Source organism: Phytophthora cinnamomi (genome assembly GCF_018691715.1).
Source record: "Phytophthora cinnamomi strain GKB4 chromosome Unknown Contig33, whole genome shotgun sequence".
NCBI lineage: Eukaryota > Oomycota > Peronosporomycetes > Peronosporales > Peronosporaceae > Phytophthora > Phytophthora cinnamomi.
The window spans coordinates 1-135007 of NW_027150966.1; the positions used below are offsets into that span (position 1 = coordinate 1).

Sequence of the window (135007 nt, forward strand, 5' to 3'; positions counted from 1 at the left end):
CGTGAGGACGACGACGACATTGTGGATTCCTCGATGACAACGCTGCTGTAAGAACATTTTTTCGGCACAGAAGGGTGGCCATGACGGCAATGACAGCGATGACGAGTTCCAGATGACCAGGATGGCCGTATGATTATTCACGGCGGTGGAGGACGACTGATATGGAGGGCAGAGCGGCAGTGATGATGAGGACAAAGATCAAGCAGGATGTCGCTTCTCAACTGCAGCGCATGGGGGTTGAGTAACAACAACAAAACGACAAGAACGGCCGGGCAGGGGAAGCGCAAACGCGGTGACGATGGCAGCAGCAGGTGATGCCGTGCTTCTAAGAAGGCAAGCGGCGACATCAAAGAAGAAGACAGAGAGCTCGAGCCATTACGCATACATTCCTTTGGACCCGAGCTTGCTGAGCTGAAAGCGCAGCAGCGTGAAAGCCGTGACTCGCTATGGTGGCAACGTTGGTAAGAGAGCGGGGCAAAAGTAAGCCTCGTCACAAACAAGACGTAGTGAACATCATACCGCTGGAAGCCGAGCAGGGTGCGTGACTGAATATCAATTTCTCGTAAGACATGCCTTTTTTTAACTATGCCTATGGATACACTCTCCACCTGCGTTCGCTTCCAGTTGTACAAGGTGATCATAATGCATATCATGTGTTGATAACGTTAGTTTCGACTTCGTCAAATGACAACTTGGAATCATTCACATGTGGAATATGTTGGAAACGGAATCATTCCACTAACAATGGTTATGCGGAATGCAACGCTTGAACGAAGTCGAAATTTAAGAAAACGCGACAATATTTATCCTCAACTTGCTAACCAACAATGGAATCGTGCAAAGGACTGTGCCCAATTTTATGTCCCCATTAGGGCATCAGATCCTCCGGGCGCTTGATGATCACCGTCTTGTGCTCCAGGTAGTTAAGACCCAGCTCGCCATTCTCTCGCGACCGATGCCAGAGTCAGCAAACCACCCGAACGGCGCGTTCGAGTCGGTTACATCGTGACAGTTCACGTACACCGTACCCGTGCGAGGATACCGTTGGAGATCTTGATGGCGTTGTCGATGTTGGTGGTCACCACGCCGGCGTAAGTCCGTAAACAGAGTCGTTGGCTGAGCGATGGCCTCGTCAATGGTTTAGACGAGGATGGACATGGCGGGTCCGAAGATCTCCTCGCGAGCGATAGTCATGTCGTCCTCGACATCGGCGAAACAGTGGGCTCAATGAACCAGCCCTTGTTGCCGTGGCGCTTGCCACCAGCAAACGGTTACAGCACCCTCCTTCTGACCCTCCTCAATGTACCCCAGGATCTTCTCGAACTGCTGCTCGTCGAATGCTGCAGGCCCTGGTCGGTCTTACAGGGTCGAACGGGTCATAACAATGCGAGCGTTCGCGGCCTCCACCGTGCGCTTCACGAACTCGTCGTAGATGCCCGCCTGGTTGTGCACGCGCGTGCCGGCAATGCAGCACTGGCCCTGGTTCATGAACAGATAACTGCGACTGCTGGATGGCGAGTCGATGTCTGCGTCGTCGAGGATGATGTTGGCGGGCACGCCATCAACGTCACTTACGTTAAGGTTAACTCACGTGCGAAGTTCGCATGATCTGATAAGCAAACCTCAGTGGAACCGGTGAAGGCAACCTTGTCGACGATCCGGGTGCTGAGCAAGGTGAACGACCGGCCTTGGCTTAACACCAGGGCTTTTAATGTTCACCACGCATATGGGAAGCCAGCACCACAATGGAATAACCGACACTGGAGCGGACAGCGGGGTCTGCTCGGCGGGCTTCAACACGATCGTGTTACCAGCAGCAGAGCGGGCCTTCCACGCCATCATGAGCAGCGGGAAGTTCCACGGGATGATCTGAGCGCGCACGCGCAACGGAGTTCACGGCCTTGGTGTAGCAGAGGCGAAACGGGATGACGGATCCGTGGATCTTGTCGGGCCAGCCCGCGTAGTAGCGGAAGGTCTTGATCACGAGGCCGGGTCTGCGGCTTTGGCCACCAGGCACGGCTTGCCGTTGTCCAGAGCCTCCAGCGCTGCCAGCTCGTCGATGTTCTCCTCGATGAGCTCGGCAAGACGGTAGATGAACTTGCCGCGGTCCTCAGCAGCGGACATGGTGCGCCACGGGCCCCTCGAAGGCGGCGCGAGCAGCAGCCACGGCGGCGTCAATGTCAGCAGTACCGCCTTCAGCGACGTCACGATCTTCTCCTCCGTGGCGGGGTTGAAGGTCTCGGTTAAACGCTTGATGGACGGCACGAACTCGCCGTCGATCAACAGGTTGGTCTGCTTGACCGGCACCTTCGCCGAAGTGGCAGGTCGAAGCAACAGCGAGCTTTGGCGGCGGTCACCCAGCGGACTTGACGGCGAAGGCGGTGGCGCGAACGCGGGGCACCTGGCGGAGGATGTGGCGCTGCATGGCTCGAAAGAGGTCGAGAGTCGTTGGGTTTGCTGGAAATAGCTGGCACGAAGCAGAATTGCGAATGAAGCGCGGGGCGGTGCCGAGTCGGTGCTTTCGCTTCGTACACCGCATCCGGCGTGGCGAGCGCTTGTCCACAGGTTCCAGCTGGCCACGTCATCCCATACGTCTTTTCAGGCGGAATTCGCTCACAAAGGGAATATTAAAATTGCACGATGAGTTTATTACAGAGTTTGTATAGATATAAAGAGACGCCTGGGATGGAGGGCATCGGTTGGCTGTCAGTTGAAGCGGGCTCGTAAACGGACAGCCATTCTCATCAGCAAAAACGCAAGAAACGCCGCTTGAACTTCAACGCAAAAAAAAGAGACTTCGCTTGCGGCGTCTTCCGGGCGACCAGCAAGCCCGGAGCCTCCACGTGCCACTTCGCCCAGCGCATGACGCTGCAGGAGGCGGCGTCGTCTGCAGTGGCGGCGGCCTGTAGCCGCAGGCAAGCTGACAACAAACTGCAGACCTGCAGTTCCATTTATGGTGTGCTGTACACCGAAGATACTTTGCGGTGCATGTACAGTATTTCTGCTTGGTGGTTTCAGTGCCGGCGGTCGGTCGCCTTTAACATGGCTTCAACGGCTCGCACACCTCACTGCCTTGCGTTTCCTTAACGCAATAACCTTACCTTACTCCCACCCGTAAGGCGCCGCGTGGTGTGTGTATTAATCCCATCTGGCTGGCATGCCATCGGCGTATCCTGGGGCAAGTTCTGGTCGAGCCTTGGCGGAGTTTATTGGAGTTGATGTGGCAAATCCCAGGTGACGGTTCTTTCTTGCGTGTCCTCCGATGAAAGCCGCCTGCAAGAAGTAGACGGCAAACAGCTGTGCGACGATCCGAAGTTGAAGACGTTGTAACCAGGTCGAGGTCGTCGCCAGCGTTGACGCTGACGCTTGTGTAGTTGGAATGCTCAAACCGTGTCAGAACAGAGAGGAGGTCCTGCAAGTTGGACGTGAAACCGGAAAAGAGATCGTCAGTCACTGGACTCCAGTGTACAACTACACATCTGCTTCATACACAATTGCGTCAAACAAAGGGAAACTTATTGTGGCTAGCCCAGGATTTTTTTTGTGATCAAGCTACTAGTGTATAACAATGAAAAATATTACGGCATCGAGTCCTCCGGGCAGCAGTGATCACCGTCTTGTGCTCCAGGTAGTTGCGCAGATTGGCTCGCCGTTCTCGCAGCCGATGCCAAGTCATGAAACTGCTCCGAACGGTGTGTTCGGAGTCGAACGCGTCGTGGCAGTTTTTACGTGCGCCATTTTGCGTGCGGATTGCCGTTGGAGATCTTGATGGCGTTGTCGATGTTGCTGGTCACCACACATACCAGGCCGTACTCGGTCGTTGGCGCGAGCAATGACCTCGTCAATGGTCTTAGACTTGAGGATGGACATGACGGGTCGAAGATCTCCTCGCGAGCGATGGTTAAATACCATCAGTGACATCAGCGAACATTGGGCTCAATGAACCAACCCTTGTCGCCCTTGCGGTGGCCGCCAATACAGACAGGCGCCTTCCGCCTCACCCTTCTCGATGTGGCTCGGTCTTCTTGGTGCGCCTCGTCGATCTGCGAGCCCTGGTCCGTCTTGTCGTCGAACGGGTCGCCAACAATGCAACGTTGGCGGCCTCTGCGGAACTTAACCTTCACGAACTCGTCGTAGATGCCCTCTTGCACGAAAACACGCGTACCCGAAATGCAGCATTGACCCTGGTTCATGAACAGACCCAACTGCGACTTCTTGATAGCAAGATCGATGTCCGCGTCGTCGAGGATGATATTGGCGGACTTGCCGCTTGTTCAGGTGATACGTTTGAGGTTGCTCACGTGCGACGTACGCATGATCTATTAGCCGACTTCCGATCGATCCGGTAAATGCAACCTTATCACGTTAGGTGCTGAGCAAGGTGGCGGCCAGCGTTAACGCCTACGCCCGGCACGATGTTCACCACACCCTTAGGAAGCCAGCCTCACAATGAGTTCACCAACGCGGAGAGCCGAGAGGGCGGTCTGTTCGGCGGGCTTCAGCACGACGGTGTTGCCAGCAGCGACGGGGCCAACTTCCACGCCATCATGAGCAGCAGGAAGTTCCACGGGATTCGATCTGAGCGCACACACCAACGGGTTCAGCAACGGTGTAGCAGAATAGGAGCCCGAAACAGGGATGACAGATCGTGGATCTTGTCAGACCAACCCGCGTAGTAGCGGAGGTCTTCAGCACAAGCTGAGTCATTGTCCTTAACTTGGCGATGGAATGGCTTGCCATTGTCGAGCGCCTCAAGGCGGCGATCTCGTCGATGTTCGCTTCGATGAGGTCCGCCAGCTATGTGAAACAACTTACCGCGGTCATCAGCGGACATGGTGCGCCACGGACCCTCGAACACGCTGCCGGGCGGCGGCGGCGGCGTCAATGTCCGCGTTGACAGCCTCCGATACGTCAGCGATTTTCTCCTCCGTGGCCGGTTGAACGTCTCGGGTGCGACCACTGGACGAAGGCACGAACTCGCCGTTGATCAGCAGGTTGGTCTGTGACGAGCGCAACGGACGAAAAACTGTCGGGTCAATGCGACTGGCGAGACCTTGGCAGCCGTCATGACAGAGGCGCGGACGAAAGCATTGGCCTGGACGCGCGGCGGAGTTACGCAGAATGTGGCGCTGCATGGTATTTGTGTTTCGGGGTCGCTTGGAATGGAAGTGTCGACGAAAAGCAAAGCGGAGTGAGCATCGGCGTCACGCCTCGCCTCGCCGCTTGTCGGCGCCGGTCTCCCGCAGTCCACTAAGACTTCAAACGACTTGCAGCGCGGATTGGGGCAGTACTCCCCATCTCCGATCTGCTGGGCTGAAGCACAGTCATCCGACAGCAAATTGAAGGTCGACACGTGCTGTACGCAATCCCGTGATACAAGTACGTAGCGATGCCTTGCAAGAGCGAGAACCCGTCTGAAATGGCCACACATTGCACTGTAGTCCGGCAGAATCGTAGGCGTCATAAGCAGGCATGGCGTGCTGCTTGCCCGAAAGCGGCAGGTGTCCTTGGGAAGGAAGAAGACCGATACAACTCCATACGTTTTCACCGGGGGCTTTGATTTGCATGTTGAAGCGCTTTTGGGTAGACGCGACCATCAATTTAAACGCAAGCGAGTGCTAAGGAGGTTCGAGCTGTCGACGAAAACCACGTGCGGAAAGGGGGGAGGAGCAGTGTTTCACATCTGGAGAACCTTCGAAACGGAAACAAGGCAGCAATGTAAATTTGGACCCAGCGTGCAAGTGTTGCAGTCTTACTTCTTCATTATTATGGCCTGGCATACGTATGCGCTGATGGTGCAATATCGACGTGAAAACGTTTTTTGGAACTCGTTCATTGCGTAGCCACAAAGGCGTTCGAGGCAACACTGGATGGGACGGACCGCCGATCCCGAAGCGACGTCATTTCTACGGTTCTTCGTGCGGTTGAGCAGAGTTGAACGAAAGCGTCGATTGTTGGCTTGTACACTTCTCAAGCACCAACAAATTGCTGCCAGGAATCTCAATGTTAAAATCGCATGGCCAACGTGCCAACGGAATTCCCTCGAAGCGTTCGTGTCAGCCGACGGGACGTTGTTCGGCGCCCTCAGTCATCAAGCACATCCGGGTTGTTGCTGCTTGGATCCCAGGCCTGCTGCTGCTTGGTGTCATTCCGTCCTCCTGATCGTTTCAAACGCCCCAGGTGTTAGTGGCTGCACTTTGTTGTGATCTCGTCAGTCCCGTTTCCGGTACGGTAGAAGAGCTCGGCACCCAGAATGTGTTGCCTCTCTTGCCCGCAAGATCTTCGCGCTGCATTATTGTGGTGGAATGGTGCGGACTGCCTGCCGGATTAACTGGTCTGTCGTGGAATCAATCAAAGGCTGATCGGAACGAACTGGATATCAATCGGTCAATTCGGTGGTGTTCGTTCATCTGATAATCAAATTCGATCGATATCGATGGGACGGTGATGACGTCTGAAGTTCAATTTCTGAAGCACCACGCCAGCTGTTGGATCGGATTTTCAAATATGGCCGCCAGATGGGCGGACTGCGATCGGCATTCTGGACTGTGATATTTATGAGAATCGTGTTTTGGAATGTGGCTGAGTTTACGGTTTTAACGTCGTCGGTCGAGACCGCCGAAACCGCGATCTTTCGTCGAAACCAAATCGCCTGGCAGATTCGCATCGGAAACGGAATTTGGTTGCCGAGTTTACACTTTGGTGGGCCCAGTGCTCGCGTTCAACTTCAGCCCCGGTGGCCACGCTTCAAGTTGGACCTGCTTGCAGCACGAAGTGTGAAGCGACGGTGAGCTGGTACACCCTTCCTGCACGCTGCAACTTTGCAGCGCGTGCCGGCTGGTGTGATGCGTGCAAGCTTGTGGCGGCATCATCGGTCGTCGCGAGTTTTCCTCGAACTGCGGGCCCTGAAGCGGCGCCTGGCAAGCGATCATTGCGCGTGTGGCTCAAACGCGGAGCCCCGATTTAGCAATCCGAAACTATATTTCAGTTATGTTGAGTGCGTAATGGAGCGATCCCCTCAAAGTGTAGGAGTCAGCTAAAATGAGCCAACGATACCTAATATGTGCCTGCAAAGCGAAGTAGATCAATTCGGTATTTTACGACGACGACAAATTCTTTACGATGGTCAATGTGAGGGCGTCGTAACTCCAGGTTCCACGTTGCAACCACAGCCTTGAACAAAAGTAAATATTAGCTAAGCATCGCCCGTGTTACTCGGTTCCACAGTTCAAAAGTCCAGCGGGTCTATTAAACATTTTGAAACTGGCAGAGATATTCACCAGGTTCATCTACCCGAACCGGATGAGTAATGCATTCGCTATTACCCGCAATCACCAGAATCGCACTCTCGAATAAAAGTGAAGCATGGATGCTACAGAATACGCACCAATTAGCTCGTTGTTCGCAAGCCTTGAAAGTTTAGTAAGCCGGTGTCAATCGATATCCATGTAGAACCGCGGTAGCAACTAAGAGAAGAATGGCAGCAAAGGAATTTCGCTCGACCGGACTGCTAATTGCAAACGTTTTGAGTACCACACGCGCAATGATCGTTTTGCTGTGGTGCTAAGCCAGGGTCCTGCAGTCGAGGGAAATACTGCATGACCGATGATGCTCGCGCAAGCAAGCTTTGACGCATCACACCGTTCGCATCGTTGCTGCGGAGTGCGGCGTGGGGAATATTCCGGCTCACTCAGTTACACCACTTCGTGCTGCGTAGCGGGTCAACTTTGAAGCGTCCAACCGGGGTTGAAGTTGAACGCAGCACTGGCCCAAAGGTAAACTCTCGCAAGCCAAATTCCGTTTCGATGCGAATCTGCCAGAGGATTTGGTTCCCGACGAAGATCGGGTTCCGGCGGTCTCACGACCGACGTTAAACCCACGAAACTCACGCCACATTTCCAAAAAACACGATTCCCCATATAATATCACGGTCCAGAATGCCGACGCAGTCGCCGCATCTGGCGGCCATATTTTAAATCCGATCCAACAGCTGGGTGGTGCTCGAAATTGAACTTCAGACGTCATCACCGTCCCACGTTCCGCCTTTTAATCATCAGAGACGCAAGTGGACGAGCACTAACAGCGCTTGTACGACCGAATTAATAATGCCATGTAGAGATCTGGTACATGTGCGCACGGCGCCCACCTCGTCGTCGAGTACTGTAGTCAGCGTGCGCTACCGAGCAGTCTTGGTCAAAAACGCACCAAGCTGCTTTAGCGCGCGCTTGGCATCTCCATCACGAAGACAGGTTTCGGCGTGACCGACCTAAACTTGCGATCCTTTGATGAAGCACTTGCAGACAAGATGCAGTGGAATCATCCTGCGCTCGCGTCTGACTGTTTGGTCAGAGTGTCGCGAGCATATGGTGAGCTGCGTCATGTCAACGTCGCCGCAGCTGGGATCTTGATATGTTAATCCGGCAGGCAGTCCGCACCATTCCACCACACACGTAGCGCGAAGATCTTGCGGCTAAGAGAGGCAACACTTCTGGGTGCCGAGCTCTTCTACTGTACTGAACGGACTGACTGATAACGGCAAGCCAATTAACACCTTTGGGGGCGTTTGGAACCGCGGAGTACGGCACGACACCGTAAGCAGCACGGGCGTTGGGATCAAGCAGCAACAACCCGGATGGCGTCGTTTATGACTGAGGGCGCCGAACAACGTCTGTCGGCTGCACGAACGCTTCGAGGGAATTCGTTGGCACGTTGGCCATGCGATTTTAAATACTGGAGATTCCTGGCACATTTCATTTGGTGCTTGGAGAGATGACAGCAACAATCGACGCTTGTTCAAGCTTGCTCAACTGCACGAAAGAACTGTAGAAATGATCGCTGCTGACGGCGGTCGTTCCATCAGTGTTGCCTGGTCTTCTTGTATGGTACGCAATGAACGAGTTCAAAACGTTTTCACGTCGATATTGCACCATCAGCGCATACGATGCCTCAGGCCATAATGAAGAAGTAAACTGCAAAGCACTTGCACATGCTGGGTCCAAATTCTACATTGCGCTTGTTTCCGTTCGAAGGTTCTCTAGATGTGAACGCTGCTCCTCCCCCTTTCCGCACGTGGTTTTCGTCGCTGACTCGAACCTCCGCAGCACTCGCTTGCGTTTAAATTGATGGTCGGTCTCGCAAAAAGCGCTTCAACGATTGCAAATCGTGCCCCGCGAAAGGCGTATGAATGTATCGGTCTTCTTCCTTCCCAGAACCTGCCGGCTTTCCTCGGGCAGCACATGCCAATCCTGTTATGGACGCTAATTCTGCCGACTACAGTACAATTTTTGGCCATTTCAGACGGGTTCTCGCCTTCTTGTATATCGCGTATGTACTTTATCACGGATTGCGTGCACAGCACGATGTCGACCTTCAATTTGCTGTCGGATGACTGTGCTTCAGCCCAGCAGATCGGCTGGAAGTATACCCCCAATCGCTGCCAAGTCAGTTTGAAGTCTTGCAGTGGATTAGCGGAATGGCGCCGGAAAGCAGCGAGGCGAGGCGTGACGCCGATGCTCACTCCGGCTTTTGCGCTTTCGTCGACACTTCCATTCCAAGCGACCCCGAAAACACAAATAGCTCATGCAGGCGCCAGTTTCTGCGAACCTGCCCGCGCGTCGGGCCAATGCTTTCGCGCCCTTCATACGTCTGACGAAGCGCCAGCGCCTCGCCAGTCGCATTGACCCGACAGTTTTCGTCCAGGTCCTGTCAAGCAGACACAACCTGCTGATCAACGGCGAGTTCGTGCCTTCGTCAGTGGTCGCACCTTCGGGAGCTTAACCGGCCACGGAGGAAAAATCGCGACGTATCGGAGGTGCGTCAACGCGACATTGACGCCGCCGTGGCTGCTGCCCGCGATGCGTTCGAGGGTCCGTGGCGCACCATGTCCGCTGAGACCGCGGCAAGTTTTCTACAAGCTGGCGGACCTCATCGAAGCGAACATCGACGAATCGCCGCTCTTGAGGCGCTCGACAATGGCAAGCCATTCCACGTTGTTGTTATAAATAATACCTTCAGCTTGTGCTGCATGACCTTCCGCTACTGGCTGGCCCGAGCAAGATCCACGGATTTCATCCCTGTTTCAGGCCTTCTATCTGCTACACCAAGGCTGAACCCGTTGGTGTGCATTGCGCTCAGATCATCCGTGGAACTTCCCGCTGCTCATGATGGCGTGGAAGCTCCGCTCTTTAGCTGCGGCAACACCGTCGTGCTGAAGCCCGCCGGAACAGACCGCCCCGGCTCCCGCGTTTGTGAACTTCACTGAGGAGGCTGGCTCTAAGGGTGTGGTGAACATCGTGCCGGGCGAGCGCTACGCTGGCCGCCCTTGCTCACACCCCAACGTGGACAAGGTTGCATTTACCGATCGACGGAAGTCGGTCTAGCCGATCATGCGCACGTCGCACGTGCACAACCTCAAACGATATCACCTCGGAATTGGCGGCAAGTCCGCCAATATCATCCTCGACGACGCGGACATCGATCTTGGCATCCGAAGCGAGTCACGGTTCGTCGATGAACCAGGTCACGCTGTCATTTCGCACGCGTTTTTCGGCAAGAGGGCATCACGACGAGTTCGTGAAGCGTTCGCAGAGGCCGCCAACGCTTCGCATTGTTGGCGACCCGTTCGTACGAACAAGACGGACCAGGGCTCGCAGATCGACGAGGCGCAGTTCAAGAAGATCCTGTTATACACGAAAGGGTGAGGAGGAAGGCGCTCGTCTTGTGGCTGGCGGCCACCGCAAGACGACAGGGTTGGTTCATTGACCCACGTAAACCGATATCACCGATGGCATGACCATCTCGCTCGCGAGGAGATCTTCGGACCGGCATGTCCACCTCACAGTTCAGACCGTTCAGGTCATTGCTCGCGCACAGCACCGGGAGATACGGCCTTAATGGAGTGTGGCACATTTATCGACAACAGCCAAGATTCCAACGTATCCGCACGGTACGGTGTACGTAAACGCTACGCCGATAGCCTTGACTGAGACGACACCAGTCAGGCGCTTGCAGACTTTGGCATCGGTCGCGAGAACGGCAGGCTGGTCTGCGCAACTACCTGGAGCGCAAGACGCTATCCAAGCGCCCGGAGGACTCGATGCCGTAATTTTTTATCCACCAGTAGTAATTGAGCTAAAGCCACTCGTACCGCATTTTTATAATGAACAAGTTGAAGTGCGATTCATAGTTCGGTGCCTGGGACTAATTTAGGCAAACGTGCTTGCTAAATTGTTGATATTATCAGATGGCACATCCAGTACCCTATGTTCTCGTTTCGCTGAATTAGCAACCGCAGTGATCAGCAGAGGCAATCGTGGCATAATCTCCCACCGCAGAGATGGAAGATTCGTGTAGCATACTCATCCGTCGACACGCGTCGGTGGACTGTGCAGGTTGCGATTTCGGTCAACCCAGCTCATCCGGATAGGCAGCTGGGTAGCTACCTGTATTGCAGGCTGCACGGCAGGTGATCACCAAGCGGGGTCACATACGTATCCGCCGGTATAGTCATCACTTTCGTTCGCACTCTAGCGCCCAGAGGTGTACACTGTGTTCTTACAATGGCCACGAACGAGCTGTGCGCGGATGGTTGTTGGCCAGTGATCCCTAGACTGAAGGCCCCGCCTGCCCGGCCAGAAATTGGCCGTCGGCCATGACGCTTTCGGTCGCGACTTTGGCCTTCTGGCGGACTCTTTTATTTTCAGTGTTGAAGGCCGGTTCTTTGGTGTTTGAGTGATGAGACCTAACTCTTCAACTATAAATGCACAGAGTTACCTTTGGAATCATATTCTAAAACTGAAATAATTTATAACAGGACTGAGATAAGACCCAAAACCACTTCCAATAAGAACTTTACAAATATTAATGAACAAAATGTACATTTGCATGCAAGTTGCTTGGGATTACGGACGGCTGGCAGCGCAACAGATACGTATCCACGCACGAGGCTCCAGGCCGCTGCCATCATACCCCACGCCAGGAAGGAGGACTATCTGCAATGCAACTGGCCCAACGGACCTGAGCACGGTCAACGTCCGGACTGCTATTCTGCATCATTTCTTCGCCCGAGCAACCACCCAGACCCAAGAACTCCGAGCCATGCAGCGCCACATCCTCCGCCAGTAGCTGTTCACTGCCTCGCCAGTCAGACTGTTGCCACGGGCCGCCAGGGCCTCGCTCGCTCGTGCTGTCGCGCCACTTCTCGGTGCAGGTGCCGGTCAAACAGACCAACCTGCTGATCGACGGCAGTTCGTTCTCGTCCATCAGGCGCACTTCGAGACCTTCAACCGCCATCTGGAGGAGAGAGATCGCGGACGTTGTTACTGGAGGCGGTACCGCGACTGACGGCCACCTGTGGTTAGCTTCGCGCTCGCCTTCGAGGGCCCGTGAATGCGCACGTACCGCTATGGATTCCGCGGTAAATCGCTACGTCTTGCCGACTCTGAGGAGAATCGAGAGTTTGGCGCTGGAGGCTCTGGACAACGGCAAGCCGTCTCAGGGCCAGCCGCAGACCTCGGCCTCGTGATTGCGACTTCCGCTACTACGCGGACTCGGCCGAGCAAGATCCAGGATCCGTCATCCGTTGGCTCCTTGCCTCTGCTAGCATGGGCTGAAACCGTTGTGTGTGCGCAACATCATCCCGTGGACTCCCGCTGCTCATGATGGCGTGGAAGCTGGGCCCCGCTCTTGCGCGGTTAAGATGATCGTGCGAAGTCGCCGCCAGGCAGCCCGTCATCGCGCTCTGCGTGCTGTCATTGTGGGAGGCTGGCTTCCCCTAATGCGTGGTGAACATCGTGCCGGGTGTTGGTGCCGGGCCGGTCGATCACCTTATGGCACCGACGTCGACAAGGTTGCCTTTCACCGGTTCCACCGAGGTCGGCTACCAGATCATGCGAACTGCACGTGAGCAACCTTAAACGATGTGACGCTGGAGCTTGGCGCGCAGTCTCAACATCATTTGCTCGACGATCATTGCACTCGACCGCCATCCAGCAGTCGCAGCTGGGTCTGTCTTGCGAACCAGGGCCAGTGCTGCATTGCCGGCACGCGCGTGTACGTCAAGGAGGGCATTCAGACGGTTCTCCGTGGAAGCGCACGGTGAGGCCGCGAACGCTCGCATTGTTGGCGACCACGTTGCCGCCAAGACTGACCAGGCTCGCAGATCGACGAGCAGCAGTTCGAGAGATCCTGCAAGTGCGACATTAAGGAGGGCAGAAGGAGTGGTGCCAAACTTCTTGCTGGTGGCAGGCGCCACGGCAACAAGGGCTGGTTCATTGAGCCCAACGTTTTTGTGATGTCGAGGACGACATGACTATCGCTCGCGAGGAGATCTTTGGACCGTCATGTCCTCACTCGAAGTTCACGCATTCGATCAGAGGTGCATCGAGCGTGCCAACGATTCTGTTCACGGACTGGGCGCCGCGTGGTGACCAGCAACATCGACAACGCCATCAAGATCTCAACGGTATCCGCATCGGGTACGGTGTACGTGAACTGCTACGATGTTCGACTAACACGCCGCTGTCTGGCGCTTCAAGGACTCTGGTATCGGTCGCGAGACCGGCGAGCTGGGTCTTGCGCAACTACCTGGAGCACAAGATCCGTGATATCAAGCGCCCGGAGAGTTCGTATGCCGGCAGCTTACCCGATACTGATGTCTAGTACCAGTTACCGTTAGCAGCTTTAAAGGGAGCCACACTGCCCTCGGAATAGACGTAACCAGTGATCTCTGTATTGATATACGTAACGCGGTGATAGCTCTGCTCTGGCTGCCCAATTATCTGTGCGATGGAGAACTAGCTCTTTTGTTTGATCTCGTACAACTAATCACGAATATGTCTCGCGTCGCATCTGCAAAAAATCGATGGCGGCTAACCGTATTATAGTAGTCTCGCAGCTCTAACATAACTAATCGATGGTATGGCGGCGAGCCTCCAGTTGTTGCACGCTTACATACATCCTTGCTTGTTGTCGATGGCCTAATTGATTGTGGTGACAACGCATACAGACTACAATGTACACCTTCACCGTGTCTTCTAAACAAATTCGAAGTGCACCGGGAACTTTTTTTTTCTTGTGTCCGTTCACGAGGGATTTTCCCATAGCTAAATCCGATTACGCTTCCGTCCGAACTAAACAAAACCCGCGGGCCTTACTATCTGAACGCTCATATACCTGTTTCGCTCTTCCTTCTCTCCGAAGCTTCGACTCAGAAATCTGCCCAAAGAGCGCGAGAGCTCAGCGCCTCCAGATCCCGGCTTCCTGCCGCCCTCCTGCGCCCCATGTCGGCCGGAACTCAGCGCAGTGAGCAGCAGAACGAGCCTCCTCTTCGTGGGGTTCAACCAGGACAGCGTGCGTCCTGCGCCCCTCCTGCGCCGACATTCTCAGCACAAACGCCTGTCTTCCTCGAGCTCTGACGCGTCATTCCAGATGCCTTTGTATCGCTCCTTTTCGCTAGCTTAGCTCTCGAACGTCACTCCCGGCTTCAAAATATTCAACTGCGACCCGTTACAGGAGACGTTCCACCGAGGTTGGAGCGCTGTAGACATAGAGAAGGAGTTGCGCTACTGTGCTCCGGCCTCACCCATCCCAGATATGTTCAATTGTACAGACTTCTCACGGCGCATCGGCATCGTGGAATGCGTTCAGTAACAAATCCGGCCATCGTCGCGGCGGACGCAATCACGAGAATTCAACAAAGGTGACGACGCTGCTACAGAGAGCAAGGCAATGGAGCTGCCGAGTTAGCAGATGCTGTGGGCGCATTTCGCGCGACTAGGCGGATCTGGGACGACCACCAGAGCCGCAACGTTGAGAGCCTCAGCTTCCGCAGCGAGGTGAAGGCGTGAGCCTCGTCGCGACCGGTACGGCTCGGCCGATCGACTGGGAGTTTTCTTTGGTATTTAACGGATGTTTTGTGATTTATGCAGTGTGGTGGTGGTGTTCAGAACAAGATCTTACGCCTACAGTTTGGTGTTAAAGCGGACTAGATGCTGCAGTCGGTGTGCTGAAATGGTGCTGGACTTTTGCTGATTTTTCACGCTACGTGTTTCTTACGTGGATGTTGCGTACGCTATATGACCTGAAGCTGGTGGAAACGATTGAGACGATTGCAAACCCAGTCTTGTGCGCACTGTGCCGAATCCGTCTAACACGGTGCTGGCCTCGTCGGTGGACGCGCGGCACTGTGCGCATTGAGCTGTACGACCTGAGGAAGACCACGCTCATTACGGCTCACAAGCGGAACTCTCGCAGGTGCATTCATTTTGTGCACTCATGTGGTATTGTAGCATGAAGTACCGGAGGAGATGATGCTGTTGCCGCAGATCGCCAGCGACCTGACGGTAGCGTCTGGCAACGGCGTCGGACAAAGGGTGCGCTCATTCGTATCTTTGACACGCAGAGCAGTCAGGATCACGCAGGAGTTATGCGGTACGTTATATTATTATGGTTTTCTGAGTGACTTTAGAATAATCCCCTGACGGAGACATTTGTGGGAATTTTGTAGTCGTGGTGCGGATCGCGCGGAAATCTACAGCATTTGCTTCGCCCGACTTCCTGCAGCGTGCTCAAAGCGACAAAGGGGCACGGTGCGCATCAATTTTCGCTGACGACCGAGGTTCACAGCCACAGTTTTTCTTGTCAGACCCGACTACGATGGGAAATGCTCCGTCTCAAAGTGCCCCATCGCACTATTCGGCGGGAAGCGCCCTCGTAGCGGTGACGATGACGACGGCCGCACTGCTGAAAACTCCAAGTCCAGGTGGGCCAATTCAATTTCAAATCTGACCCTGCATTAATTAAAGATCTAACATGTTATGCTGACTGTGCGTGTAGCTTGTCGTTTATGCGGGGGGGGATTGCTCCCGAAGTACTTCAGCTCTGAGTGGAGTTTCGCACAGTTCCAGTACCGGAAACCCGAACGATTTGCGCTTTCGGGACGGGAGAAGAATACCATCGTTGGTAAGTTCCCGGCGTCTTGTTTGGTTTGAGGATTTTGTAAACTGACAGGATTACACGTATCTGCAATTAGTTGTGGGAGCGGACGGATCATTCTACAAGGCTGTCTTTGACGCCAACGGCGAATGTCAGAACACGTCTTACTCCAAGTTCATTCAGTCCGATGAGGATGAATAGACACGCCACTCCTGATATCGCTCTGCCTCCTCAGCCCAAGATGTCTCGGGTGTCTTGTTTGAAGGAGACGTATCGGGCGATGAGTCATGCTCCGTGCGCTGTTGACCATGCTTGTATCATCTTTATTGCGATTGCTTTCCGTTGCCAGTTTGATCAGCTATTCAGTTATCAAATGAGTTCGGGTTAAAGAAAATCACCAGGAAAAACGATCTCATTGTTGCCATTCATCCTAGTTTCAATTGAGGAATACAGTGAACTCTGTCGCAATGCTAACTCGGATGCGATTGCCTCGAAATTAGTCGCCGTGGATAGTGTACTTCTCGCGGACAACGTTTGGATCATACTACAAGCAGCTTTGACGTTAGTATAAAGGTGTACGACACGTAGTATGAATCTCCAACTTACCACTTCCCATCGACTAGCGGGAAAATGTGTTTGTTCTTCTCGTACCAATGGCGGTCGACAACTTTGCCGGGTGGGACTACAGACCAGAGCACAAGTCAGAAAGGAGCTGTGCTCTGACACAGAAAATAAACCATAATTCTCGTCCTTTTCAACACGTCGATCCTGTACAAGACGGACATCGTCATGCACATCGAAGTGGAACAGAGGACCACTTTTCCACGCGCTTTGGTCACGATCAAATCGTAGAAGGAGTAGTGCTGGTCATTTACGGCGAGATATACAAGTTAATGTCTAAGCTGGATTTCATAGAACAACCAGAAAACTTACATGAGGGATGATCAAGTCTTCCTGATGTAGATCAGATTCTCGGCGCCGACACCGCGCAACTCGGCAAACTCTGTCACTAACTGCTGTTTAACAAGCTCCAGGTACTTCTGCCAATTGTCGTCTTTGGGAACCTGCCGAAAGAGAGCAATTCAGTCTCCTGTAAGCGACAGCTGGCTCTATAATACGCACCGTGATCTCCGGCGGTGACCAGATCCATCCCAGTAACTGTAGGTTACAGCGACGTTTTCATCTGTACATACAAGACCAAAGACACCACGACACATTCAGCCTGAGTAGCCACCACCAAATCTTAACATAGCAGAGATATGCACTTTGATTCGTTCTTGCTCTGCTTCCCATTCCTCCTTGGCCGCTGGCGTTCGCGTGCCTCCGCCTTCTCACGTTCTTTGTCCGGCAAGAAATCTGTCTCCACGTTAGGTTCTTGATACTCTTTCTTCACACGCTTGGTTTCACATGCAGCTCTTCATCGGCTTCATCCTCCGCCGTCCATATCGAACGACAGCGGCCCCATCTTCTTTGCTTTCGTTTCTTCTTCTTCGGCTCCTTCTGCTTCTCCTCCGATCTATCACCAACCAGCCCACCAGACAATCAACACAAATCCAATTCATCACCAACTCAACGCACTCATATACAGCGGATGCAGCACTCACTGCACGTCCACGGGGGCACTCTTGCGATTCTGCAGGTCCTCGCGCTTCTTCCTGAATTCCTCAGCCGTCACGAGCCCCACCGTTTGACGCTGCACACACCCGAAGCGTCAAAATTAGCATAAAACAAGGATGAATCCATGCGAATTGCTAGCTGGCGGCTGGCCAACTCGCCTTGAACTCGCTCTCGTCGTCGTCCTGGTGCGACTGGAAGTTGGCGTCGATGCGCGTCCCTCGGCGGTTGGTTCTCTCGATGTCCTGGCGCTTTGGCCTCGCACTTCTCCTGCTTCTCCCTCTGCTTGGTCAGCTTCGCCGCGCGCGACCCAGCCACGTTGCCCTCCACCGTGAGCGCCCGAGGAGCCATAGCGCTCGATGCCCGTCATGATCACCAGCTAACGGAGCTGTGGAAGAGCTGGTACACTTTGCCTTCTGCTAAGTACGAGTACGGGGCACTCTCGACTAAGTACGAATCGGAGTTTTGAATTGGCAGGAAAGAATTCACGATGCTGCGGAGACTCAAGGCCTCGTCGGACGCGTACGTGGCCTCGCCCCCGGAGCTCCCAGTGACTCCTGCGACGATATTCGTCTTGCACTGTGCACCAGCATGACGTTTGTTCTGCGTTTCCCATTGCAATCGCAGCTCGCAGCCGTCGCCGAACGCGGCGCTGGACGACGCTCAGACTGCCAGCGAGCAGGGCGTCAGCGATGGCCCCATGTCAGTCCCTGCAGAAGTACCGGTCGCAGACTATGAAGGACTACGGACTCATGATCGAGTAATAAGCACCTGCGGCAGCACGCGCCCAGCGGCATCTACGTGCTGCCGAGCTTCGACCACTCGCGCATCTGGTACGGCGCCATCTTCGTCCACGCCGGACTCTATCGCAACGGAATCTTCAAGTTTACCATCTTTTGCCCGAGAGGTAAAGCGGCAATTGCTGGGGTGATGCAATTGTGGTTTTGAAAAGATTTAGAGAGGCTTATCGATGTCCTTTGTGATGCATGTAGCTACAACGGGCCGGGCACGTATCCTCGCATCGTGTTCAACACCAAGATCTTCCATCCGTATGTGTACGAGGACACGAAGGAGCTGATGAAGCCGAAGTTCCGGACTGGGACCCCGAGCTGCACTATATGGTGGCTGTGCTCACCTACCTCAAGCGGGTATCTTCTACATGAAGGACTTCCAGACATGGCCACTGTTGCGAACGGCGTTGCGTTGGATATGTACGTGAACAGCATTGTTGCCGTGAACAACTTAGATGGCGTGTGTGGGTGCTGGTGAAATAGGTTCCGCCACGACCCGGAGAACTACGTGCAAATGGAGGAATGTGGACGAATCGCTCACGAATGCCATAATAACGAGCAGGGATCCACGATCCGCTTCACGAAGCAATAATCCAGCCCACGATAATCTAAGGTGAACTTTGCGCAGCTAGATGCAGCCTCGGTACGTCACACTTTTATAATCAACTGTATGTTAAAGGCCGCCTAATAGGCTTCCGACGTGCTGTGTCGATGTAGCCCGCCGCGCCGCAAACACTAGAGGAAAAGATGGCTGCTCCTCCTTCGACGCGATCGCTGTCCATCGTAACGGCCGCCGCAGCGGAAGGGAGCTTCCGGGCAAGCCGCTGCTGCAGCGTCCGCAGATGAACCGATGCCAGACACGTTTGAAGAGTAATACATGATGTAGGGCGCGTTGCTTGTAGCTTAAAGGGTGTGAACAATGTGAAGACAATTCATTCAACTACCACCCGAAGCCTTCTGCTGTCATTGTGTCGGCATCACTTCCACCATGCTGAAGTGCTATCACGAGCCAGGTGGAGTTGTCCTCCACGGTTTCATAAGAAAATGACAACTTCCTGAACGGCAACATTTCGCCCTTAATCCAGCAACCCTCTCTTCTTCTACCCGTTGCTCGCACAGGGTAAAATTCAAAAGGAAACTTCCCATTACGTGATTTGGCACCGCAGCAACTCCCATGCCTGCCGCGCCCATGTCGAGCGACGCCGGCCTGGGCTCCAAGGAGGACGACGCGTCTGAACGAGCGCATCTCCAAGGCGCGCTCGGAGCTGTCGGAGCTGCAAAGATCATGGCCCAGGACGACCGCGACCGCTGTTCCCGCGAGAGCGACGGCCCCGCCCACGCACCCGCAGCCGCACGACCGTCAAGGAGCGACCGGCGCCGGTCGCGGACACGGACCACACGCCGCAGCCGCTGCGCAGCGCGTCGGGCGAGCGGCTCATGCATCTGTCGCGCTCGGAGGACGCGGCTCGCGGCTCGGAGCACATGCGGCTGGCGGAGCCTCGGACGAGCAGCTCGCGGCCGACAACGGAGGCGGAGGTCGCCGCTCCACGCTCGGGTAGAGCGGATGAGCCCTAAGGGCAGAGTACGAGCCGCCACCACGCCGCGCCGCACGACGGCCAAGGACCTGAGAGACTACTCCACGGACTGTGCAGCAGGCGCTGAATTTTGACAACGTCGCGGACGACGATGACGCTGGAGCGGCGTCGCCGTCGCCGCCCACTGCCGGCGGTATGAGGCCACGGAGGAGATGCAGCACCCGACTTTGAACAGGAACGCGCAGGCAACTTCTCCGCAGGCAGGACGCAGCAGGAACTGCACACGTACGTGCGGCAGATGGAGGAGACCATCGCGCAACTCGTGCAGCAAAAGGATGAGCTACTCAGGAACCAGGCCGAGTTTGACAAGCAGGCAAGTGGCATCTTCCCGTCGTTGGAGAACCTGAACCACCAGCTGTCACAGATCGTGCAGGGCAAGCTGCTGAACTCGGGACAGTCGCAGAACAATGACGACGTCGTGAATCTGCATGAAGACATGCTGGATGAGCGTGTGAGAGCAGTTCGCTTGAGCTGGAGGCGGATGGCAAGCGTCGTAAATATGACGCGGAGCTGCAGGAGCAGAATCGCGCCATTGAGATCTCGCAGATTAAGGCTGATATTATCGGCGTTGTCGCTAGCGGAAAATGCGAGACGAGCGTTCTGAGCTGTTAGCTGATTCCATCAAGAAGCTACAACAAGAGCTGCAAGAGGCTGTTAAGAATATGGTACAGCGGTATCAATTGCTGGATAAACGGATCAACCAGCTTCAGACACCGATGACCCAACCTCGACTTGTGGTACGTTGCTGTCTGCAATGGCATCTATGCTTAGTATTTCATGCACTAACGCCTGCAATCTTCGTGCTTCTCATTTCAAATAGGGCCGCAAGTCGCAACGGAACACGCTTCTCTTCATCATCGCAATGCTGGGTATCATTTCCGTAACACTTGGCTTCCTCATCAAGAGTAGTGGAGACTGCGGGATCATGGAGCGATGCCACCCGCTCATATAGTACTCCATCCAATCGTAGGTTTCCATTTTTAACATGCTGGCGAAGTAGACGGCTGCAACCATGACCCTCTGATAGCATTCGGTATGCATTGATGTGATTTTGCTAACGAGTTTGTGCTTACAGTAGCACTGATGTATGCCTACAGCGAGTACTAAGCCTCTATCCCTGCTTCACCTTGAAGATGCGAATGCCAAGAATTGTGGCAAGCTCCTGTCGAGCAGATCATGTGCACGTACGCCAACAGCGAAATCACGAAGAATAGCTGAACCACAGAGCTTTCAACTTTTGCACAACAAGGAGACAACCGAGTTAGAGCGACCCCGTCAGCATACTACGCAACTCAACAGCAATGAGCTTACCCAGGGCACAATGCCAGCCACCAACAGGAAGGACACTCGCGAGCTGAATCAGGAACGTCTTTAAGCAGCCAGTACGGCTCTTCACACATGTGCGAAAGCATCATGTGCATCACCATCTACGATAATAAAATAACACGTCGATGTTAGTATCAGAACTCGCCGAGGAAATACAGATACGATAATATCGTATTATGATACCTTCGCGAAAACAAACCCCACAGTCCAGATTAGGAGACGCGGGTGGTCCGTGAACACATCAGACGGTGACCAAAGTACCCAAAGTGCAGACAGGATGACGAGCGCAATGAAGGTGTGATGCCGAACAGAGCCGCAGCGCCATCCTTCGCCTTCCTCTCCATCGAACGGATAGCAACCACCGCTGAGCACAATAACAACACAGCAAACAGGTTAGCCTTTTCGAAACGTCCAGCCAAAACTGCAGGTATACCAGGTACACACCGCTGAAAAGCACTGGCCAAGCCCGCTAATGATCGTGACCAGGACGAACACGTGGTTGTTGTTCAGCTGCGGAAGATGATGTTCGGCTGCGTCCACATCGCAGGCCCCACAATGGCTGTGCCGAAGTAGATCGAGTACATAATCAGCAAGCCTTCGTTGGGTCCGTTAATGATGGAAGCGCCAGAGTGCCCGTGTAGTATTCCTCCCACGTAGCCATGAAGAACACCATCGCGGGCGCCAAGAAAATCAACAGCGACGAGCAACAGAAAATCACAAGCACAATTTCGTCAGTATAACCTCTCACAAACCATTCCACCGGTATCCGCCACCACTCACCCAATATGTCGGTCCGAGCATGACAGTCGACGCGAAAGTGCACGCACTGACAACCACGTTGAGTGCGTCGCAGCCGTGGTCGAACAGGAGTCCGAGCGGCGACGAGTTGCCCGTTTTATGAGCCCGCTTGCCGTCCGCCACGTCCAAGATCTGGTAGAACAGCAGCGAGAAGCCCGCGTTCGCGTAGACCCATCTCGGGGCTCTCCACCATATTCGGCGAGTACCTGCAGTCAAACAGCACGTCAGTCTCTCGTATCTCTCTCTCCATCGTCCTAGCGCCCGTACCAGAGCATGATGGCGTGCGACAGGATCACGAGCGACAGCGCCCCGATGGTGATGGCGTTGCCAGTCGCGGCGCGACATCACATTGTCCACGAGCCACTGGGCGAGCGGAGAGATCACGGTTGTACAGCAGTGACGCGTCACTGCCGCCAGCGGTAGGCCAGGATGTGCTTCACGCCTTCCTCGGTCACGTAGCGGTACGACTGCGAGCTGGTCTCGGCTCCCGGCTGGCCCTCAGGACATTTCAGTCTTGGGCTTTAAGGTCTCGCTTCCGGTCGCGGCCGGGGCGGGCGATGCGGCGGCGGCAGCGGCAGACCTGGTGAGCACCATGGTTGGATGGATATCCGCTGTTTACTGTGTCGCTCTGCTGTGCGGTGCGGATTACGGCTACACTGGGTTGGTGACAAGAAATGTGATGGCTGATACCTGTTGGTAATGCCACCAAGAAAGGTGACTAACACATTTACTATATGTGCGGCACACCATTCTGCTGATCTTGAAGACGCAGCAGCATGTGCGGCGTGAATGACGCAGTGTGTCTGCACGGAGACTGCGTCGTGGAAGCGGAGGATGGGGCCGCGTACGAGTGTTGCCGCTGTTATGCGATGTACGATGGAGCGCAGTGCAGCTTTAGAAAGGAAATGCGCCTGGGAGCTGCCGGTGGCGTGCGCGTTGATGCTCATCTTGCTGGGCGTCGGAGCGTTCGTGACCGGGAGGGTCATCGCGGCTGCTACGATTTCACAGGCCAAACAGGATACTTTTGCATTTTCCGCGGCAGTGGAAACACTGGCGGATCAATCGTTTGGGTCTCGATTGCTGCCGGGCAAGTGGAGTGGACCGACTCGCAAGGGACTGCCAACCAAACCGGCCAAGCACCACATCGTTGAAAACATTTTCGTCGTCATTGCAGTATTCATGGAGCTCGTTCCATGGGTGCAGTTGACGGGGCTGTCATTGCCTGTGGTGCCATGGCCAAAATCAAGTCGAGGTGTCGCTGAAATTCTGCGGCTTTCGCTGTTGTACCCGCTGTGGAGTCATCTTGAGGCAAGTCAGTTCCCAAGATTTATGTTATACCTGTCGTTAGGGATTCGTACCTGGGGTTTTGTTGGTTTCGATCATTCTCGGTGTGAAAGGTTTCCATTATTCAAGCCTCAGCCCAAAAATGCACCTGCTGAAGACGTTTGTACTCTTGTCTTACGACTGTATAGCGAATGGCCTGCATTACCCGTAATGATCGGTCTGCTCTCCCTCCCACTTGAGTGTGCTGTCATTGGATACCGCAAGACGGATGGGTCAAAACCGACGTTACCGACTTTGGAGACCTCGTGTTTCACATTTCTACAGGGTGGCTTTGTCGTCGCGGGCAGCTTCGTGCTCGGTTACTGCATCACGAGTTCTATAATCACGATACAGCTGAATTGTGAGGGGCATCTCCACCGCAGCCAACGCTATGGACGCACGTACGCTACACACGAGCTGCTCAAATGTTTAAAGCACCCGTTGCGATGGTACCGAAATATCCAGTGAGATTCCTGCACATTGCTCATTATCGGTTAATGTGTTGCTCTTTTGTAGAGCGTCGTGGGATCGATTAATGCCAACGCGCTGCTGCTCTGTGTAAGCTGTATTGTGACCTCGTAAGTTCTTGCTTGTTCTGACTGATAAAGCGTGAACAAGTATTTCGCTGATCTGATGTGCGTGCAGACTAACGCTTGGCATCATGAACGCGAAGATAAGACCGTGCATGCTTTCGTTGGTGGGAACTCACATCCTGGCAAGGTATATCGCAGATAAAGGCAATCTCATCTCGTGTGCGTTGTACTGATACGCAGGTCAATGGACTTCGCCTAGCTGGCGCCATAATGGCGCTTTGGACGAGCTCGCTAGCACTTGTTGTATCTATTATCGATGATCCGGGTGCAGCCATCTTGTATGAGGTAAGGTAATGGTCTAGCGCAGGGCGACTTGCAACGATATCTCACCGCACATTGCGTAGGCTTGGTCACTGGGTGCAATCGCGATTTCGGCAATTTCGCTACCCGGTTTGTTTATCTACCATACCGAGGACTTCTGGCATCGCCTCGCCTCGGCTGCGAAGAAGGCGGGGTCTTCGTCTCTTGCAGCGACCGCGAAAGACGCTAAAGGAGCCAAAAGCGGAAAGTGGCCGACAGCACTCCTGCCGTTGCCATTCCTCCCAAAACACAAGCAGGAAGGTCACCGCGATCGGCTACCGCGTGGACTCCCGAAAATCGCGCCTAGACGGCGATCTAGCGCGGCGGAGAAGCTACGCAGTCGGTCGAAGCGGGTAAAACTATAAGCAACTACAGCACAGAAACAATAGGGCCAAATGGCATGCGCATGATCAGATCACGAGAACGACGTTATCGGTCTGGTATCTACCTGGGTAATTCGGGCGGATAACGAAATCGGTAAACTGTTTCCGGAGCAAAGCATTAGAAAGCGGCTTACACCCGTGTGGAGCCTGGACGATGCTAGACCTCGGACTGTCGGCAGCGCTATAATAATGATGCCCGCGGTGTCGCGAAGCGGACCATACGATTGCCGTACATACGCACGCAGGTCGCTGTACAATCGCTCGCTTCAAGCAGGTGGCTATAGCGTAGTTTGGAGCGCGCCATTTGGCCGAGAATGCGGCACCATGGCCGCGCTCAGCGAGACACCGACCGCGACCCAACCTTCAAGCAGTAGCGTGGCACCTACCGGGCCGTGTTCAAGCAGAAAGGGGCGTTGCGCTCGCTGATTACGAGCCTCAGGCCGCTTGGGAAAATGTCTCGAAGACTGCGAGTCGACGTCGAAATTCGACGGTCGAATCCTACCATCGCGGCAGCGGCGCAAGTACATGCAGTGTAGCGGCTCGTGAAGTTGCCAAGAGAGCACAGCTCGCTCGTCGAGTTGCTCACGGTGTGTATCCCTGCTGTCTGGCGGCGGTACGTGGCAGCTCGCCACCCCATCTCATGCTAGCCAGCCGTGTCTTTAGCGTCGGGCTCGATTTCGGAATGGGTAAAATGCAGCGCGCAGCCGCCGCGCTGTCCCAAGGCCACAGTGCCACAGTGCGAGGCTAATAGAGGAAAATGGGCTCGCAAATTATGACAATGCAAGGCGAAGCCTCAACTTTGTGGCGATGGTGCTGGCGATGGCAGCGCGACCGATGGCAATGCAGGCGATACACTTGAAACCGCAACTGGACGCTCGGGCACTTCAATCCACCTGTCGGCGCGCCATTGGGCGGGGCCTGGAAGGGGCAAGGACACGGCTCGGAGCGCTCATCGACGGTGCGTCGGTGGTCGTCGGCGCCACGTATAATGGACCGGCAAGCCCGAAGCAGGGCGACCAGAACCTCAGGCCCAACATGCCCGGCGCCGCTGCTAAATGCAGCGCGTGAGACGGCGATTGTGGGACGCAGAAGTCAGCAGACCGCCAGGCCATCATCAAATCGGGCTCCGCAAACGCGTATTACGCAGAACCAGGTTGCCTTTTGCTGGGCAACATCAAAAACCCGGCAGATTTTGAGCCCACGCGGGCAGCGAGCACTAACAGGTGTGAGCTCTAGCGAGGGTACATGCGCTGCTCAATCCTGTGGCGGCAGTAATGCAGCCGAGCCACACATTTTGCTGTTGCTGGCGGCGGTGAAGCCAGCGGATGCTGACTTCAAGAAACGCGATGTATACAACAAGTGTACCGTATTACACCGGCGGTTGGTAGTTGGTGCTGACGCCACTTGCAAAACCGAGCACATACCTAGCCTGCTGCGGAGCCCCATCAAGTCACCGAGGGCGTCGCCGCCCTAATATGCAGTGCTCCGCAGCTCCATTTGCGGTTGTCCAAGAGGCAGGCACTCGGATAACTGTCAGGTGAATCCCCTTTTCCGCTCCGATTAACATTTCCGACTCCGATTTAAACTTCGAGTCAGCAAACTAAGGTCGAGATCGCGATTAATTCCGGGGGCGAAACCCCCGTTTTGCATGTCAAATTATGCGACACGTATTCGAGGGAAGAAGGTGAAGCCCCAGTGACGCCTGCCCACACGCCGCCAGCCGCCAGACCTCATTTCACGATTACCCGGGACCGAGCAGCTACTCAGTGCGGGGAGCGCGATGCCGAAGCCGACGGTGGACACGAAGCGCTGCGAGGAGGACATGTACGGCACGACCATCGACGTGGCCAAGGGCGTGAAGCACCGCGCGGGCTCGCGCTCCAACTCGCCCACGAGCAGCGGCGACGAGCAGTCGGACACGATGAAGCTCGCGCCCGTCGTCGTCGCCCTGGGCGCGTCGCTGTCGTCCACGGGTTCTCCAAGCAGCCCAAGCAGCAGGAGAGCGTGCTGGAGCGCTACCAGAAGGCCACGTGCACCAAGATGTACGACGTGGAGGAGCTCATCGACTTCTACTGGCACCGGCGGCTGGCCGCCCGTGATCGTGAGCTACCTGCCGTTCATCATCACGCCCAACCAGATCACGATCTTCGGGCTGTTCCTCGGCTGGGCCTCGGCTCTCTGTCTCTACGACTCGGAGTTCCACTACCCGCTGGCCTGGGAGCGTCGCACTCGCTGCTGGCGGCCGCGCTCTTCATGTTCACGTGGATCGTCTCGGACTGCACGGACGGACAGGTGCCTCGCAAGCGCGGCACGCGCACGGGCCGCATCCTGGACGGCGTCGTGGACGGCCTGGTCATCGCGCCCAACTTCTGGATCATGGGCACCGTCATGCAGAACCACTACGGCGGCAGCGTCATGTACTTCCACCTGGGCTTCTGGACGGGCATGTCGCTCTGGCTGCACGCCATCATCTACGACAAGATCAAGAACGTGTACATGGAGAACGCCCTCCCGCAGTCCGAGTGTGACGGCGAGACTGTCGCCAGCGTGCGCGCCGAGTACCACGCTGCACGCAAGCAGTCGGCCTGCGCGCTGGACACGATCCTGCTGGGCATCTACTCGGTGTACCTGACGGTGCAGGCGTCCTTCACGTCGGACGCTGCGTCGCAGCTGGACCGCCAGGCGCTGCTGGCATCGTGCACCAGCGAGTATCACGAGGCCTACCGCAGGAAATTCAGCGGCCTCGTGCGCGTGGCGTCGTTCCTCGGCATCAGCGCCCACATCACGGCCGTGTACTGGCGTACTTCCTGGCCATCTTCGATTGGGACGTCATCTTCTACATGCAGTTCTACCCGCTCGTGCTGCTGAACATCGTGCTCGTCGGCGTTCTCATCCAGTACCAGCGCTCCCGGGATGGCCACGTTCACGCCCAAGGACATTGCTTTCTAATCGTAGAGCGCGCCTGGCGAGACGCGTTTTAGCGATGGAACGCTCGGGCTGGCCATTTATGGTCACAGCCGTCGCAACGACCCTGTGAGCGCTTGCGTTGGCGAACCGAGCGGCACCGGAGGATCCACTATAGCGAGTCTTGTCAGCGAGTAGCAATGTAGATATCGATCCTAGCAAACTGCAAGCCCCCACGAATGTATGCTTACACTATCACTGAGACTAAGTTCACTCCTGGCTCGTTCCTTTATCGAAAGTACATTAGGGTTTAATGGCGCTCTACGAATTAGTTCTTGCTTCGACCGCAAGGATAGATTACCGCTTACCCATACTGAAAAGCACCGGGAAGTTCATCCTACTCGGGATGGCAATCGAGAAGAACAGCAGGAACACGAGCCCCAGGGCTTGCACGAAGTAGAGCAGACTCTGGTCGAACGGGAACGCTTGCTCGAAGTAACCCAGCAGCGCAAAAGCGCCGGAGAAGCAGCGCTCGCAATGAAGTGGGCCACGTACCGGACGCGTTGTGCCGCGCGATGCACAGCTAGCCGTCGATCAACGGCAATCGAGTTGTCCAGCAGCGCCATGATACCGTGCGAGGCCACACCAGCAACAAGCTGCTTCACCACGAGCACACCCACCACCATGAACCACGAGAACGGCAGCTCGTCCACCTTGAACAAGTCGATGAGCGGGAAGCAACCCAGGATGGGAACTTGGAGCAGCAAACCAATACGCAGCGTGGCAAGAGGCGTCATCGCATTCCGACTTGAAGAGCAGAGAGCAGCCGACGCGATCTGACCCAGGAGAACAGCGAGGGACAGCGAAGCGAGCGTTCCTGCAACTGAGGTGATAGATGACACCGTAGATCTCGCTGACGGCGGCTCTGCATGGACACTGCCGCCTAGAGTGATCGGATTCTGCTTAAAAAACCACAGTGGCAGCATCTCGTCGAAACTGAGCTGCACCATTGACCAAAAGAAGAACACGAGCAGCACCAGGCATGCCAGTGGCTCGCTCGTGATCGCCAGCGCTCAGGCATGGGGTGACCACCGCTTTAGGGGAAGGCCGAGTCGGCTTCACCAGCTTCTTCTCGAGCGGTTGGTACGTCCCAGAGTTGGCAGCACCGCTGCGGGCAACAGCTTCCGTCTTGGGCGACAGAGTAGATTGCGAGTGAACCACCACGGATATCACAGGCTCTTGGTCCTCCAAGTCTTCGACGCCTTGGAGTCCATACTCAGAACAATCGAAGAAGGCCTCTTCATCACTGCACCCTCGTCGCTCATGGTAGAACGGATGCTGTTTGCGCGAGCACGACTAACACTCGCCGCGCTCGTGGAGTGGCTACAATTTCGAGCGTACGCTCCAACGATGCAGTCGCGCTTGAGCAGGTCGTCCAGAGCGCTCCTGAGCACTCTTGCCAATCTCAACGCCGTTGCGTCCACCATATCGTTGGCAGACTGTCAACACCGACGAGTGATATTAAATCTTGCGTGGCCGTCTCCTTCGCCAAGAACGACACCTTGTCCGCTGTGCGCTTCGCCAGATGAGGGCGAATACTCGTCATGACCTGGGAGAACCACACAGGGGAGTTGAGGACTGCAAGCGCCTGCAGACGGTCAGGGAGCTCGCGCTGTAGCGTTTTCACCACAGCACAGACACTATCCACCGCACGAGCGTCGGCATCACGAAGCGAGAGGCCATCCAAGTCAACCACATAGACGATTTTCTGCGTCGGTGTGCGCAGCAGCGTCTCCTGAGCGAAAGCCAGGAAAAAGCGGTAGTGGTCGCGCAAGTCGGCAGTCGTGAAGCCGGCAGCATTAAGTTTGTCCATCTTGACACGACCCACGAAATCCCATACAATCAGGTGTCCATCCGAAGTGTAGCCGTGGAAGTAGTGAGGCAGGATTCCACGAATCAGTCGGAAATGCGGCTGCGGAGTCGCCAACAACTTGATCGCCGCCAACTTCGCTGGCGAGGCCATCGCCTTCTTGATACCCAAGCTCACGGCAGTGCGACTAAAGGTCTCTTCGAACGCCGATTTGACATGGGCCACAGTGGTGGACATGGGGCTGCCGCTCTCACTGCTGCTGGTGCTGCTCGTGTTCAGACTGGTAGATGAACGTGGCGAGGCCGCGTCAACCTGAATCTGCGGCATGAAGTTCAGAAAGTCGTCGTTCTTCAGCGAGTTGCGTGTACGACGTCCTGCTCCGCCGACGCAGAGCCACCAGCATCACCATGACTGCAATCCAGGCGAGGATCGATACGAAGCAGAACGGGTAGAAGTAGAGCGACGAGTCTCTCACAACAGGGTCCTCGTTCGCGTTGCGCGGCAGTTTGACGCCGAGCGTGATGAACGCGAACGTGCAAATAGCTCCGATGCCTACTCCGAGCGTCTTGGTCACGAGCGCCAGCTTGGTTTGCCTGTTGCCGCAGATGTTGTCGATCTCGATCGCCACCGGCACCACGCCGCTGCTAAGGCCCGTCGCGAAGCGCACGAGGCACATGGCCACGAGACTCTTGCACAGCAGCAGACTGAAGAAGCCCGCGCCAGTGACGGCCAGTCCCCACAGAATCACGCCCTTGCTGCTCTTGGAGCGACCGCGCCAAGTTGATCCAGAAGCCGCAGCTCAGCGCGGCCCAGGAAGCCCCGAGCCCGACAGGATGGCCGTGTAGAAGCCCAGGCGGTGGAACGACGTCTCCGGGTAGAAATGCAGCGTGAGCATGGGCCCCAGCACCAGCACAACAACCGTCTGCGCTGATACGTATCGATCATGGCGCAGGCCATGAGGAACAGCATGCGGGCGTTGACGCCTCCGCAGCAGCCGAAACACGCCATCGCCGCTGGCCTGTGTCTTTGTCGCGCGAGTTCTCCGTCGATTCGGGGGCTAGAGCGCTGGGGGCGGCGGCTGTCGCAAGCGCAGATGAAGCTCCGTCGCGCTGTGGTGGTGCGCACGGGGTTTTGTGAGCGGGAGGGCACACAGACGTCGCGGAGGGGGTGCGGGATGACGTCGCTTGCTGTCCGAGTGGCACGCTAGGTGGTCAGTACGTCTTACGCTTGGGAGAGGTCGTCACTACTTGGAAGGATTTGATTGGCTGAAAGGTTTTAGTGTTCGCTCGATGTTGAAGGCAAATGATACAAACGCACTACATGTACAGCTTCCCTACAGGTATACCGGTATGCATTAGTCGTAGACCTTGAGGACGGAGCGCACGGGCATGCGGCATATCGGACACGCCTTGGACGTGCGCATGATGGTCTTGAGGCAGCCCGTGCAGCCGGCTCTGGTACGCAAATGGCGTTCCTGCGCGCCACGTCGCAGATGCCACACAGGTCAGGTGCCGAGTCACTGGCACTGCTGGACTGGGGCCCTTGAGCTTCGGAAGGCTGCGGTCGCTCTTCTTCGCTCGCTGAGTCATTGTTGCTGTCGTTTTCGTGCTGTGGCTCCTGGTTCGAGCTCTGTTGGGGCTGCGATGCCTGCGATCCGTCGTCGGTCACGAGGAGAACCCCCGTCGCAAACTCGGGCCCTGCAGTGTCCAGCTCGCTGCCGCTGACGATGCTGACACTTGAGTTCGTCTGATGGCCGTCGATATACGGCCGCTGTGCTGCCAACGGCACCTCGACGTACTTCACTGGCTGCTGAGGCGTGAAATGGACTCGGCTGGGCTCGCGGCTGTCGGCCACCCTGGACATATCAGGGCGTCGCACGGGCGTGGGGCGCCTTTGGAAGTTCGGCGGTAGCTCATCAATGGACTCTTCGTCGTCTGGCTGCGATGGCCGTGACTGAGCTTGGGCTTGGGCTGGACCCGGTGCAGGTTCGTGTGGGGCATCCTGGATGCCGTCCGGCTGGCGCTGCTCGAATGTGGTGCGAAGACGTTGGTAGAGAAGATCGTTAGCTTCTTCTTGCTGCTGCTCCTGCTCCCTCAGAATCGAAGAGCGGAGGTTTTCCACCAGCTCGTGCGGCCAGTAGTACAACTCCCCATTTTGCGTCTCGAAGAGCGATGTTCTGTATAGCGACGATCGGCTTTCGCGCGAGTAGAAGTTGGAGTTCTGCAGCACGCGGCGCCACTGGGCGAGGTTGTTCAAGCTGTCAGCTGCGAAGACGTAGTGGAGGGTCTGGACATCGTCGAGGCTCATCGTTTTCCGGCATATCGGCGAGCGGGTGAACTTTTGTCTTTTCACGCGGTGGCACATGACGGGTTTGTCGAAGACGAATGCGTTGTCGCGCTGGAGCCACGAGTAGCTGTCCGTCGAGGGAAATGAGCCATCCGAGCTGCCTCATCCACGAGTATAACCATATCTGGGCGAAGATCTCCTGGGCGACGGAAAATGCAGAGCTCCGTCGAGGTGTGCTGTTTGTTACAGGCAAGCACTACAGCCCAGCGCTTTTCCAGCGGAATTTCCCGCGAATGTACAGCCAGCCAGCATGCACCTTCATGTGCTCCAGCAGAACTGCTCCAACCACCTTTCGACCGTTTTGACGGGCGATGTCAAGCGGTGTGAAGCCCTTGCGATTAACAGCAAAGGCATCGGCACCTACCTCCAGCAGCGTCTCCGTTGTCAGCGCGTTCCGGTTTGTCATCGCGGCGTAGTGCAGCGCCGTGTTCCGCAGCCTGGTATCGTCCACGTCGTTTATATCTGCCCCTGCAGCGATGAGCTTGGCCACAATCGGCTCGCCGCATCTGCAAGCAGCAGCCTCCATGAGCGGTGTGGTGCCTTTGCGGTGGTGCTTGTGATTAACTAAGTTGCGTGCCACAGCATCGGACTCCTCGATCTGCTCTTGGACTTTGACTTCGTCGCCAGCCCGGGAGAGCTTCCAGAGCAGAAGGAAGTCGTTGCGGGGAATGGGCATTGATGGCAATGCGAGAACTGTTTGCTGTCGAGCGGAATTGGAAGTGAGGCTCGTAGTGGTTGGTGCTGCATGCGCACACATAGCGTTGGAGACGCTGTGAGACGGTGTCTCCATGCAATGTTGGACGCCGGAGACAGCCATTTCGAACGGATACATTTGTGACAAGCTACTTCAACTTGGACACTAAGCACCCAGCACTGCTGGCCGAGCTCATTTGCATCGGAGCGCATCGCGCCGCAGGAACATGCTGCGCGATCTCGCTCAGAACTATAACGCCAGAAAACCACACGTGGCGGCAGTCGAGATCAGCAGCGTTCCCGCAGACTGCTGTTCGGGCAGCCAGCAACGGCCAAGGAGCGCTGCTCGACGATCTCAACTTGCACACAGTGCCAAAGCGACTGAAGGCCTGGCGACGACGAAAAGATAACCTTCAATAGGTTTCCAATCCGATGTAGCGAGTCGGTTGCTTCCACACGGAGAAGCGTCAAGATCAGGATATGCGGTTAATCGGATTCTGTTACAGCTTGATGTTGCACATTTTTGTTTTTATTCTCCTGCGCGACAAAAGATGCCAAATTTCCCTACGTTAGTTGCCTCGAGTCGAGACTCCCTACGTGTCCAACTCCAGCGATGTACAATTCAAGATTCTCGATGAGGAAAATTTCAATGCAAACCAAACTTGTCGTACTACCTCCGTTCGGAAATAGATGACCATTTCTAATCATATTTCAGCCTCTCCAACATAATTCCCCTTCTAAACCAATCGAGTTGAATTCTGAATCTCCCGCGCTTTCCCAGCTCACTGGCCACCACACACTGCTGGCCCCCGCACACTGGCTTCTGGATTCATTTCGAAAGTTGGCGGATGGGGGAGATTACGGATAGTGAACGCCCGGCCGTCTGGGAAACCCTACTGCTTCGCAGCGTAGGAGGCGTGCTTACACGTGGGGAGATCGTCCGGGTTGCAATGTACTTCCACGTGAGCCGCCAAGTTGTCGAGCGCATTGGAAGCGTGGGATCAACTCGATGGGAGATCGAGTAGCAGCTGTGGTCAAGTCAAGAAAGAGTGCAAGATGGACCGCCGCCCCGCTGCCCCTGCCAACCGCCCGGACGACTCTCCCCCCCCCCCCCCCCCCCCCCCCGCGCAACCTCGCCGACGCCACGCGCTGACGCTGCTGCGCCGAGGCCTGGAACGCTGGATTCGACCTTTCGTGCCCGGACCGATTCCCCCCGTGTCTCTCATGTACATGCGCTACGTGCCCCGCGCTCGACTTGGCGCGCGTCGTGTGCTGGAAGCGATGCGGGATCTGACGACGATGGAGGGCTCGGTTGCTGACGATGAGCGTGAGGCGAAAACTGAGAGCGACACTTGGACGGAGGGCTCGCGCCTCCCGCTGCCAGCGCCCATGGAGCATATCATGAAGTCTAATGGTGGAAATGATTACCGGCTCGAACATTTGCTAAGTACAAACTGATGCGAACGGACAGACTTCCAACGTCATTGCCATGCGATGCAACATCTCTCAGCAAGTGGGATCCTCGTAGCACCCGAAGCCAAATCGTGTGCCCCTCAAGTATGTAGTGAGATCTTAGATCCATTTTTGTGTATGTAGTGCGGCGGAACAAGAACGCCTGCGCCTCTCTGGACTGTGTCTTGCTTAGTGCCAACTCTAGATCTCCAGCCCTCCCACATTTTAAACGCCTGCGCCTCTCTGGACTGTGCCTCGCTTGGAGTCAACTCTAGATCTCCAGCACTCCCACAATTTTATAATCAGGAAAATGAACGAGGCGGAGCGCTGCGCAAAAAAAAAACAAATGGTCATCTATTTCCGAACGGAGGTAGTAGTACACATGAATGCAAGCAAGAAGAACCATGACTAGAGTGACGAAATCACATTCATTTATAACATGCTCTCGACTTCAAAAGCTACACTACAACTGTAGCTAGTTTAGTTTCCGCCACGAAGACGAAGCACCAGGTGAAGAGTCGACTCCTTCTGGATGTTGTAGTCGCTCAGTGTGCGGCCGTCCTCAAGCTGCTTGCCAGCGAAGATCAGACGCTGCTGGTCAGGCGGGATGCCTTCCTTGTCTTGAATTTTCTGCTTCACGTTGTCGATCGAGTCCGACGGCTCCACGTCCAGCGTGATCGTCTTGCCGGTCAGCGTCTTCACGAAGATCTGCATGCCACCGCGCAGGCGAAGCACCAGGTGCAGGGTCGACTCCTTCTGGATGTTGTAGTCGCTCAATGTGCGGCCGTCCTCAAGCTGCTTGCCAGCGAAGATCAGACGCTGCTGGTCAGGCGGGATGCCTTCCTTGTCTTGAATTTTCTGCTTCACGTTGTCGATCGAGTCCGACGGCTCCACGTCCAGCGTGATCGTCTTGCCGGTCAGCGTCTTCACGAAGATCTGCATGCCACCGCGCAGGCGAAGCACCAGGTGCAGGGTCGACTCCTTCTGGATGTTGTAGTCGCTCAATGTGCGGCCGTCCTCAAGCTGCTTGCCAGCGAAGATCAGACGCTGCTGGTCAGGCGGGATGCCTTCCTTGTCTTGAATTTTCTGCTTCACGTTGTCGATCGAGTCCGACGGCTCCACGTCCAGCGTGATCGTCTTGCCGGTCAGCGTCTTCACGAAGATCTGCATGCCACCGCGCAGGCGAAGCACCAGGTGCAGGGTCGACTCCTTCTGGATGTTGTAGTCGCTCAATGTGCGGCCGTCCTCAAGCTGCTTGCCAGCGAAGATCAGACGCTGCTGGTCAGGCGGGATGCCTTCCTTGTCTTGAATTTTCTGCTTCACGTTGTCGATCGAGTCCGACGGCTCCACGTCCAGCGTGATCGTCTTGCCGGTCAGCGTCTTCACGAAGATCTGCATGCCACCGCGCAGGCGAAGCACCAGGTGCAGGGTCGACTCCTTCTGGATGTTGTAGTCGCTCAATGTGCGGCCGTCCTCAAGCTGCTTGCCAGCGAAGATCAGACGCTGCTGGTCAGGCGGGATGCCTTCCTTGTCTTGAATTTTCTGCTTCACGTTGTCGATCGAGTCCGACGGCTCCACGTCCAGCGTGATCGTCTTGCCGGTCAGCGTCTTCACGAAGATCTGCATGCCACCGCGCAGGCGAAGCACCAGGTGCAGGGTCGACTCCTTCTGGATGTTGTAGTCGCTCAATGTGCGGCCGTCCTCAAGCTGCTTGCCAGCGAAGATCAGACGCTGCTGGTCAGGCGGGATGCCTTCCTTGTCTTGAATTTTCTGCTTCACGTTGTCGATCGAGTCCGACGGCTCCACGTCCAGCGTGATCGTCTTGCCGGTCAGCGTCTTCACGAAGATCTGCATGCCACCGCGCAGGCGAAGCACCAGGTGCAGGGTCGACTCCTTCTGGATGTTGTAGTCGCTCAATGTGCGGCCGTCCTCAAGCTGCTTGCCAGCGAAGATCAGACGCTGCTGGTCAGGCGGGATGCCTTCCTTGTCTTGAATTTTCTGCTTCACGTTGTCGATCGAGTCCGACGGCTCCACGTCCAGCGTGATCGTCTTGCCGGTCAGCGTCTTCACGAAGATCTGCATGCCACCGCGCAGGCGAAGCACCAGGTGAAGAGTCGACTCCTTCTGGATGTTGTAGTCGCTCAGTGTGCGGCCGTCCTCAAGCTGCTTGCCAGCGAAGATCAGACGCTGCTGGTCAGGCGGGATGCCTTCCTTGTCTTGAATTTTCTGCTTCACGTTGTCGATCGAGTCCGACGGCTCCACGTCCAGCGTGATCGTCTTGCCGGTCAGCGTCTTCACGAAGATCTGCATCTTCCGGGGTGGTGTGTTGTGTGGGTGTTCTTGAATGCGCTTGCTGCTCAGAAAGCAAATTGCGGAATGAGGAAAGTCTCCGGCCTCGAGGTAAAGTCAACCCAACGCCGCCATCTGCGACGTGTGCGCGCGTCGTTTCCCGTCCGGAAATAGCTGCGAAACTCCCTTCGCCTTCCAGACCCCCAACGGCATACAAAACGACTGTTGCGGATTTCGCAGAAAGATTTCTGATCCTGGCGACCTACACTCTCGATGCGACAAAGGGCGCAATCAATCCCGGACAACACCATCCGAGGCTGACGTCGACAGGTTGCAGGGAATTGCCTGCTTGCTCGAGCCAAATGAATGTCAGCGTCGCCCGGCACCGCGGCGGGAAGCGCATGTCTCCCGAGTAGAGACTCCATCCATTAACGTAGCGCGGACCTGGCCAGCATCGGAGCCGCTGCTCATGCTGCGTTTCGTCCAGGCTCTGTATGGCGTGTCGCTCGCCCCCTGTCCTACTTTTCGGCGATCTCACCAGCAGGCGTGCGCGTGCGATGGATTCGCCAGGCCTGCTTGCTTGCTACGTGGCCTTGGCTGAGTACGTGTCACCGGGCGCTGAGCTCAGCACTCGCATCGCCCAGCTGCTCCAAAACTCAGCTGGAGGAAGCAACTTGAGCACCTGCACGCATACATACACACGGTGCTGCTTCACCTTAGCCCTGTTGAAGCTCCATCGCGAAAGAAGCAACAGCAGAGCAAAACCCTGGACATGTGGCGCCCTTGAGCGCTGCAAGACCTACCGCTACTGGCAAACATGCAAAACACGGCGGCATTTCTGCTCATGTATTCACTTCGTCACACCACATACAGTGGCAGCCTTACAAGTCGGGTAGATCGTCCATCTGAGGCTGGCTTGGCGTCACGGTCTTGGTGGTAAAGTACACGAATCCTTGCAGAGTGGCGACGAGTAGGTTGTATAGCACGATAAACTTGGTCCACCCGGCGTATTCGTACGTCTGCGCACACAACACAGCAAAGAACAGGATTGTTGCCGCGCGGCCAATGTAATTGCCCAGGAACGGCAGGTACATCTCCACGCTTACGCCGTTCACGACGGACTTGAGGTCGTACAGAATGATCGCTGTGCCTAGAAGCCCCCAACACACAATCAGTCAGTGCCGCAGATTGAAACGATCTCCATTGTGTCCTTGAGTGCAGCACGCACCGAATGCCATCGTGTACAGGCCCAATGAGACTACAATGCCGTATCGCACGAACACAAAGTCCACACACAAGATCAGAGGCTCCATAGCAACACAAACGCGCAGCGGGAGCCTTACCGGATGCGTAATTGAAGTGGATGAGCATGCCGAAGCCCTGGATGATGGTGAAGGCAGCGGCGAGCGTGTACATGCCGCTGAAGACTATGTCCACCGTGATGCCTTGGTCGCCTTCGTTCTCCTCGCCTTGACCTCCGCCCCATCCAGTGGGAGCGCCGCCACCGCCGTAGCCCTGAGGTTGGTACTGGGGCACCGCGTACGGATGCACGTTCGGCGCTGCGTACGGCAGCTTCTGCGGCAGCGGCGGGCGGAATCCCTGGCCCCGCGGGACCTCCTCCTTCTCCTCTTCAGCGCCCGCGTCCACCGGCGGGTTGCGCATCATGCGGTTGCCACCGGCGCTGCCTGGCCGCGGCGGCGTGGCGTCCTCCTGCGGATCCACGAGCGGTTGCTTCAGCTCTTCGTCCGGGAGGTCCATGGCGTCTGGTTCGCCTACACTGTATGGGGATCCTTCTTTGACTATGAATGCGACTTTTCTTCTTGGGGTTTTAGGTGTGAATTAGCCTAATACGTGGTATTTAGTGCTAAACCCTAGTACGACGACTTCAACTTGGCTTTTTGGGGACCCAGCCACAATGTGCGAGCCTTACTTGGATGCAGCCGACGAATCGATGCCTGCGGAGGTTTATCCGTTAGTTTAGTCCATTCCGAGCAAGATCAGATCCCATGCAGCTTACCGTTGAGCTGCTCCAGCGCGAGCATCAGGGACTGCGTTCCGAGGCGGCCGTGGCCTTGAGCCTTCACGGCAACGTACAGTTGGTTGGCGAGCGCGAGGCCAGGGAGCGACAGGTTCATGCTGTTCAAGCAAAATGGCAAAGGTCAATATGAGGGCCCCACGCGAGGAAACACCAACCGCCGCTTGATTGAGCAACAAGTCTGTGTCCTTACCGCTCGGCCTCCTTCAGAGCGATGCCCATATCCTTGACAAAGTGCTCGACGAAGAAGCCAGGGTCGAAGTTGCGCTTTGCGATTCGAGGGCCGAGGTTGCTGATGGACCAGGAGCCGGCGGCACCTGCACTCACAGCACGGATAGCCTCCTCCACGTCGAGACCGCTCTTCTGCGCGTACAGAAGGCCCTCCACAACGCCGATCATGTTGGTGGCGATGAGGATCTGGTTCACCATCTTGGTGTGCTGGCCGGCGCCAGCGCCGCCCATGTGGCGGATGTTCTTGCCCATGATTTCGAACAACGGCATCGTCGACTCCACGGTGCTGGCATCTCCACCGACCATGATCGAGAGCGTGCCCTCACGAGCGCCAACATCGCCGCCCGACACGGGGGCGTCCAGACTCGAGACGCCCTTCTGCTTAGCAGCCTCGTAGATCTCCTTGGCCAGCGAAGGCTCGCTGGTGGTCATGTCGACGATGACGCCACCCGACTTGATGGAGGACAGCACTCCCCACTCAGGGTCCAGGAACACCTTGCGCACATCGCTCGGGTAACCCACGATGCCGAACACGATATCTACCAAAGATCCGCATCGAAAACCACCCGAGTCAGCACCAAGCAATGCAATACTTAAAGCACTGCATTGCAATACCACAACTCACCAGAAACCTTGGCCACCTCGGCGGGGGAACTGGCCACCTGCGCACCCTGCTCCTTGAGGCCCTCGCACTTGGACAGCGTGCGGTTGTACACCGTCACCTCATAGCCGTGCTTCTACGCTCCCCACAGGCAGCAACAAATATCAGCGGCTTACCCTCTTCCTCTCCGCGTTTGCAGACTCAACGTACCAGGATGTGGCCGACCATGCTGGCGCCCATGACGCCCGTTCCAACCCATCCAACTCTGCGTTAAGCACGGTAAAACCCTGAGTCCCCGCAGCACATGGAGCATATCGCGTGTGCAGAGCCGTACTTGGGCTTCACTGCAACAACCATTGTCTTCTTCTCCTCACGTCTCTGGAGATCTTGGGCTAAACGAAAGTGAGTCCGTGGTGATGCATTTCATTCCAGCTGGCGCTCGTCATTGGCTGAAATACGTGCCGAGCCTGTTGAACAACCACGCGGTCTCCACGTCACTTCAACGAGGGCGGTCTCCTCTACGGAGGCGATAGCAAAGCTCGGCGAGCTGCTTGCTGATGTGTGGATCGAGGACGTGGTGCTTTGAAGCATTTTCGGTTGGCTTAGCGTCCCCAACACATGACGGAATTGGGAGCGGAAAAGGTGCTGGCAACTTCCAGTCGCGCGTGATGACTGGAAAGTGCTGCTTGGTGGTCGTCTTCATCGAGAAGCAACGATTCATCCGTGGCAAGAATTGCAGCTTACTAAGCTAAGTACTCGATACAGTACGGTAGCAACCAGTCAATTTGAAACAAGACTTTAACGGGACAAAAAGTGAAAGGAATTTTTGCTGGTAAAACTGAGCCGTGGCGGTGGGGTCTCCTTCCGGACAGCATAGGGGTACAGCTGCGGCTGACTGTAACTGCTGTTGGTTGTTTGGTTTGATGATGAGAGAAGATTGCTACACCACTTCAACATCGTTGGCTTTCTCCGGATAAATACCTGTAGCAGCCCAGATCACGTTAGTTCATCCAATTCACAACGCCAGCATCGTTCTACAGTTGTTCCGCACCATTTAACTGCTCCAATGCAAGCATCAACGCTTGCGTCCCCGAACGACCGTGTCCTTGCGCCTGTTCAAATGCGTAATTCATTATTAGTTCGCCTAAAGAATGGCAATCCAAGGCAACTCGGGTGTACCTTTACAGCAATGTACAATTGATGCGCCAGCGAAAGCCCAGGAAGTGACAAGTTCATCCTGTCATAGCACATTTCATCAAAACGTTACATTTCAGCCAGGAGTAGTATTTGCAGTGAAAAGCGCGACGTACCTCTCCGCTTCCTTCAGAGCGATACCCATGTCCTTTATGAAATGATCCACGAAGAAACCAGGATCAAAATCTCGCTTAACGATGCGAGGACCCATGTTACTGATCGACCACGAACCAGCCGCACCCGCGCTCACGGCGCGAATAGCTTCATCCATCTCCAGGCCACTCTTCTTCGCGTAAAGAAGTCCTTCTACGACCCCAATCATGTTCGTAGCTATCAAGATCTGATTCATCATTTTTGTGTGCTGGCCTGCGCCAGCGGGTCCCATGTGGCGAACGGTCTTGCCCATAACGCTAAGGAAAGGCATCGTTACGTAGACTGAATCCATATCGCCGCCAACCATAATGGATAGAGTTGCGTCACGGGCGCCAACATCACCTCCCGATACAGGAGCATCAAGCGTTGACACTCCCTTCACTTTGGCAATTTCGTAAATCTTCTTTGCCAACGCAGGCTCACTAGTCGTCATGTCCACAATGATGCCGCCAGCCTTCATTCGAGAAAGCAAGCCCGAGTCGGGATCAAGCACCACCGATTTGACGTCACTTGGGTACCCCACCATGATAAACACGATGTCTGTAAACCGAAATAAACGTTAGGAACACCTATGATCAGTTGATAACAGAGGTAACAGCGGTGACAAGATCACCTACCAGAATTTTGAGCGACTTCAGCAGGGGAACCAGCGACTCTTGCTCCCTTCTCCCGTAAACCCTCGCACTTTGAAAGCGTTCGGTTGTATACAGTGACTTCGTATCCGTGATTCTTTAGAATGCAACAAGTGAGCGCTGGGCGTTAGCGCACTAGAGGCATTATGCTACCAATTACTCGGTACGTACCATCAAATGCCCGCACATATTAGCACCCATGATGCCTGTTCCAATCCAGCCAACACTAAGCAAGCAAATCATCGAGTGAGGACATCACCAGAATTCAGTTCTTTATCTCGTGCAACCGTACCGAATTTTGACGCGAGAGGGCGTAATGAGGTCGAGCGTCTGGGCTGGAAACAGCGCTACAACAAACAATCGAACCACACTAATCAAAAACCCCGCACCAAATACTGCACGGAGCGTAGAATATGAATGGGCAGCACCGTACGGTTTGTCTTCAAGGTCGGGTCCTCCAAGTCCGGATGCACGGGCGTAGCGATCTGCTGCTCAACTGGCGCAACCGTCGAGGCAGGAGGAGAGGCAACGACGTGCTCTTCCTTCGCCCGGCTCTGGGGGTTGTGAACCACCAGTTCGTCGTCAATCACAACGCGGCTCTCCGAATACGACTTGAACAGGTGCTCACTCAGGCGATGGTTGTGTTTGTTGATCTGGGCCACGACACGGACGACATACTTGCTCTTGCCTTGTCCCTCAGGGTCGTTGGGCTTGCGCTCCGAGATGCAAGCCCGAATCATCGCGGGGCACCCCATGTAGCGATAGTGCTGCCTCGGTCGCTTTCCCTTTCCACGAGGCTTCGTCTTGACGCCGTGCGTGCACAGGTAGAGTTTCTTCACGAACCCGACACTCTCGTCAATAGGCTCCTTCAGGCTGTTCCTCTTGGCAGCTCGGGAGTTCACAGCCTTAGCGGAGTCGGACGTCCGCAGTCGCATGGGCTGGTGCGTGGCCTCGCAGTATTCCTCCATGGCCTGGTGGAATTCCTCCCACGAGTCGAAGCACTGCTCCATGCCCACGCACTGCACGAGCGCCTGCTCCTCCTCGGCCATAGGTAGCAGGCGGTTCGGGTCCTCTTCGGCCTCCTCGTCTTCGTGCTCCTCGTGCAGCTCCGCGTTAGCCTCACGCTTGCCCAGGAGCGTCGTGAAGGCCGCCGACGTCTGCTGTTGCTGCAGCGCCATGGCCTCGCTCACGCTCGAGTGAGCCTCTGCAATCTCGCTCGCGTCAGCTTCGGGTGCCATGGCGTCTAAGCTACCGGCATCGTCCTTCGGAGGCGTCGAGAAGTCCGCGCTGCCGTCGGGAGACTCACCGCGGCGCCGCTCCTTGGCCTCCGAGTCCATTAGCTTTTTGTGCTCAACTAAACTTTGGGCGGGAGTCACAAATCTCGACCTAGAAGACCAAATTTTGTAGGTTGGATCTACAATACCGGTATTTTGTAGGTTTCAACCTGCAAGTGGCTTTCAAAGGCGACAAAACGGACCAAAGATGGCCGAAGGCAACGCGTACAGCCTGCGCAGCCGGCGAGGGCGGCGCTCGGCGTCCACGTCCTCTGAGGACTCGGAGGACTTGGAGCCCGTCACGAGACGCAGTACTCGTCGCTACGGCGACTACACGCCGGAGCCCGTGCAGCGGACGCTGGAGCTGCGCTCTGGAGACCTGGACGACGACGATGACGACGACGAGGACAGCGACTTCGAGGAGCTGGACGACTACCGCGGCACAGTGTACCGCAGCACGACGTACCGTCCTCCTCAGGTGGACGGAGAGGACGTGAACGAGCCTGAGAGCGTCCACGAAGAGGAGGAGGAGGACGTAGACGAGCTCGAATCACCGAGGCCTGAAGTGCGACGATCCGAGCTCAAGCGACGAGCGGCGGGGGCCGCCGCATACTTCACGCAGCCGCAGAGCGCTGGCGGACTGTGGCAGAACGTCACGAGTTCCAAGATCGTGAAGACGACGCTCAAGCTGCTGCGCAGACTGTGGCGCTTCGTGCTGCGGAACTCGTTCATGGCGGTGAACGTGCTGTGGCTGCTCGCGCCGCTCTGCTGCTTCGTGATTGCAATTACAGTTCCGCAGTACCTGACCTCAGCGATTCAGTATGTGGACGTGCTGTCGTCTAAGGTGATCGGGTCTCGAGGAAGTGCTGACGCTGGCTTGGAGAAGGGAGCGATGCGGTCATTGGTACAGGAAATTGTTGACATGAAGATGGTGGGAATGAACGAAGAGATTGGCTTGCTACGGCAGACTGTGCAGACCCAGGAACGTGAGCTTGAAGCAATGAAACTCCTTCATGACACCTTGCGCCACGCCCACGACGAAGCTCAGCAAAAATTCAGCCTTGCGGAACCTGGCAGTGCTATCACCGTCCACATCGAGAAAATCGTTGCCAAGCACACGGATGAGCTGGTGAGTGATAGCTCTGTTGTTAAGGGTTATGAGATGATAGACATTAATACCTTATCGTTTTGCGTGCTTTGCATCGGTTCCTAGTGGGAGAAATTCATGGACACCACTGCGCGCCTACAACAAGACGTCCGCACTGCAACCAAGCAACAATCAGTCCTCTCGTCTGCAGTCAAGGAACAGGAAGAGAAGATGGACGTAAGTTTGGGTTGGATGCTTTCGTGTCCTGGTGCCAGGTCATTACTGATGTACCTTTATATGCCTACACTACCGATAGTCTGTGCAGAGCATTGTGAAGAAGACAGTTGAAGCGACCAACGATTCTGCCGATGATCAAGCGCGTGAGCGCGACATGCGAAAGGAATTCATCGCCTGGCGTGACACTTTTGAGCGCGATCTGCAGTTTGAGATGAAAAGTAAAGTGCAGGACATCGAGGATCGGATGTCAAAGGTGCTCCAGGAAGAGAAGCAGGCACTTTCTTCGAGTGCGGATGCTCTCCGCGGGTTGGATGCCACTGACCCCGGGATCCTCCGTGTGATTGAGGTCGCGGTTCAAGCTGTTGAGATTAAGAAGACAGGGCGAGTGGACCACGCCGCTCTTGCGAACGGCGCCTCGGTTATTCATTCAGAACGGTACGTCATCATTTGTGAACACACTCGTGCCGGAGGAATTACTGGTTACCTTTTGTTATCCATACTTCATTTTATAGCGATCTACTCTATCAGGATAACTCATCGCCAGTGCAACTCCTAACGCAGCTTCTTGGACTGAACGATCCTGCGGACGACGGTAAATTTACGTCCCCTTCGTTTCGCCGCGCACCAGCCCCATTCCTCGGACAACTCCTATCATCTGGAGAAATTCCTTGGTGGCTCTCACGCCACAATGGTCGTCCAGAAACTGCCCTATCGGTATGGTGTTGCGATATTTTCTCGATTTTGCTGCGGCTCTCATAATGTTTTATTTTCCGCAGGAAACAATGGAAATGGGCAGCTGTTGGGGCATTGCTGGCTCGTCAGGCCGCCTTTCGGTTAAGTTTGCTCAACAAATTGTTGCAGACGCTATAACCATCGACCATATCCCGGCCCAAATCGCTTCTGACTTCTCTTCAGCTCCAAACGAATTCCGCATTCTGGTACGTGGGTGAAATCCTAGACACATGGCCATCGGCTATACTTATAAGCGTCAATTGGTTGTGAAGGGCATATCGGGACATCCTCTGCGCGAGACCGTTGAATTAATTCCCTTCGGAAACTTTTCATACGCCAGTACTGGATCTGCTAGCCAGACATTCAAGCTGACGTCACCGCTGGTGCGTTCTGAATGCCTTTTGTGTATGCGCACTACGGGCGTGGCTAACGGCGATACATTGTGTTCATGTAGAGCCAGCGTTCTGCAATTGATGGTATCACCCTAGAGGTGCTGTCGAACCATGGGAACCCTGAGTACACGTGTCTGTATCGCTTCCGGGTACACGGCCAACCTGCTTGACTTGGGCGACGAAATAGGGGTAACATTTTCAGGATCAACAGCAGCTGAATCAACACAATTTATTCTATGCGACCAGACGTCTAGGCGTATTTGGTCGCTGCACGCAGCAGTGCTTGCTTTTCACCCATTCGAATGTGCAGGCACGATCGAAGCCACGGTGCCATTTGCTGCTCGTTTGCACGCAAGAACACGTCATCCTCCTGCCAACAAAAGACCAAGCAGGAGCACACATTAGTATTGAACCGAAAATCTCAGCAGCATGACGCCTGCTTACCTCAAATGAGGAAGCGTGTTGCTTCAGTCGAGATGCCACCACTTTGCCCACTTCAGAACGAACTTTCTGCGTCAACGATGAAGGCGGTCGCAGCGAAGTGGCCGTCGGTCCAGCATTCAGCGACCCCTGCGACGCTGCTTCCTTGAAAATCTCGTTAAGCTCGTCTGGCGTAGCCAGCATAATTTCCAACCATTGCTCTTCGTTTTGAGCAAGACTTCCATCGTACGCAAACCTTAAGCTGTTGAGAACTGGCATGGCTGCTTGGCTTCCAGTTGCCGACAAAAGTAGGTCGCGTTTTTGGGAGAAAGCAGGGTCTGCTTCGTTTGGCTGTCGAAGCGATGCAGGCATGGGTAGATTGACTGTGTCGTACGGATTGCTCGGAATAGTAAACCCGTAGTTGCGTAACAATCGGAGATTCCCGTGGTTGCCGTAGTTGATGAAGAGTTGCTCGCCAGGCTCGTAAGACTTTACTGTGTGAATCATGAAGCCTTTTTGCGAGTCAAATTCCTGGACACATTCATCACTAAGCGAGAAATTATAAGAATTAGGACTAATGTTCATGCCCGGTGGCGCACAATGTTCCACAACGTACCCGTTGTCAGCGTGGTTAAACCAGTCGAAGAAAGGAATGAGCGCGAACGGTTGATTCTGGCCGGAAGTAGCTCGTGACATCAAGATTGAGATCGCCCAGAAGAACGCCTCCGGGTTCACAAACTGGTTGTTAGCGCCAAACAAATGCCGATAGACCTGAGAATAAAACCGTGCTCTGCAGCAACATGTCAGCACTCTGGTCTCCACTCAAAGCGACTTCATCACCTCCTACCCGTGCTGCATCGCTCGCCGCGCCTCCTCGCAGCCTTGCAGCTCTTCAAACTGCTTCTCATTCCAGTTCAGCGGCAGGTCCACATATCGTGGCAAGGCGTTCACGTACAACTCGTCCAACAGCGGAGTGTCCATGCTCGCCATAGCCATCAACGTCGTCTCCGGGTCCTCCGCGTGCGGGAAGTTCACCAGCATATGTACCCCAAGCACCAGTGCACTCGGCACAAAGGATGAGCCCTCTCTCAGCGCTCTGTTAGACGCCAGTAGCTGGTTCAATTGGTTCAGGAAGCCCGGGGCTTTCTGCTGCGCAGTCTCCAGTGCGTGTTCGGCCGAGAACGGATACCAAACTTCCTGGCCGGCCTGGAACACCAGCGTGTCCTTCGGAACGTACTCTCGCGCCACGATCCCCACTCCCATGCCGGGGATAGAACGAGCCTCAATGGCGCTGGACACCACACCGCCGCGGGTGCGGCGCACAGCATCCGCGATGCGCTTGAGAGCCACCTCCATCGTCGATATGTATGGGGCTCGTAGCACGTCACAGATAGTGATGTGGTCCACCGATATTATTCAGCTGTGGACGGGATGAAGTGTCCTATACGTAATCATAACGCCCCGAAGTTCGACTAGAATAGAGACATTTTACCGGACAGTTGCTTTGTGCGTTTTGATGCGCTTTCGTTGGTGGCCATTATTCAATCGACGCCTCGGGTATCAGACCGGTAGATTGATTCATCTCGTGACCATGGCGGAGCAGGCGACGGCGGAGCAGGTCAAGTCCATGGAGGAGCTGGTGTCGTTCCTGTCGCACCCGCGGCCGGAGCTGCGCAAGTCGGCGTCCAGTCTGCTCATCAATATGACGGCGTCGGACCAGGGCATGTTCCAGCTGCTGCAGCTCAAGAAGTTCGACGTGGTGCAGGCGCTCTGCCGCGTCGTGAGCGACATGCGCCCCATTGCCGAGGACGCCATCAAGGCGCTCATCAACCTCACGGCCGCCAACCCGGCGGCCTGCGAGCGCGCGCTCAAGTTCGACCTGCTGAACCGTGTCATGACCCAGGTGGAGGACGAGGAGTGGCGCTTGACCGACTACTCCATGATGCTGCTGGCCAATGTGACCACGACGCCCGAGGGCGCCAAGGATCTTCTCGGCTACGACGACAAGTCCACGCACGAAACCATCGCAGTGCGCGAGCGGAAGATCCGCAAACTCACCAACTCGTTCCTGGAGGGCGAGCCGGAGCCTGATGGAGTGGACAGCTCCACGGGTGAGCCCAAGTGGGACGACGAGTACCAGTACGTGGCGAACATCCTGGCCAACATCAGTCAGCTCGAGCAAGGCCGCGACTTCCTGCTCAAGATGCGCCAGAGCACGTCGCTGGCCGGTGCGCTGCTGCCGCAGCTCAAGTCGCCCAATGTCGTGCGTCGGCGAGGTGTCACTGCTGCTATGAAGAACTTGTGCTTCGACACAGACAACCACTTCTACCTGTATGACCAGCTGGACATTCCCACGCACATGATGGTCTTGCTCGCCGGCCCGGAGGAGCTGGATGAAGATGACAAGATGGGCATGAACCCGGTCGTGTACAGCCAGGGTGACAAGAAGAAGCGCGAACACGACCGACTGGTGCGTCTTTCGGCTGTAGATTGCTTGCTGCTGCTGTGCACGACCCGCAACGGCCGTAAGGAGCTGCGTCGCAAGAAGGTGTACCCAATCATCCGCGATGCGCACTTGGTGGAGCCCGATGAGGAGATCGGCGACCAGATCTACAAGCTTGTCGACTTCCTGATCCGTGATGAAGAGGGCGAGGAGCCTGACTGGAACGACATCCGTGCCAAGTCATTTGCTGGCGATCAGGAGACCAAAACTGCCGAAAACGGTGAGGTGGTGCACCCGCCGACTCCTGTGGCTCCGGTGAAGGCGATCGAGGCTAAGAAGGAGCCTGAACCTGAGACCAAGGCTGAGAAGAAGCAGAAGGAGGTCGAGAGAAAGCCTGTCACGGCGTCTTCGTTCCTTCCCACTAGTGGCGAAGACGAGGAAGTGTCAGCTGATATTGCTGATGAACTTGCGAACGAGATTTCGGCTCTGGACGTTAGCAGCGATGAAGAGGAGGAGGAGGAAGATGATCTTGGCGTGGACTAAAACAAGAGGCAGATTCGTAGTTTCTGATTGCAATAGATCCTCTTACACATGTACCATGCCACTTTTCTGGAAGATCTTGCCGTCTGCTTTTAGGTTGTGTGCTCTTTCATTGTTTGTTAACATGCTATGCCTACATACACCTGCGCGATTGGAGTGTCTGAACAATAAAGTATATGGATTCGACAGGCTATTGCCTTGGATGCGCTGCTGGACGATTGCTTTGGGGTTGGTGAAGCCGTTCTTGTACAATCAGGTTCATACTTTGTCAACGCATGGGCGGTCACTGCAGCTTCACTGGCAAGAATACATAAAATACATGCTCAGAAGCATGTTAAGTGCTCTTGCCGAACACGAGTGGCTCAACAGCCACTGCCATGAAGCGTTCCTTGCCAAACTTTCGACGGGCAGCAGTGAGCTTCGACATTTTGCCCACGTTGTTTTGAGTGTTCCACAGTATCTCCTTTAGATCCGCGATGCAGGGATCCAAGCTGTGCTCAGTGTATGATGAGTGGTGTTCCAGTGTCGACGACTACAATTCACATTGACAGGCTGAGCGTTAGTCGAGGCAACAATATCAATATGGCAAGCCATTCATAACGTACCCAGGCAGGAAAATCACCCGTTTGTGTGCGAGCGATGTGGACTGCCGATGCGGCGATCGTGGACGGCAGGTACTTGATCAATTTGTACTCTTGCAGGCTGCGATCAATGACGTAATGAGCGAAGTGTTCCACGCGGTCATCACACGTACGAGACGCCTTGAGGAATCGTTTCATGAACTGGAAGGCAGTCGGGAACGTTACCCGGTAGCCAAGTGTAGCCAGCATTTTTGCCTCCATCTGGAAAACTTCTTCGCGCGAGTATGCATTGTCTGTGATCTTCACAAAATCCTCTGCTTCCGGCGGATAAATCTCTTCGTACTTCGAGGCAATAAACATCGCCGCCACGCCCACAAGTTGCAGACGCTGACGCTTAACCGAGAGGTCCTTCTCCAAGTACCGGTCAATCAGGAGAACAGCAATGTGCAACGTTTGCGGCAGAAGGCCATACTTGTAGTGAACATCGACCAACCAATCCACAAGAATGGCACGCATCTTCGAGGTAATGTCCGACTGGCGAGCCATGTAGGAGCTGCTGATTTTGCGCTTTTTCTGCAGTAAAGAAAAAGTATGTCAGATACTTGCTACTCATAGATAATTTAAACGGAAAAAGTTGCCTCACCTCTATCTCCAACTGGTACTTCGTGATGTCCTCTGCGTATTGCCAGCACATAGTTGGGTCGTTCTTGTCCTCCGAGTCAATATCGTGCTCTTCCTGTCCGGCCTTCGGCGGAAGGACATCAACCATCGGAGAAGCCTTGTCCATGAGCCCCATCGAATCAAGCTTGCTCGCAACGGGGGTCGTGGCGGAAAGCGGACGGCTCATCCGACTAAGGATCGACGAGCTGCGTGTGCTAAGCGACGTTGTGCTGCTGGTCGCCCGGCTGCTGAGATTAACGTTGCTGAAGTCCCTCTTGCTAGCATTGGCATTGGTAGTGGTACGACCGCCGACATTAACGGTGCTGAGGCTGCGCTTGCTGGCAATGATCTTCTTCTTGGCCAGAGCTCCAGCGTTGGCGACCGAGGAGCTCATGAAGCTCATGCTCTCCTTCTTAATCTGAGCCACACAAACAGTATTGTCATTTAACTGCATCTTGCCACTGCATGGCATCTCCCTCGCAGCTTTACGTACGTTGATCCTGTTGGTCACATCACCCAGAGCAGTGCGGCGGGTGGTCACGTTCCCCAGCGCTGTGCGGCGATTGGTCACATCCCCCAGCGCAGTGCGGCGGGCGCCTGCCGCCGTCGTGCTGCTCTCCGTCTTTGTGAGCCTCGGGCGCTTCTCGACGTTGCCGGCATCCTGCAGGATCTGGCGCTGCGGGGCACAAACCACCACACAAAACTGAGTCTACTCCGTCTGGACCACAGCGTCCATTGGCTGCAGCGCTGGCCGCACCTTCCCCGGGCGAGAGGCAGGCAGATCCGCGGGCACCTCGTTCTCGTTGTTGATGCGGACGCTCCTGCGGACGAACGACATGGCTGTGCGGCTGCGATGGAGCGGAAACTAACGCGTGCTATAGACAGGATACGCGCGGCGGCGGCGGTGGGGCGCGGCGAGCGGAGTAGGCTCGAGATACAGCGGCAGCTCCCGTGGGTCTGGCGCTCGCGTCCGTTTCCGGTTTGATTGGGGGAAAATGCAATGCGGCTCTGAAAGGAGTGGAGACACGCTTGACTTGGATCCAGTATGGCGACTTGCGACCAATGAGAGACCGCCGATTTCAAATTTCAAACTGGTACCGGTATGTACCGGTTGGCTCTCGGTAACCACATGCTGAATGTGCTCGCTTCAACGTGGCACAGCCAACCTGCTAAACGCGACGAGATCGGAGGCACGCATTCAGTCACCCTGGGGTGCAGTGTGACATTAGCGCGGCGTGCCTCCATCATATATTTTGGTGGTCCCAGCCGCGATACAACGTGAAAACCCGTTTCCTGTGAGCTGACCGCACCGTCCTTGGTATTCGCGCAGGGGGCAAACCGTTTACCGCAAACGAGCTTTCGGTTGCCTTCCCAACGAGGACAGATCGGCTCTCTGATGGCTGTTGCGGTGATGTTATGCTAGTGTGCTCTCAACATGTTACATCTGCGATGGTTTGCCTAAGAACGTTAGTTTTCCGGTTGGGATCCCTGCCATATCGAGAACCTTGTCAAAAGTGGGCATCGATACCTGTGTAGTCGATAAGCAAATTTCTGGTCTGCAGCCCTCGCTCTTGCGGCCCCTGCGCAATTGCATCGACTACACCAGTGACGGGTAACGATGCAACCTGCGCAGCGTGACAGCAATCATGCCTGCACGCGCTGTTGTACCACATTGCTGCTAGTAGTCGTTTTGCCTGCGTATAAGAATCGGTACGGACACTGAAACTTCGTTTCAACATTTCCAGACTGGACAGCAATGAATGTCACGCTAGGATACTTCCTGTTGTCTTTTAAAACTATCAAAATAGTGGTCACAAACGAGTGCGGCGTTTTTCCGTTGACTCTCGTGCAGACGCAGAAGATCGTTCGCTGTTTCTGAATTGAAGCTCATGTTGAGAGACTTTCGCCGCTCTCCATGACCAACGGCACCAAACGTCGATAGGCAATGCAGCAGAGCAGTTTTGTTGGCGGCAGGGATAAGCAGAACCGCGTTCGGGCGGATCTGTTGAAGTGATAGTCGTGCTTCGAAAGGCTGCTTTGCAACCCTACAAATTCAAAGAAGGAAGAGACGCCAGGCCAAGCAAGGCAGTATTATTATTCAGCACTGCTGAATGCGAGCTGCCGTCCTAACCCAGTGATGCGCCCGCGCGGACCAATCGGCACCGGCCAATCTGAGAACCAGGGCAGATAAAGGGCAACTTCAAGGCCATGAACCATCTGAGTCGCTGACGCCGCCAGAGGTCGTCGGTTTCCCCAACCGAGCGAGGCGTTTCGACCGAGCCGCCAGCTCGCTCACAACGTAATTTGCGTCCGAGCGCTCAAGTGGATCCCGTCGCCTCCCCTTCCGTGTCTTACCGCCCCCCTCCAGCCCCTCCCACAGAAAGAAAGAAACACCCCGCAGCCAAACATGAGCACGACGGGCATCAAGATCGCACCCATGAAGAAGGTGTCGACGCTCGGCAAGCGCAAGAAATCCATCGACGGTGCGCGACCTCCCGCTCTGCCTCCTGTCGCTCTCTTGCTGCCCGACTGACGCTTGCCCGTGTGTTTCCACCGACAGCTGACGATGTGAAGAAGATCGACAAGAAGGACGAGTTCGACCCCAACCAGTTCTACGTCTCCCTCACCTCGCACGCCGAGCAGTTCGGCGTCGAGCCCGTGCGCATCCGAGTACGTCAACGCCCACCCACCACCTCTGCAATAGCGCAGACACAATGCTAACCTTTACGACGTTGTTCTGCGTGCTGCCGAGCAGTGGGGACAGAAGGAACCTGATGTCCGCGGCCCGATCATCGGAACCAACCGCCACCACAAGTACCGCAACGCCATCGGCGCCCACGGCGGCTCGTACTGCATCTACCGCGGTCTGGCCGTGGCTTCGGGCGCCATTGCCAAGAACTCGGTGCCCGACCTGAGCCAGACCACGCCGGCCGCCAAGATCGGCCCGCACCCGTCGTGGTCTGACCCCGAGAAGATCGTCACCATTGACCCCTTTGGGGCCTGTGTGGTGGAGGCCTTCCCCGAGCACTTCCAGAAGGGGTACGACATCCGCCCGACCATTGCCGTCACCAAGGCCCACATGGACTTCCCAGAGATCCACGAGGCGGTGCGTCTTGGCCGACTCAAGCCCGACGGCAAGATCCTCAAGAACTCGTCGCAGCTTGTCATCACCAAGGCTGCCATCGACCCGGTGTGGTACCTCCCTGGAGTGGCCAAGCGCTTCAACACGACCGAGGCCAACCTGCGCCAGCAGATTTTCCAGGAGACCAACGGCATGTACCCGGAATTGGTGACGAGAAACGACCTGAAGGTGTTCCTGCCGCCGATCGGAGGGTACGCGTCCTATATTTGCTGTAGATCCGTTGGGTTTCCACTGCGCGGGCTAACGGATTGTGTTGCTTTTACAGCTTAACGATCTACATCTTTGGATCCGTTGAAGCCATCTCCGACCCAACGAAGAAGTTGGCGGTGCGTGTTCACGACGAATGCAACGGCTCGGATGTGTTTGGGTCGGATATTTGCACGTGCCGCCCGTACCTTGCCCACGGTATTGAGGTTTGCGTACAAACGGCTCAGGAGGGAGGGTAAGCATTCGAGTGGGGTGTTGCATTCGTTAGGGGGACGTGAATTTTGACAGTGTCCGTGGTTCCTATGTGCTGTCAGAGCTGGTATCATTGTGTACTTCCGCAAGGAAGGCCGCGCGCTTGGCGAAGTGACCAAGTACTTGGTTTACAACCTGCGGAAGCGCCAAGAAGGAGGTGACAGCGCAGAAGAGTACTTTAACTGCACTCAGACTGTGGCTGGCATCCAGGATGTGCGCTTCCAAGCACTGATGCCTGATGCACTACACTGGCTTGGCATCACCAAGATCGACAAGTTCGTGTCCATGAGCGACATGAAGTACGACGCCATCGTGAATTCGGTACGTTTGATATTTCGCTCAGAGCGCATAATGTGAGCGAATGCGAGCTAACATGGCTCTCGTACCGCAGGGCATTGAAATCGTGGAGCGCATTCCTATTCCGGAGGAGCTGGTGCCGAAGGACGCCCAGGTGGAGATCACCGCCAAGGTGTTCGCCGGCTACAACGGCGGTGACGTGTACAAGGTAGACAAGGAGAAGCTGAAGCAGGTCAAGGGCCGCGACGACAACGCATATGAGGACGAAGAATGAGCGAAGCCCTATCGGAGCCCAGTACCAAGGAAGCACGCAGTGCCAGACTACCAAGGAAGCACTCACTCAGTACCAAGGAAGCACGCAGTGCCAGACTACTAAGCTTACTAAGGGAAAGCATTGCAGCGTACTAGTAGATGGCAGGCATTGCAGGTTTGTGTAAAACTCGCTTCAACTTCGTTTTTTTAGTCAACACAAAAAATAGTTTGCCTTAAATTGTGTGCATCTGGTGTGGTCTGACCAAATTTTTTGATTTCCAAGATCCGCATCACATTCGCAGAGGGGAGTCGGCGGCCGCAGCCCGCTACGTCGAGAGCGCCATGATCCAGTCCATGTTCATCATGACCACCACCGGGTATGTCCGCGTATCTCTCTGCATCGTGCTCTCTCTGGTGTCTTAACGCCGCATTGCAGCGAGGTGATCATCGAGAAGCACTGGCGCGGCCTCACGAGCCGCAACGTGTGCGACTTCTTCATGGAGGAGGTCAACAAGTACCGCGAGCGCGAGGACGTGCCGCCCATCATCACCACCAGCAAGTACTACCTGGTCAGCGTCTTCCGCGACGACCTGTTCGTGCTGGCAGTCGTCACCAACGAGGTCCGCAGAGCTGAGGAGCTTTTTTTTTCTGGGTATCAATCCTCCTCCCTCTCCTGCATCTCTAGTCACTAAATGATTGTGCGTTGCGTGTGGCACCAGATCTCCCCGCTGTTCGTGATCGAGTTCTTGCACCGAGTGCTCGCGGTCTTCCGCGACTACTTCGGCAACTTCGACGAGAACTCGATGAAGGACAACTTCTCCACAGTCTACCAGCTGCTGGAGGAGATGCTGGACAACGGCTACCCGCTCACGACGGAACCCAACGCACTCAAGGCGATGGTGGCCCCGCCCTCGACGGCGAACCGCATCGCCGCGATGGTGTCGGGCAAGTCCCGCGTGAGCAACACGCTGCCCGACGGCGCCATCTCCAACATCCCGTGGCGCAAGAGCGGCGTGCGCTACACGCAGAACGAGATCTACTTCGACATTGTGGAGGAAATCGACGCCATCATTGATGTGTCTGGCCGCATGATCTCGTGCGAGGTGAACGGCGTCATCCACAGCAACAGCCGACTCTCGGGCGTGCCGGATCTCACCATGGTGTTCACGGACCCTTCAGTGATCGACGACTGCTCGTTCCATCCGTGCGTGCGGTACTCTCGCTACGAGCGCGAACGGGTCATCTCGTTCGTGCCGCCTGATGGGCAGTTCGAGCTCATGCAGTACCGCGTGCAGGTGCAGGAACTCGTGCCGCCCGTGTACTGCCAGCCTCAGATCACGTACAACGAGAAGGGAGGAGGCACTCTGGACCTGGTGATCGGCACGCGCGGCATGCCTACGTTGAACTCGAACTCGAAGAAGAACCTGCAGGTGGAAGATGTGACCGTGGAGGTGACTTTTCCCAAGAGTGTCCGCACAGTGGACGTGAACACAGAGTACGGCACCTGCCTGTTCGACGAGGCGTCCAAGACGGTCAAGTGGAACGTGGGCAAGCTCGGCAAGAAGGTGCTGAACCCGTCGCTGCGTGGCAACATTATCCTTCACCAGAGCGCCGCCGTGCCCGACGAGAAGCCCGTTGTGCTGCTCGGTTTCAAGGTGCCCATGTCTACCGTCTCCGGGCTGAACGTCGAAACGCTGCTGATCACCAACGAAAAGTACAAGCCCTACAAGGGCGTGCGAACGATGACCAAGGCCGGCCGCTTCCAGATCCGGACGTAGGCGGTAGGCGGCACCGTGCGAAGGTTGCGTAACGCATAGCATTGTTCTTAGCTGCTGATGAATAGATACCGTTGTCATGCCCAAGTATCAAGTGCAACGCACTAGTAATACATGTAGATGCGTGCTGAGCATCTGGTGGTGCTGAGCATCTGGTGGTGCTGAGCATCTGGTGGTCCATATTGTAGTGTACCCAACTGCAATTGATCGTGAGACGGGCTGCTGCGTGTTCAGCGTGACGTTGCAGGCTCAAAATGAGCTGGTGGTTTTGTGGCAGTTGTTCTGCACGTTCACGGGAGAGCTCACACTCAAAAAAGCGCCACGATGCGCCGCAAGACCTCAACCTCGGGCGCCCTGGAGCTAGACGACTGCGGCGGCGTGTCGGCCATATCGCTCGACGCGGCCATGGACACGACGACTTCCGAGCACGACTTGAGTCCGCAGACCAAGTACTGCATCGATCTTGACGTCGCCCTCACGCCCATGGAGCCCAGCGAAGTCAGCGCTTCCCACTCCCCGACCCGATTCTTCTGTCGATTCGACCCCGTGGCCAGGAAGGGCAGACTCCTGATGCTGCTGTTTGACCACCAAGGCAACTCGACGCTCCAAGAGATGAGTCGGATGGACGTGCTGCGCATGACACAGCAAGCTGCAAAACTTCAAGACGAATCGCCTCCTAAGGCTCAGAAGCCAGGGAAAACGAGTCCGAGACGCCGTCGATCAGGTCTGCAGGCCCAAGCGGCCATAGATGGCGGGAACCTCCCAGTTTGTGACGTCCAGGTGCGTTCTGCCTGGGCTTGCTGCTCGTTAGTCATTGTTTTCTGACTTGACCTCTCTTCTTCAGAGGGTGCACACGAGAGACATTCGGAGGATGGAGAACGCGTTCTCGGCATCCAACGAGCCCTCGATCATTCTTCGCAAGCAAGCGATATTTTTCAGTGCTGGTACGTCTGCGCAGCACGGAAGTGTTGGTCCTAGTGTCAGGCAATAACGTTTATGCATCATGTTGTGAACATGACCACAGATCCCTTGCGAGCAATTGTGCTACGAGACGCTTGCCTGGTGTACGTGCCGGATGGAGCTGATAGCTTGATTTCAATGCTCAAGCAAGACTTCCTCACCAACACGCGGGACAATGCCGATTCACCATTCGAGTTCAGGTATGCAGATACATCACAGAAAAAGTCGACGGCGAGTTGGACTAATATGGCTGATATACATGCATTATGATCAGAGCATTAGAGGCACTGCTAGCAACACTCGCTCGTTACTTCCGAGCTCAGTACGACCAGTTTGCTCCGGTTATCGTTGCGGACCTGGAGCACCTTGTTCAAGGAAATTTAGACTCTCGAGAGCTTGAGAGGCTGCGCGAATTCAAGAATACCATGAACGAATTCGAGTCGCAAGTGGACGGTGTACGCCGTGTACTGATGGAGTTGCTGGACAATGAGGAAGACCTGCGCTTGCTGTACCTCACCAAGCTCTATGAGGAACCAGAACTCCTCGGTGATTTGTGGAGTTTCGACTCGGAAGAAGCGGAGGTATTGATCGAGAACTATTTGCAGGATATTTTCTCAACGCGCACAACGGCCGAACTCTTACAGCACCGCATTGCCAACACGGAAAGTCTCGTGACGCTGAAGCTCGACTCGAATCGAAACTATTTGCTGAAGGTGCAGCTGATCTTCTCGCTCGTGACCATCAACATTTCTGTAGGAACGCTGGTCTCTGGTGTGTTCGGCATGAACCTGGTATCGGGCCTAGCTCAGAGAGCGGGTTGGTTTTTAGGCGTCGTCATCTTCACCATTGTTTTCTTCTTCGGTGCGACTTGGGCTGGTATAATATACTTCAAGAGGAAGGGGGTGATGCTAAAGTAACACAAAAATCCAAAAACGCCATGAAAATCCTTAGCGTTCCTGGACCGTGTTTCGTTTCCACCTAAGTCAGTCAGCGTAAATATTGATCGAGAAAACACAAGTATCATTTGTGACTTAACCCACGCATTGACACAACATGGTGGGTTAAATTGCGACAGTCCATTGAAACTTGACCGTCTCATGACACCTTTCTCTCGCTGCAAGCTTTCCATTCCTCAAAACCATCCAATGGTCCAGAAGCGACGTACTTGTAGCCTACAAAACCAAGAAAGTGGTGGTCATTCGTCGACCATATCTCTAGAGGAGGCTATCGAGACATCGACTTCTGACTACGGTGCCAGCTCGACGATGAAATACCGCATCGATCTGGATGAAGGCTCAGCGGAACCGAGCGAAGTTAGCGGTGCCAACACTCCACGCCATTTCTTCTGTCGCTTTGATCCTGTCACGAAGCAAGACAAGCTACTTATGCTGCTCTTCGACAGTCAAGGTAACTCGACGCTTAATGAAATGAGTCGTCTGGACGTGTTGCGTGTGGCTCAGGACGCTGCGAGATCTCAGCACGAGACGGAGCGATTCTCTCCATTTGGTAAACCTCGACAAGTTAGCCCAAGACAGCCAAGTAAACCAAGAGTTGCTGATGGCGGCACTTCAGTGTGTGATGTTCAGGTGAGAGTGAAATATGCGTCGAAGAGGTTAGATACGCTCGGTATGCAACACTAACTCTTTCCCAGCCTGTTCATGCTCGAGACATTCGGAGAATGGAAAGTGCGTTTTCGACCACCAACGAGCCGTCAGTTGTCATTCGAAAGCAGGCGATTTTCATCAGCGCTGGTACGGGAGCTTTTGTGCATGCAAGCAAGACCCTGAGAGTATTGATAACCTTCACTGTCTTTGTGAGACTTAGATCCACTGCGCGCGATTATACTGCGGGACTTGTGTCTTGTGTATGTTCCAGACGGAGCCGACAGTTTGCTATCGATGCTCAAGCATGATTTTGCCACAAACGCTCGCGACGGTGCTGGATATCCCTACGAGTTCAGGTAAGTGCACTGGCCGACACTAAAAACCTACCCAGAACTTAGTCACTGATTCCGTTATCTTCAGAGCGCTCGAAGCGCTTTTGGCCACACTAGCACGATACTTTCGAGCGGAATACGACCAAATCTCCCCCATTATCGTTGCTAAACTCGAACACCTCGTTCGAGGCAACCTGGACGTTCACCAACTCGAAGGATTGCGTGAATTCAAGAATACGATGAACGAGTTTGAATCTCAAGTAGAGGGAGTGCGTCGAGTACTGATGGAATTGCTGGAAAACGAAGAGGATCTCCGTTTGCTGTATCTCACCAAGCTCTGCGAAGACCCTTCACTTCTTGGGAACCTATTCAGCTTCGACTCAGAGGAAGCCGAAGTGCTGATCGAGAACTACTTGCAGGACATTTTCTCAACTCGGACGACGGCTGAATTATTGCAGCATCGGATCACCAACACGGAAAGTCTTGTGACGCTGAAACTCGATTCCAAGCGAAACTACTTGCTGAAAGTGCAACTCATCTTCTCCCTCGTGTCGATCAACATTGCCGTGGGCACTCTGGTTTCGGGGATTTTCGGCATGAACCTTTACTCGGGCTTGGAAAGCGCAGCCCACTGGTTTTGGGGAGTTGTCATCGCCACTGTCATCTTCTTTATTGCTACGACGGAGACTGGCATCATGTACTTCAGAAACAAGGGAGTCATGCTCAAGTGAGTGAGGTTAGCATCGCTAATGTTTTTTTAACAGCAAAAATATTTGACAATGAATGGGCCAAAAGGATTCACAAACAAATGCCAACCGTCTCAGCTCGTTCGTCTCAAAGCGGGTTTTCAGTTTTCATTCCTCAAGTGCCGCCAAGCCACGATGCCATTACCGCCCTCGTCGACGTGCCAGGTGTGCGGACCTCGTGCTGGTGTATCGCCCAACTCGCTGTTCAAGTGCTCTCGCTGTCAGGCGGTGCTGTACTGTGGTCGCGAACGCCAGAGCGAGCACTTCGCCTCGCACAAGTCTGTCTGCAAGCGCGTCATGAAGATGCAAGACCGGATGGCGGAGGCAGCCGTCAAGGTCCGCAGCGCCACCGAGGACGAGTGGACGCCTGCAAATGCCTTCAAGACGCACGTCGGCCTCTTCTGGGAGATCCAGAGCTCGTGCCCCTATATGCCTCCAAGCTGGAGGTGATCCGGCACTGACCTCCATCAGTTCACGTCCAGCGATTGAGGCGGCGTTAACCGAATCCATGGACTGCATAAGACTGTGCTGTCGGGACAACCTCGGATTCCGCGATATCATCCCGACACTCATGTTGCTGCTGGGCCGGTACCAGGAAGCCTACGACTTTATCAAGGGGTTCGTGACGGTCGGCAAGGACCCGAAGTACGACTGGGGCAAAGAGGAGCTACCGTTCCTAAGCGTATGCGCCACCGACATGACGGAGGAGATACCAGAGCCCATGCAGAACGACCGCAATGTGTTCTTCTCCAGTTCCCTCGTGTACATCAAGTTCATGCTGGCCAAGGCCGTCAAGGGTGCCATCAACGCGCACGAGCTGGCGGATCGCGCGTCGCTTTCTGCGTTTGTGACGGAATCGCTGGGAGCTTTTCTAGAGCCAAACGGCCGGAGCTCAAGAAGCTCCACAAGAAGCTCGAGAGGCAGATGGACGAGGCGTTGATGCTGTCGCACTTCCAGAACCAGCATTTCTGGCACGCGCTGTTGGATCCGACGCCTATTGTTCAAGCGCCTAAACCTCACACTACGAGCCTAAACCTCACACTACGAGCCTGGCGATGTGAACCAAGTCAAGTTGTGGGTCCTGCAGAACGCCATGTTGTGGCGCGACCACCACGAGTTTACCCGCAAAACCCGGGACGAGTATCCTGACATCCTCCCCAAAATGCCACACCGCGGCCCCAAGCCTTCCGTTCCCATAGCTGACAAGAAATCGTGAACCTTGCTCTCAGCGTGAGAACAGCTTGGTCATCAACCTTGACCGATACGAAGCAAGCCCACCCTGCGCCAAGATCGCGCTGATGTAATAGCACAACTATATTGATGCTCACGTGAAGCTTTTACTTTCTCCACTTTACCATACGCCGGGACTGGCAAATGGACCTGATCGAGTCGCCTCCATCGTAACGACTTCAACGTGCTAACTTCAACATGCCGAATCTTTGGTGAAACCACCAGGACCACCCGCAAAGCGCCTCCTTTGGATCCCAATCGCCTCCTTGGATCCCAATCGCCTCCCCAGAGCTGTCGTTGAGCACAATGTCAGAGCCGCTGGACGTCGACAGTATGCATGGAGAGAGCGAGATCGATACGTCGCCGTCGCCCTTACTTGCCGGAGCAGTGGCGCAACAGTCTAGTGACAATCCCGCTACCGCGTACGGAACGTATCAACGCATGATCGAGGTGCGATCGCCAGAGACGGTCGAGTTGGGTAGCTCGAGTCACAGCTCGTTCAAGAAATATGCGTGCCAATTCGACCCTGGATCGAAGAGCGGGCGAGTTCTCGTCATGCTTTTCGACCGCAAGGGGAGACCGACACTGAAGGAAATGAGTCGCCACGAAGTGCTCCGCATGACTCAAGAAGCTGCAGAGCCCAAAGAGGACGTCTCGCCGGAAGAAAGCGCACCCTTGGAATCAGGGAAGATGTCGCCGCCGATGCGCAGACGCAGTAGTTCTACTGCTGGCAAAATTTGGCGCCTTGGACTCCAGACCCGATCAGGAAGTCAACAAGATCTTCACGCTCCGGTTGGTGTTCAGGTAAGACGGTCCTTCTGTAAGTTCTTAAAAGGATTGCTTTCATCAAATGTATTAACTCTCTTCGTGTACAGCGTGTCCATGCTCGTGACATTCGCAAGATGGAGAATGCTTTCTCGGTGACGAACGAACCCCGGATTGTCATCCGAAAGCAAGCCATTCTCATTAGTGCTGGTAGGAGGAACCAGTGTCATTCGAACAAGCAAGATGGCAAACTTCAGCTGACACGATGCTTGTCTTGATCCTAGATCCGCTGCGTGCTATCGTGCTGCGAGACGTGTGCCTTGTGTACGTACCTGATGGCGCGGATGCTCTCCTCTCGGTTTTGAAGGCGAAGTTTGTTGAGACTGCGCGTGATGACGATGCTCCGTTCGAATTCAGGTACGGAAATGATACATTTCCCGCAGTACACTCGACCTTACACTAATCTTTTGCTGTTGTGCAGAGCGTTGGAAGCATTGCTATCGACACTGTCGCGCTACTTCCAGTCTCATTATGAACAATTATCCCCCGGCGTTGTCAGAGCCCTGGACAGCCTCATGCAAGGTGGATTGAACTCTCGAGAGCTTGAGAAGCTGCGTGAATTCAAGAACGCCATCAACGAGTTTGAGGCCCAAGTGGACGGTGTACGTCGAGTACTGATGGTGCTGCTGGACAACGAAGAAGATCTGCGTCTGCTGTACCTCACCAGACTGTACGACGAGCCCAGCTTGCTCTCGGACCTCTGGAGCATCGACTCAGAAGAGATCGAAGTTCTGATCGAGAACTACCTCCAGGACATCTTCTCGACGCGCACCAAGGCCGAGCTTATGCAGCACCGCATCTCCAACACCGAGAGTCTGGTCATGATGCAGCTGGACTCGGTGCGAAACTACCTGCTCGGGGTGGATGTCATCTTCTCTATCGTGGTTATCAGTCTCTCGGTTGGCACCTTTATTGCCGGGGTGTTCGGCATGAACCTGCACTCTGGCCTGGAGGAAGCCGACGGGTGGTTCCTCGGCGTGGTCATCCTCACAGTCTCCATTTTCGTCGTCATGACCATGACCGGCGTCCTGTACTTCAAAAGCAAAGGCGTGCTCCTGCAGTGATAACGTCACTCCTGCGTCTTGACGTAAGTAAATCCATGCAATTGTTATAAAAAAGAAACGCATTTACCGTTTTCCACAAATGTTTCGCAAAACACGGTATGTTTTCATTTTTACGCCGAAGATTACGCTTGTTGATTTTTATTTCATTACCGGGTTTTCTTCAAAACAATTTGTATTTTTTACACTTTTATTCATTAAAGCGCGCACGTCCAAGTAATGCGGATGCAGGTCGGCGTCTCCGCCTCTCGCGGCAGCAGCCCCGGCCCCGCCGGCGCCTCCAGCACCGCGCCAGCCACGTCCTCCGCGCTCACTTTCAGCGAGTCCGACGCGGACTTCGAGCGCGCGCTCAGCTCGTACGACGTCCTCGCCGTGGCCGAGGCCCTGCGCCGGTACTTGGCGGCCGAGGCGCAGGCGAGTCTGTCGGCAGGCTCAGCGGCCAAGCGGCAGTCGGCGCAGCTGCGTAGCGTCTTCTACGAGCGCTTCAACCAGCTCCTGGACCGCGTGTTCGGCAGCGACACGGTCTCCAAGCAGAAGTTCGGCGGCTGGCTCGACTACAGCGCCGGCCTGGGCGTGACGCCCGTGCCAGGCTCGGCCGCCGCTCTGGCAGCCAAGAAACGAGCCGAGCAGAGACGCGAGCGAGCGCTGGCGGGCGTCGCCACGGACGAGGACGACGTGGAGGAATTCCTGAGCTCCCTGACCACCAACGGCCGCGCCATCGTCAAGCTGCTGGGCGGAGGCGTGCGCGCCGAGGACGGCTCCGTGTTCCAGTTCCTCTTCCGGGTGCAGCACCCCGTGGAGTTCAAGCTGGCGCTGGACATGCTGCCCGAGCAGAGCAAGATGGCCATCGTCAGCGGACGAGGGGCGAGCCTGCTCTTCACGCAGCTGCTGCACAAGCCGCTGGCCAAGCAGCGACTGGATCTGCGCAGCCCCGAGCTGCTCGTGTCCATCACGGAGCTGTATCTGTTCTACTTCCTGAGGCACCCGGCTTCGTCGTCGCACCCGAGTGGATCCACAGCCTCGTCGTCCTCGACGTCGCCGACCCCCGGAGCATTGGGATCGAGCTCGGTAGCGTCCTCGGCGTCGGCATCGCTGTCTGCTGCTGCCAAGACACGACAGACCAGCTGGCGTATGTTTGTGAAGGAAGGTGTAGCCGCGCTGACCAAGGGGAATCCGTACAATGTGCTCCTGGTGCAGTACCTGCGAGCGTTCTTGCCGGACAGCAACCGCGGCGTCAAGAGCCGATTCCATGGCAAGCTGCTCAAGGACTCGAACCTGTTCCTGCACATTCTGATCGAGTTCTGGCTACGACAGAACCTTATTTCGTTCTCGGATGAGCCGGTGGGAGCGTCGACTGCAGCGCCTGGAGTCATTCGTCCGCCGCCCCCAGGCAACATGCTGGTTAGCCCGTTTGCCTCGGTGTACACGTCAACGAGTTACATGGCGCCGTCAGATGATCTGTTGAGCTCGCTACTGCTCACTATCATCCATCTACTTTCAGACTCGTTCTTCCCGGCGCCTTTAGCTGACGACACGTCGAGTGGAGCACAAGGAGGTGCAGGTGGCATGGTCGTTGGTAGTGGTGGTGTATATTTGAGCCGCAGTGTCACGATGCTGCGCCCTCCCCTCTACGCGTTCTTCCGGCTCGTATTCTCCCGCGCTCCCATTGGGCTCTCGCCGACAGCGTTTTTGGCCATTACTGATGTTTGGCTTGCGTACATCCAACCGTGGCATGGCCGGTCTTGGATCGAGTCCAAGGATCCAGCTGCAGCTGCAACGGCAGTGTCAGGAACGGCATCCGACCAAGACGGGCTGCTTGGATATACATCAGCGTGGGAAAGCTACGTGCTTGCGAACTACCACTTCTACACAACGTTGCTGGGCGCGTTTGTGGAGCGCGCAAAGGAGCTCGACTTTTCTGCAGGCGACGAACGTAACCTGCAGATCGTTGACCGCGTTCTGAGCGTGTACAACTCAGATTTATTGGCACTACTTCGCCGCGCATCGCTTCATCTCGAGAAGACCCAGCCGTTCGCGATGCCGTTTAGTTTCAACCGCAGCTCGAACTTTACACGCACTCGCAGCGGAAGCTTTGGCTCTTCATCGAAGTCCAAGCCTACTGCTGGTGATGCATTGACGGCTACACAAGCGCACGTGTTGACTTTCTACTGCAAGTCGCTAGGCATCGAGTGCACGCCTGTGCCGCTGCACGATAGCTTCCATCGCGACGCGGAACGTCTATTTGATAAGCTGTGGGCCGCGGCAGTGACGTCTGCTTCGGCATCATCAACGACATCTGTACACTCCCCTGCGGACTTGTACCAGAACGTGAGCGCTGTCTTCCGGCCTTCGAGCACGAAAACTGTCGACAAGGTGTCCGAGCAAGTTCAGCGCATGAGCCGCATGCTCCGGCGTGTGTTCGAGATTTCGGATGCCTACGTGGCATCGACAGCGCACTCGCGATCATCATCTGCGGCAATGGGTGAAGGAATCGAGTCATTCGCGCCGAGCCGTAACAAGCAGCTCCCACACCTGCTGACTCGCGAGGGCGTATTCCAGCTGCAGCATGGAATGCGTTTGTGTTCACCCGATTCAGCGGAGTATATTGGTGATCCCATGCTCAGTCCTATTTGCTCGTACGAGGTGGTGTGGCTTGTACGACTGTCGTACAGAGTCTCGACGTGGCTGAACACGCGCTTTGGATTTGTGAACCCATACCATGGCAAGCGGATGGAAGACAACTTGGAGGTGGACCCGGCAAGCCCATTTGTGCGATTCCGATTCAACTTCCGCTTCCTCGCAAGCAAGGTGAACCTCAGTTACCTCGCAGCTTTCGTGCTCTTGCTTTACGTGCTCTACTTCTGGTGAGGCATTTGATTTGTAGAATGTAATGTCACCTCTTATGAATCGAAGGAACACTCAGCTCTGCATGGTGAGAAGCTGCCGCTGCATACAAACCAACATGGCAAACCTCTTTAATGTTGCGACGCTAGTCAAAATTACACACGTTGCGCAGTTTGCCATTCCGGGCCCCCTCCTGTATGTTACCTATTGTCATCTAGCTCCGTGTGCACGCTTAATCACTATCGCTGTCACCATCACTGGAATCGCTGTCTTCTGAAGAAAAGTCGGACGACGAAGACGAAGACGGCGAGAGGTACGAGTTCAACAAAGGCGGCGAGTGCGTGTATCCAGAAGCGGTCTTTCCTGCAGACGCCAATTTTGTCTTCTTTTCGGCAGAAGCCTTCGACTTGGCCTTGTTGCTCGGCGAAGGTCGCACTGGCGGCTTGCTGTCATCGGGCGACGCAGCAGGTGGAGGTGGAGATGGCGGGGGTGGAGCAGGCACAGCAGACGATGGCGGCGGTGGCTGGGGCTTCTTGCTTGCCGGACGCGAGTCGCTATCCGACCTATCCGAGTTGGAAGACGACGACGAAGAGGAGTTCCCATCGCTGTCAGAGCTGTCATCCGAACTAGAGCTATCGCTAATGATGAGTCGAGGCTTGGGTCGTTTCTGCACCGATTGGGACGGCGGAGGAGGTGGCGGCGGCGAAGGCGACGGGGCGCCATTTTGCGGTGGCGGAGGGCGATTATTCGCGTTGTCATCGTCGCTGGAGTATTCCTCCTCTGTCGGAGGATCCACTTTACGCTCGGGTTTGGATCCGCGCAGCGGTCGTCGACTCTTCCGGGCAGGAGAAATCACTTCGTCATCTTCAGAAGCTGAAGACTCTTCTTCACTACTTGACGTCGGCGCAGGACGCTTCTTGGTCGAGCGGCTGCGAGTGCTTCGACTAACCCGCGTATTAGCCGGGCTACTACTGGTTCGCCTCGACCTTGTAGGTCGTGTTCGAGTTTGTGGTTTCTTGGAAGATGCACGGGCCGACCTCCGCTTGCGGCTACGACTATCACTGTCACTGTCGCCACCAGAAGAAGAGTCACCATCGCTCGAATCGCTACTTTCGGACGCACTGCTTTCAGTCCATGCTTTGTTGACGCTGCTACGCGATTCAGCCTTGCTTGCGTCGCTAGAGCTGTCCTCACTGTCGTGCCCACTCTCACCATCACCTCGTCCTTTGTCTTTCATACGATCCACACCATTCCTTTCCGCCGCGCTGCACATGGAGCGAGATAACTTTGAGAGCAAGTCGGCAAACTGCACAACCATCGTGTCGGGAGCGTTGAATGTACGGCAATTTTGCCAGACAAGTTCAACGTCCTTCTTAAATAATCCCCATTTCTATGACCGTCACACAACGTGTTAGCAAGTGTAACCCAAGACGGACAGTCGAGCTGTTTAATGAATCGAAATCGTACCCGATAAAAAGTGGCTTCCACACGTGACCGAATCGTTCCAAGATCCATGGGGTGGTCAATCACAGACAAATAGTTCGGGCAACCATCGAGTTCAGGATCCACAGGACGCGAGAACAGATCCTGTAGCAACGCAAAGCGAGCCGGTTAGAAGATAAATGACAATCTCGCACGAACGTGGCTGTGAACACTGACCGCTGCTTCTTCCTTCAATAATCGATTCACGAGAGCTAAGCACACCGTTGAAAGGCAACGAGCGCTGCCCTTGATCAGTGACCAGTCAATCCAATTCCCAGGGCTAGGCAAACCATTGCCATCCAACTCGTCGTCATCATCGTCAAGGCCCATATCGTCGTCTGAAACCTGGTGACGACGCCGTGCCCGCCATGCTCTATAGAAAAACAACGAGAGACAGGTGGTGAGCATCACAGCACTACGGGCAAATAAGAAGAGGTCAAAGAAGCAACCAAAGACGTACCGGTCATGCTTTTGCTGGTCATCGCCACCGTCTGGATGCGATCTTCTTGACCGCAAGCCAGGACGGCAGCCCTCAACATCATCGTCAGAGTATCCGTCTTCCGCCTATACGAATCAATCGTTAGGACTCGTTCATCAATACCACCAACATGATAGCACTTACATCAGAGTCTTGAACGGTTTGATTCTTCATTCGCCCGATTGCAATGCGGGATGACTGCCGCCGTGGAAGAATATTCCAAGCAAGCTCTTGTTGCTTGCGCCGCTGCTCTTCAAGTTTTTCTTGATCCTTCATAATCAAGATGAGCCTGCCCCTCAGGCGGTCTTGTTCAAGCGACCCACCCGAAAGAGACTGAATCAGCCCTCGCAAATCGTCAAGCGTTGAGCTCACCACGCGCCACCCTTGAGGAGCTTCATCAGAAGCCATTTGCAGATCTCCCTTTATTCGTGCTTCCTCGATGCCAAGCCGTTGTCCTTGTCGCTCCCGGAGCAAGGTAACAAGCTTAGCAAACTCCTCGTGGTGGTAATGACTATGATGCCGCCTTCGATGGTGGCCGTGGCTACTGCTGTGATGATGGTGTGAGGATGACGACGACGACTTGCGCTTCTTGTGCTTTTTCGATGATGACGATGAAGACTTTTTGCTGGAACTGCTCTTGTTGCTAGACGATTTTCGTTTGGAAGAGTTGCTGCTGCTACGACTGCTTTTCTTCTTGGAGGATGAGCTAGAGCGGCTTTTACTCGAGCTTTTCTTTGACTTCTTCGACGATGAAGAATTGCTCCGAGCCTTCGACGACGAACTTCGTTTCTTGGAAGACGATTCCGCACCGTGGCCATCTGCTCGTGGGGAAAAAGGTTCCTTGAGTGTAGATTTCCGCCGTCGAGGCCACCCACGTGCGTCGTTGACGAGACATTCAAAACATCGCCACTCGTCAGAAGGGCGCTCCACTAGCGGGGGGTCTACATACCTCATGTCATAGCATTTCTTGCAACTCTCACAAGTGATGTCAAACGTTTCAGGTGCTGCAGCTGGGTCAGTCGGTGACGTCAAAGCAGGGCCCAATGGCTTTGCTGCGTCTGTAACACCATCAGTTTTAGTGTCGCCCCCGACACCATCGTTGTTACCCTTTGGAGCTGCTCCACTCTGTGATGAACTTGCATCCTTACCATCAGCGAAGGGTGTCGCTTCTGACGGGTTCACTTCTGTAGCCTCGATTCTGACCGATTGAGCTTTCGGCGGTGCCAAGTTCGATTCCCTACTATCCGTAGCTACCGGTTCAGCTTTAGACTCTCCGGGAACAGTTGATCCATTGACTCGTGGGTTATCGATCTTCGTCGAACCGCTCATGCCTTTCTCAGCGTCAACCGCTGTTTTGCTGTTGGAATACTCGATGCTTGCTTTGCGCTTTTTTCTTGGAGGTGGAGACGACTGATGAACCCCTTGTCTAGCATTCATTTTTTCTGCAGTGTCAGCGTCGCTGCTGTCACTACTGTCGTCGTCAATAATCGTACGCTTTTTAGATCCCACAACAGCCACGACAGAAGGATGAGAATGATCCTCTGGGTTCCTTTCATTGACCCCTGTCCGGGGCTCTTTTCCTGAATCGTTGTCAGTGTCGTCCTGTCCTTTCGAAATTAAGCTATTTTCCTGAGTTGTCACTGAGGACTGTGGTACTTTAATCTGTGGGGCTGAGTCCTCAGCACAACTTTCACCATCCTGCTTCTCAATAGATCCATTCGACGCAGCAGGTGTTTGCTCTTCTTTCACATCGTCTAGTTTTTTTCCCATCGATATCAAGGTTTCATCAGCCGTGGTAGTCGACGATGATTCCGTTTTAATCTCTCTCACAATGTCCTTTGCCGCGGTTTCCACTTTCAATGATTCGGGAGTAGCACCCTCATCTTTCACCTTCACTTTGTTCTTTACCTTTTTGTCTTTAATTTCGTCAGCGAAAGCCACTGATTTCAAAGGCATTCGGAGGGGCGGAGCCGACGCATTATGGTCCGGGTCAAAATTAATCGATAGCCGAATTCGTTTGGCGCTAGCGAACTCCACGAGATAAGACGGTTTTCTAACAGAGGATAGAAAGCGGTTAGTTCACGCCTACTTCAACTAACGTGAACAATAGAATCGCACCGTTCTTCGCGCTGCCATCGCGGTTTGTCTTCCGCGTAAATCCAGCATCCGTCATCAAAGTACCAATACGAAACACCATTGTCGTCCGTTCCGATTTCTCCCCCTCGCTGTGTTTCCAGACACACAAGTTGTCAGACCCGACGCCCTGACGCTCACAACTGCAACTCCCTTCCTTACCAGCCGCTTAATCGCCTCGTTGTCGTTTTCTTTCTGCAACGTTGCAATGTGCTTATGGATCTCAGCGCACGTGTCAAGCTTCCAGTGACACAACGCGTCCAAGATTTTGACCTGCCCCACCAATTCAAGACACCGTGAATTCGCATATCCCCCCCCAGGTTGAAAAATCTACCACACTTACCCGCTCGAACACAGTCAAGTCGCGATACGTCACGCCGCCGCCCATGGGGTTGGCCGTGAACTCCTTCCTCCAGTTCTCCTGCAGCTTCCTGGCCAGCGTCTTCTCCCAGTCTTGCACCCTGCGCATGGCCCCCCCAAAAACACGTCAGCGCCTCCGTAGCCGCAACCAGTGGCCGCAGGGCCTCGCCGCATTGCAGGCACCATCGCACACGCACATTTTCTCCATCTTGGCCGTTGGATGCTCGCGCGCCAACTTGAAGTGCAGTTCGGCCAGCAATTCCAGCTACAGAGCCACAGAAACGTCGACACGCTCGTCAGAACCTTCACCGCCCGCCCGCCACGTGTGCGGTCGCGTGCGTGCACTCACATGGGTGGTTTCTCCGTTGGAAGCGCCCAGAATGGCTTCCTGTAGCTCCTGATATCGACACAAACAGATTGGGCACGTGCAGGTGAGCTCTGGCGTCCGGGGGCCGAAACGTGGGGCCCTGCATACAAATCCCAAGTGTGGAGGGCGTGGGCGTGTAGCGGACGTCTCGGAGCGTCTGTGCGCATCTCCGTGACTCCCCCCGCGCCCTCCGGGGCCCAGGATCCGCGGTAGGAGGCCCCACTGGGAGGGCGAGCCCCGAGAGGCCCAAGCGACGCCTTACCGTTCGCGAGAAGCTCGGCAGACGCAGCGGCTGGCGGAACGTGGCGCAGAAGGAGCAGATCTGGGCCAGCTCCACCGCCTGGCCCAGCTGCGAGGCCGACGGGGGCGCCGCCGCGCTCGGGGCCGGCGCCTCCGCGTCCTCGTCCGAGTAGCCACTGGACGAGCTGCTTGACATGGCGTGAGTATGGGCAGAGCGGTTCTGCCGAAAGCGAGGGAGCCACCACCCGCACGGCGGCGGAAAGAGCATACGGTATGCCACAAGACAGGTTGTTGCCTTTTTCAGAATGGAAAAAAAGGCAACTTGTGGTTTAGGTAATGACATAGGTAAAGGTTCGTGTTTGGACGCCGTTGTGGTGAGGCTAGGAATCGGACCGGCCTACTTCGACGGGGCTTAGACGTTGATGTCGTCGACGTTCTCCACCTCGAGCAGCTTTGCGTGCTCCTGCAGGAGAGGGGTGATCTCCTCGCCGATGAACTCCTCCACCTGCTGCGGGCAGCGGCCGATGAAGAGCGACGGGTCCAGCAGCGCGTCCATGTGGTCGTGCACAGCCTTGAACAGCGGGTCGGCGGCGATGCGCTCCAGCAGGTCGTTGGCGGCGCCCTCCACCTTGACGCGCTTGCCGGCCTCCATCGAGTGCGTGCGGATAGCCTCGTGCAGCTCCTGACGGTCGCCGCCGGCCTTCACGCAGGCCATCAGGATGTTCTCCGTGGCCATGAACGGCAGCTCGGCCTTGATGTGGGTCTTGATCACGTTCGGCCACACCTGCAGGCCGTCCGACACGTTGGTGATCAGGTTCAGGATGACGTCCGTGGCGAGGAAGGCCTCCGGCAGCACCATACGACTGTGAAAACAAAACAAGAGAATGAGTCAGCAATTGGACCCACCTACCGCCTCGTCAAAAACATGGGCAAGTTCGCAAAACGTACCGGTTAGCGGAGTCGTCAAGGGTGCGCTCGAACCACTGGGCGGCGTGCGTCTGCGCACCGTTGTCCGTCAGCGAAATCACGTAACGCGCCAGACTGCAGATACGCTCCGAACGCATCGGGTTGCGCTTGTAGGCCATGGCCGAGGAACCGATCTGGTTCTTCTCGAACGGCTCCTCGATCTCCTTCATGTTGGCGAGGAGACGGATGTCGCCGGCCATCTTGTAGGCCGACTGGGCGATGCCCGACAGGATTGACAGCACGAAGTAGTCGATCTTGCGCGTGTACGTCTGGCCCGACACGGGGATGACCTTCTTGAAGCCCATCTTCTGGGCCACCAGCTCGTTCAGCTTCTTGACCTGTTCGCGCACGCGTTGAACAAAACCATCTATGAGTCAGACCTAACTCTACCACCGGTAAACACGGGCAACCTCCTTGAACACGCCGAATCTACGAGTAGGTCGTCCTCACCTTCTCGTGGTCGCCCTCGAACAGGTCGAGGAAGCTGGCCTGCGTGCCGGTCGTGCCCTTGACGCCGCGCATGGGCAGGCTGTCGATCTGCTCGCTGAGGTGCTGGAAGTCGAGCCAGAAGTCCTGCAGCCAGAGCGACGCGCGCTTGCCGACGGTCACGAGCTGCGCCGGCTGGAAGTGCGTGAAGCCCATGGAGGGCATGTCCTTGTACTCGATGGCGAAGTCGGCCAGCACCTTCATGGCCTTGACCATCTTGCGCTGGATGAGCTGCAGGCCCTGCTTGATCTGGATGATGTCGGCGTTGTCGCCCACGTAGCAGCTCGTGGCGCCCAGGTGGATGATGGGCATGGCGACGGGCGCCTCCTTGCCGAACGCGTGCACGTGGGCCATGACGTCGTGGCGGAACTTCTTCTCCATCTCGGCCGCGTACTCGTAGTCGATGTCCGTCAGGTGCGCCTTCATGGCGTCCAGCTGCTCCTGCGTGATGGCCAGGCCCAGCTCCTTCTCGGCCGTGGCCAGCGCCAGCCACAGCTGGCGCCACGTCGAGAACTTGCGGTCGGGCGACCAGATCTCGCTCATCTCCTTGGTGGCGTAGCGGCTCACCAGCGGGTGCTCATAGCGGTTGTGCTCGGCCATCCTGTCGTGCGTAGCGCGGGGTGGATCTACGTGTGAGGGGCAGCAGCTCCAGCCGAGCGTCTCTACGAGTGGTGCCTGGCCACACGAACACGGCGCGTCGCTGATTGGTCCGATTTAGTCCCGACTAGTCCGCCCAAAACGCGAAATAGTCCAGCTCAATTCCGCAATTTCGGCTCCAAATCCAAAGAGCTTCAAGATGTGGCGGGCGCTGGGCGTGTGCGCCTGCGTGTGCGTCGCCTTGGCGGCCGCGCTGTCGCCGGGCTTCAACGCGCCCATGCCGTACTACACGTACCCGCTGCTGGAGATCCTGCACCCGCTGAACGACATGCTGCTGGCGCAGACGGAGCTGCAGGTGGAGATCGAGGTGCGCGCCGAGCTGCTGAGCGGCGGCCTGCAGCGCTCGCGCGTGTGCGTGCTCATGCAGCCGGCCTACGTGCCGCCGGACGTGGCGCTGGACCCGGGCGCCGGCGAGCTGGACGAGTCGTGCTTCGACCAGAGCCTCAACTACACCACGTTCCACGTGGCGGGGCTCGTGCCGGGACTCTCGTACGCGCTCACTGTGGGGCTCGAGACCAACGGCAACATGGTGGCGCTGTCGTCACGCACGTTCTCGGTCGGGTCCATCCTGCTGCCGGGCGTGGACGGTCGTCTGAGCGTCGATGACGCGCTGGAGGCAGGTGCACAGCTGCACAACGCCAGGGACCGAGCCACGGCCTCGCGGATCTACCGCTACGTGCTGGAGATCTTCCCGGACCACCCGCAGGCGCAGCATCTGCTGGGGCTGGCACTGTATCAAGATGGCGAGACAGACCGGGCGCTGCCCTACTTGCAGCGTGCAGTGCAGGCGAACGAGAGCGACGAGAACTTCCACAATTCATTGGGGATCTGTCTCAAGTCCTTGGGGCGGGTGGACGAAGCGGTCCGACACTACCGTCGAGCGCTGGAGCTCAACCCGATGCAAGTCCAAGCGTCGATCAATCTGGGGGACGCTATGCAGTCGCAGGGCAAGTGGGAGGAGGCGCTGAAGGAGTACACCAAAGTGGCCAAGATACCGATGCACGTGCTGGAAAGCCACACGGAGCCGGGCAAGGCAGAGCATCTGGCGAAAGATGCCACCGGTAGAAGGTGTGAGCTCATTCGCGTTACTGACGGTTGGTACCACGCCGACCGCTGTTTGAATGATGCGCTTGAGCGGTGGCCGGACGAACCAGTGTTCCACAATGACCGCGGGAACTTGCTTGCGAATGCCGGTCAGTTTGAAACTGCGTTGGACGAATACCAGCGATCTTCGGATCTTGGATTGCTGGCCGGCAAGGTAACCCAAAAGCAGCAGTAGGAACTACTTGATCACGCGCTTACCTCGTTATGTGTGCTTTATGCTGTTACAGCTAAATCTCGCGGATACATTGGAGGCACTGGGAGAAACGCAGAAATGCATCGATATGTACGATCAGGTAAGGCGGCAAGGTTTGTGGGTCTACTATCGAGAAAGACAGTCTAACGCACCCAACTTGCTGTGGCTACAGATACTGGGCAAAGAAATCTTGGACAGATTCCACCCCCGTACACGAATCATGGTCATGAAAGCGACGGTGTTACCTCGTGTACTTCCATCAACGCAAAAGGAGATAGATGACAGTCGAGACCGCTTTGAACGGGAGGTGGAGGCTCTGTTGCTCAACCGTAAGCTACGTTATCTACAATCACTAGCAGAGAATGATATTTTGCTGCTAGCTACGCTAACAATGTCCCCAATGTCTCTGTGCCGATACATGCTAGTTGATTCACTCGAGAAGACGGAAGTAGATCCGAATCGAGTCTCCTTGTCCACTGGAATAACATTGACAGCGCACAACCGAAACAACCGTGAGCTCAAGGCAGCAATGGGTTATTTGTACTGGCAACTACTGTATCAACGGCGAATGGTGCGCGAGGATTACGTGGCAAGCTACGGCATCGTGCCACTTCCCTACACTCAACGGAGCGAGGATATCAACAGACCTGCGGTACGTGTGAACATGATTGCTGGTTACTCCTTTTACTGAAACTACTCGTCTCCCATACTTCTTCCCATAGATTGGCCCGCGACGCTTACGGGTTGGTTTTGTGTCCCGGTACATATTTAATTCGGCTGTGGGGCTTTACATGTCGGAGTTAATACCCATGTTCGACCGGGAAAAATATGAGATAATTGTTTTCGCGATCGCCCAAAGCAAGTCTATGAAGGTTGTGAAAGAAATCGAGGCAATCACCGAGACAGTAAGTTGAATGCTAAATCATTTCCAGGTAATAACGGGCTAACCTGTTGGATAACCTGATCTTTGTTGACAGATTATTGCTCTTCCAAAAGATGTGAGAATTGCACGGGAAGAGATTCGCGCCTGGCACATGGATGTGCTAATCTACCCCGAGGTTAGTGCAGCGGGGTTGCAGCAGGGTAGATAAAGTTGTGTTTTCTTACCTGTCGATTTCTGATTGATATACAGCTTGGAATGGACAAGACGACCTACTTCGTGTCGCTTGATCGGCTTGCCAAAGTTCAAGCTGTTTGGTGGGGCAATGCCGACACGTCGGGCGTACCTACAATGGATTACTACCTCACCAGCGAGCACGAGCATCCGAACTTCAACTCTCACTATTCGGAGGCTGTCTATCAATTCAGGTAAGGTTACCACACCACATTGGTGGTCTGGAAAACCCCATGGGATCTGATTTTTTTTTGTTTTGGGTTGTTTTGAACTCTACAGAGGTATGGGAATCTTCCACAAACTGCCTGATTTGCCAAAAAAGAGCATCAATCGAGACCAGGTCCGCCGTGCGATCGAAGAGCGTTTTGATATTCCGTCAGACTTTCACTTTTATCTAGCTATTGAGGTAAGTGCGTTTTCGTTTGTGCTGTTTATCATCGACTTAAATCTTACGTATTCTTCGTTAGTCTATTATCCATATTCACCCCGACTTCGACGCCGCAGTGGCAAAGATTTTTGAGGCAGACAAGAAAGCGCATTTTTTCCTTCTGTCGACATCGAACCGCAAGGTTTGGAGAAGTCAGCTTCAGGAGCGGATGGAATCTGCGGGCGTCGACCCACATCGGCTTCACTTTCTTAGTGATGTCGACCAAAAGCAGGAAATCATGCTGATGCGGGCTGCAGACGCCGTCGTAGCGAGTCTTCACATGACACGACCTCGGGCCTCCTTGCAGGCATTTGCAGCTGGCGTTCCTGTTGTGACCTTCCCGAGTGAATTGTGGGCCTCTCGAATCACGTATGGGTTTTATCAGCAAATGGGGGTTAATGATTTGGTTGCTGCCTCTTTGGACGAGTATGTGGCATTGACAGTTAAATTGGCCACCGATATGGCATTCCACAAGAAGATGGAACAGCTGATTACGCGTAATCGATCCAAGTTATCTGAAGACGTGCAAGCAGTTCAAGAATGGGAGAAGTTCTTCGACTTTGCGGGACGGCAAATTTTTCCAAGCGGTGAACAAAAGCCTGGTTCGAATTGGGACTGGGGTCAAACTGATGGACTCGAGGGAATAGATTACTGGGGCCAAATTGAAGGTGTCGAGAATGTTGTCGAGTGGAGTCAAATTGAGAAATCTGACGGGGTTATTGATCGGAAACTAGTTGAGAAAGAGTAGGTGGGTCCCATTGCGAAATTCCTGTAACTGAGTTGTAGAAATATCGATTGCCATTTTCATCCCAGCTTTCGATCCACGCAGCTCTAATATCCTTTTCATGTCGCTGCTGCTGCCGTTTTAACCTTCGTGCTTCTGCGCGCCGCAGTTTCAACTCCTCCTGTTGTTGCTTGGCCAACATGCGATCCCAAAGAACCCACCGTAAGCGACAATCATGCTCTTCGGCTTGCATTGCCTTCCGTTCATGCCATTCGTTCTGCAATTCTTCCTTCGCTTTCTCGGCTTCTCGAGTGCGCCGCTGCCTGCTATGCAAATCTTCCACACGCATTCCAATAGTCTCGCGTTCAGCAACTCGTTTTTCCTCATCTAACAATCGCATCCGAGCGATATATCGCTGCTGCTCCTCAATTGCACTTTTCTGAAGCGCCCCAGCTTTCTCTCGTTGTTCTTGTTCCTCCTTTGCCTTTGCCTTAGCTTGTAAAATACGCTCCACGTAGTAGAGGTCTTCACGGCGCATCTTCTCCAGCTCCCGTCCTTCGCGTCTTTGATCTTCAAGCTGCAACAGGCGCCTACGCTCTTGCATTGCGAGGTTTTCTTTTTTTGATAAGTCTTGGGCAGCAATTGACTTGACTTTCGGGCTATCATGCAGATCACGCTGCTCAAGTTGACGGATCTCAGCTTGCATCCGAAGAATTTGTTCGTGCTTTTCTTGTTGTACCGACAGTTCGTTTTCTTCGGGAACGTTGTAGTCATTTGCATGCATTAGCGTGGATTCATCCCGTTCTCGGCGGCGTACAGCTTCTCTTTGATATTGTTGCTCTAGGATCTGGCGTTGCCGCATTTCTAGTTGGTATTGCCGCTCACGCTCTAGCGTGTCAAGTGTTGGTAAAGACTTAATCCACTCGGAGAATGTTTGTTGCGGGTCAGGGTGCCGTCGTCCAGAGCATAGGACTGCAAGGCTTCCAACTAGATGGGTTCGAAGACTTTCAACGTCGGCGCACATTTTTCTTATCTCAAGTCTCCGGCGATTTTGGTTGATATCGAGACCTTGGGTATGTTCCGCTTCAAACTCGAAATTTGCTGCCTTAGTAGCTGATTTAAGGCGAGCTTGAAGTGATAGCAATTCGCAATCCCTCCGTTTCTCGCCCCCTTTGGTAAGATCACCCTTCTTCTTGATCGGGCTAAGCGTTTTTTTACTACCGGGAGACACTTGTTGCCTCGGAACTGACGCGGTCTTATGTTCTTCAGCAAAAAGGGACAATGCCGAACAAGCAAGGCGCTTCAAGGTGGACACTTGGGTTGCAACAGCGTAGATTGGCAGGATTTCCATCTGTGGTATCGCGCTATCGAAAACGTGTAACCATGCCTGCGATTTCTCCACGTTGTGGCTGGATAGTGACAATATAGTTCGAAAACCTCGCCGAATGTATTCTCTATTTCGTGCAAGAACTTTAAATTCTGACGATGGCCGCGGAAGATGGATCCCAAGCGCGATTAACGATCGAACTGCTAGGTGGATTATCGATCCATTATGCATTACGGCTGTCCACAGAGCACGAGTTTCACTGTGCTCGGGCTCTATTGAGCGAGTCTCTATACAAAGGGGAGCCAGCCTGTATCGAGTAGAAACGCGATCTTCCTCCAAGCAGTCACCAGTATCGCTCTGGGGAAACTTGAAGATTGACGGAAGCTTTCGATGTCGAGGACTCTTGTCACTAAAGCCTTTGTTTTTGTGGGATCGCTGCTCAAACTCCATTACTTCATCAGTAGGAATTGCATGCCCTCTTAATAGACAAATTATGGGCCGAATTCCAATAGGGAGGAAGAATTCTGTTTTGTTTTCTTTCAGCAAGCGCGTACATAAAGACTGATAGCACCAGTCAAACGGATCGATGGTTACCATTAAATCGTGGGGATCAAACGAAACCTCGTCTTGGTAGTCGGCTACTGGCCTTTGCAAACTCATGTCGTCGTTCGGCATCTCGCCCCCGACGCACATCTTGATCAAGAAGTCGTGCAGGTTTTCCTTCACCACATTACAAGCAATGTCTGGCTCACGACACATGCAAAATAGGATACTCAGCAATGTGATATGGATTAATCGTTGTTCGCACTTGCGCTTGCAGCATTCACCGAACGATTGCTGCGAGCCAAAGCAGCCACTCACAAAGCGCCTTAAGCATCCGAGCATTCGAGCAGTACAAACGGTCTCCAACTTCGCCTTATACGTTGACTTACAGATCAATTCAGCTTTGTTAAAGCTAGAAGCGATCTCCAAGAAAATGCATAATGCTTCCCGTAGCGCGTCCGATAATTGAGTCGATGAATTGATCTGTTTGCTCCCCATTATATCTACTCTCATTCTTCTCCATGTTGCATCCAGAGTTTGAATTGCTTGGACTAGTGTCGTCTCGTTGAGCGCAGCTTCGGAATCTGAATTGTCGAGTTGGGCCGATTTCTCTCTGATCGGTGACTGAATGCGCAGAGGGCGAGATGGTGGTGGCATTTCGACTGCGCTACCGATGCTAAGCGAGGATAGATTTATTGAGAGCGGTAAAACGAAGATAACTATTTTCGTGTATTAGAGTAACATGCATACAGTTCTGTATTTACGCTTCTTCCTCATCGTTCTCTGAAATGACGTTCATCTCCACAATGTCTTGCCCTCCACGGGTAGTTTTACCGGTAAACTCGGTTCCGAGCTCATCTTTGCTCTGCGATGATGAAATCGGCAAATGGGAGTGCGAGTTGAAGAGAATTGGGCCGGCGATCTGCAAAAACGCCCCGAGCAGTTCCTCGTCATCCGTGGAGAATACGCCTCTAGCGTCGAGTTTGTTGATTAGCTGTACAACGGCGATAACTTCACCCGAGCCATTGCGAAGAGGCATAGCGAGTACACTGCGTGTCTGATAGCCGAGCTTCTGGTCGAAGTCCTTGTTGAAACGCGGGTCATCGTAGGCATTAGCGAGATTGATAGCTACGTTTTCTTGTGCGACAGCACCAGCAATGCCTTGGTTCAACGGTACGCGAATGTTGACTTCGCCCTGCAAAGTCCAGAGCTCGTTCTTCGCCCGGTCAACAATGTACAGAGTACATCGATCCGAATTGACAAATCTCTGGACACGAGTCGAGATCGTGAACATCAATGAGATGAAACCCAGATCACGATGCATATCCTGTACAATGCTCAAAACTTCTTTGACCCGCACACGTGCGATGCAGGCAACGGCGTGAGTATCAGCGTTATGTAGGGCCACTCCCGCCTGGGCAGCGAGAATTGTCAAAATCTCTTCGTCCTCGTCGGAGAAATTTACCGTTTTGTCGATAGATATCTTGTTGAGCACCTGCATGACCCCGACAGTGTTATTTGCGCCATTGCGGACTGGCACGCACAGCATCGATCGTGTATGGTACCCATTGCGTTGGTCGTACTGCGAGTCGAAATTCGGGTCCGCATACGCGTCTAAAATATTCATCGGTTTGCCTGTAGCTGCTACGGTGCCGGCAATTCCCTGATAAACAATAAATACCAGCGAATACGTTAATACACTGTTCGCCTGCCCCCAAACATTAAGACAGCCCCCGTACTTTTCCATAAGGCACCCGAATATCGGTGGCTCCTTCAGACACTTTCAACACCAGCATATCCGTCGATCGTTCCTACACAGTGTGATCGCAGTTATTCAACCGCTGCACAAAAGATAATTCCTTAACAAGTTCTGACGTACGTAGATGAAAAGTGTCGCGCGTTCTGCGTTCAACACAGCACATGCTTGCTTGATAATGATTTTTGTCGCTGTAAAGAATGAATTAGTGCGACTGAACATTTGATTTACGATCGCAAGGTGTAACGCAGCTCACCTTCCATAGGATCCAGCTCTGAGCCAATTACGCGGCAAGATTGAATGACTTGTTCCATCTTGGAGAGTCGGCGGGCTAAGACTGGGTCATCTCGATGCTCAGGACTAGTTGAATTGGCAATCGGAGGAGGGGGCCTGTCCAGTATTTGCGTGATAAGCCGCTAAGCTCTGATTCGTACAAGAAAGAAAGATGGGTTCAACACGTACGCGAACTTTCGAGGCTTGACCAGGATGCGACCATTTTCGTCAGCTGAGGCGCTGTAAGATCGTAATACAAGGTCAGCGGCCCATTCTATCAAGTAATATTCTCAACATACACAACCTTGCAGCAGCGTAGCACTGCTTGATGTACGCCAACGTATGTTCGGGTTGGAACTTCTCCCCACTCTTTCTCTACAAAGAGGGCAGCTCACGTTAGCGTTGGTAATTGAAGCATAGTCGCAAGGCGCTCCACGCTGTGGTGGGTACCTCGCCGATCTTCTCTTGCAGCAAGGACTGGAGGAACGTAAGCGGGTCGTCGGGTCTGGACAGAAGCGCTTCCGCCGTCATCCACTCAATGAGCGACCGGAAGCCCATGGAGTTGAGGTAGGCCTCACCGGCCTCTGCCGTCTGCGGATCCATGGCAATTGCCTGCTGCGGTCCGGAATCGCTTGGTCCAGTGAGACCCCAACGAACATGCTGCTTCACTGCAGGCGGATCTTGAAACGACGCGCCTCTTCGTGCGCAAAACTGCTGCTGGCATGGCTTCCAGGAATGCCTTTTTCGACTTCCTGGGTGCAAACGTTGGGCTGAAGTTGAAGTGGCTCGAGCTCGTTGGCAGTTGGCGACAGGCGTTGGGACGACCAAGCGAGAGTCTACCAATTCTTCGATGGCTGACAACGCAGGTGCTAGGCCCAAGTCGGGGCTGCAACGCCTTTGGTCTTTCGGCCGCGATGGCCAGCTGGACCTGAGACCGCCCTCGTCAACAACTCAAGCTGCTGACACTGGGGCTGCTGCTGCTCGAGACGGAGACCCTGGGACACCGCCTTCGGTGATCCGGCACCGCCGTGCGGACCCGCGAGCCGATTTCAGACTGAACATGTTCACGCACTCGTTCTCCAGCGACGCTGTGACGGAGGCGATGTCGAGTCGGCGGTCGGACCCGGACGAGGACCCAGAGGACAATTCGGAGGAACGTTCCATCCCGCATCGCCATCGACGAGTCAAGAGCTACACGGGTTCGGCGGATTGGCAACTTTTGGACTCGGGCCCTACTTTCCGCCCGCGCACGTACACGAAATCGTTGGAGTATCTGGTCCAACACCTGGCACCCACTTCGGATATGGGCGGAACGTTGCCATCTCCACACTATTCATCGCCCGTAGCGAAGTCGAAGAATGCAGTGCCTCGAGTCTGGTCTCCTCGACATGGAAGTTGCATTCCAAGCGTTCCTGCTGTGGACTACCAAATGAAGTATGAGTTCGCCTTGATCCTTCACAACAAGCCTACCACGCCGCGCATTCTGGCCCGAAACGGATTGGATGCAGTGGGGAAGCGCCAAATGGAGGTGTTAAGTCGCTGCATTAAAGCTGGCTTTGAGGTCTCCGTGCTCTCAAGCACGTTATACTCCCGGAAGTATCTCATTTTGCTTCTTCGTCCGTCGCCATCGAGATTGCAAACAGAAAAGAACCGATTAGTTCTAGAGCGTTGGCTTCAGATCGGAGCAGTAGGTGAAGTACCGTCCGAAATCGAAGAGCTCATTGCCTCCAGTAGCATTGGAGACGTGGAATCACCTACGACAAAAGCAAAGACACAGGAAGATGCTAAAAACATAGTGGCTGATGACGATGACAAATTTACTCCTGCCGAGCGAATCCAGACCATCGCACGCATCATTACGTCTACAGCCAACGTGACAGAGCTTAATCCCCCAGGAGCAAACATTTCATTCGAGGAAATCAATCAAAACGAAACGATCATCATGTCCTGCTTCCCGCTTCACAATCGGCATGTGGACAATATGCTGCTAGCCAAAAGTGGTCAATGGTGGTGGAAGTCGACAGAAATTACGAACGAGCTCCGTTACTACTATGGAGAGCGCGTGGCTTTCTACTTCAGCTTCTTGTTCGTATACACGAAGTTCTTACTGGTTCCAGCTCTCGTGGGGTGCGCAGTGTATGTGTCGTGCAGGTGGGTTGGGTCCGTTGCTTACATGAGAACGTTATGCATTTTCGGCTTTTGCACTGTCACGATTTGGGGCACATCGTTTCTAAAGGCTTGGACGAGACAGAACAACCTTTTGAACGATGCTTGGAACCTCAGGTTATTCAAGGAAGCTGATTATCCTAACGCGACTTTCAAGCCGCAAGGCTACCGTGACGTTGTTGATACTCACGGAGTATTGCTATTTCGTGAGCCGTACTACAACCCACTGTGGCGCATCCCAGCATATATACAGACATTCATGGTTTTTGCGCTGTTTATTGCGACTTACGTGATAGGGACCGCATTTTTTGTGCAATGGTATACTGCTGCGATGATGGCTCCAGTGTGCAGCAAGTGTCCCGATTGCGTGGCGTTCCTTTCGTGCTTCAATACAGAGAGGCCGATTCTGTTTACCGGGCGCTGGTGTTACATTTTCGCCCAAGGGATTTTGCTTGGCATCTCGCTCGACATTGTTGTGTACTTGCTGAGTGTCAAGCTCATTCGCTTTTTTGTGGCTCGAGAGAATCACGTCATGGAGGCGCACTTTCAGCGGACAATGGTCAATCGTCTGTTCGCCATCAACTGGATATCCTTTTTCTTATGGTTCATGCTGATCTCGTTCGTGATCATACCGTTTGGTGATGAGGTGGAAACATGGCTGTCGGCGAATCTCAAGTACACCAAGCTGACTGTTCGATGGCAAGGTGGTGTCATTGATATGTCGACGGCATTTGTTACTCCGCTACTCATCACACAAGCGCTTAATCTCTTGATTGACACGTCGTTACCGATAATCTTCCGGCGGGAGACGTTGAGAGCATCGAAGCTGGCGAAAAAGATCATGAAAGCCAATCCCGCAGAGACACTTCTTGCGCTGTCGGAGTATCACTCGTCCTTCGAAAACCTTTCCAGTGATCTTTCTCAGTCCCCATCGTCACGGTCAGTGGCATTCAAGACCAAAATCGAGGTAAGCAGCACCGTAAATGTGGACTCGTTGGTCACAGATGTACTAAGTCCTTACGCTGCGTTCCATTGTACTAGCTGCAAATGATGACTCCAATCCGAATTCCTTACCTTGAAGAAGCTTTGGGTGTTTCAATACCAACGCTGGAAGGCTTCGAAAATGAAAAATGTACGTTGTCGCTGAACACTCAAGTGGGCAGGCTGCTGTGCTAACCTTCTGCTCTGCTTTATCTAGATTTTATGACAGCTGACGATGTCCTTGAAGAAAGTCAATTGCCGCTATATAATGCTTTTGTGGGTTATAGCTCATTCGCAAGCTGTATAGATAAATTATTGTCTAACCGCCCTTTGTGCTGTGCGTGTGTGTTTTGGAATTGATAGCCTGATTACTTGCGAATGGTCATCCAATACGTACGTAGTGGTCTCACTCTGGCTAGTTTTGGTGTTATTGTGTTGCTAATCGATATGTGAAACCTAGGGATATGTCGTGATGTTTTCGGTGGTGTGGCCATTTTGCGCGATGGCGGCTTTTGCGAACAACATCATCCACATTCAGAATTCATTTTACAAGCTTGTACTGCTGCGGCGACGACCGGTTCCACGGAAGTCGAACAGCATTGGTCAGTGGGAGAAAATGCTCTTCATCACTCTTTGCTTGGCCATCTTTGTGGTTGTGGGGTTGATTTGTGTCAGCACTGGTGAGCTCGAATACTTCATATCGGAGTGCATGGCGCTAGAACGTTTTAACGGGAAGGACTTCAGGTACGTCTGACGCATAGAAGGTATTTCCTACCACGTTAACATTTTGGTGGATTGCTGACATGCTTGTCGGGCTGATCTGGTTGTTAGTATGGGACCCGAGTTTTCTTGCCTTGACATTTCGTCACGCTTCATTGTTGCGTTGATATTGGAGCACGCCGCGATCCTCATCGTGTACGTATTAACGGACTACATCTCTGACACGCCAGCAAGTGTGCGCACATCGTTCGAGAGGAAAAAGGAGCTTATCCGGCGAGCGATTTGTGGGCAGGGGCCACCGACAACACCAAAATCCGACGGTAAAGGCGTCCAAATCCACCACGGAACGAAATCGTTTGAAACTGCGTAGAGTTAGTTAGCAGAGTTGACTTGCATTGATTATCGATAAACACGCTTTGCGTAGTTGTCGCTACGCTATTTTCCTCCTATTGTACGCTGAAGTACGTAAATACTAATACTCAGAACTCGATGTGCTCAATGTGTTCCACCGAGCTCGTGATAGTATCACCGTTACTGGATGTCCGTAAATCTTCGATGACCTGCAAAAGCAACAACAGCACCACAAGTTAGAACAGGAGTTTGACCAGCAGCGTCAACTATCCACACTCACGTACCACGACTGAGCCCAAAAATGTCTTCAATCCGTGCAGCAACGTCGGGACTGGGGACCACCTCCACTTGTCTCCCAGCAGCTCCTTCTTCCTCGTATCCGAGACGGCGTTCCACAGATAACCCGCAGACACACAGACCACCAAGGCGTAGAACACAAACGAGACGAATGGGGCCGCCTGCCGTGCTGCACTCGTCTCCATCTCTCCACTCTCGGCTCGAGCCTGGATCAAAATCCTCTCCACACTCAGGCGTTGGTGTACTCCCTCACTCCCACCTTGCTGCAAAGTCTGTTCCGCTACGAACGAGAGTTCTTCCACGGCGCTCCCAAGTCGCCGGGACAGAGCCCCACGAGCATCCTCTGCCTGTTGCACGTCTCCACCTTCCAGCATCATCTGCTCTTCTTGTAGCTGCCAAGACTCTGGCACCGGCCTCACTGCAATGTGCACTGGCAGCGTGACGTTCATCTCGATGAGCCGCTCCCTCGTCTCCTGGATCTTGTGACGCTGCTGCGCGTGGTACTGCAGCACCTCCTTCCTCACCTGCTGGTGCTCCTGCATCTGCAGCTTCGCCTGCTCGTCGAAGCCTCTCCTGGCCGAGTTATGCAGCATCTCCGTGCGCGTCGAGGCCGCCACCTGCGCCTCCTGGCAGCTCTTGAGGAACCTGTCGCTCGTGCCCTTGACGCGCGCGGTGTGTCTGCCCAGGAGCGCGACGCTCCGCTCCAGCCGCTCGAACCGCGCTTCGACCTGCGACGTGCTGTGTCTCCATGGCGATCTGAGCAGGTTGACGCCCGTGGAGAGCAACGCAACGCACAGAATGGCGCCTAGAAGGACCCGCAAGGAGGTAGACAGCGCGAAAGTCGCGGACTTTGGCGCCGTCTGCTGCTCGTTGGACGGAGTTGTCGCCGCTACGGACGCTGCTAGAGGACGGCGGGGTATGTGGCGGTGCGTCGCTGTGTGCAGAGGCTCCGTGTCCTCCAGCGACACGGTGGAGCGCATGCTGTCCGACAGGCCGAGCCGCACCATCTTGTCGAGTCTTGAGCCTTTGAATTGGCCGCGAAACTGGATTCAAATCGAGTGAAGCGCGACTAAGTACGATTTGCTCTTACAGGTGAGAGTTGGGCTATTGGAGCACGCTGTCCTCTCTCTCCAAGTGCAAGTTGCTGTTGAAGCCATGTCTTATCGATTGCCCACTTCGGCCACTGATGCTGCTTGCTGCTTCTCCATGTACACGTGGAGTCGGATGGGCGACGCGTCGGATTGGATGGTTTTGACTGGGGAAATCTCCTTCGGCTTCTTCTGGTCTTCGCACCAGAACGGGTCGGCCAACACCCACGAGTTGCTGGCATTGCTGCTGTTGATCGCTGTCGCCTGGCCATTTGCGTCTTCGACTGTCTGGGCCAAGATACGAAACGTGCGTGGCTTGCTTTGCTCCGACTGATCCACACACCTCGACGCCGGCGTCGCTACGAGCGCCACCATTCCTGCTCGAAAGGCCTCTTCAAGCTGCACCAACGGCAGCGGCTGGTCTTCGTCCGATCCGGAGGCCTCCATGAAGCCTGCACTCCACGCTGCCTCGACCACCAGTGTGTCCATTGTCCGCCCCTCCTTGGAGAGAAGAATGACGCATAACTTCTCGAGCTCGGCTCGTAGCAGCCAAGCGCGACATCCAGCCAGCATGGAGTGGATGTACTCGCACAGCAGCGGGTGGCGGCTCATGTGGATCGGGACATCGTACAGCACCCGCTGCTCGAAGGATTCTGCCATGTAGATTAGTTACAAAGCCAAAAGGTTACAGTAACTCCACCGGGCGGAGCTGCGCAATAGTACGCACCTTTCGGGTAGACCTGCCAGGCGAACCTGCAGCCAGTTCGTATCGAGTTAAAATGCACGCAATCAATACACCACCATAATCTATGCAACGGCGTACAGGAATTCATGCACTGCGGCCTCCAAGAACTCGAGCACGAGGTCTGTTAGCGTCTCGCTAGTGGTTGCCTTGGTGCCGTCCGACTCCATCTTGTCCGGTCACTCTCCTGGGTAATCCTAATCCTCGGTAGAGTGACACGTAGAGTTACAGACCCACAGTGCAGAACAGAACAAAATGTGGCGCAACTTGGCGTACGGGTCGCAGCAGGCGGCGGAGGCGGCGCCCGCCGTGGCCCCCACCAAGGCGGCGAAGGAGACGGTGGTCTCGCAAGGTTCGTCTCTGCACTCGGCACCTCTTGTTCAGTGGCTGTAGCGCCTAGAGACTGACCGTTGTTGCGGCGACAGTGGACGCGTCCTCTGTGCCCAAGAATGACGGCGCCAAGGTGTACAAGATCCTGGAGTTCCTGCGCAAGGTTCCCATGCACAAGGCGGTGTCGGTGACCGATATCTTCAAGCACACGGGCGTCGTACGTGCCAGCAGTAAATGACTTGGAGCAGGAGAGCGACAGGGAGTTGGTGCTGACGCTGACGAGGCTGGCTGGTTGGCTGCTTGCTGCGGCTCTTTTTGGCTGGGAACCCTCTAGGACCTGACGATGGACGACCAAGTGGAGCAGCGTCTCAAGAACAACCCGAAGGTTCGGGTGCAGGGAGATCAGTACGCGTACCAGGTGAGGAGATGCTGGTTCCAAACTTCCCCGCCGCTGGTTTGGCTGAGTTGCTTTTTGTTGCTGTGGTTGTAGGCCAAATACGACATCAAGAACCGGATGCAGCTGCTCAAGATTCTTGATCGAGTGAGAGGCTGTTAGGGTCATTTTGTTGGGCTCCAACGCTTAGTACTCATGCTCGTTTTGCTGAAGATTCCTGAGGGCATGCCCATTGAAGACTTAATCGATTGCTATGTCGGCGTGGAGGACGACTTGAAGGAGCTGACGCGTACGGGAGAGATTATTTGTCTGAAGAATGCCGACAAAGGCGCGGAGGTGTATTATTCGCGCGGGCCCGCTTTCCTCGTGGATCTCTCGGGGGTTGCTACGGTCGAGGCTGGGAGCTACTTGACTCATTCCAGCCAAGATATCACTGGTGAAATCCGTCGTGGTGACGCATTGCGCATTGGTGATAATTGGTTCCGTGTTTCGGCAGCTGTCAAGGTACGGCACTATCTACCAACTTTCTTGAATGTGTCGGCATTGGCGGCATTCACGACCTGTGCTTTTTACTCTTGGTACCGCGCAGAGCTCGAGTACAACCCGGCCAGCGCCATTTGCTGGAATGGCGACGAAGAGTGTTTCATCGACACGTGATCCCAATGTGTCGAAGAAGATCAAGTGCGTCTTCTCTTTTGAAGTCGGCAGCTTGCTTTCATGCACCTTTAATACTTAACCCTTGTGTGCTGATATCTTCGTGCAGATACATGTTTAAGTTCGACAAAGAACACCTCCCATTGGATGTTCCCTTTCCCGACGCAAAGAGGCGGAACGTCGCAAGCAGCGATCGCTGGGATCTTCTGCCTAAGCGAGGGCCTAAGTTCCAAATGGTGAAGCACGGTACGAATGCACAGCAATTGTGGAGTAATGATGGTGCACAGCACAAAAGTGAAGAACTCATTTCTTTGTGTCGCTTATTTACAGGTTGCTCAAACGACATCCGCCAGCTGTGGCGTGACACCTTGCGGGCATGGCCCTCGGACCGCGCTGAATTTGAGAAGAAACTGGTTCAAGCTGGTCTTACGACGCAGGCCAAGGTTGACGCTAGTCGCCGCCAGATGAAACGTCGTCTGAAGGAGGATAAGAAGAAGAACCGTCCTCGCAAGCAGCGTGATATCAAGATTACAAACCATCATCTCATCGGCACAAAGCTCGGTGAAATTTTGGCGAAGGGCAGTCAGGAGCAGTTCACACTTGGTGCTGTCAAGTTCGAGAAGAAGTAGCCTTGCTAGTGATAGCAACGCTTTGCTAGTGGTCAACGCATGAAAAGCTTGTCAAGGACGAATTGAAAAAAACTTCCATGCCTTCCTCTGCAACAAAATTGATTGAAACGAGATTTCGACTTTGTGAGCTCAAATCTGAAGCACCCCCTTCTGTCTGAAAAAAAGAATGCCAGTAGCAGTAATCACACAAAAAGCTACCACACAGGTGATCGCTACGCCCCAAAACCAACCCCACGCACTCTCGACGCCGGACGCCAAATTCATGCCAAAAATTCCTGCAAGCAGTGTACCGACCGACAGACTGATGGTTACCAGCGAGAACACCAAGTCAACCCGAAGCAAGTAGTTTCGCATCGAGTCGAGTTTCAGCATCACCAAACTTTCGGTGTTCGTAATGCGGTGCTGCATCAAGTCTGCTTGCGTGCGAGTCGAAAAGATATCTTGCAGATAATTCTCAATCAGCACTTCAGCTTCCTCTGAATCGAAGCTGTACAGGTCCATCAGGAGAGACGGGTCTTCGTAAAGCTTGGTAAGGTACAGCAGGCGAAGATCTTCTTCATTGTCCAGCAACTCCATCAAAACTCGACGTACACCATCCACTTGTGACTCGAACTCGTTCATCGTGTTTTTGAACTCGCGCAGCGTCTCCAGTTCACGCGAGTGCAGATTTCCTTGAACGAGCAGCTCCAGAGCCGAAATCACGACGGGAGAAAGTTTTTCGTAGTCTGCTTGAAAGTACCGCGCGAGTGTGGCCAGCAAAGCCTCCAATGCTCTGTAACACGCAATCAAGCATAAGTCATCGAGTTGGAAACGCTTATCCTCATGTCGCTGGATAGTTAGTCAGTTACCTGAATTCGAATGGAGACTCAGCGTTCTCTCGCGCAGTCAAACTGAATTGCTCTTTGAGAATCGATAGAAGGCTGTCAGCTCCGTCAGGGACGTACACCAGACACACATCCCGCATCACGATCGCACGCAATGGATCTACAAGTCATGCCTACCATTAGAATCGACTCCATGGCTCCCGCTATCATAATAAAAGCTTCTCACCGGCACTGATGAGAATCGCCTGCTTCCGAATAACGATCGACGGCTCATTCGACACTGAGAATGCATTCTCCATCCGTCGAATGTCTCGAGCATGCACCCGCTAACATTGCAGCAGCAGCAGGAACAACAACAAATGCTCAGTAACGTGATCACTTCCATTTTGAGCTGTCGCCACCGACCTGGACGTCACAGACAGTGGCGTAGTTGGGGCCATCGGGACCTCCGCCATCACCACGCATCGCGTTCATACTTGCTCGTCGCCCCTTGCCGCCCACACTGCCCAGACGGCGCAGCGGCAGCGCTGGGGCCACGTCCGCCGCCTCGCCGACTTCCTCGGGCTCCTCTTCCTTGGGCACCGCCGCTTGCTGCGTCATCCGCAGCACGTCCAGCCTGCTCATCTCCTTGAACTCCGAGTCGCCGTTGCGGTCAAACAGCAGCACGAGCACGCGCCCGTTCTTGGTGCCAGGGTCGAACTGGCAGGCGAAGCGCTTGAGCGAGCTGGCGCCGGGCGAGCTGGCGCCGCTCAGCTCCGTTGGGTCGGTCGCGCACAGATCGATACGGTGGTAGTTGCTCCCGGGGCTGCGGCTGTCGGCCACGGGGGTGTCCATGGCGGCGGCGAAGTTCGACGACGAGCGCGCGCCGCAGCCGACGAATGTGACAGGCAGACGACACACAACATTATGCAGGAGGTACCATTTTACTGGTACTGTCTCTATTGGGTGATTATAGTCCGGACTATAATTCACAAATTATGGTGTATTCCCCAAGGGAATTATGTTTCCACATGAAATATCAGTACCGATATATCGGTACTTGTACCGGTTACGCATCGTCAGGTATGCCACCTGGGCCACACGGCGCGAGTTCTCCTCCCTCACTTCGCTTCCAGAAGAACAAGCAACAAACCGACCAAGACAGAGGGGGTCTCTACTCCACCAAGCTACATCATGATCACCCGTGGAGCTCCTGAGACCGCCAGCGCCCCTACCTCGCCTTCATCCCGTGCCGCAGCGGCTCCTTCGGATAGCGAGCCACCGGCCGACTCCGCTGTCGTCGTCGTCGACGTGGCCGGCGGGGAAGAGCCCTGGACAGCGACTTCCGCGAGGTGCACGTCTGACCCTCCCCCGCTGCGATCAAGCAAGCGAGGGTCGGCGCGGAGCGCGGCGGACACGAATGCGGCAGAGGTGCGCTAGGGCAAGAAGAAGAAGGCCAAGCGACGGACTGCCGCTCCAGCTGCGAAACCCGCTACACGCGACACCGCGCGAGACTCCGACAGCGAGCTTGAGGAATAGGCTGCGCCTCCGCCCTCGAACAAGACGAGGAAGGCCGCCGCTCCAAGCGCTTCAGCTGCCGCGGAGCCCAAGCGTCCAGCCGCACCCAGGTCCGACCAAGGCTTCGACCTGACGACGTTCATGGCGTCTTTCCAGCCCGGGCACAGTGGTGTGGCAGACGCGCCGTGAAGACCCGAGCGCGACACGCCAACAGCATCGCCTGGCCCTGACATAACCGCGGAGCTTCAGGCACTCAGAGAGGAGGTTCGTCGCCTGCGCGGGCTCGTCGCAGCTCAAGCCTCGACGACCAGAGGCTTCTTGGGTCCAGGAGCCACCACGGACCCGAACACGCGAGGCGAGCTGCCACCACCGGTGCTTCGACAGCTCGCGACTGCGAGCTTCCCGGAAGGGACGAAAAAGGACAAGGGCTACAACCCGCCACAGGCATGTTCCGTACCTTCGTCGTGAGCACAGCTGTTTTGCCCTTCGGTCGGCACCTCCGGACACCGAAACATCGGTCAGCACAGCCCATCAGCCGGACGCATCCAGCGCCGGGTCGGGTGTACCCATCGGAAGGCCCTTGCAGGCCACAGCTATACAGCCAGTCTTGACCATACGGTCCGGGTCGACTATACAGTCACCCTCGGCTATACAGCCTGTGTCGGCTATACAGCCGACACATATACTTCCGCAACCCGGTCATATGGACCAGCTGACGCGAACAACATTGCGTCCTGCGTATCAATGTAATAACAACCGCATTCTACCTGTATGTACTGCCAAACCGATGGCTACAGCATCGAAGTGTTGCCCAGAGCCTACCGTATTACCAGGCGCGTTGCTGCACGCTGAGTCAAGGCGCCACCTTTCAGGTGTCGAGCTCAGGCGACCTCTGCGTCCCGTCCTTAGCAGTACAGCATAGCAGCTAACCAATACGCAGCAAACTTTGACCGAACCGCCTATCGGTAAGTCGCTGGCACGGATACATCTATTGAATGCAGCTGAGACTGGGTTGGTGAGGTGAATTCACACTGCAAAACTGTAACTAACTTGTGTGCAACATAGTGGAGCTCAAAATTATTGGGTCTAGAATTCATCTAACTCGTTCTACCAAAGCCTGAGACTTAATGCCGTGCCACAGTATCGCTGTCAGCAATACCATCAACAGGAGCACTTTCCGCGGCTACGAGGCCACGAGCACCGGGAGTTTTCTCCACAGTGGACAATGGATCATCAGTTTGGTCGGCGGTGATAGCACCAGGAGGCAGCTCCACAGAGACAGGCTGGTTGGGTTGCACGAGAACACTCCTTCGCTCAGAATACAATCGAACAACGTCCTCAATTTGCATCTGCATTGGGACTAGCGGTTCTCTTGGTAGTAATTCGCGGTCCCCGTGATTGTAGGCGTTGGCTCACCGTTTCTCCATTTATTCACGAGTCTCCCTGAAGTCTTCAGCGAATATCAAGTTGCTACCGCGATGACTGGTGACTGCGCCATGGTCTGCAACCTTTTATCTAAGTTTTGTTCCCGTGTAACCCACCAGAATTGATGTACCCGTCCTGGACGCGTGATACTGCATCGGGAACCGTGCTCCAGCCGCAACTTAAAAATAGCAGCGACTCCTGCAATCACCAACGCCAAACAGTGGCTGATCGATGCAGGGTCTCGAGCAGGGTCTCGGTAGCTATCTCCCTCGCGCTGTGTTGTACTAGCCGACCGGTCGGTCTCCTGGCAAGCTGTTTGGCAACTCAGGTGGGCGGAGGCCCCACGACGTCACCAACGACGATCTCGAAAGTCGTCTCCTTCTTTCTTCCGCTCTTTTTGCTTTTTGCCAAGTGGTTCTGGATGTGAGGCCCAAGACATGCACGTATAGGCGCGCGGCGAGGGAGCCGATAGGAACCACTTCGGTGGTCATCCGTAAAAATTGGAACGATACAGAGAAGATTAGCATGGCCCCTGCGCAAGGATGACACGCATAAATCGAGAAGTATCGCACTTTTTGTCGCTTCGTTCGCTCGTTGTGCTGACTGTGCTCACTCCCAATTTGCTACGCGCTCGCAACCAACGCCACGCAGAGGACGGAGCAAGTAGATCGCCGTCGGACAGAGAGCGGAGAACGGATTCGGTAGCAGACAGCATTAGGAGAGCAAGCACCGGGTTAGGAATGCAACCAACTCGGAAAGGGGTGATTCAGGTGCCGGGGCAAAGTGTAACTGGCAAGCAGGCTGTGGAGCAAACAAAAAGAGTGCGCAAGACACGCAAAAAGCGCAAAGAATGAGGGAAGAGGGGATCGAACCCCCGACCGCTGGGACTGGAATCCAGCGCTCTACCACTGAGCTATTCCCCCGACACCAAAACGACTTTCACGCTACCACTCACACAAGCCAGCCACATCAAGCCGCACACCTGTCCCTCCAAATTCACACCCAATATGGCCCACACCGCTCTCCTCTCTGCCGCAGCTCCCTCCCACTCGATTCGCCCAGGCCCACCCACCCCACACGCACCCACGAGCCCGTCGGCGTCAGTGCCACGCGATTGCTAAATAGGCTCGACGAAAGCAAGATGAGCAGAGACAGAAGCGTTGGGTGCGGAAGGACATCGTGAGCAAATGGTCCTCAGACTCGTGGTTGGAGGTGGCGTGGCGATGGGATGGCGGCGATCGTGAGTGTGTATGGTTGGGTGATGGTTGGGGTGGTTGTGCATGCCTTGGTTGGTGTTGCGTAGTGTTTGTAGCGTTTTGGTAGTGTTTGTGTTGTTGTTTGTTTTTTTGTTTGTTTTGTGTGTTTGATGTGGAGTGTGTGTGTCCGTACAGCCCCTATAGCTCAGTGGTAGAGCACTCGCTTCGTAAGCGAAAGGTCGGTGGTTCGATCCCGCCTGGGGGCTCTTCTTTTGCTTCTACCCACCCTCGCTTCGTACTCCCGCTCCCTTTGCGCTCTTTGCTGCCTTTGGTGACCCCGTCGCACCACTATCTCACTCTCGGTCACGCCATACCAACAATTACCACTGCTGCTGCAGCAGCAAACTCGCTAGACTTACTACTCGTCATCGACCGACCGATTAGACACCAGAAGGCGTGACCCCACGCCTAACGCTAGCAGGTCGTAACGATCGAAGCGGTGGTGCAATTGCCAAAGAGCGCGATACAGCCATAATGCAAACAGACCCGCATGGTACGACCAGCGATGACGAACCCGCGTCCACGGTGGCGACATAGCAGAGGAAGAAGACCCGGATGAGTGACCGATACCCACCCACCCGAGTCGTGTATACCGATGGCACTGTCTGCGGATTAGCGGTGCGCGATGGGTGCGATGAACCGCGATGCCGCCGGGACGGCGCGAGAAAGCACACGTGCGTAAGGCAGTCGAGAGTGAGCGCAGGGCGTGGATGGTTTGTTTTGTTGTTCTGTGTCGTTTGGGTTCACTTCCGTGTGCTGGTGGTTCTCGGTCGGTGAACGTGATAGATGCGGGGTGATGCGTATGATGTGCAGTTAGTGTGAATGGGGTCGTTACATGCTGTGCAGGACGCAGGCGGCAGAGGTGAACGAAGTGACAAAAAGTGCAATACTTCTCGATTTATGCGTGTCATCCTTGCGCAGGGGCCATGCTAATCTTCTCTGTATCGTTCCAATTTTTACGGATGACCACCGAAGTGGTTCCTATCGGCTCCCTCTCCGTGCACCTATACGTGCATGTCTTGGGCCTCACATCCAGAACCACTTGGCAAAAAGCAAAAGAGCGGAAGAAAGAAGGAGACGACTTTCGAGATCGTCGTTGGTGACGTCGTGGGGCCTCCGCCCACCTGAGTTGCCAAACAGCTTGCCAGGAGACCGACCGGTCGGCTAGTACAACACAGCGCGAGGGAGATAGCTACCGAGGCCCTGCTCGAGACCCTGCATCGATCAGCCACTGTTTGGCGTTGGTGATTGCAGGAGAAAAGGAAAACGACAGCTGTGAGATTCGAACTCACGCGGGTTGCCCCATTAACTTAGCAGGCTAACGCCTTAACCACTCGGCCAAGCTGTCATCGGCGCTATTTCAAAAAATACCAGTTTCGCACCCACCCACATCCACATAAACTCACACGCACACACAAACAAACCGCCACCGCCGCCTTGCGTCGTGTACAGCGTCTAACGACCACATTCACTCTAACTGCACATCATACGCATCACCACGCACCTATCACGTTCACCGACCGAGAACCACCAGCACACGGAAGTGAACCCAAACGACACAGAACAACAAAACAAACCATCCACGCCCTGCGCTCACTCTCGATTGCCTTACGCACGTGTGCCTTCTCGCGCCGTCCCGGCGGCATCGCGGTTCTTCGCACCCATCGCGCACCGCTAATCCGCAGACAGTGCCATCGCTATACACGACTCGGGTGGGTGTGTAACGGGGTTACACGTACAAGTGGCTGCAAGCCACTTGTGAATTTAACAGATAGGTTATCTGTTAAACGTTTTGGATACTTCCTCACATTGGTGTAAGACACACCGATGGATACATTGAAGTGGACCACCACAGTGAGTGGTCCACACCTACACAAAGATCCTATTGGTAGAAAGCAGCATCTTTCTACCAATCAGAGACATGCATATTAGCGGGACTCTGACAGCCAGCCGCTGCCAACCCTTTCATAGATGATAAACAGTTTTAGCAGATTTTTGAGGAAGATCAATTTACAAACAATACAGTTCTCATTTTACCTTAAACTAGCTACTTGGAGTATTGTCTAAGTTAACTTATATTTGTGTACTCAAATCTAATTAACCTACGTAATTACTAAGTACTTACGCTTCCTCATACACGTTGCGCAACGTGTAAGCTAAAGTAGTGAGTCAAGTTAGACCCACTACACCTGGTAGCACTTTGTAGTCCGTCCAACGACCGACTGCTTGACGTTCGTACGCGGTGTACGAACGCGGAGCCGAGAACCACATGAGCACGGAGGTGCCCATGGAGAGCTCCAACACGCCTGCAACGCATGTTGCACGCGCTGACTGCCCCCACCTGTCTGACCCAGAGTGGGAGGCCCTCCAACGACTGTCAACAGTCATTGGAGAAGCGGTGATAGCCACGATGCTGCGTACGCTATCGCCGACGGAGCAACATGGTGTTGCTCTGGGCTTCATCATGAAGGAGCAGCGTGATGCTGCTTCCTCAGTGACGGTGTCGTCCCTGACGACACCGTCACAACCATTAAAGTTGAGTGTAAGCAATTACGTGGGAAGAGAGGGCGAGCCTCTCCTCCGATGGCTTGTCGAGCTCGACACAGCCATAGCGGCTCGACGCATCGTCGACCCGCTGTCGAAGGTCGCGTTCGCCATGTCCTGCCTTGGCGGACGCGCAAGGAGTTGGGCGTATGGACGCCGACTCTCCGATCCTACGTGCTTCAGCACGTACGAAGTGTTCAAAGAGGAGCTCAAACAAGCGTTTGAGCCCCCGCAAAACGAGTTCCGGTCGAGGGCGGAGTTCCTCGACCTTCAACAGGGTAAGCATGACGTCCATGCTTACGCGCAGCGCGCACGATATTTGGTATCAAATATCGTGACTAACCCGATTGACGAGGCGACCAAGGTCGTCACGTTCATGAAAGGACTTAGAGATGGGCCCGTGAAGACCTATCTCTTCCGAGAGTACCCGAGTACTCTCGAAGCTGCGATTACTCTTGCCATGCAAGAAGAGTTTAGCCTGCGGCAGGCTAAACTGCATGTGAACGTGCCGAGGCCGCAACCGCGCCCGGTAGCGAGGCCGGGAGGTCCAGAACCAATGGACCTCTCGAATGCAACAACTGCTGGTTACCAGCAGCAGGGAGGTAACGTGCGATGCTTCCGTTGCGGAAGGATCGGTCACTTTGCACGGGAGTGCACAGCTCCCATGCCCCCTGGAGGTGGCCGTCGTGGCGATGCTAGGCATCGCCGCGGACCAACAAAAAACGCGAACATCCAGTAGGCGCGGGGCGCCCTACTGGTAATGCAGTCGCGCGTGCCGACATCGGGCACGCGACACTGAGGACTGCAGCCCCCAGTGAGACCAGCTCTCACTGCAAGAAACAAGATGACAGGCCGAACCTAGTCATCTTGAAGGTTTACTCGAAGAGAGCGAGTGACTCTCTTCGAGCTTTGGTAGATTCAGGCGCGTCGAACAACTTTGTTCGACTACGAAGCCTGCCGAGACTCGACTTCGAGGAGGTAAATGTACCTCGAAGTCTTCTGGAGGTACGACTGGCAACAGGTGCCATCGTGACGACTGAGAAGCGCGTCGTGAACGTGCGCTTCTCGTACAAACAACGAGTGTTTGTCGAACCCTTTATCGTCCTGGACCTGGACGATAAGTTCGACGTGGTAATGGGCATGCCGTGGCTTGCGCGGCATGATCCGGGGATAGACTGGAAGAAGCGCACGCTCGTGCGCTTCGGACGCGACAGCGGAACAGAGAGCGATGGACCTGTTACCGCAGCGCACGCACCAGCAGGTGCGCGCGGCTCACCAGTCGAGACAGCGCTTAATGCCGCTGTCCCGGAGTGCCCAAGAAGTGCGCGAGGGCGCGCATAAGTGAGACCAACGTCGGCAAGGCTGCCGACGTCAGAAGAAAAAGACGTACTGGTTCCAGGAACCAATACCCACGTTCAAGCGTGTAAGGGACAGTCCCTGACCCGAAGCGGTCAGGTCGACAACGACGCGTCGGCTCCGGGAGCCGACGCACCCTCGGTCATGAGGGGCTCCGCCAATGAATGGCGTCGAGGTGACGAAGGCGTGTCAACTCCGGGAGTTGACGCTGCAAACAGTGCGGACGGTTGCAAACGTACCGCACTGACGCAATTTGCATGCTGTCGTGCAGCCAGGCTGCACGACGAAGCGCCATGCGATCAAGCCGGGCTTGATGTCGCGCGCCCGCAGACAGGGTCTGCCGGCGAAGGGACACGTTACCGTGCAGCCGGGCTGCACGAAGGAAAATGCGGTCAAGCCGGGCTTGATACCGCGCGCCCGCGGACAGGGTCCGCCGGCGAACAACTGTCCACGGCCGGGCCTGGACCAGAAGAACAACTGTGCGGAGCCGGGCTCCGCACAACAAGAAGACGGCGCAAGCGGAAAACGCTGCGCAAGTCTCGGTCCGGGACCGAGACGCAACAAGAGCAGTCTGCTGGGCAGACTGCGGCGGTGACGCCGAATGTCAAGACGCTAAGCGTCTTGACGCGCACCGATACTGAATTCCAGTATCGCGAAATGGAACTCGCTAATCCTCCGACGACGGCGTCGGAGTTGACTTCGCTTCCAGTCATGAGCTGGAAGCGCTTCACGCGCGGCTTGCACGATGGACGCATCGAGCAGGTCTGCGTTCTTTCGAACAGCGACAGAACGGAGAGCGAGAGCGAAGAGCTGAGGCAGCTCTTCATGGGAAGTACCACTGAGAGTGAAGACACTCTCAGTGCGAAGACGAAGCGAGAGCGCTTCGAGGAACAAGGTTGGGACTCGCTGAAGTCGAGTCCCTATTACGAATTGTTGAGGGAGTACAAAGACGTACTCCCGGAAGAGATTCCTGCGGAGCTTCCGCAGGATAAGGGCATTCAGCACGAGATTGATCTCGTGCCGGGCACGAAGTACTGTGTCACGCGGCAGTGGCCACTGCCGCGAGAGCAAGTGAAAGCGATCGACGACTTCTTTGAAAGTCGTCGTAAAGCAGGACATGTGCGGGAATCAATGTCCCCGCACAGTGCCCCGACGTTCTGTGTCAAAAAGCCACAGGGCGGATGGCGCATCGTTCATGCCTACAACAAGCTGAACGATGCGACGGTACCGGCGCAGACGCCGATACCGCGAAAAGATGTTATCATCGATTCGATGGCCGGGAGCACCGTTTACAGTGCTCTCGACTTGCGAGATGGATTCTACCAAATCCTAATGCGTGAGAGCGATATTCCTCTCACGGCAGTGAGCACGCCAAGCGGCATGCTCTGGGAATGGCTAGTAATGCCACAGGGGCTTAAGAATGCCCCTGCGACTTTCAACAGGTGCGTGACGCACTTGTTGCGCTCGGTGCGCGACTTCGCACCGAGCTACTTCGATGATGTATTCATCCACAGCCGGGCTGTGGACGAGAAGACCGACATTGAGATGCACAGGGTGCATCTCCGGAAGCTACTTGAGCTTATGCGAAAGCATAAGCTCTACGCGAACCTGAAGAAGTGCATCTTCGGGGCGAGCGAGATACCCGTCCTCGGGTGTCTCGTAGGGAAGAATGGTGTTCGCCCTGACCCGGAAAAGGTCAGAGTGATCAATGAATGGCCAACGCCTTCAAGTGTCAAGGAACTGAGGCAGTTCCTTGGCTTGGCCACGTACTTGTGCAAGTACGTGGAGGATTATGCGGGCAAGATCCGCCCGCTGTCACAGCTTCTAAAGAAGGAAGCTGTGTGGAATTGGACAACCGATTGCCAAAAGGCATTCGATGCAGTCAAGCGGGGCTTGACTGAGGCGCCGATCTTGGCAGTGGCTGACCAAGATCGCCCATTTCACGTAGTGTGTGACGCATCCGATTTCGCGATCGGATGCGCGTTGATGCAGCACGATCACGAGGGCCGTGATCGTGTCGTCTACTACCAATCGCGTCAGCTGAAGCCAGCTGAGCGCAACTATCCGGTGCATGACAAGGAACTCCTTGCCATGAAATACGCACTCGCAAAGTTCCGAGTGTATCTGCTTGGGAGTAGACCATTTGTGGTCTATACCGACCATGCTTCACCGCGTACCGCAGTGAAGTCGCCACACATTTCACAAAGAATGGCGAGATGGCTCTCATTCTTTGCGGAGTATAACTTCCGGGTCGAATACAAACCCGGAAGATTGAACGTGGTGGCCGACGCGTTATCACGTCGGCCGGACTATGCAGAAGCTGTTGACGTCAATGCCATTGACGCCATGCGATCGAGCAAACCCACATCATCTCTGTTGGATGATGTGAAGGCCGCGTACGCGCACGACGCGGACACGAAGCTCTTGCTGGCCTATGGCACAGCGCCTTCTGACAAGTCCCGTCAGAAGCTGCCCAAGCACCTTCGAGCGCGTGCACACCGCTTTCGTGTGCACGACGGTCTACTGCTTTACAATGCAGTCGACGACAACGCGGATCGCGTTGTCGTGCCAAATGACCATGACCTGCGACTCAGGATCATGTACGAGTATCACGATGCCCCGACTGCGGGACATCTCGGACGTGAGAAGACTTACGTCCTTCTCACGCGCGACTTCTACTGGCACCACCAGTATAGAGTGGGTGCGCAAGTACATCCGTGCTTGCGAGGTATGCTAACGCGTGAAGCCTGCGCCATTCGCGCAGGCTCCACTGCAATCACTACCGACTCCGTCGGAGTGTTGGAAGTCCATGTCTTTGGACTTCATCTTTGGTCTTCCCCCGGACAGCGGAGGGAACACCGGTGTTGTGGTCTTTGTAGACCGCTTCAGCAAGATGGTACATCTTGCTGCGGTGCCAGCAGAGGTGACCGCGAAGCAGACGGCCCGCCTGCTCGTCGACATGGTGTTCAAACACCATGGCATGCCGTCCGACATCGTGTCGGACAGAGACCCGCGCTTCACAGCGCACCTGTGGCAAGAAGTGTTTACACTTCTTGGGAGCCAGCTTTCCATGTCGACTGCGGATCATCCGCAGACGGACGGTCAAACCGAGCGCGTGAATCGCGTGCTCGTCGATATGTTGAAGAGCTACGCTCACTCGTTCCAATACTGGAGCGAGTGCTTATCGATGGCAGAGTTTGCCATCAACAACTCAGTGCATGCCTCGACCGGGCATACATCGTTCTACGTGAATGCCATGCGGCATCCACGCCTACCGAGTTTACTCGGAGTGATGGCTCCCACTTTAAGTGGGGGAGGATCTACGACTGCAATACAGAAGCCGCAGAAAACCGCTGACACTTGCACAGTGTCAGCTGCAACAATGGACAAACCACATGAGTCTGCGCAGGGCGCAGACTCCCCCAACAACAAGGCCAACGACCACGGGTCTGCGCAGGGCGCAGACACCGCAAAGAAACACGCAGAGGCCGGGCTTCTAGCGGAGAGCGAGCTGAATGACTTCAGCTCGGATGCAATCAGTTTCATCACCAAAAGACAAGCCATGATTCGGTTTGTCCAAGACACTATAGCAGCTTCTGTTGATCAACAGAAGCTGAACGCAGACAATGCGGGCAGAGGCAACACAAATGAATTTAAAGTTGGTTCATTAGTTTTGTTAGCTACACAAAACCTGCCTAGACATGCAGTTTCGGATTTCGGAGCAAGCAAGCTTGCTCCGCGCTTCATCGGGCCGTTCACTGTGTTGGCACGGCACGGCAACGCATACACGCTAGACATACCGTCTAGCATGCGCCTCCATCCGACCTTTTACGTCGGACGGCTGAAGCCATACCTGCAGCACGAGCCATCTAGCTCGGCTGACCCGAAGCCTCGGCAGGAGCCGAGGCAGAAGCGGAGGACTTGGCCTCGGCGACGAGTAGCCTCTCCTCCAGCGCGCGGACACGCTGGAGCAACCCCTTCATCTGGGTCCCCAGCTCGACCTGGATATTCGAGGCGGTCTGCGAGACCGCCGCGACTTGGGCCTTCTGGTTCGCCAGCTCCTGTTTCAGAGCGGCGAACTCAGCGCCCTGCAGACGCTCCACGACGGTCACCCGGTCGTGGAGAGGCGCATAATGATCAGCCCGGGGCTGATCATACCCGGGGCGTGTTCCCACCCCCGCCACCGCCGATCCGTGACGCCCGCGGCTCAACCCGCTGGATTGTTGAGCGGATTGTTGACCATAGTATCCCGAAAACGAACCCTCAAGGGGCTCGTTTTCGTATTCGTTGGAGAGGATTTCCTCCCCATCGAGATACATGGGAGCCGCGGAACGTCTTGCTGGAGGACGTTCCGGAAATGGTGAGGGCGTACGAGGAGCAGTACGCGCTGGCACAGCGGAAGTAATACGATCGCTGCGATCATCGCTAGCGCCCGAACCCTCACGTGCTAAGAACTTAGCACGGAGCTCTTTGAGACTCTCGGGCACACGGAACGACGTGTACCCGTTCAGGTCGCGGTCGCTCAAGCGGACCGCGCCTGGAAAGCACCTCGTGCACTGAAAGCCCTCGGGCACAGCGCACGGCACATTTGCCTCCTCAGCAACAACATGAAGTTGCTCCAGTTTTCCACGCTTCGAGTACGTCTCGAAGCGATCACGCGCTTGCTTAATCCGATCACGGTAAGCACTCGGCCTCTTGTTGAAGTTCTCAACAAAGGCGTTCCAGCTTTGACAAAGTGTCTGCCATTCGGGCACTTTGCTGCGAGAAGAGGTCTTCTTGCTTTGAAACCATCGGAGCTCATGAAAGAGTCCGATGTAGTAATCGCGCCTTTGATGCGTTTCCGCATCAAAGTGCAGCTCGGCAGCCACAGCGTCATCTTTGATGGCGCTGCATACGTACAGCGGCACCTCATTCGGAGGTACCGAGTTCCCAAACCGGTCCGCGATCTCGGACGCGGACGGCAACCATGGATCGCGCGCTGCAGGCGCAGCGCGCGGAGAGCCTTGAGCTTTAACATCACGCGCTGCAACAGCAGCGCGCGGAGTACTGAGAGCCCCAGCGGAAGCGAGTGGGGTATCACTCTCAGTACGCGAACGCTTCGAACTCGAAGCGTCCGATTCGTCCCCTTCACGCGGGCGAACGTTTTTGGCGTGAGGTTCGAGTGATTCGCTCGACACTGAGTCTTTACGCTTTGAGGGCGAGTCCTCCTCGCCCTCCATGTCTTCATCGTCGACGTCGAAGTCGACGACGTCGCCGTACTTCGCCTTCTGACGCTCGAAGTAGTCGTCGATGGAGAGATGACTCCCCACCGACTTCGAGGTCTTCTTCTGTGGCGCGCTCAGCGTTGAATGAGCGCGGGTTTCTTCTCCAAACGCGGAGAATTGACGAATGGTCAATTCCAAAAGATTGACGTGCGGGGACCCCGCGCGTCTAGCCTTAACGGGGGGATGGTGTAACGGGGTTACACGTACAAGTGGCTGCAAGCCACTTGTGAATTTAACAGATAGGTTATCTGTTAAACGTTTTGAATACTTCCTCACATTGGTGTAAGACAGACCAATGGATACATTGAAATGGACCACCACAGTGAGTGGTCCACACATACCCAAAGATCCTATTGGTAGAAAGCAGCATCTTTCTACCAATCAGAGACATGCATATTAGCGGGACTCTGACAGCCAGCCGCTGTCAACCCTTTCATAGATGATAAACAGTTTTAGCAGACTTTAGAGGAAGATCAATTTACAAGCAATACAGTTCTCATTTTACCTTAAACTAGCTACTTGGAGTCTTGTCTAAGTTAACTTATATTTGTGTACTCAAATCTAATTAACCTACGTAATTACTAAGTACTTACGCTTCCTCATACACGTTGCGCAACGTGTAAGCTAAAGTAGTGAGTCAAGTTAGACCCACTACACGGTGGGTATCGGTCACTCATCCGGGTCTTCTTCCTCTGCTATGTCGCCACCGTGGACGCGGGTTCGTCATCGCTGGTCGCACCATGCGGGTCTGTTTGCATTATGGCTGTATCGCGCTCTTTGGCAATAGCACCACCGCTTCGATCGTTACGAGGCGCTAGCGTTAGGCGTGGGGGTCACGCCTTCTGGTGTCTAATCGGTCGGTCGATGACGAGTAGTAAGTCTAGCGAGTTTGCTGCTGCAGCAGCAGTGGTAATTGTTGGTATGGCGTGACCGAGAGTGAGATAGTGGTGCGACGGGGTCACCAAAGGCAGCAAAGAGCGCAAAGGGAGCGGGAGTACGAAGCGAGGGTGGGTAGAAGCAAAAGAAGAGCCCCCAGGCGGGATCGAACCACCGACCTTTCGCTTACGAAGCGAGTGCTCTACCACTGAGCTATAGGGGCTGTACGGACACACACACTCCACATCAAACACACAAAACAAACAAAACAAACAACAACACAAACAAAACAAACAACAACACAAACACTACCAAAACGCTACAAACACTACGCAACACCAACCAAGGCATGCACAACCACCCCAACCATCACCCAACCATACACACTCACGATCGCCGCCATCCCATCGCCACGCCACCTCCAACCACGAGTCTGAGGACCATTTGCTCACGATGTCCTTCCGCACCCAACGCTTCTGTCTCTGCTCATCTTGCTTTCGTCGAGCCTATTTAGCAATCGCGTGGCACTGACGCCGACGGGCTCGTGGGTGCGTGTGGGGTGGGTGGGCCTGGGCGAATCGAGTGGGAGGGAGCTGCGGCAGAGAGGAGAGCGGTGTGGGCCATATTGGGTGTGAATTTGGAGGGACAGGTGTGCGGCTTGATGTGGCTGGCTTGTGTGAGTGGTAGCGTGAAAGTCGTTTTGGTGTCGGGGGAATAGCTCAGTGGTAGAGCGCTGGATTCCAGTCCCAGCGGTCGGGGGTTCGATCCCCTCTTCCCTCATTCTTTGCGCTTTTTGCGTGTCTTGCGCACTCTTTTTGTTTGCTCCACAGCCTGCTTTCCAGTTACACTTTGCCCCGGCACCTGAATCACCCCTTTCCGAGTTGGTTGCATTCCTAACCCGGTGCTTGCTCTCCTAATGCTGTCTGCTACCGAATCCGTTCTCCGCTCTCTGTCCGACGGCGATCTACTTGCTCCGTCCTCTGCGTGGCGTTGGTTGCGAGCGCGTAGCAAATTGGGAGTGAGCACAGTCAGCACAACGAGCGAACGAAGCGACAAAAAGTGCGATACTTCTCGATTTATGCGTGTCATCCTTGCGCAGGGGCCATGCTAATCTTCTCTGTATCGTTCCAATTTTTACGGATGACCACCGAAGTGGTTCCTATCGGCTCCCTCGCCGCGCGCCTATACGTGCATGCCTTGGGCCTCACATCCAGAACCACTTGGCAAAAAGCAAAAAGAGCGGAAGAAAGAAGGAGACGACTTTCGAGATCGTCGTTGGTGACGTCGTGGGGCCTCCGCCCACCTGAGTTGCCAAACAGCTTGCCAGGAGACCGACCGGTCGGCTAGTACAACACAGCGCGAGGGAGATAGCTACCGAGACCCTGCTCGAGACCCTGCATCGATCAGCCACTGTTTGGCGTTGGTGATTGCAGGAGAAAAGGAAAACGACAGCTGTGAGATTCGAACTCACGCGGGTTGCCCCATTAACTTAGCAGGCTAACGCCTTAACCACTCGGCCAAGCTGTCATCGGCGCTATTTCAAAAAATACCAGTTTCGCACCCACCCACATCCACATAAACTCACACGCACACACAAACAAACCGCCACCGCCGCCTTGCGTCGTGTACAACGTCTAACGACCACATTCACTCTAACTGCACATCATACGCATCACCACGCACCTATCACGTTCACCGACCGAGAACCACCAGCACACGGAAGTGAACCCAAACGACACAGAACAACAAAACAAACCATCCACGCCCTGCGCTCACTCTCGACTGCCTTACGCACGTGTGCCTTCTCGTGCCGTCCCGGCGGCATCGCGGTTCGTCGCACCCATCGCGCACCGCTAATCCGCAGACAGTGCCATCGCTATACACGACTCGGGTGGGTGGGTATCGGTCACTCATCCGGGTCTTCTTCCTCTGCTATGTCGCCACCGTGGACGCGGGTTCGTCATCGCTGGTCGCACCATGCGGGTCTGTTTGCATTATGGCTGTATCGCGCTCTTTGGCAATAGCACCACCGCTTCGATCGTTACGAGGCGCTAGCGTTAGGCGTGGGGGTCACGCCTTCTGGTGTCTAATCGGTCGGTCGATGACGAGTAGTAAGTCTAGCGAGTTTGCTGCTGCAGCAGCAGTGGTAATTGTTGGTATGGCGTGACCGAGAGTGAGATAGTGGTGCGACGGGGTCACCAAAGGCAGCAAAGAGCGCAAAGGGAGCGGGAGTACGAAGCGAGGGTGGGTAGAAGCAAAGAAGAGCCCCAGGCGGGATCGAACCACCGACCTTTCGCTTACGAAGCGAGTGCTCTACCACTGAGCTATAGGGGCTGTACGGACACACACACTCCACATCAAACACACAAAACAAACAAAACAAACAACAACACAAACACTACCAAAACGCTACAAACACTACGCAACACCAACCAAGGCATGCACAGCCACCCCAACCATCACCCAACCATACACACTCACGATCGCCGCCATCCCATCGCCACGCCACCTCCAACCACGAGTCTGAGGACCATTTGCTCACGATGTCCTTCCGCACCTAACGCTGCTCTGTCTCTGCTCATCTTGCTTTCGTCGAGCCTATTTAGCAATCGCGTGGCACTGACGCCGACGGGCTCGTGGGTGCGTGTGGGGTGGGTGGGCCTGGGCGAATCGAGTGGGAGGGAGCTGCGGCAGAGAGGAGAGCGGTGTGGGCCATATTGGGTGTGAATTTGGAGGGACAGGTGTGCGGCTTGATGTGGCTGGCTTGTGTGAGTGGTAGCGTGAAAGTCGTTTTGGTGTCGGGGGAATAGCTCAGTGGTAGAGCGCTGGATTCCAGTCCCAGCGGTCGGGGTTCGATCCCCTCTTCCCTCATTCTTTGCGCTTTTGCGTGTCTTGCGCACTCTTTTGTTTGCTCCACAGCCTGCTTTCCAGTTACACTTTGCCCCGGCACCTGAATCACCCCTTTCCGAGTTGGTTGCATTCCTAACCCGGTGCTTGCTCTCCTAATGCTGTCTGCTACCGAATCCGTTCTCCGCTCTCTGTCCGACGGCGATCTACTTGCTCCGTCCTCTGCGTGGCGTTGGTTGCGAGCGCGTAGCAAATTGGGAGTGAGCACAGTCAGCACAACGAGCGAACGAAGCGACAAAAAGTGCGATACTTCTCGATTTATGCGTGTCATCCTTGCGCAGGGGCCATGCTAATCTTCTCTGTATCGTTCCAATTTTTACGGATGACCACCGAAGTGGTTCCTATCGGCTCCCTCGCCGCGCGCCTATACGTGCATGCCTTGGGCCTCACATCCAGAACCACTTGGCAAAAAGCAAAAGAGCGGAAGAAAGAAGGAGACGACTTTCGAGATCGTCGTTGGTGACGTCGTGGGGCCTCCGCCCACCTGAGTTGCCAAACAGCTTGCCAGGAGACCGACCGGTCGGCTAGTACAACACAGCGCGAGGGAGATAGCTACCGAGACCCTGCTCGAGACCCTGCATCGATCAGCCACTGTTTGGCGTTGGTGATTGCAGGAGAAAAGGAAAACGACAGCTGTGAGATTCGAACTCACGCGGGTTGCCCCATTAACTTAGCAGGCTAACGCCTTAACCACTCGGCCAAGCTGTCATCGGCGCTATTTCAAAAAATACCAGTTTCGCACCCACCCACATCCACATAAACTCACACGCACACACAAACAAACCGCCACCGCCGCCTTGCGTCGTGTACAGCGTCTAACGACCACATTCACTCTAACTGCACATCATACGCATCACCACGCACCTATCACGTTCACCGACCGAGAACCACCAGCACACGGAAGTGAACCCAAACGACACAGAACAACAAAACAAACCATCCACGCCCTGCGCTCACTCTCGACTGCTTACGCACGTGTGCCTTCTCGTGCCGTCCCGGCGGCATCGCGGTTCGTCGCACCCATCGCGCACCGCTAATCCGCAGACAGTGCCATCGCTATACACGACTCGGGTGGGTGGGTATCGGTCACTCATCCGGGTCTTCTTCCTCTGCTATGTCGCCACCGTGGACGCGGGTTCGTCATCGCTGGTCGCACCATGCGGGTCTGTTTGCATTATGGCTGTATCGCGCTCTTTGGCAATAGCACCACCGCTTCGATCGTTACGACCTGCTAGCGTTAGGCGTGGGGTCACGCCTTCTGGTGTCTAATCGGTCGGTCGATGACGAGTAGTAAGTCTAGCGAGTTTGCTGCTGCAGCAGCAGTGGTAATTGTTGGTATGGCGTGACCGAGAGTGAGATAGTGGTGCGACGGGGTCACCAAAGGCAGCAAAGAGCGCAAAGGGAGCGGGAGTACGAAGCGAGGGTGGGTAGAAGCAAAGAAGAGCCCCAGGCGGGATCGAACCACCGACCTTTCGCTTACGAAGCGAGTGCTCTACCACTGAGCTATAGGGGCTGTACGGACACACACACTCCACATCAAACACACAAAACAAACAAAACAAACAACAACACAAACACTACCAAAACGCTACAAACACTACGCAACACCAACCAAGGCATGCACAGCCACCCCAACCATCACCCAACCATACACACTCACGATCGCCGCCATCCCATCGCCACGCCACCTCCAACCACGAGTCTGAGGACCATTTGCTCACGATGTCCTTCCGCACCTAACGCTGCTCTGTCTCTGCTCATCTTGCTTTCGTCGAGCCTATTTAGCAATCGCGTGGCACTGACGCCGACGGGCTCGTGGGTGCGTGTGGGGTGGGTGGGCCTGGGCGAATCGAGTGGGAGGGAGCTGCGGCAGAGAGGAGAGCGGTGTGGGCCATATTGGGTGTGAATTTGGAGGGACAGGTGTGCGGCTTGATGTGGCTGGCTTGTGTGAGTGGTAGCGTGAAAGTCGTTTTGGTGTCGGGGGAATAGCTCAGTGGTAGAGCGCTGGATTCCAGTCCCAGCGGTCGGGGGTTCGATCCCCTCTTCCCTCATTCTTTGCGCTTTTTGCGTGTCTTGCGCACTCTTTTTGTTTGCTCCACAGCCTGCTTTCCAGTTACACTTTGCCCCGGCACCTGAATCACCCCTTTCCGAGTTGGTTGCATTCCTAACCCGGTGCTTGCTCTCCTAATGCTGTCTGCTACCGAATCCGTTCTCCGCTCTCTGTCCGACGGCGATCTACTTGCTCCGTCCTCTGCGTGGCGTTGGTTGCGAGCGCGTAGCAAATTGGGAGTGAGCACAGTCAGCACAACGAGCGAACGAAGCGACAAAAAGTGCGATACTTCTCGATTTATGCGTGTCATCCTTGCGCAGGGGCCATGCTAATCTTCTCTGTATCGTTCCAATTTTTACGGATGACCACCGAAGTGGTTCCTATCGGCTCCCTCGCCGCGCGCCTATACGTGCATGCCTTGGGCCTCACATCCAGAACCACTTGGCAAAAGCAAAAGAGCGGAAGAAAGAAGGAGACGACTTTCGAGATCGTCGTTGGTGACGTCGTGGGGCCTCCGCCCACCTGAGTTGCCAAACAGCTTGCCAGGAGACCGACCGGTCGGCTAGTACAACACAGCGCGAGGGAGATAGCTACCGAGACCCTGCTCGAGACCCTGCATCGATCAGCCACTGTTTGGCGTTGGTGATTGCAGGAGAAAAGGAAAACGACAGCTGTGAGATTCGAACTCACGCGGGTTGCCCCATTAACTTAGCAGGCTAACGCCTTAACCACTCGGCCAAGCTGTCATCGGCGCTATTTCAAAAAATACCAGTTTCGCACCCACCCACATCCACATAAACTCACACGCACACACAAACAAACCGCCACCGCCGCCTTGCGTCGTGTACAACGTCTAACGACCACATTCACTCTAACTGCACATCATACGCATCACCACGCACCTATCACGTTCACCGACCGAGAACCACCAGCACACGGAAGTGAACCCAAACGACACAGAACAACAAAACAAACCATCCACGCCCTGCGCTCACTCTCGACTGCCTTACGCACGTGTGCCTTCTCGCGCCGTCCCGGCGGCATCGCGGTTCTTCGCACCCATCGCGCACCGCTAATCCGCAGACAGTGCCATCGCTATACACGACTCGGGTGGGTGGGTATCGGTCACTCATCCGGGTCTTCTTCCTCTGCTATGTCGCCACCGTGGACGCGGGTTCGTCATCGCTGGTCGCACCATGCGGGTCTGTTTGCATTATGGCTGTATCGCGCTCTTTGGCAATAGCACCACCGCTTCGATCGTTACGACCTGCTAGCGTTAGGCGTGGGGTCACGCCTTCTGGTGTCTAATCGGTCGGTCGATGACGAGTAGTAAGTCTAGCGAGTTTGCTGCTGCAGCAGCAGTGGTAATTGTTGGTATGGCGTGACCGAGAGTGAGATAGTGGTGCGACGGGGTCACCAAAGGCAGCAAAGAGCGCAAAGGGAGCGGGAGTACGAAGCGAGGGTGGGTAGAAGCAAAAGAAGAGCCCCCAGGCGGGATCGAACCACCGACCTTTCGCTTACGAAGCGAGTGCTCTACCACTGAGCTATAGGGGCTGTACGGACACACACACTCCACATCAAACACACAAAACAAACAAAACAAACAACAACACAAACACTACCAAAACGCTACAAACACTACGCAACACCAACCAAGGCATGCACAGCCACCCCAACCATCACCCAACCATACACACTCACGATCGCCGCCATCCCATCGCCACGCCACCTCCAACCACGAGTCTGAGGACCATTTGCTCACGATGTCCTTCCGCACCCAACGCTTCTGTCTCTGCTCATCTTGCTTTCGTCGAGCCTATTTAGCAATCGCGTGGCACTGACGCCGACGGGCTCGTGGGTGCGTGTGGGGTGGGTGGGCCTGGGCGAATCGAGTGGGAGGGAGCTGCGGCAGAGAGGAGAGCGGTGTGGGCCATATTGGGTGTGAATTTGGAGGGACAGGTGTGCGGCTTGATGTGGCTGGCTTGTGTGAGTGGTAGCGTGAAAGTCGTTTTGGTGTCGGGGAATAGCTCAGTGGTAGAGCGCTGGATTCCAGTCCCAGCGGTCGGGGTTCGATCCCCTCTTCCCTCATTCTTTGCGCTTTTGCGTGTCTTGCGCCCTCTTTTTGTTTGCTCCACAGCCTGCTTTCCAGTTACACTTTGCCCCGGCACCTGAATCACCCCTTTCCGAGTTGGTTGCATTCCTAACCCGGTGCTTGCTCTCCTAATGCTGTCTGCTACCGAATCCGTTCTCCGCTCTCTGTCCGACGGCGATCTACTTGCTCCGTCCTCTGCGTGGCGTTGGTTGCGAGCGCGTAGCAAATTGGGAGTGAGCACAGTCAGCACAACGAGCGAACGAAGCGACAAAAGTGCGATACTTCTCGATTTATGCGTGTCATCCTTGCGCAGGGGCCATGCTAATCTTCTCTGTATCGTTCCAATTTTACGGATGACCACCGAAGTGGTTCCTATCGGCTCCCTCGCCGCGCGCCTATACGTGCATGCCTTGGGCCTCACATCCAGAACCACTTGGCAAAAGCAAAAGAGCGGAAGAAAGAAGGAGACGACTTTCGAGATCGTCGTTGGTGACGTCGTGGGGCCTCCGCCCACCTGAGTTGCCAAACAGCTTGCCAGGAGACCGACCGGTCGGCTAGTACAACACAGCGCGAGGGAGATAGCTACCGAGACCCTGCTCGAGACCCTGCATCGATCAGCCACTGTTTGGCGTTGGTGATTGCAGGAGAAAAGGAAAACGACAGCTGTGAGATTCGAACTCACGCGGGTTGCCCCATTAACTTAGCAGGCTAACGCCTTAACCACTCGGCCAAGCTGTCATCGGCGCTATTTCAAAAAATACCAGTTTCGCACCCACCCACATCCACATAAACTCACACGCACACACAAACAAACCGCCACCGCCGCCTTGCGTCGTGTACAGCGTCTAACGACCACATTCACTCTAACTGCACATCATACGCATCACCACGCACCTATCACGTTCACCGACCGAGAACCACCAGCACACGGAAGTGAACCCAAACGACACAGAACAACAAAACAATCCATCCACGCCCTGCGCTCACTCTCGACTGCCTTACGCACGTGTGCCTTCTCGCGCCGTCCCGGCGGCATCGCGGTTCTTCGCACCCATCGCGCACCGCTAATCCACAGTGCCATCGCTATACACGACTCGGGTGGGTGGGTATCGGTCACTCATCCGGGTCTTCTTCCTCTGCTATGTCGCCACCGTGGACGCGGGTTCGTCATCGCTGGTCGCACCATGCGGGTCTGTTTGCATTATGACTGTATCGCGCTCTTTGGCAATAGCACCACCGCTTCGATCGTTACGACCTGCTAGCGTTAGGCGTGGGGTCACGCCTTCTGGTGTCTAATCGGTCGGTCGATGACGAGTAGTAAGTCTAGCGAGTTTGCTGCTGCAGCAGCAGTGGTAATTGTTGGTATGGCGTGACCGAGAGTGAGATAGTGGTGCGACGGGGTCACCAAAGGCAGCAAAGAGCGCAAAGGGAGCGGGAGTACGAAGCGAGGGTGGGTAGAAGCAAAAGAAGAGCCCCCAGGCGGGATCGAACCACCGACCTTTCGCTTACGAAGCGAGTGCTCTACCACTGAGCTATAGGGGCTGTACGGACACACACACTCCACATCAAACACACAAAACAAACAAAACAAACAACAACACAAACACTACCAAAACGCTACAAACACTACGCAACACCAACCAAGGCATGCACAACCACCCCAACCATCACCCAACCATACACACTCACGATCGCCGCCATCCCATCGCCACGCCACCTCCAACCACGAGTCTGAGGACCATTTGCTCACGATGTCCTTCCGCACCTAACGCTGCTCTGTCTCTGCTCATCTTGCTTTCGTCGAGCCTATTTAGCAATCGCGTGGCACTGACGCCGACGGGCTCGTGGGTGCGTGTGGGGTGGGTGGGCCTGGGCGAATCGAGTGGGAGGGAGCTGCGGCAGAGAGGAGAGCGGTGTGGGCCATATTGGGTGTGAATTTGGAGGGACAGGTGTGCGGCTTGATGTGGCTGGCTTGTGTGAGTGGTAGCGTGAAAGTCGTTTTGGTGTCGGGGAATAGCTCAGTGGTAGAGCGCTGGATTCCAGTCCCAGCGGTCGGGGTTCGATCCCCTCTTCCCTCATTCTTTGCGCTTTTGCGTGTCTTGCGCACTCTTTTGTTTGCTCCACAGCCTGCTTTCCAGTTACACTTTGCCCCGGCACCTGAATCACCCCTTTCCGAGTTGGTTGCATTCCTAACCCGGTGCTTGCTCTCTAATGCTGTCTGCTACCGAATCCGTTCTCCGCTCTCTGTCCGACGGCGATCTACTTGCTCCGTCCTCTGCGTGGCGTTGGTTGCGAGCGCGTAGCAAATTGGGAGTGAGCACAGTCAGCACAACGAGCGAACGAAGCGACAAAAGTGCGATACTTCTCGATTTATGCGTGTCATCCTTGCGCAGGGGCCATGCTAATCTTCTCTGTATCGTTCCAATTTTACGGATGACCACCGAAGTGGTTCCTATCGGCTCCCTCGCCGCGCGCCTATACGTGCATGCCTTGGGCCTCACATCCAGAACCACTTGGCAAAAGCAAAAGAGCGGAAGAAAGAAGGAGACGACTTTCGAGATCGTCGTTGGTGACGTCGTGGGGCCTCCGCCCACCTGAGTTGCCAAACAGCTTGCCAGGAGACCGACCGGTCGGCTAGTACAACACAGCGCGAGGGAGATAGCTACCGAGACCCTGCTCGAGACCCTGCATCGATCAGCCACTGTTTGGCGTTGGTGATTGCAGGAGAAAAGGAAAACGACAGCTGTGAGATTCGAACTCACGCGGGTTGCCCCATTAACTTAGCAGGCTAACGCCTTAACCACTCGGCCAAGCTGTCATCGGCGCTATTTCAAAAAATACCAGTTTCGCACCCACCCACATCCACATAAACTCACACGCACACACAAACAAACCGCCACCGCCGCCTTGCGTCGTGTACAGCGTCTAACGACCACATTCACTCTAACTGCACATCATACGCATCACCACGCACCTATCACGTTCACCGACCGAGAACCACCAGCACACGGAAGTGAACCCAAACGACACAGAACAACAAAACAAACCATCCACGCCCTGCGCTCACTCTCGACTGCTTAACGCACGTGTGCCTTCTCGCGCCGTCCCGGCGGCATCGCGGTTCTTCGCACCCATCGCGCACCGCTAATCCGCAGACAGTGCCATCGCTATACACGACTCGGGTGGGTGGGTATCGGTCACTCATCCGGGTCTTCTTCCTCTGCTATGTCGCCACCGTGGACGCGGGTTCGTCATCGCTGGTCGCACCATGCGGGTCTGTTTGCATTATGGCTGTATCGCGCTCTTTGGCAATAGCACCACCGCTTCGATCGTTACGACCTGCTAGCGTTAGGCGTGGGGTCACGCCTTCTGGTGTCTAATCGGTCGGTCGATGACGAGTAGTAAGTCTAGCGAGTTTGCTGCTGCAGCAGCAGTGGTAATTGTTGGTATGGCGTGACCGAGAGTGAGATAGTGGTGCGACGGGGTCACCAAAGGCAGCAAAGAGCGCAAAGGGAGCGGGAGTACGAAGCGAGGGTGGGTAGAAGCAAAGAAGAGCCCCAGGCGGGATCGAACCACCGACCTTTCGCTTACGAAGCGAGTGCTCTACCACTGAGCTATAGGGGCTGTACGGACACACACTCCACATCAAACACACAAAACAAACAAAACAAACAACAACACAAACACTACCAAAACGCTACAAACACTACGCAACACCAACCAAGGCATGCACAACCACCCCAACCATCACCCAACCATACACACTCACGATCGCCGCCATCCCATCGCCACGCCACCTCCAACCACGAGTCTGAGGACCATTTGCTCACGATGTCCTTCCGCACCCAACGCTTCTGTCTCTGCTCATCTTGCTTTCGTCGAGCCTATTTAGCAATCGCGTGGCACTGACGCCGACGGGCTCGTGGGTGCGTGTGGGGTGGGTGGGCCTGGGCGAATCGAGTGGGAGGGAGCTGCGGCAGAGAGGAGAGCGGTGTGGGCCATATTGGGTGTGAATTTGGAGGGACAGGTGTGCGGCTTGATGTGGCTGGCTTGTGTGAGTGGTAGCGTGAAAGTCGTTTTGGTGTCGGGGGAATAGCTCAGTGGTAGAGCGCTGGATTCCAGTCCCAGCGGTCGGGGTTCGATCCCCTCTTCCCTCATTCTTTGCGCTTTTGCGTGTCTTGCGCACTCTTTTGGTTGCTCCACAGCCTGCTTTCCAGTTACACTTTGCCCCGGCACCTGAATCACCCCTTTCCGAGTTGGTTGCATTCCTAACCCGGTGCTTGCTCTCCTAATGCTGTCTGCTACCGAATCCGTTCTCCGCTCTCTGTCCGACGGCGATCTACTTGCTCCGTCCTCTGCGTGGCGTTGGTTGCGAGCGCGTAGCAAATTGGGAGTGAGCACAGTCAGCACAACGAGCGAACGAAGCGACAAAAGTGCGATACTTCTCGATTTATGCGTGTCATCCTTGCGCAGGGGCCATGCTAATCTTCTCTGTATCGTTCCAATTTTACGGATGACCACCGAAGTGGTTCCTATCGGCTCCCTCGCCGCGCGCCTATACGTGCATGCCTTGGGCCTCACATCCAGAACCACTTGGCAAAAGCAAAAGAGCGGAAGAAAGAAGGAGACGACTTTCGAGATCGTCGTTGGTGACGTCGTGGGGCCTCCGCCCACCTGAGTTGCCAAACAGCTTGCCAGGAGACCGACCGGTCGGCTAGTACAACACAGCGCGAGGGAGATAGCTACCGAGACCCTGCTCGAGACCCTGCATCGATCAGCCACTGTTTGGCGTTGGTGATTGCAGGAGAAAAGGAAAACGACAGCTGTGAGATTCGAACTCACGCGGGTTGCCCCATTAACTTAGCAGGCTAACGCCTTAACCACTCGGCCAAGCTGTCATCGGCGCTATTTCAAAAAATACCAGTTTCGCACCCACCCACATCCACATAAACTCACACGCACACACAAACAAACCGCCACCGCCGCCTTGCGTCGTGTACAGCGTCTAACGACCACATTCACTCTAACTGCACATCATACGCATCACCACGCACCTATCACGTTCACCGACCGAGAACCACCAGCACACGGAAGTGAACCCAAACGACACAGAACAACAAAACAAACCATCCACGCCCTGCGCTCACTCTCGACTGCTTAACGCACGTGTGCCTTCTCGCGCCGTCCCGGCGGCATCGCGGTTCTTCGCACCCATCGCGCACCGCTAATCCGCAGACAGTGCCATCGCTATACACGACTCGGGTGGGTGGGTATCGGTCACTCATCCGGGTCTTCTTCCTCTGCTATGTCGCCACCGTGGACGCGGGTTCGTCATCGCTGGTCGCACCATGCGGGTCTGTTTGCATTATGGCTGTATCGCGCTCTTTGGCAATAGCACCACCGCTTCGATCGTTACGACCTGCTAGCGTTAGGCGTGGGGTCACGCCTTCTGGTGTCTAATCGGTCGGTCGATGACGAGTAGTAAGTCTAGCGAGTTTGCTGCTGCAGCAGCAGTGGTAATTGTTGGTATGGCGTGACCGAGAGTGAGATAGTGGTGCGACGGGGTCACCAAAGGCAGCAAAGAGCGCAAAGGGAGCGGGAGTACGAAGCGAGGGTGGGTAGAAGCAAAGAAGAGCCCCAGGCGGGATCGAACCACCGACCTTTCGCTTACGAAGCGAGTGCTCTACCACTGAGCTATAGGGGCTGTACGGACACACACACTCCACATCAAACACACAAAACAAACAAAACAAACAACAACACAAACACTACCAAAACGCTACAAACACTACGCAACACCAACCAAGGCATGCACAACCACCCCAACCATCACCCAACCATACACACTCACGATCGCCGCCATCCCATCGCCACGCCACCTCCAACCACGAGTCTGAGGACCATTTGCTCACGATGTCCTTCCGCACCCAACGCTTCTGTCTCTGCTCATCTTGCTTTCGTCGAGCCTATTTAGCAATCGCGTGGCACTGACGCCGACGGGCTCGTGGGTGCGTGTGGGGTGGGTGGGCCTGGGCGAATCGAGTGGGAGGGAGCTGCGGCAGAGAGGAGAGCGGTGTGGGCCATATTGGGTGTGAATTTGGAGGGACAGGTGTGCGGCTTGATGTGGCTGGCTTGTGTGAGTGGTAGCGTGAAAGTCGTTTTGGTGTCGGGGAATAGCTCAGTGGTAGAGCGCTGGATTCCAGTCCCAGCGGTCGGGGTTCGATCCCCTCTTCCCTCATTCTTTGCGCTTTTGCGTGTCTTGCGCACTCTTTTGGTTGCTCCACAGCCTGCTTTCCAGTTACACTTTGCCCCGGCACCTGAATCACCCCTTTCCGAGTTGGTTGCATTCCTAACCCGGTGCTTGCTCTCCTAATGCTGTCTGCTACCGAATCCGTTCTCCGCTCTCTGTCCGACGGCGATCTACTTGCTCCGTCCTCTGCGTGGCGTTGGTTGCGAGCGCGTAGCAAATTGGGAGTGAGCACAGTCAGCACAACGAGCGAACGAAGCGACAAAAGTGCGATACTTCTCGATTTATGCGTGTCATCCTTGCGCAGGGGCCATGCTAATCTTCTCTGTATCGTTCCAATTTTTACGGATGACCACCGAAGTGGTTCCTATCGGCTCCCTCGCCGCGCGCCTATACGTGCATGCCTTGGGCCTCACATCCAGAACCACTTGGCAAAAGCAAAAGAGCGGAAGAAAGAAGGAGACGACTTTCGAGATCGTCGTTGGTGACGTCGTGGGGCCTCTGCCCACCTGAGTTGCCAAACAGCTTGCCAGGAGACCGACCGGTCGGCTAGTACAACACAGCGCGAGGGAGATAGCTACCGAGACCCTGCTCGAGACCCTGCATCGATCAGCCACTGTTTGGCGTTGGTGATTGCAGGAGAAAAGGAAAACGACAGCTGTGAGATTCGAACTCACGCGGGTTGCCCCATTAACTTAGCAGGCTAACGCCTTAACCACTCGGCCAAGCTGTCATCGGCGCTATTTCAAAAAATACCAGTTTCGCACCCACCCACATCCACATAAACTCACACGCACACACAAACAAACCGCCACCGCCGCCTTGCGTCGTGTACAGCGTCTAACGACCACATTCACTCTAACTGCACATCATACGCATCACCACGCACCTATCACGTTCACCGACCGAGAACCACCAGCACACGGAAGTGAACCCAAACGACACAGAACAACAAAACAAACCATCCACGCCCTGCGCTCACTCTCGACTGCTTAACGCACGTGTGCCTTCTCGCGCCGTCCCGGCGGCATCGCGGTTCTTCGCACCCATCGCGCACCGCTAATCCACAGTGCCATCGCTATACACGACTCGGGTGGGTGGGTATCGGTCACTCATCCGGGTCTTCTTCCTCTGCTATGTCGCCACCGTGGACGCGGGTTCGTCATCGCTGGTCGTACCATGCGGGTCTGTTTGCATTATGGCTGTATCGCGCTCTTTGGCAATAGCACCACCGCTTCGATCGTTACGACCTGCTAGCGTTAGGCGTGGGGTCACGCCTTCTGGTGTCTAATCGGTCGGTCGATGACGAGTAGTAAGTCTAGCGAGTTTGCTGCTGCAGCAGCAGTGGTAATTGTTGGTATGGCGTGACCGAGAGTGAGATAGTGGTGCGACGGGGTCACCAAAGGCAGCAAAGAGCGCAAAGGGAGCGGGAGTACGAAGCGAGGGTGGGTAGAAGCAAAGAAGAGCCCCAGGCGGGATCGAACCACCGACCTTTCGCTTACGAAGCGAGTGCTCTACCACTGAGCTATAGGGGCTGTACGGACACACACACTCCACATCAAACACACAAAACAAACAAAACAAACAACAACACAAACACTACCAAAACGCTACAAACACTACGCAACACCAACCAAGGCATGCACAACCACCCCAACCATCACCCAACCATACACACTCACGATCGCCGCCATCCCATCGCCACGCCACCTCCAACCACGAGTCTGAGGACCATTTGCTCACGATGTCCTTCCGCACCCAACGCTTCTGTCTCTGCTCATCTTGCTTTCGTCGAGCCTATTTAGCAATCGCGTGGCACTGACGCCGACGGGCTCGTGGGTGCGTGTGGGGTGGGTGGGCCTGGGCGAATCGAGTGGGAGGGAGCTGCGGCAGAGAGGAGAGCGGTGTGGGCCATATTGGGTGTGAATTTGGAGGGACAGGTGTGCGGCTTGATGTGGCTGGCTTGTGTGAGTGGTAGCGTGAAAGTCGTTTTGGTGTCGGGGGAATAGCTCAGTGGTAGAGCGCTGGATTCCAGTCCCAGCGGTCGGGGGTTCGATCCCCTCTTCCCTCATTCTTTGCGCTTTTTGCGTGTCTTGCGCACTCTTTTTGTTTGCTCCACAGCCTGCTTTCCAGTTACACTTTGCCCCGGCACCTGAATCACCCCTTTCCGAGTTGGTTGCATTCCTAACCCGGTGCTTGCTCTCCTAATGCTGTCTGCTACCGAATCCGTTCTCCGCTCTCTGTCCGACGGCGATCTACTTGCTCCGTCCTCTGCGTGGCGTTGGTTGCGAGCGCGTAGCAAATTGGAAGTGAGCACAGTCAGCACAACGAGCGAACGAAGCGACAAAAAAGTGCGATACTTCTCGATTTATGCGTGTCATCCTTGCGCAGGGGCCATGCTAATCTTCTCTGTATCGTTCCAATTTTTACGGATGACCACCGAAGTGGTTCCTATCGGCTCCCTCGCCGCGCGCCTATACGTGCATGCCTTGGGCCTCACATCCAGAACCACTTGGCAAAAAGCAAAAAGAGCGGAAGAAAGAAGGAGACGACTTTCGAGATCGTCGTTGGTGACGTCGTGGGGCCTCTGCCCACCTGAGTTGCCAAACAGCTTGCCAGGAGACCGACCGGTCGGCTAGTACAACACAGCGCGAGGGAGATAGCTACCGAGACCCTGCTCGAGACCCTGCATCGATCAGCCACTGTTTGGCGTTGGTGATTGCAGGAGAAAAGGAAAACGACAGCTGTGAGATTCGAACTCACGCGGGTTGCCCCATTAACTTAGCAGGCTAACGCCTTAACCACTCGGCCAAGCTGTCATCGGCGCTATTTCAAAAAATACCAGTTTCGCACCCACCCACATCCACATAAACTCACACGCACACACAAACAAACCGCCACCACCGCCTTGCGTCGTGTACAGCGTCTAACGACCACATTCACTCTAACTGCACATCATACGCATCACCACGCACCTATCACGTTCACCGACCGAGAACCACCAGCACACGGAAGTGAACCCAAACGACACAGAACAACAAAACAAACCATCCACGCCCTGCGCTCACTCTCGACTGCTTAACGCACGTGTGCCTTCTCGCGCCGTCCCGGCGGCATCGCGGTTCTTCGCACCCATCGCGCACCGCTAATCCACAGTGCCATCGCTATACACGACTCGGGTGGGTGGGTATCGGTCACTCATCCGGGTCTTCTTCCTCTGCTATGTCGCCACCGTGGACGCGGGTTCGTCATCGCTGGTCGTACCATGCGGGTCTGTTTGCATTATGGCTGTATCGCGCTCTTTGGCAATAGCACCACCGCTTCGATCGTTACGACCTGCTAGCGTTAGGCGTGGGGTCACGCCTTCTGGTGTCTAATCGGTCGGTCGATGACGAGTAGTAAGTCTAGCGAGTTTGCTGCTGCAGCAGCAGTGGTAATTGTTGGTATGGCGTGACCGAGAGTGAGATAGTGGTGCGACGGGGTCACCAAAGGCAGCAAAGAGCGCAAAGGGAGCGGGAGTACGAAGCGAGGGTGGGTAGAAGCAAAAGAAGAGCCCCCAGGCGGGATCGAACCACCGACCTTTCGCTTACGAAGCGAGTGCTCTACCACTGAGCTATAGGGGCTGTACGGACACACACACTCCACATCAAACACACAAAACAAACAAAACAAACAACAACACAAACAAAACAAACAACAACACAAACACTACCAAAACGCTACAAACACTACGCAACACCAACCAAGGCATGCACAACCACCCCAACCATCACCCAACCATACACACTCACGATCGCCGCCATCCCATCGCCACGCCACCTCCAACCACGAGTCTGAGGACCATTTGCTCACGATGTCCTTCCGCACCCAACGCTTCTGTCTCTGCTCATCTTGCTTTCGTCGAGCCTATTTAGCAATCGCGTGGCACTGACGCCGACGGGCTCGTGGGTGCGTGTGGGGTGGGTGGGCCTGGGCGAATCGAGTGGGAGGAGCTGCGGCAGAGAGGAGAGCGGTGTGGGCCATATTGGGTGTGAATTTGGAGGGACAGGTGTGCGGCTTGATGTGGCTGGCTTGTGTGAGTGGTAGCGTGAAAGTCGTTTTGGTGTCGGGGAATAGCTCAGTGGTAGAGCGCTGGATTCCAGTCCCAGCGGTCGGGGTTCGATCCCCTCTTCCCTCATTCTTTGCGCTTTTGCGTGTCTTGCGCACTCTTTTGTTTGCTCCACAGCCTGCTTTCCAGTTACACTTTGCCCCGGCACCTGAATCACCCCTTTCCGAGTTGGTTGCATTCCTAACCCGGTGCTTGCTCTCCTAATGCTGTCTGCTACCGAATCCGTTCTCCGCTCTCTGTCCGACGGCGATCTACTTGCTCCGTCCTCTGCGTGGCGTTGGTTGCGAGCGCGTAGCAAATTGGGAGTGAGCACAGTCAGCACAACGAGCGAACGAAGCGACAAAAAGTGCGATACTTCTCGATTTATGCGTGTCATCCTTGCGCAGGGGCCATGCTAATCTTCTCTGTATCGTTCCAATTTTTACGGATGACCACCGAAGTGGTTCCTATCGGCTCCCTCGCCGCGCGCCTATACGTGCATGCCTTGGGCCTCACATCCAGAACCACTTGGCAAAAAGCAAAAGAGCGGAAGAAAGAAGGAGACGACTTTCGAGATCGTCGTTGGTGACGTCGTGGGGCCTCTGCCCACCTGAGTTGCCAAACAGCTTGCCAGGAGACCGACCGGTCGGCTAGTACAACACAGCGCGAGGGAGATAGCTACCGAGACCCTGCTCGAGACCCTGCATCGATCAGCCACTGTTTGGCGTTGGTGATTGCAGGAGAAAAGGAAAACGACAGCTGTGAGATTCGAACTCACGCGGGTTGCCCCATTAACTTAGCAGGCTAACGCCTTAACCACTCGGCCAAGCTGTCATCGGCGCTATTTCAAAAAATACCAGTTTCGCACCCACCCACATCCACATAAACTCACACGCACACACAAACAAACCGCCACCACCGCCTTGCGTCGTGTACAGCGTCTAACGACCACATTCACTCTAACTGCACATCATACGCATCACCACGCACCTATCACGTTCACCGACCGAGAACCACCAGCACACGGAAGTGAACCCAAACGACACAGAACAACAAAACAAACCATCCACGCCCTGCGCTCACTCTCGACTGCCTTACGCACGTGTGCCTTCTCGCGCCGTCCCGGCGGCATCGCGGTTCTTCGCACCCATCGCGCACCGCTAATCCACAGTGCCATCGCTATACACGACTCGGGTGGGTGGGTATCGGTCACTCATCCGGGTCTTCTTCCTCTGCTATGTCGCCACCGTGGACGCGGGTTCGTCATCGCTGGTCGTACCATGCGGGTCTGTTTGCATTATGGCTGTATCGCGCTCTTTGGCAATAGCACCACCGCTTCGATCGTTACGACCTGCTAGCGTTAGGCGTGGGGTCACGCCTTCTGGTGTCTAATCGGTCGGTCGATGACGAGTAGTAAGTCTAGCGAGTTTGCTGCTGCAGCAGCAGTGGTAATTGTTGGTATGGCGTGACCGAGAGTGAGATAGTGGTGCGACGGGGTCACCAAAGGCAGCAAAGAGCGCAAAGGGAGCGGGAGTACGAAGCGAGGGTGGGTAGAAGCAAAGAAGAGCCCCAGGCGGGATCGAACCACCGACCTTTCGCTTACGAAGCGAGTGCTCTACCACTGAGCTATAGGGGCTGTACGGACACACACACTCCACATCAAACACACACACAAAACAAACAAAACAAACAAAACAAACAACAACACAAACACTACCAAAACGCTACAAACACTACGCAACACCAACCAAGGCATGCACAACCACCCCAACCATCACCCAACCATACACACTCACGATCGCCGCCATCCCATCGCCACGCCACCTCCAACCACGAGTCTGAGGACCATTTGCTCACGATGTCCTTCCGCACCCAACGCTTCTGTCTCTGCTCATCTTGCTTTCGTCGAGCCTATTTAGCAATCGCGTGGCACTGACGCCGACGGGCTCGTGGGTGCGTGTGGGGTGGGTGGGCCTGGGCGAATCGAGTGGGAGGGAGCTGCGGCAGAGAGGAGAGCGGTGTGGGCCATATTGGGTGTGAATTTGGAGGGACAGGTGTGCGGCTTGATGTGGCTGGCTTGTGTGAGTGGTAGCGTGAAAGTCGTTTTGGTGTCGGGGGAATAGCTCAGTGGTAGAGCGCTGGATTCCAGTCCCAGCGGTCGGGGGTTCGATCCCCTCTTCCCTCATTCTTTGCGCTTTTGCGTGTCTTGCGCACTCTTTTGTTTGCTCCACAGCCTGCTTTCCAGTTACACTTTGCCCCGGCACCTGAATCACCCCTTTCCGAGTTGGTTGCATTCCTAACCCGGTGCTTGCTCTCCTAATGCTGTCTGCTACCGAATCCGTTCTCCGCTCTCTGTCCGACGGCGATCTACTTGCTCCGTCCTCTGCGTGGCGTTGGTTGCGAGCGCGTAGCAAATTGGAAGTGAGCACAGTCAGCACAACGAGCGAACGAAGCGACAAAAGTGCGATACTTCTCGATTTATGCGTGTCATCCTTGCGCAGGGGCCATGCTAATCTTCTCTGTATCGTTCCAATTTTTACGGATGACCACCGAAGTGGTTCCTATCGGCTCCCTCGCCGCGCGCCTATACGTGCATGCCTTGGGCCTCACATCCAGAACCACTTGGCAAAAAGCAAAAGAGCGGAAGAAAGAAGGAGACGACTTTCGAGATCGTCGTTGGTGACGTCGTGGGGCCTCTGCCCACCTGAGTTGCCAAACAGCTTGCCAGGAGACCGACCGGTCGGCTAGTACAACACAGCGCGAGGGAGATAGCTACCGAGACCCTGCTCGAGACCCTGCATCGATCAGCCACTGTTTGGCGTTGGTGATTGCAGGAGAAAAGGAAAACGACAGCTGTGAGATTCGAACTCACGCGGGTTGCCCCATTAACTTAGCAGGCTAACGCCTTAACCACTCGGCCAAGCTGTCATCGGCGCTATTTCAAAAAATACCAGTTTCGCACCCACCCACATCCACATAAACTCACACGCACACACAAACAAACCGCCACCACCGCCTTGCGTCGTGTACAGCGTCTAACGACCACATTCACTCTAACTGCACATCATACGCATCACCACGCACCTATCACGTTCACCGACCGAGAACCACCAGCACACGGAAGTGAACCCAAACGACACAGAACAACAAAACAAACCATCCACGCCCTGCGCTCACTCTCGACTGCCTTTACGCACGTGTGCCTTCTCGCGCCGTCCCGGCGGCATCGCGGTTCTTCGCACCCATCGCGCACCGCTAATCCACAGTGCCATCGCTATACACGACTCGGGTGGGTGGGTATCGGTCACTCATCCGGGTCTTCTTCCTCTGCTATGTCGCCACCGTGGACGCGGGTTCGTCATCGCTGGTCGTACCATGCGGGTCTGTTTGCATTATGGCTGTATCGCGCTCTTTGGCAATAGCACCACCGCTTCGATCGTTACGACCTGCTAGCGTTAGGCGTGGGGTCACGCCTTCTGGTGTCTAATCGGTCGGTCGATGACGCCAGCAGTGGTAATTGTGCGTGCGTGTGTGTGTGCGCGTGTGTGCGTGTGTGTGCGCGTGTGCGAGGCTTTGTGGCGGCGTCCAATGCTCAAGATGAGACGCGCAGGCTGCGTGTGCATGAGGACGAGCGCGTGGGAGCGCGTCTGGATGTTCAAGCTGCGTGGATGCGCGGGTGGGTGCATAGTATTTGCATATGTAGGAGTAGGGTGTCCATGACTTTGCACAAGTCTGTATTGCTTAGTGGGTTAGTACCGGGTCTTTGACTCGAAGGTCGTGGGTTCGATTCCCACAGATGTTTGTTTTTCTTTTTGCCAACAAGAGAGCATAGTAGGCAGGCTAGAAGCTAAAACTCACTCAATCAATCTTACTTTTGGTTTTGCAATCTCGGCCCGAAGCCGTCTTTAAGTGTTTCAAGCTTTACAGCTCGTAGTCCAACTTCCTTTTGGTTATGAGCCCAAGTACCGACACCAAGTTCAAAGTCGAGCCTTTCGACGGCTCGAACTACTCGCTGTGGAGCTACAAGATGAAGATGTACCTGATGTCCAAGGGATTGTGGGATGCGGTCAGCGGAGAAGCCGAGGTGGCCTCGGCGAAGGAGCAGCAAGCGCACGCGGCGATTGTGCTCAACCTCAACGACTCGCAGTTGATGCACGTGGTGACGTCCAAGACTGCGAAGGAAGCGTGGGACACATTGAAAACGTTCCACAAGACTCAAGACATGGCGAACCGACTGTGGCTCAAAGAGAAGTTCTCGGCGTTCAAGTTTACAGCATCCTCCGTCAGCAATCACGTAACGGAGTTAGAGAAGCTCGTGATGGATATGAAGAACGCGGGTGTGAACCAAGCGAAGAAGACGTCTGTGCGACGATGTTGCGGAGTCTACCATCGAGCTACGAGAGCCTGGTTCAAGCATTTCGCATGTCAGTGAGCGATTTCAAGCTTGCAGACCTCGTGAGCAAGCTGATTGCGGAAGAAGTGCGTCAAAAGGACTCGACGCGCGTCGAAGAGGCGACCGCGCTTCTTGCCGGTAAGGGCAATGGAAAGCAGCAACAGAAGAAGAAGAACACACGCGGGGGACGCAAGAAGGGATTCTCCGGAGCGTGTTTCAACTGTGGCAAGATGGGCCATTACGCGAGGATTGCCGTTCTAGGGCAAGTCCCGATGATAGTATCCAAGACCAGTCAAACGTTGCGTTTAACGCGACCGACGCTTTTGCGAGCGAGAGCTGGGTGATGGATAGTGGTGCTTCGGCACACATGTGCAAGACACGCGACGCCTTTCACGAGTACTCGGCTATAAAGACTGCGCGCAGCATATTGAGCGCAAAGAACAGTGCGAACTTGAAGATTCTCGGCTTTGGAACAATTGTTTTGCGTGTCTGGACTGGAAGTTCGTGGATAAACGCGCGGCTGGAAAACACGTTGCATGTTGAAGACTTAAACAAGAACCTGTTCTCTCTGACGGCTGCAACAGCACGCGGTATGACCGTGACTATGGACAGCGAGCGGTGCGTTGTGAAACGCGGCAGCCAAGTTGTGGCGACGGGTAGGAAGCAAGGCAAGCTGATGTACCTCAACACTGATGGTGGTGAGGAGTGTCATGTGGCTGAAAACGACGTTGGTCTGTGGCATCGGCGACTCGGTCACGTGTCTTTCAGCACGTTGAACTCCATGGTTAAGGACGGAAAACTCAGTGGTGCGCAAGTTGCACCTGGAACCGTGTGTGGTGTATGCGCGACTGCGAAACAAGCACGCAAGCCATTCAGTTCAACCGAGAAGGAGCTCGAAGCCAGGGAGAGTGCACGCAATGACACCACCGTGTGCTCTGATGTGTTGGGGCCTGTCACCCCGCATCCAAGTCGGGCTACAAGTATATTGTGAGCTTTATTTTGATGAAAAGCCGTTTTGTGACGATCTATCCACTGCGCAAGAAGAGCGAAGTGTGTGAGGCGTTCAAGAAATTTCTCAAAGAGGCAGAAACAAGCGCGGGCATCAAGGTTAAGGTGTTACGCAGTGATAATGGTGGTGAGTATTGCAACGCAGCAATGGAGACTCTTTGCGACGACAAGATGGTCAAGCAGGAGTTTACGGTACCATACAACCCGCAGCAAAACGGTATGGCAGAGCGAATGAACCGTACTCTGGTCGAAATGACACGCTGCATGCTGAAAGAGAGCGGGATTGACAAGTCGTACTGGTGTGAGGCTATGATGACTGCAGCAGACATTCGGAACGTGTTGCCTAACACTTCAAACCCACACTCAAGTCCGTTCCAACTGGTTTACAAAAGGGAGCCACGTCTGGAGCACATGCGCGTTTTGGGACCGAGTGCTATGCCCATGTGACCAAGCAAAACGCAAAAGCTGGATGACTCGGGTATCAAGTGCGTTTTCCTCGGCTACGCCAAACAGCACAAAGCATATCGACTGCTGGATCCAACTAACGGATCAATCGTGATTTCAAGGAGTGTGACGTTTGCTGAAGCCCCACTCGCTACGGCGCGTAAGGAGGGCAGCCAGGAGGTGATCGATATCATCGGCAACGACGAAGAAGAGGAGCGCACGGAAGAACCCAGCGTTGAGGAAGGTTTCCGCACACCCCAACTCACCCACGCCGGGAACCTGATAATCACAGCGGGCCGAGTGACTCTGTGCCGACGCGTGGCTCTAGCACTCCGGGGAGAGATGGCGAGGAGGAGTGGATGGTGCGTCCGGCACGCAAAAGGCGTGGAGTTGTGCGCTACCAGGACGAGTACCCCGGGACTCGACGTGGTGAGTTCAACTTGGACGATTTTGAGGGTGAGTTCGATTCTCTACTGTCTACTTACTGAAGACGACGACGGCGAGCGTGCTGTTTCATACGACGAAGTTATGCGCAGCAAGTACAAGGACGAGTGGCTGCGTGCCATGGAAAGCGAGATGAAGTCGCTTGAGGATCACCGCACCTGGACTTTGGTGGATATGCCATCAGACAAAAGGCAATCGGGTGCAAGTGGGTTTTCCGCATCAAGCGAGACCCGAGCGGGAAAATTATCAAGTTCAAGGCTCGTTTGGTGGCAAAGGGCTTCACACAACGCCCAGGAGTTGACTACACGGAGACGTTCGCTCCTGTAGCACGCAAGGAGTCCATCAACATGGTTGTGGCAATTGCTGCAGAGGAAGACATGGAGGCTGAAAACGTGGATGTTGACACCGCGTTTCTATACGGTGACGTGGACGAGGAACTCTATATGGACCAGCCAGATGGTTTCGAGGACCAAAGCAACCGACTAAGAGGTGTTTGCTGATGCAAGCACTTTACGGCACGAAGCAAGCGGCGCGTCAATGGAACAGCAAGCTGAATAAGCACTTGGAAAGCCAAGGCTTTTGTCGATCGGCGGCGGATCCGTGTGTGTACGTTCGGCGTTCTGGCTCAAAGTTCAGCATTATTGTCGTCTATGTGGACGACCTCATGATCTTCAGCAAGACGAAAGCAGATATTACTGGGATCAAGGAGGCGCTGAAGCGTGAGTTCAGCATTAAGGGCTCGGTGAGCTAAAGTACTGTCTCGGCATCGAGATCCACCGCGACCGTGAGAGCAAGGTCATTATCATGAACCAACGAGCGTATATTCAGCGACTCGCAGAAAAGTTCGGTGTAGAAAACTGCAAGGCAGTGCACACACCAGCGGATAGCAACTCGAAACTGGTGAAACCCTCGGAGGACGAAGTTTTCGCGCCTAAGTACCCGTACCGCGAGTTGGTGGGGGCTTTAATGTACCTCGCAACTTGCACCCGTCCGGACATTGCTCAAGCTGTGGGTGAAGTGGCCAAGTTTTGCGAGTACTACAACAAGTCTCATTGGGTGGCCGCAAAAGGATTTTAAAGTATTTGAAGACGACTCAAGACTTGGGGCTTGTGTTCAACGGCCGGACCAAGGGAGAGTTGTTCGGCTACGCGGATGCGAACTGGGCAGGCGATCTGGACACTCGGCGCTCGACTACAGGCTACGTGTTTTTCCTGAATGGGAGTGCGATTTCGTGGAAGTCGAAGCGGCAACCGACAGTGGCAACATCGAGCACGGAGGCAGAGTATATGGCCCATACAATGCCACCCAAGAGGCAGTATGGCTGCGTCAGCTACTAAAGGACGTACTACAATATTCCAGGACAACCAAGGATGCATTGCGCTGGCCAAGAACCCAGCTTACCACTCACGTACGAAGCACATCCACCTGAAGTATCACTTCTTGCGCGAGAAGGTGGAAGACAAGATCATCGTGCTTGAGTACAAGCCGACAGACGAGATGGTCGCGGACGGGTTTACCAAGGCGCTGGCACGACCCAAGCACCGCCAGTTTATCGTTGGACTCGGCATGGACGACTAAGACGCCAGGCACAGCGCATCAAGGGAGAGTGTTAAAGGGTGATGCGTGCTCACACTCGCGCCATTGTGTGCGCGTGCGTGCATCGCGTGTTCTTCGCAATGCTCCAAGATGAGACGCGCAGGCTGCGTGTGCATGAGGACGAGCGCGTGGGAGCGCGTCTGGATGTTCACACGACTGCGGGATGCGCGGGTGGGTATAGTATTTGTCACTCATCCGTAGGAGTAGGGTGTCCATGACTTTGCACAAGTCTGTATTGCTTAGTGGGTTAGTACCGGGTCGTCTTTGACTCGAAGGTCGTGCGGGTTCGATTCCCACAGATGTTTGTTTTTCTTTTGCCAACAAGAGAGCATAGTAGGCAGGCTAGAAGCTAAAACTCACTCAATCAATCTTACTTTTGGTTTTGCAATCTCGACCCGAAGCCGTCTTTAAGTGTTTCAAGCTTTACAGCTCGTAGTCCAACTTCCTTTTTTCTAATCGGTCGGTCGATGACGAGTAGTAAGTCTAGCGAGTTTGCTGCTGCAGCAGCAGTGGTAATTGTTGGTATGGCGTGACCGAGAGTGAGATAGTGGTGCGACGGGGTCACCAAAGGCAGCAAAGAGCGCAAAGGGAGCGGGAGTACGAAGCGAGGGTGGGTAGAAGCAAAGAAGAGCCCCAGGCGGGATCGAACCACCGACCTTTCGCTTACGAAGCGAGTGCTCTACCACTGAGCTATAGGGGCTGTACGGACACACACACTCCACATCAAACACACAAAACAAACAAAACAAACAAAACAAACAACAACACAAACACTACCAAAACGCTACAAACACTACGCAACACCAACCAAGGCATGCACAACCACCCCAACCATCACCCAACCATACACACTCACGATCGCCGCCATCCCATCGCCACGCCACCTCCAACCACGAGTCTGAGGACCATTTGCTCACGATGTCCTTCCGCACCCAACGCTTCTGTCTCTGCTCATCTTGCTTTCGTCGAGCCTATTTAGCAATCGCGTGGCACTGACGCCGACGGGCTCGTGGGTGCGTGTGGGGTGGGTGGGCCTGGGCGAATCGAGTGGGAGGGAGCTGCGGCAGAGAGGAGAGCGGTGTGGGCCATATTGGGTGTGAATTTGGAGGGACAGGTGTGCGGCTTGATGTGGCTGGCTTGTGTGAGTGGTAGCGTGAAAGTCGTTTTGGTGTCGGGGAATAGCTCAGTGGTAGAGCGCTGGATTCCAGTCCCAGCGGTCGGGGTTCGATCCCCTCTTCCCTCATTCTTTGCGCTTTTTGCGTGTCTTGCGCACTCTTTTTGTTTGCTCCACAGCCTGCTTTCCAGTTACACTTTGCCCCGGCACCTGAATCACCCCTTTCCGAGTTGGTTGCATTCCTAACCCGGTGCTTGCTCTCCTAATGCTGTCTGCTACCGAATCCGTTCTCCGCTCTCTGTCCGACGGCGATCTACTTGCTCCGTCCTCTGCGTGGCGTTGGTTGCGAGCGCGTAGCAAATTGGAAGTGAGCACAGTCAGCACAACGAGCGAACGAAGCGACAAAAAGTGCGATACTTCTCGATTTATGCGTGTCATCCTTGCGCAGGGGCCATGCTAATCTTCTCTGTATCGTTCCAATTTTTACGGATGACCACCGAAGTGGTTCCTATCGGCTCCCTCGCCGCGCGCCTATACGTGCATGCCTTGGGCCTCACATCCAGAACCACTTGGCAAAAAGCAAAAAGAGCGGAAGAAAGAAGGAGACGACTTTCGAGATCGTCGTTGGTGACGTCGTGGGGCCTCCGCCCACCTGAGTTGCCAAACAGCTTGCCAGGAGACCGACCGGTCGGCTAGTACAACACAGCGCGAGGGAGATAGCTACCGAGACCCTGCTCGAGACCCTGCATCGATCAGCCACTGTTTGGCGTTGGTGATTGCAGGAGAAAAGGAAAACGACAGCTGTGAGATTCGAACTCACGCGGGTTGCCCCATTAACTTAGCAGGCTAACGCCTTAACCACTCGGCCAAGCTGTCATCGGCGCTATTTCAAAAAATACCAGTTTCGCACCCACCCACATCCACATAAACTCACACGCACACACAAACAAACCGCCACCACCGCCTTGCGTCGTGTACAGCGTCTAACGACCACATTCACTCTAACTGCACATCATACGCATCACCACGCACCTATCACGTTCACCGACCGAGAACCACCAGCACACGGAAGTGAACCCAAACGACACAGAACAACAAAACAAACCATCCACGCCCTGCGCTCACTCTCGACTGCTTAACGCACGTGTGCCTTCTCGCGCCGTCCCGGCGGCATCGCGGTTCTTCGCACCCATCGCGCACCGCTAATCCACAGTGCCATCGCTATACACGACTCGGGTGGGTGGGTATCGGTCACTCATCCGGGTCTTCTTCCTCTGCTATGTCGCCACCGTGGACGCGGGTTCGTCATCGCTGGTCGCACCATGCGGGTCTGTTTGCATTGTGACTGTATCGCGCTCTTTGGCAATAGCACCACCGCTTCGATCGTTACGACCTGCTAGCGTTAGGCGTGGGGTCACGCCTTCTGGTGTCTAATCGGTCGGTCGATGACGAGTAGTAAGTCTAGCGAGTTTGCTGCTGCAGCAGCAGTGGTAATTGTTGGTATGGCGTGACCGAGAGTGAGATAGTGGTGCGACGGGGTCACCAAAGGCAGCAAAGAGCGCAAAGGGAGCGGGAGTACGAAGCGAGGGTGGGTAGAAGCAAAGAAGAGCCCCAGGCGGGATCGAACCACCGACCTTTCGCTTACGAAGCGAGTGCTCTACCACTGAGCTATAGGGGCTGTACGGACACACACACTCCACATCAAACACACAAAACAAACAAAACAAACAAAACAAACAACAACACAAACACTACCAAAACGCTACAAACACTACGCAACACCAACCAAGGCATGCACAACCACCCCAACCATCACCCAACCATACACACTCACGATCGCCGCCATCCCATCGCCACGCCACCTCCAACCACGAGTCTGAGGACCATTTGCTCACGATGTCCTTCCGCACCCAACGCTTCTGTCTCTGCTCATCTTGCTTTCGTCGAGCCTATTTAGCAATCGCGTGGCACTGACGCCGACGGGCTCGTGGGTGCGTGTGGGGTGGGTGGGCCTGGGCGAATCGAGTGGGAGGGAGCTGCGGCAGAGAGGAGAGCGGTGTGGGCCATATTGGGTGTGAATTTGGAGGGACAGGTGTGCGGCTTGATGTGGCTGGCTTGTGTGAGTGGTAGCGTGAAAGTCGTTTTGGTGTCGGGGAATAGCTCAGTGGTAGAGCGCTGGATTCCAGTCCCAGCGGTCGGGGTTCGATCCCCTCTTCCCTCATTCTTTGCGCTTTTGCGTGTCTTGCGCACTCTTTTGGTTGCTCCACAGCCTGCTTGCCAGTTACACTTTGCCCCGGCACCTGAATCACCCCTTTCCGAGTTGGTTGCATTCCTAACCCGGTGCTTGCTCTCCTAATGCTGTCTGCTACCGAATCCGTTCTCCGCTCTCTGTCCGACGGCGATCTACTTGCTCCGTCCTCTGCGTGGCGTTGGTTGCGAGCGCGTAGCAAATTGGGAGTGAGCACAGTCAGCACAACGAGCGAACGAAGCGACAAAAAGTGCGATACTTCTCGATTTATGCGTGTCATCCTTGCGCAGGGGCCATGCTAATCTTCTCTGTATCGTTCCAATTTTACGGATGACCACCGAAGTGGTTCCTATCGGCTCCCTCGCCGCGCGCCTATACGTGCATGCCTTGGGCCTCACATCCAGAACCACTTGGCAAAAAGCAAAAAGAGCGGAAGAAAGAAGGAGACGACTTTCGAGATCGTCGTTGGTGACGTCGTGGGGCCTCTGCCCACCTGAGTTGCCAAACAGCTTGCCAGGAGACCGACCGGTCGGCTAGTACAACACAGCGCGAGGGAGATAGCTACCGAGACCCTGCTCGAGACCCTGCATCGATCAGCCACTGTTTGGCGTTGGTGATTGCAGGAGAAAAGGAAAACGACAGCTGTGAGATTCGAACTCACGCGGGTTGCCCCATTAACTTAGCAGGCTAACGCCTTAACCACTCGGCCAAGCTGTCATCGGCGCTATTTCAAAAAATACCAGTTTCGCACCCACCCACATCCACATAAACTCACACGCACACACAAACAAACCGCCACCACCGCCTTGCGTCGTGTACAGCGTCTAACGACCACATTCACTCTAACTGCACATCATACGCATCACCACGCACCTATCACGTTCACCGACCGAGAACCACCAGCACACGGAAGTGAACCCAAACGACACAGAACAACAAAACAAACCATCCACGCCCTGCGCTCACTCTCGACTGCCTTACGCACGTGTGCCTTCTCGCGCCGTCCCGGCGGCATCGCGGTTCTTCGCACCCATCGCGCACCGCTAATCCACAGTGCCATCGCTATACACGACTCGGGTGGGTGGGTATCGGTCACTCATCCGGGTCTTCTTCCTCTGCTATGTCGCCACCGTGGACGCGGGTTCGTCATCGCTGGTCGCACCATGCGGGTCTGTTTGCATTATGGCTGTATCGCGCTCTTTGGCAATAGCACCACCGCTTCGATCGTTACGACCTGCTAGCGTTAGGCGTGGGGTCACGCCTTCTGGTGTCTAATGTTAAAGGGTGATGCGTGCGCGTGGCTTCACACTTGGCGCGCCATTGTGTGTGCGTGCGTGTGCGTGTGCGTGCGTGTGCGTGCGTGTGTGTGTGCGCGTGTGCGAGGCTTTGTGGCGGCGTCCAATGCTCAAGATGAGACGCGCAGGCTGCGTGTGCATGAGGACGAGCGCGTGGGAGCGCGTCTGGATGTTCAAGCTGCGTGGATGCGCGGGTGGGTGCATAGTATTTGCATATGTAGGAGTAGGGTGTCCATGACTTTGCACAAGTCTGTATTGCTTAGTGGGTTAGTACCGGGTCTTTGACTCGAAGGTCGTGGGTTCGATTCCCACAGATGTTTGTTTTTCTTTTTGCCAACAAGAGAGCATAGTAGGCAGGCTAGAAGCTAAAACTCACTCAATCAATCTTACTTTTGGTTTTGCAATCTCGGCCCGAAGCCGTCTTTAAGTGTTTCAAGCTTTACAGCTCGTAGTCCAACTTCCTTTTTGGTTATGAGCCCAAGTACCGACACCAAGTTCAAAGTCGAGCCTTTCGACGGCTCGAACTACTCGCTGTGGAGCTACAAGATGAAGATGTACCTGATGTCCAAGGGATTGTGGGATGCGGTCAGCGGAGAAGCCGAGGTGGCCTCGGCGAAGGAGCAGCAAGCGCACGCGGCGATTGTGCTCAACCTCAACGACTCGCAGTTGATGCACGTGGTGACGTCCAAGACTGCGAAGGAAGCGTGGGACACATTGAAAACGTTCCACAAGACTCAAGACATGGCGAACCGACTGTGGCTCAAAGAGAAGTTCTCGGCGTTCAAGTTTACAGCATCCTCCGTCAGCAATCACGTAACGGAGTTAGAGAAGCTCGTGATGGATATGAAGAACGCGGGGTGTGAACCAAGCGAAGAAGACGTCTGTGCGACGATGTTGCGGAGTCTACCATCGAGCTACGAGAGCCTGGTTCAAGCATTTCGCATGTCAGTGAGCGATTTCAAGCTTGCAGACCTCGTGAGCAAGCTGATTGCGGAAGAAGTGCGTCAAAAGGACTCGACGCGCGTCGAAGAGGCGACCGCGCTTCTTGCCGGTAAGGGCAATGGAAAGCAGCAACAGAAGAAGAAGAACACACGCGGGGGACGCAAGAAGGGATTCTCCGGAGCGTGTTTCAACTGTGGCAAGATGGGCCATTACGCGAGGGATTGCCGTTCTAGGGCAAGTCCCGATGATAGTATCCAAGACCAGTCAAACGTTGCGTTTAACGCGACCGACGCTTTGCGAGCGAGAGCTGGGTGATGGATAGTGGTGCTTCGGCACACATGTGCAAGACACGCGACGCCTTTCACGAGTACTCGGCTATAAAGACTGCGCGCAGCATATTGAGCGCAAAGAACAGTGCGAACTTGAAGATTCTCGGCTTTGGAACAATTGTTTTGCGTGTCTGGACTGGAAGTTCGTGGATAAACGCGCGGCTGGAAAACACGTTGCATGTTGAAGACTTAAACAAGAACCTGTTCTCTCTGACGGCTGCAACAGCACGCGGTATGACCGTGACTATGGACAGCGAGCGGTGCGTTGTGAAACGCGGCAGCCAAGTTGTGGCGACGGGTAGGAAGCAAGGCAAGCTGATGTACCTCAACACTGATGGTGGTGAGGAGTGTCATGTGGCTGAAAACGACGTTGGTCTGTGGCATCGGCGACTCGGTCACGTGTCTTTCAGCACGTTGAACTCCATGGTTAAGGACGGAAAACTCAGTGGTGCGCAAGTTGCACCTGGAACCGTGTGTGGTGTATGCGCGACTGCGAAACAAGCACGCAAGCCATTCAGTTCAACCGAGAAGGAGCTCGAAGCCAGGGAGAGTGTACGCAATGACACCACCGTGTGCTCTGATGTGTTGGGGCCTGTCACCCCCGCATCCAAGTCGGGCTACAAGTATATTGTGAGCTTTATTTTGATGAAAAGCCGTTTTGTGACGATCTATCCACTGCGCAAGAAGAGCGAAGTGTGTGAGGCGTTCAAGAAATTTCTCAAAGAGGCAGAAACAAGCGCGGGCATCAAGGTTAAGGTGTTACGCAGTGATAATGGTGGTGAGTATTGCAACGCAGCAATGGAGACTCTTTGCGACGACAAGATGGTCAAGCAGGAGT

At 55.0% G+C, this 135007-nt stretch overlaps 35 protein-coding genes across 36 annotated transcripts; 16 read left to right on the forward strand and 19 right to left on the reverse strand.

Moving 5' to 3' along the window:
• Positions 1-15723: 15723 nt before the first annotated feature.
• Positions 15724-16134, forward strand: IUM83_04234 (uncharacterized protein; the record flags this gene model as incomplete). Its single annotated transcript, XM_067928293.1, has 3 exons — positions 15724-15760; positions 15835-15960; positions 16031-16134. 3 exons carry the CDS (start codon positions 15724-15726, stop codon positions 16132-16134), a joined length of 267 nt encoding a protein of 88 aa, XP_067792601.1.
• A 1188-nt stretch (positions 16135-17322) lies between these two features.
• Positions 17323-17898, reverse strand: IUM83_04235 (protein xap5 circadian timekeeper-like; the record flags this gene model as incomplete). Its single annotated transcript, XM_067928294.1, has 4 exons — positions 17323-17449; positions 17538-17626; positions 17709-17792; positions 17866-17898. 4 exons carry the CDS (start codon positions 17896-17898, stop codon positions 17323-17325), a joined length of 333 nt encoding a protein of 110 aa, XP_067792600.1.
• A 139-nt stretch (positions 17899-18037) lies between these two features.
• On the forward strand, positions 18038-18930 carry IUM83_04236 (ubiquitin-conjugating enzyme subfamily protein; the record flags this gene model as incomplete). The annotated part of the gene is made up of 4 exons (XM_067928295.1): positions 18038-18069; positions 18175-18249; positions 18540-18758; positions 18822-18930. 4 exons carry the CDS (start codon positions 18038-18040, stop codon positions 18928-18930), a joined length of 435 nt encoding a protein of 144 aa, XP_067792603.1.
• A 716-nt stretch (positions 18931-19646) lies between these two features.
• On the forward strand, positions 19647-20885 carry IUM83_04237 (Transcription-associated protein; the record flags this gene model as incomplete). The annotated part of the gene is made up of 4 exons (XM_067928296.1): positions 19647-19893; positions 20119-20384; positions 20512-20670; positions 20754-20885. 4 exons carry the CDS (start codon positions 19647-19649, stop codon positions 20883-20885), a joined length of 804 nt encoding a protein of 267 aa, XP_067792602.1.
• A 2941-nt stretch (positions 20886-23826) lies between these two features.
• On the forward strand, positions 23827-27524 carry IUM83_04238 (CDP-alcohol phosphatidyltransferase family protein; the record flags this gene model as incomplete). The annotated part of the gene is made up of 6 exons (XM_067928297.1): positions 23827-23829; positions 23897-23958; positions 24026-24077; positions 24154-24258; positions 26416-26592; positions 26643-27524. 6 exons carry the CDS (start codon positions 23827-23829, stop codon positions 27522-27524), a joined length of 1281 nt encoding a protein of 426 aa, XP_067792605.1.
• A 393-nt stretch (positions 27525-27917) lies between these two features.
• On the reverse strand, positions 27918-28357 carry IUM83_04239 (CRAL-TRIO domain-containing protein; the record flags this gene model as incomplete). The annotated part of the gene is made up of 2 exons (XM_067928298.1): positions 27918-28028; positions 28112-28357. 2 exons carry the CDS (start codon positions 28355-28357, stop codon positions 27918-27920), a joined length of 357 nt encoding a protein of 118 aa, XP_067792604.1.
• A 668-nt stretch (positions 28358-29025) lies between these two features.
• Positions 29026-30106, reverse strand: IUM83_04240 (CRAL-TRIO domain-containing protein; the record flags this gene model as incomplete). The annotated part of the gene is made up of 2 exons (XM_067928299.1): positions 29026-29748; positions 29837-30106. 2 exons carry the CDS (start codon positions 30104-30106, stop codon positions 29026-29028), a joined length of 993 nt encoding a protein of 330 aa, XP_067792813.1.
• Positions 30107-30229: 123 nt separating this feature from the next.
• Positions 30230-31737, reverse strand: IUM83_04241 (E3 ubiquitin-protein ligase XBOS34; the record flags this gene model as incomplete). Its single annotated transcript, XM_067928300.1, has 2 exons — positions 30230-30357; positions 30951-31737. 2 exons carry the CDS (start codon positions 31735-31737, stop codon positions 30230-30232), a joined length of 915 nt encoding a protein of 304 aa, XP_067792814.1.
• A 235-nt stretch (positions 31738-31972) lies between these two features.
• IUM83_04242 (E3 ubiquitin-protein ligase XBOS34) lies at positions 31973-32452 on the reverse strand (the record flags this gene model as incomplete). The annotated part of the gene is made up of 1 exon (XM_067928301.1): positions 31973-32452. One exon carries the CDS (start codon positions 32450-32452, stop codon positions 31973-31975), a length of 480 nt encoding a protein of 159 aa, XP_067792672.1.
• Positions 32453-34401: 1949 nt separating this feature from the next.
• IUM83_04243 (polyubiquitin-C) lies at positions 34402-36231 on the reverse strand (the record flags this gene model as incomplete). The annotated part of the gene is made up of 1 exon (XM_067928302.1): positions 34402-36231. The coding sequence occupies one exon, from the start codon at positions 36229-36231 to the stop codon at positions 34402-34404; it is 1830 nt and encodes a 609-aa protein (XP_067792815.1).
• An 860-nt stretch (positions 36232-37091) lies between these two features.
• IUM83_04244 (putative 3hydroxyisobutyrate dehydrogenase) lies at positions 37092-37968 on the reverse strand (the record flags this gene model as incomplete). The annotated part of the gene is made up of 3 exons (XM_067928303.1): positions 37092-37360; positions 37439-37468; positions 37554-37968. The coding sequence occupies 3 exons, from the start codon at positions 37966-37968 to the stop codon at positions 37092-37094; spliced, it is 714 nt and encodes a 237-aa protein (XP_067792816.1).
• A 168-nt stretch (positions 37969-38136) lies between these two features.
• IUM83_04245 (3-hydroxyisobutyrate dehydrogenase) lies at positions 38137-39434 on the reverse strand (the record flags this gene model as incomplete). The annotated part of the gene is made up of 6 exons (XM_067928304.1): positions 38137-38165; positions 38228-38346; positions 38439-39015; positions 39102-39213; positions 39288-39342; positions 39412-39434. 6 exons carry the CDS (start codon positions 39432-39434, stop codon positions 38137-38139), a joined length of 915 nt encoding a protein of 304 aa, XP_067792817.1.
• Positions 39435-40017: 583 nt separating this feature from the next.
• IUM83_04246 (3-hydroxyisobutyrate dehydrogenase) lies at positions 40018-42393 on the reverse strand (the record flags this gene model as incomplete). The annotated part of the gene is made up of 8 exons (XM_067928305.1): positions 40018-40058; positions 40129-40189; positions 40257-40314; positions 40388-40964; positions 41042-41153; positions 41228-41282; positions 41349-41403; positions 41490-42393. The coding sequence occupies 8 exons, from the start codon at positions 42391-42393 to the stop codon at positions 40018-40020; spliced, it is 1863 nt and encodes a 620-aa protein (XP_067792818.1).
• A 145-nt stretch (positions 42394-42538) lies between these two features.
• IUM83_04247 (SUN domain-containing protein 2) lies at positions 42539-44948 on the forward strand (the record flags this gene model as incomplete). Its single annotated transcript, XM_067928306.1, has 7 exons — positions 42539-43459; positions 43544-43654; positions 43734-44089; positions 44167-44368; positions 44431-44592; positions 44659-44769; positions 44841-44948. 7 exons carry the CDS (start codon positions 42539-42541, stop codon positions 44946-44948), a joined length of 1971 nt encoding a protein of 656 aa, XP_067792752.1.
• Positions 44949-45028: 80 nt separating this feature from the next.
• Positions 45029-46554, reverse strand: IUM83_04248 (Histone-lysine N-methyltransferase setd3; the record flags this gene model as incomplete). Its single annotated transcript, XM_067928307.1, has 4 exons — positions 45029-45148; positions 45223-45745; positions 45815-45988; positions 46046-46554. 4 exons carry the CDS (start codon positions 46552-46554, stop codon positions 45029-45031), a joined length of 1326 nt encoding a protein of 441 aa, XP_067792739.1.
• Positions 46555-46789: 235 nt separating this feature from the next.
• On the forward strand, positions 46790-48184 carry IUM83_04249 (uncharacterized protein; the record flags this gene model as incomplete). The annotated part of the gene is made up of 1 exon (XM_067928308.1): positions 46790-48184. One exon carries the CDS (start codon positions 46790-46792, stop codon positions 48182-48184), a length of 1395 nt encoding a protein of 464 aa, XP_067792740.1.
• A 331-nt stretch (positions 48185-48515) lies between these two features.
• IUM83_04250 (Cyclin B) lies at positions 48516-50260 on the reverse strand (the record flags this gene model as incomplete). The annotated part of the gene is made up of 5 exons (XM_067928309.1): positions 48516-48713; positions 48787-49335; positions 49406-49840; positions 49916-50098; positions 50180-50260. 5 exons carry the CDS (start codon positions 50258-50260, stop codon positions 48516-48518), a joined length of 1446 nt encoding a protein of 481 aa, XP_067792568.1.
• Positions 50261-51829: 1569 nt separating this feature from the next.
• IUM83_04251 (GTP cyclohydrolase II) lies at positions 51830-53594 on the forward strand (the record flags this gene model as incomplete). 2 transcript variants are annotated; one of them, XM_067928311.1, is made up of 6 exons in its annotated part: positions 51830-51905; positions 51983-52092; positions 52178-52755; positions 52830-53006; positions 53086-53344; positions 53415-53594. In XM_067928311.1, 6 exons carry the CDS (start codon positions 51830-51832, stop codon positions 53592-53594), a joined length of 1380 nt encoding a protein of 459 aa, XP_067792638.1. The 2 variants fall into 2 exon arrangements, with proteins under 2 accessions (XP_067792638.1, XP_067792637.1); XM_067928310.1 differs by having other exon boundaries at positions 52187-52755.
• A 320-nt stretch (positions 53595-53914) lies between these two features.
• Positions 53915-55350, forward strand: IUM83_04252 (P-3 complex subunit mu; the record flags this gene model as incomplete). Its single annotated transcript, XM_067928312.1, has 3 exons — positions 53915-53949; positions 54009-54192; positions 54292-55350. The coding sequence occupies 3 exons, from the start codon at positions 53915-53917 to the stop codon at positions 55348-55350; spliced, it is 1278 nt and encodes a 425-aa protein (XP_067792636.1).
• A 321-nt stretch (positions 55351-55671) lies between these two features.
• Positions 55672-57224, forward strand: IUM83_04253 (CorA Metal Ion Transporter (MIT) Family; the record flags this gene model as incomplete). Its single annotated transcript, XM_067928313.1, has 4 exons — positions 55672-56127; positions 56192-56291; positions 56372-56507; positions 56582-57224. 4 exons carry the CDS (start codon positions 55672-55674, stop codon positions 57222-57224), a joined length of 1335 nt encoding a protein of 444 aa, XP_067792635.1.
• A 761-nt stretch (positions 57225-57985) lies between these two features.
• On the forward strand, positions 57986-58974 carry IUM83_04254 (CorA Metal Ion Transporter (MIT) Family; the record flags this gene model as incomplete). Its single annotated transcript, XM_067928314.1, has 3 exons — positions 57986-58058; positions 58132-58267; positions 58332-58974. 3 exons carry the CDS (start codon positions 57986-57988, stop codon positions 58972-58974), a joined length of 852 nt encoding a protein of 283 aa, XP_067792571.1.
• Positions 58975-59124: 150 nt separating this feature from the next.
• IUM83_04255 (Zinc ion binding protein) lies at positions 59125-59929 on the forward strand (the record flags this gene model as incomplete). Its single annotated transcript, XM_067928315.1, has 2 exons — positions 59125-59435; positions 59512-59929. 2 exons carry the CDS (start codon positions 59125-59127, stop codon positions 59927-59929), a joined length of 729 nt encoding a protein of 242 aa, XP_067792570.1.
• A 596-nt stretch (positions 59930-60525) lies between these two features.
• Positions 60526-62108, forward strand: IUM83_04256 (CorA Metal Ion Transporter (MIT) Family; the record flags this gene model as incomplete). Its single annotated transcript, XM_067928316.1, has 4 exons — positions 60526-61023; positions 61095-61194; positions 61269-61401; positions 61466-62108. The coding sequence occupies 4 exons, from the start codon at positions 60526-60528 to the stop codon at positions 62106-62108; spliced, it is 1374 nt and encodes a 457-aa protein (XP_067792569.1).
• A 216-nt stretch (positions 62109-62324) lies between these two features.
• On the forward strand, positions 62325-64973 carry IUM83_04257 (CorA Metal Ion Transporter (MIT) Family; the record flags this gene model as incomplete). The annotated part of the gene is made up of 1 exon (XM_067928317.1): positions 62325-64973. The coding sequence occupies one exon, from the start codon at positions 62325-62327 to the stop codon at positions 64971-64973; it is 2649 nt and encodes an 882-aa protein (XP_067792670.1).
• A 208-nt stretch (positions 64974-65181) lies between these two features.
• IUM83_04258 (Transcription initiation factor TFIID) lies at positions 65182-67083 on the reverse strand (the record flags this gene model as incomplete). The annotated part of the gene is made up of 6 exons (XM_067928318.1): positions 65182-66339; positions 66417-66536; positions 66609-66643; positions 66722-66804; positions 66892-66995; positions 67054-67083. 6 exons carry the CDS (start codon positions 67081-67083, stop codon positions 65182-65184), a joined length of 1530 nt encoding a protein of 509 aa, XP_067792573.1.
• A 544-nt stretch (positions 67084-67627) lies between these two features.
• IUM83_04259 (Transcription initiation factor TFIID) lies at positions 67628-70205 on the reverse strand (the record flags this gene model as incomplete). The annotated part of the gene is made up of 10 exons (XM_067928319.1): positions 67628-67727; positions 67859-67967; positions 68058-68107; positions 68885-68962; positions 69028-69134; positions 69205-69315; positions 69386-69503; positions 69600-69667; positions 69752-69799; positions 70032-70205. 10 exons carry the CDS (start codon positions 70203-70205, stop codon positions 67628-67630), a joined length of 963 nt encoding a protein of 320 aa, XP_067792572.1.
• A 216-nt stretch (positions 70206-70421) lies between these two features.
• On the reverse strand, positions 70422-72061 carry IUM83_04260 (adenylosuccinate lyase; the record flags this gene model as incomplete). The annotated part of the gene is made up of 3 exons (XM_067928320.1): positions 70422-70872; positions 70958-71313; positions 71426-72061. 3 exons carry the CDS (start codon positions 72059-72061, stop codon positions 70422-70424), a joined length of 1443 nt encoding a protein of 480 aa, XP_067792758.1.
• A 196-nt stretch (positions 72062-72257) lies between these two features.
• On the forward strand, positions 72258-75704 carry IUM83_04261 (UDP-N-acetylglucosamine--peptide N-acetylglucosaminyltransferase; the record flags this gene model as incomplete). Its single annotated transcript, XM_067928321.1, has 9 exons — positions 72258-73376; positions 73450-73515; positions 73588-73744; positions 73841-74067; positions 74138-74320; positions 74393-74473; positions 74548-74723; positions 74809-74935; positions 74997-75704. 9 exons carry the CDS (start codon positions 72258-72260, stop codon positions 75702-75704), a joined length of 2844 nt encoding a protein of 947 aa, XP_067792759.1.
• Positions 75705-78310: 2606 nt separating this feature from the next.
• On the reverse strand, positions 78311-80182 carry IUM83_04262 (Dual 3',5'-cyclic-AMP and-GMP phosphodiesterase; the record flags this gene model as incomplete). The annotated part of the gene is made up of 7 exons (XM_067928322.1): positions 78311-79213; positions 79290-79361; positions 79430-79497; positions 79563-79696; positions 79769-79819; positions 79884-79954; positions 80030-80182. 7 exons carry the CDS (start codon positions 80180-80182, stop codon positions 78311-78313), a joined length of 1452 nt encoding a protein of 483 aa, XP_067792756.1.
• Positions 80183-80429: 247 nt separating this feature from the next.
• Positions 80430-83816, forward strand: IUM83_04263 (Transmembrane protein; the record flags this gene model as incomplete). Its single annotated transcript, XM_067928323.1, has 7 exons — positions 80430-80855; positions 82269-82712; positions 82787-82877; positions 82944-83002; positions 83090-83119; positions 83187-83470; positions 83558-83816. The coding sequence occupies 7 exons, from the start codon at positions 80430-80432 to the stop codon at positions 83814-83816; spliced, it is 1593 nt and encodes a 530-aa protein (XP_067792757.1).
• A 109-nt stretch (positions 83817-83925) lies between these two features.
• Positions 83926-85101, reverse strand: IUM83_04264 (Structural maintenance of chromosomes protein 4-like isoformX2; the record flags this gene model as incomplete). The annotated part of the gene is made up of 2 exons (XM_067928324.1): positions 83926-84006; positions 84082-85101. The coding sequence occupies 2 exons, from the start codon at positions 85099-85101 to the stop codon at positions 83926-83928; spliced, it is 1101 nt and encodes a 366-aa protein (XP_067792762.1).
• A 153-nt stretch (positions 85102-85254) lies between these two features.
• IUM83_04265 (Mitotic spindle assembly checkpoint protein MAD2B) lies at positions 85255-86094 on the reverse strand (the record flags this gene model as incomplete). Its single annotated transcript, XM_067928325.1, has 3 exons — positions 85255-85835; positions 85910-85935; positions 86006-86094. The coding sequence occupies 3 exons, from the start codon at positions 86092-86094 to the stop codon at positions 85255-85257; spliced, it is 696 nt and encodes a 231-aa protein (XP_067792763.1).
• Positions 86095-86179: 85 nt separating this feature from the next.
• On the forward strand, positions 86180-87931 carry IUM83_04266 (transcription initiation factor-related family protein; the record flags this gene model as incomplete). Its single annotated transcript, XM_067928326.1, has 8 exons — positions 86180-86276; positions 86350-86471; positions 86589-86672; positions 86745-86795; positions 86862-87152; positions 87238-87329; positions 87412-87548; positions 87633-87931. The coding sequence occupies 8 exons, from the start codon at positions 86180-86182 to the stop codon at positions 87929-87931; spliced, it is 1173 nt and encodes a 390-aa protein (XP_067792760.1).
• Positions 87932-88113: 182 nt separating this feature from the next.
• IUM83_04267 (CorA Metal Ion Transporter (MIT) Family) lies at positions 88114-89589 on the reverse strand (the record flags this gene model as incomplete). The annotated part of the gene is made up of 5 exons (XM_067928327.1): positions 88114-88125; positions 88226-88703; positions 88780-88915; positions 88982-89081; positions 89161-89589. 5 exons carry the CDS (start codon positions 89587-89589, stop codon positions 88114-88116), a joined length of 1155 nt encoding a protein of 384 aa, XP_067792761.1.
• A 581-nt stretch (positions 89590-90170) lies between these two features.
• IUM83_04268 (uncharacterized protein) lies at positions 90171-90485 on the reverse strand (the record flags this gene model as incomplete). The annotated part of the gene is made up of 1 exon (XM_067928328.1): positions 90171-90485. One exon carries the CDS (start codon positions 90483-90485, stop codon positions 90171-90173), a length of 315 nt encoding a protein of 104 aa, XP_067792754.1.
• Positions 90486-135007: the final 44522 nt, after the last annotated feature.